This window comes from Eupeodes corollae, chromosome 1 (genome assembly GCF_945859685.1).
Source record: "Eupeodes corollae chromosome 1, idEupCoro1.1, whole genome shotgun sequence".
NCBI classification, from domain to species: domain Eukaryota; kingdom Metazoa; phylum Arthropoda; class Insecta; order Diptera; family Syrphidae; genus Eupeodes; species Eupeodes corollae.
This window is the reverse complement of record NC_079147.1, coordinates 229592483-229713932: the sequence shown is the minus strand read 5'-3', so window position 1 is coordinate 229713932 and position 121450 is coordinate 229592483. Positions and strand designations below refer to the sequence as shown.

The following is a 121450-nucleotide window of genomic DNA, read 5'->3' as shown; positions in this document are numbered from 1 at the left end:
CTCGTTGTATGTGCGCGCCTAGCCTAAGTGTATTAATTAAGAAACTGCAAACCAAACTAAGCAAAAATCAAGTGACAGCTGTCAAAAAGACAAGTGATTTCACAGATAAGACCGAGACGATTATCGCCCTGGAAGAGAATATTGGGCAAGTTATTGCTGACATACGGCCCGAATTACTACAAAAAGTGATTGAAAGTTAGGTCTATCGGCTGGAATTTATATACGTTTTATTTCGTATCGAAAACAATGCATTTTGTTTTTGAATTGAATTGAATTCTTTATTGAGACTTAAAATTCTATTACAAAGTGTGTTCTTATCTATATCTTAAGTACTGCTGCGGCTATAATGTTTTGCCTGCTTTGACAATTTATTTGAAATGCCTCATGGCTGTCTTTTATATATGGTTTGACTACTCTTGCTCATGGGAGTATATTATTCGTTTGGATTGACGGAGGGTCATTTAACAATATATATATACATAAATACAATAGACTATTACTAAAATAAAACTAAATAACGAAGACAAACAGATGCCAGAAATGTATATTTGATGTCGTTTTGCAAAAGTTAGAGCGAGAGCGCACTAACAATATTATTTTACTTCTCATTTGGAAAAAATTTACATTGTATTTGATATTGAAAGTGTGAGAATGAGATGGCATTTTACATAACGTCGTTTCATAAATAATGTTTCATTTTCTCTTTTGAGATGTATCTTTTATTATTTTTTTTTCCTATATCATTTATTATGCGAACACATATAACATTCAGATTTGAATACATATAATGACTATATATACTAACATGTAACATATGAGTTGAGCATTTGGATACGACTTTTTTTTTTTTTTATTTTTTTTATTTTTTAGATTTTGTTGTTCTTTTAGGTTTTATTATTTATATTTAAGAATAAACGTTTGTACCAAGGTATTATCACAGAAATTTAACATTTAATCAGTCTTTCATTCTGGCAATAAGTGATTAGAATAATACCAGGTATGATATATACTTAACAATACGCTTAGACTAAATCAGGTAAGTACTGTCCACCATAAACAGTAAACAAAATTCATTTTGATAGTTTCTTTTTTTTTTTTATTATTAATTTTGCGGATGACCCTCAAGAAATCAGCGCAATTTTCGTATACTGGGTGTGAACAGAGGATATGTGTTAAATCAAAAGTAGTCTTAAAATACATAGAAAGAAAAAGTTATTAGCCACGATTTTGACCCAATGTGGCCTTGGCATAAAACAAGGGAGTGGATGTTAATGAAGAATCCAGGTTTAGAGAAAGGATACCGAGTGGAGATAAGTAACTGGTGCTATCCCAGGAGGACCCTGACTGAGACTCGACGACTTGATTAATCAGGTCGTTTTCTACTAGTTCAAGATTATTAATTGCTTTTTTCATTAGAGAGAGGTTATAGCTCAAAAGCGGAATGGTCTTTGTGATGTTATAAATGTAGTTATTAGAGAAACGTTTGGTAGGCGACTCAAAATTTTTCCCAGCACACAGTCTGAGGATTTTTCTTTCCAAAATTTCCATCGACTGTGCCACGGTGGGGGAGATCGAAAACCAAATTGGAAAGGCATAATTCATGACCGGTCTGACCAATGTTTTGTAAAAGAGAAGCTTGGTTTTAGAATTGAGATCTTTATGTCTAAAAAAAGGCATAAACATGTTAGAAATTTTCCTAGCTTTTTCAATTGTTATTTTGGCATGAGGGTTGAATTTCAGCAAATTATTAAAGTTAACCCCTAGGTATTTAAGTTTATTTTTCACCTGAATGTTGCAACCGTCAAGTCTAACTGTGAGATTTCTGCTTTCACTCACCACCCCTGGTGGTCCTTTTCCACTGGCATTACGGATGCAAATGAGTTCGGATTTTGGAACATTTAATTTAATTCCCCATGTCTTATAAAAAAGGTTAATTTTGTTAAGGTGTTTCTCCAAGAACCGAAGGGCTACAATGGGGGATTCGTGGCTCGAGTAAACGATGGTGTCATCGGCATACAATAGACCTGTTGAGAGCAGGTTATTTCCTGCAATTTGGTGTGGGAAGTCATTTATAAAGATATTGTAGAGGTGTGGCCCCAAAATTCATCCTTGAGGAACACCGCTATTGCACTCGCACAAGTTGCTCTTGGAGCCTTGAATTTGAATAAAGAAAGATCTGTCAGTCAGAAAGCTATGAAGGATGTTCAGGGTATGTGTAGGGATACTGAGGGAGGACAACTTAGCAAGAAGCCCCACCCTCCAAACGCTGTCAAATGCTTTTTCCACATCTAATGAGCAGGCAACAGTGCATTTTTTTTCTCTAAGATTAAGAACTGCATCATTTTGGAATTTGAGAAGCGCGTGGAGGGTGGAGTGTCCCCTTCTGAATCCAAACTGAAAATCAGGGATGGGATCAATCGGGTTTTCGGTAGGTGAGCATAAGGTGTTCAAAATTATTTTCTCGAGGATTTTGCCTGTGTTTGATAAAAGGGATATGGGTCTGAAATTGTTTATCTCGAAGTCGTTTTGCTTTTTCTGGATAGGTAGCAATCTAGCTGTTTTCCAGATTTTAGGAAAATGTGCATTGTTGATGCAGTGGTTGTAAATGATCATAAGAAATTCAGCACCCAGGTCTGAAATTTTTTTTAAAGCAAAATTGGATATTAAATCTGGACCGGTGGACTTTTTGGGTTTAAGTTGTTTGACCAATTCTTTGACTGCATCAGTGTCTGTGAAGATGTGATTAGCTATAGGATTGAGAGCACTATTAACCGAGTCAAATAAGAAAATATGTTCAGGAATATTTTGTGCTATGGAATAAGCAGCCCCTATTGCCTCCTGAGAGGAAGATGGATTGAAAGATGGTATTTTTTCCTGAAATATTTCCTTGAAATGGGTTTCAAAAGCCGATATCACACTTGTTTCGCTGTAAAAAGATTGGTCATTCACATTCACTTTATTGCAGAACAATTTTTTTTTATTACCCACTAATCTGAAGGCTTCTTTAAAAGCCAATGGCCCAGGAGTGATTTTAGAAAGTCTATTGCTGAGAGAGTTGTTAAGCCAGATATTTACTTTATCTCTAATTATATTATTAAGAAGAGAGATTTGAGAGGACAATTCCCTATAGGGTGAGTTTATTCTGTTGTATGAGTTGTGAAAAATATGTTTCAGGCGTCTTTGCCATTGATGTTTAATTTTGTAAAGATTTTCGATATCTTTGGGCAAATTTTTATATTTCTTAACCGAGACAGTTGAGGTTTCTGAATTTTCATTCAACGTTGTCAGAAGAGAATCATTAAAATGAAGAATGTGTGCATCGATTGCTTCGTTTGTGATACAATTAGCTGAGGGAGGGAAGAAATTATGAAGACGTTGATCCAGTTGATTTCGAAACGACTGCCAGTTAGTGTTTTTATATGATCTTGAGGAATGCTGTTCCAGAAGACTGATGTTTGCTTCTCTGAGACGGATCTCTAAAAGAAGTGGGCAGTGATCCGAAAATGTGGGGAGTGTTGCAAGAGAAAAGTTTGGATCGAAATTATTGATCAGGTGGTTCGAGATAAGAAAATGATCGAGGAATGAAGGGCCCCTCGGAAAGGTAGGAGTATCCGATGAGACCATTGTTAAAGAAGGATTAAAGTTTTGAAGCCAAGCTTCGAATGTTTTCCCATTTATATTATATGAATGGTCCTTCCAATTGGGGCTCCTTGCATTAAGATCTCCGCCAATAATGGCTCCGTCGAACCCATTAGCTAATTGATCAATTCTGTTTAGCTCAGAAGTGAGTGCCGAAACAGGGGAAGAGGAAGGGATGTACACTGAACCGAGCAGGAAATTCTTCGGATTGTTGTCGGAGATGTATTTTATACTAATGAAAACGGAAGGAAAGTCATTGGACGCGAAATCCACAAGCTCATACTTAATGTTATTTTTTAAAAATAACGCTACGCCTTGATTTTTGTCGTTACGAATGATGTTGTAATTGTCGAGAAGAACTTTATGCCTGCTAGACAAGTGTGTTTCTTGAATGAATGCAAATGTACAGTTTTTTTCTTGGAGAATTTTTAAAAGCTCAATTCTCCGAGAATGTGCAATTAACGACGAAATGTTGTATTGTAATATTTTTAAAAACATCATGGCGAGCAGGAGAGAAGTTCACTGACCAAATCAAGATAGGCCAGTCTTTTTTCAGCAATTGAGTTGAAATTTCCAAGGTTGGACATAAAATTTTCTATTTTACCTAAAAGAGTTCTCATGTCATAACCGAAAAGGTCGTTGGAGAGTGCCATGAAACTATTCACAATATTATCACCAGACCTTCTAATCGATGGGCCCGAAGGAACTGGATCATTATTCACAATGGGACTTTGAGGTTTAAGAAGACTTGCAAAAGAAACCCCCGGAGCAACCGAGACACCATTTGAGAGAGCAAGGGAGAGACCCCTTGCGTTAGCTTTCTTTTCAGATGCTTCTTGAAGAAGAAGTTTCCTTCTGGCTTCGTATTGTTTAAACAGTTTGCACCCTCTAAAGTTAGCAGGGTGATCTTCTCCGCAGTTAACGCAAACAGCCTTACTCCCTTGCCCCCTCACCACAGGGCAAGAACCCGGCTCGTGTTTGTTAGTACATTTAACGCATTTATAAGCAAAGGCACAATTTTTTGCCAAATGCCCGAACTGTTGGCACCTTCTGCACTGAAGCGGCCCTCGGTTGCCCCTAGGCTTCTCCCAGTATACCCTAGTATGAAATAAATATTTTATTTTGGTCAGCTCTGTAGCACTTGTGCCAGGTTGTAACCGCACTAAGAATAGGTTGTAATTAATCTTTTCTTGTTTCGACCTCAAAGTCTCGAATATGGAGACGCTTGAAACATTAGGAATTTTTGGTTTTAATTCGTTAAGAATTTCAGTCGTCGGGTAATCAGACGTAAGTCCTCGAAGGACAACGTTAGTTGTCTTATCCTCCTTAAGGGTGAATGAATATGCTTGAGCATCACCTGAATTTCTTAGCATGTTCATCAACTCCCTGTGAGCATTACTGTTGTCGATATATAATTTACTGATTCTACCTTTGTTCACAATTCTATACGAAAAATCTACTGAATTTGCTTGAAAATCCATAACCAACTTTCTAACATCTACATTTTTAAGAATTATAGGTGGACAGCACTTACCTGAGTACAAATTAGATTCTACATCTACAATTTTGTTGATTGAAGCTGCGTCTGTTGAGGTTCCCGCGCCGACAGGATCATCATCGTCATTGATGGCTTTTTGTGAAAGCTGTTTCGTCAAGATGTTGCTTTGCTTTCTGTTTTTGACGGTGTGTATCTTCACATTGGCCAGTGAAGCAAATTTGTTTTGGTCTTGTTGAACCTCCATGGGTTGATGTTGAGTCGGGGTCAATGCAGCAGCTGGTGCAGTAAATTTTTTGTTCGGCTTTAACCATTCTTTCGAGGAATCAAGAAGGGATCCATCATCGGAAACCCCTGGAAGTTGTTGGGACGGTTGCATAGCAGATGAATTGTCATCTTTGTTACTTTGGCTTAAGTTGCCAATATCATTAGAACCATTTGCACCCAATGATTCACTGTTTGGGATGGAGCCGGACGGCGTGTCGCTTAGGGCAGTGAGTTGTTGGGCAGCTTCCATCTTTTTATCGTATGGTGTTACCTTTTTTGCTTTCGCCAATGCAGAACTATCCTTCATTTGGCAAAATTTGGTTATAATCGGGTGCGAAAAAAATTTGTGTCGATGCTATGGCTGTCTGGATGTGTTCGTCCTCGGTACGTGTGGAAACAATCCACACAAATCCTCGAAAATAGACACCATCCAACAAAATAGTTTATTTTAAAACGTGTTACAAAGAATAATTAAACTTTTTAAATATTTCTTTTGTGAAAAACTGTGCTTTTTAGCACACAAAATTTAATTAAAAAATTTTTTAGGTTGGAGCAGCTTTGTCAGAGTGTAAAAAAAAATCAACCGGTCAGCAAGAGAGTCAGCGCCTTTTTTTTCAATGCATTTTGTTTCGTACTGAAAACAAGACGTCTAAAAAAAGCATTAAGCATGGTACGCAGCTCGAGCTGTCAAAAATTAGAAGACTGATACTCGGAGTATTTATTATGAGCTAAATTTTGACTGATTATGGATGGTTGCTAAAAGGGGGAATAGTTGGGGTTAAATTTCCTTAAAATTGTTTTTAATATATAAAAATTAAGTTAAAAAAGAATAGTCTGATAAGGGTCCTTTTTAAATTTCTTATAGCTACGTTCACTTGAGTGGAAGAACAACTGTATTTTCATTTCTAAAAACGTTTTTTCATGCTATAAATTGTATTTTGTGTGCTTATTTTTTGCAGTGTTCAAACATAATAGGTATTGAGGAGTTATTTCTTGAAAAGAGCCTAAAAAAAGAGGTGGTGAAATACCAAAAAAAGTAGTTTTAATTGTGACAAGAAAAAGAATTCGGCATTGCTCGTGATCCAGAAGATCAATTGCATTTTGTACAAAACGTTCTTCTGTCACAATTTAACTAAGGTCTTAGCTAAAGTTTCGAGTAAAACCGTGAACTAAATTTTAGCTCTAGCTTAGCACTACCATTGTAGGTGCTAGTTATAGCTATCATTGGTTTTCATAATTGAAAACAAACATTGGAATTATTTTTTCAGGTCGTTTTTAGCTATCATTAAAATTTCTGTCATTAGAAAATAAAAGTATCAGCTAGAAAAAAACATTTTTCGAAATTTTTTTCTGAAAAAAAATTCTTTGTGTGATCGATCAGTACATAATTTTCATTTCTAATTAAAGGGAAACACCGTCAAATATCGATTCAAACATGTTTCCGGATCGATTTCAATGATAGCTTAACTAGCCCCTAATAAAAGAAGAAAAGACGGGGCTAAATTATAAGAACACTACTAAAACAATTGTGGTATAAAGAGTTTTAAAAAGACGACGTACGTTCTCAAAATCGGGAATACATTTTCGAAAAGAAACTTTATAACATCACGGGAAAAATTCAATGAAATATTTAAGACTTATAAAAATAACACCCGATATAGAAAATCTGTAGCTTTATATAAAAAGAAATTAAGAGATGGTTTTTCAAAGTTAGGTTTCCTCTAGTCAAGTACTTCGGGGTAATGCATAAATATAGAATCTTAAGTATTTATTGATTGTGGAGTAAATTTGTATTTCTATTTATTCTATTGCATGTATTTCCAGGATGACGACCAACTTTTTGAAGATGTGAGAGTTTTTCTGTGACCCTGCAATTTTAATATGTTGTCTATCCACAACTCTATGAGCAATTCTCCATACAAAAAAGTAATTTTTAATATACATTTTTTAATTTAGTAATATTCTAAAAATAAATTAAGCAGAGTAGTTCAATAAATAAAAATAAATTGGGTGGCACAACAGTCCGTTTGAGAACTAGGGCCTAGTGACTGACATTCCTGTGTGCGAGTACTGTTGTCAGGGATGGAAGGGACCACAGTTTTAAGCCGAATTCGAACGGCAAAGCTGAGAAATCACTTTTCATGACAGGAAATACTCTTGGAGAACCCGTGGAAAAAACTTTAGATGGCACAGGCAGGGATCGAACCCAAGAACTCTCGCATGACAGTCCATCGCACTAAACATCATGCCACAGAGTAGTTACATTTATCAAATTTCAACTGTTTTTTTTTTTAAATTCATTTTTATTAATTCATTTTTAAAACTATCTTGAAGCTAGACAAAAATTCATAAAACTAGCCTTATTATCCATAACATACAAGATATATTTTAACTTCAATTCAATTTCATTTATTTTTGTATTCATTAGAAAATTTAAAAAACTAATATCAGTATCCTTTTTATATTTACTTAAAAACTACTTACAATTATTTCCTTAAATAAAACTTAAAGCTAACTTTAACTACCTATTCTACCTATAAACTGTTTTGTATTTTTTTTCTATTTCTTTTTGTGCCACCATGCCTATTCTACTTAAAACTAAACCCTAAAACTATAAAACAAGTATGTAAGCCGGCCAAGGCTTAAAACCCCATCCCGACTACCCACTATCAAGTGCCGATTGAAGCCAACAAAACTGGTTCTCCTGCTTCACCCTATCAGTTCGGTCCCGTTCGGCCATGACGTCCCGATTGTATGGGAGTCGCCTATCCACGGTTCTTCGTCTGACGTGGTTACTGCACAAGCTGATGTCACAGTATCGACTAGGTTCCGCTCCAGTATAATTTCGCTATGAAAGTGCTATAGATTTTCTATACAAAAATAACCTTCAAATGTGAGGAAAAAAGTTTAGATCAAAAACTATATCTCAAAAAAATTAAAAACTGTATCTAGAATTTGGCTTTCCACAACCGAATTGCTTGCTTCCTTTTGATTTTTAATGTAGAATTTGTATATAAAATGTATAGTATTACTATTTAACTGTTTTCATCGTTCGACGTAGCTTCAAGGTGGCATTGATAGTTAATATACAAAAGTTAAGTCCGAAAAAGCTGCAACAGTTAATGGTCGCATTCACAAAGCTAGTGGCTAAGTAGTCAAGGGATTCTGATTGGCTAAATCTAACTATAAAATTAAATTAAAATTTCCCCTCCGACGTAGTGTAAAAAATTCGGCTACAAAGTAACTGGAGAATGATTTTGACGTTTTAGAATCATATGCTCGGTAAACCACATGAATTCAAAATTAAATAAATCTTTCATTATTTAAATACTTATATAAATCATTAAAATTGTGTCTTAAATTTGATTTTATTGAATTTAAAAACACGAAAGATAAGTTAAAGTTATCAAATCAAAAATGTTTCTTATTTTACATATTTGCATTTGTCAATAATATGACAATTCCAGATTGACTAGCTTTGCAGTGTAGTTTTGCATTCACAAAGTTAGTTGAATTTTGACAACGTAGCCACTAGCTTTGTGAATGCGACCAATGTCACCACTAAGTGCCGCCCCATAAAAATCCACGATGATAGTACTCGTTCTATAAGTTTTATATACAAAGATGTGTTCTTACACATACATAGATCCACTCCAAAACCAGCTGTTTGGCTATCTTGTAGGCAAAACAAAGCGACTACCAAGGTTTGATATCTTTTTCTATATTGATTTTGGTTGTAATGCAAGTATATTGACAAGCAAGTAAAAACAAAGATAAGGCAATAGCTTTTTAAAACCTTTTTGATAACTTTATGGCTTTAAGTGTATCGTTATTTATACAAAGATAATGTGCGAAGAAAAAATGTTCTCTTTTAAGTGTGTAGACGAAACGGCGGCTTTAAAAATCATTCAGTGTCTTTAAACATATATAAAAATCAATCGCTAAAGTCCGTTGAAATCAAATTGTCTCTTTGTCAGCGCGTACATTCGCACATTTCAATCTGCAACTAAAATTCAAATTTACTGGTAAGTTTGCAACAAATTTATGTGAATAAATAAACAACATATCTCATCTCGTTATCAAGTAAACTCTATTTCTTTCATTGACCAAATATAATCAAGGGTTATTTACATTACAAATTTTATGTGGTTACCAATATAATGTTTTCGTACTAATAATAAAATAAAATAAAAGTATTGATTTAAATAAAACATTTATAAAAGTTAAAGGCAAAAAAAGGGTGTTGATTGAACACCCATTGGAATTTGATAGCCGTCTTGCAGTGGTTAAATGTTGTCTCGGCCTAAATTTTTTTGCAGTGCCATCTATGGTTGTGTAGCATCAGTAATTGTGTTTACATAAGATATAATTCGGTTGATTCAATTTTTAAAAAGGGGAAAAATTAAATGTTAACCTTGTAGTGCAATTTCAAAATTTTCATAAACATATCATTATATAATTTGTTCTCATAATGTTTCGCCTTTTCATTTAGTATTTTGTTTATTAGGGTTTTCCCATAGAACTTGTTAATTTTTATACTCAATATAAATGAGTGTTGTAAATATTATTTTTAAATGATTGAATATTAAAATGACGTAGGTAGGTATTTAATTTAAAAGATAATATTTGCTTAACGAAATGAACATTTGAAAATATGTGAATACGATTGAAGGCATTTGATAAACACATTTTTGATCCAATCAGAAAACAAACTTAATTAAAATACCTACATATTATATGAAAGCTAAGTTCTAAGCATGTAAAGTACACTGCTGGTCAGAAGGTTAGAAGCAGGCATTCTCGAGAACTGAAATAGATATTTCTCCCATTACATGATGGATAAAAAAAAACAACTATGGTTGACTATTTTGTTAACAGCAAAATATAAAATTTGATTTAGCTTGAGGAACAATTGTTAAATGAGTCAAAAACATGCGAATATAAGTGGAGTCAATCGGGCAATCAACGTTGTTTTGTGAAGCGTATACATTTTTTTTTTTCGAAAGAAACGGTACAATTTATAAATAATTGTTCTTGATTGAGTTTTAACAGAAATGGGCAACTAAAAATGTTTGACAGTGGAGGAAGGGGCAAGAATATACTCGTAGGTTTATGTCTCTAAAGGTCTTCAATGCTTTGCTTTGCTATAGCCCGAACAAAAAATCGAAGTGAACGTTGTGTTAGTAATTACTTGAAAAACCATCACCTTACTCGAAAAATTATAAAAAAACACTTCATATGCCTTAAGACTTCGAGAAACTATAAGTATCCTTAAAATAGCGTCGCATTCAGCTTTATCGGCATCTAAAACTAGGGAGATAGCTTATGTTCAGGCCAGCTTATTCACTGTTAAATGCAGGATTCGCCATGTTTAACACTTAAATCACCTAAAGCTTAAGAAAAACTACCACTTAATGACGCAAGGAAGAAGTAACGCTTGTGTTTCGTGAAAGATCACATGATCTAATATGTGCAAAGTGGAATGTCTGCAAATGATTGGTGGAAGCTTATTTTTTTCTGACGAAAAAAATTAACCTAGATTCGCCAAATGATTTTTAAACTGTCACTAAGCAAAGAAGTTATCGTCTGGGCCTAATTTTATTGTATGGCTCTATAGACTTGGTAGTCTAAGATACCAAATTACTAGGAAAACATACAAAACCTTGCTGGAATGAGTATTCTCCAATATTAGCTAACGTATTGGACCAATTCCATTTATTTTTCAGCAGGAAAACGATTCCATACACACAGCCCAAGAGATAAAATCTTGTATTGCGAACTAAAATTTCCACTTGCTGCCTTGGCCACCACATTCCTAGGACCCTAACATAATTGAAAATGTATTGGGCTAGCTAACACGTAAGGTACAAGAGGGAGGGAAGCAATACGATGACAAGGAAGCGCTAATTCATGGAATGAAATTGGCCTGGAGTGAGATTTCTCTGGTCTACTTGGATCTCTTTATAAATCCTTAAAAGATAGAATTTTTGATATTATGAAAGCTTAAAGACATAAAATACAAATATTTACTTGCATTTTATTTTCATTTATTTGATTTGCTCCTATTATAATGACCTTATTTATTTTCGCATATTCCTGACTCAATTAAAAATTTGCCATGAAAGTTCCGTAAACTAAATCTCTCTTAAAGCCTAGTACGCTGCTGATGCGAAACCATACAAAAATGACACGACGAAAAACATCGCTGTGCTTTTCGTTTTTCAGTACGCTGCTGAACGACGAAATGTGTCATTTTAGTGGATTTCTGGACTAGATTTCTTAGTACAATTCTCCACTCTTTTCGTTTTATTTTTTTTATTGCAAGGCTCCTATGCAGTTTGGCAAGTTCCACTGAATGTTAAACTGGTCTGCAATTTCTACAAACTGCAAAGCATTCAAATTCGGTATGTAACCAGCCAAGACCTCGCATAGAGCAATGCAAACGACATCCAAAATCTTACCAAAATGTTGCTTGCTAATTCGGTAGACTTATGAGACATGCCATGCCTTAAAATACAACCACTTTCTAGATATCTAGAAGAAAATTATTAGTATGACTTTATTGTGTAGTTATAATTAAAAGAAATTATTTACTCAATAACATCTGCAGATTGTCTCTAATGGAGTTATTTCATCTTCTGGTCTTGTATTTCGCACCGCACGCAGCTTTGGTTCAACCAATTAGAATAGTTCTCGAAATATATTTGGTGGCATATGGAAATTTTCGTTTGCTTCCATGTCATTAAACTATAAATTATAATAGGTTCTTGTTTTAAAGTTATTTTCAAAAATTATAAAAACTTACATCTGTAGCAAAACGACCTTCTATCTGCCTGTTCTGCAGATATGGGCTAACACGGAAGTTTTTCTTTCTTTTCGTTATCATCGATAAAAAAACAGATGCAGAGGTGATTATTGTTATTAACATTAAATCGTCTTCGTCTTAATTATTATTTTGAAAATTCATTTAAATAATTTAATAGATGCGAACTAAAATACATTTTTTTACTTTTGTTTACAGCAGCAATTGTTTTTGACAGCTGACAGAACTCTCCACAAACATTTTTCCGCTTTGGTTTTCGTTTTCATTTTGCTCTGTACTTGGAGACCGCCGAAAAAATTCATTTCACTTCAGTTGCGTACTAGGCTTTACCCAAATTTTATTACCTTCCCATAGGAAGTTATTGTAATGGGAACGATTTGTCAAATTGAAAATTTTGACATTTCTCGACGTTTCAAGGTCCCTAGAGTCGAAATAAAAGATTGTTTAGAAAGATGTCTGTGCGTGCGTGTGTTCGTAAGTCCGTACGTCCGTACGTTCACGACGTTTTTTTCGTCGTCCATAGCTCAAGAACCAGAAGAAATATCGATTTCAAATAAATTTTGTTATACAGATAATAAGGCAGAAAGATGCAGAAAGGGCTCTCAAGAAAATTGCGTGGGTGGTTTTTTTACCATAGCAGTTTAAAAAAAAGGTGAAAATTTTGGTTAACCCTAAATATCTTACGAACCAAAAACGCTAGAGACTTGAACTAAATTTTATATAATATATTGTAACGTGATACAAAACAGGTATATTTTTTGAAAAAAAATAAATATAACGGTTTTTTTATAAATCAAAAAAACTAAAAAAAAATTGTAACCTCCAAAATTTGAAGACTGAAATATGATTTCATCTCTAAAACAAATTTGTGCAACGACGAATAATGTTTTTGACATCTGATAAAATTTTGAGAAAAATCTAATTGACAGTTTTTTTACAAAAAATAAAAACCTAAAAAAGAATGTATAAAAGTTGGTAAAAATTGATTTTCGACTCAAATATCTTTTCAAAACTCTGAGATATTGGTTTTAATTTACTTTTATCTTTCAAAAAATCTTGTTTTGAACATTCAGTCAAATTTTGAAAAAATTCGAATTGACAGTTTTTTTACAAAAAAATAAAAACCGAAAAAAAATTAACAAAAGTTGGTAAAAAATTATTTTCGACTCAAATATCTTTTTAAAACTTTGAGATAATAGCATTTTTCTTATAAGAAATATTGTTTTCAACAGTAGGACAAATTTTGAGAAAAATCGAATTTACAGTTTTTTTTACAAAAAAAATAAAAACCTAAAAAAAAATGTATAAAAGTTGGTAAAAATTGATTTTCGACTAAAATATCTTTTCAAAAATTTTAAATATTGGCTTCAAACTAATTTTATCTTATAAGAAATATTGTTTTCAACATTTGGTAAAATTTTTAAAAAATTGGAATTGACAGTTTTTTTACAAAAAATAAAACTCTAAAAAAACAATACTAAAACTTGGTAAAAATTTACTTTCGGCTCAAATAGCTTTTCAAGAATTAAAACTATTGGCTTCAAACTTATTTTATTTTACAGAAAATATTGTTTTCAATATTCAGTAATTTTTATATAAAAATCCAACAGTCCGTTTTTTCATAAAAAAATAAAATCTACAAAAATAGTACGCAAGTTTGGTTAAAATTGATACGAGTACATATAGACAAACTTTTAAGCAAGACAAATCGACCGACGGTATGGGAAGTTATCAGTGTGGGTCGCATCCCAGCCTCTTTTTATTTTTTGTTTATTTGAAACGAATGAATATTTCCTTTAATTATTATTTTTCTTAATAAAGCTTTTGCGACCCCTCTTGTCTCGATAGTTAGGGAGATTTTCTTGACTAACTTCCTAGTCAACTTTCAATAAAGTTGCCTTAATTTGGTAACAATTTCTTGGAAGCTGGCCAATCGAATACTAGAAACTTGCTTTACTTTGAAAAAGTCTCTTATGTCGGCTAAACCTGCCCATTGATCGTACTTATGTAATAACAATTCAATCACAACTTGCAATGAAACCTGAATTCAAAACTACAAAACCGTTATGATTAAAATGAAATCCTTTTAACTTTCGCAATGTTATCCTATTGGTACTTTTTCACAGTTCCAAGAGATGGCGAAAGTAACTTTTGAACTTTCAAAGCTATTATGCTTTCTCTATATATCAACAGCGACTCTTCTCTCAGGTAAACACTTTCCCAGAAAAGGGCGTATGCCACCCACTTTCGAATCTCCCAAAAAGTTATAAATAATGCTTTTCACACAAAAATAACAAATCCGAGTCAATAAAGAATAACTTATGAGAAAAGCAATTCAATTGAAATTGATAAAAACTCAATAAAATTTGTTGTCAGCGAATTTTAACTGCATTTCAAGCCTTTTACAAAGGCAAATAAAACATATTTTAAATGATTACATGAATTTTTTGTTTTTCCTTCAAGGACCATGAATCATGCATAAGTCCTTATGCATGGTGAAATGAGTTATTCCCTAAAAATTCAAGGATGAGACAAATTCCCTAAATGCAAGGTGTAATACTTAAATGTTCTCTTTTATTTTTCTGGTGAGAAAAAGCTCAAATGAAAACATTTTACGCATTACTACGCCTGCTTTTTGTCTCATAGGAAATGTTTCTTACAAGTTCCAATTACATCTCTACCACCTACAACTCAAAGCTACATTCCAATCAACAAGTTCTTAAAATATATATACATTATGTAGACCAAATTTACCACAGTGTGGGGATTTAAGTTGATGCATTGCAATGCAGATACATTACGAAAAACAAAAATTCTTCGAATTACCCGAAAAAAGAGAAGAACTTTTGGATTTTTTCACCAAAATTTTGTTCAACTCATTCAAGTATTCAACCCTGAAAGCAACAATCTAAATGAATAAATTGACAGTCTATTCAGGGTTGGCTTTAGAATCATTCCTTCGTCAGCAGATAAAAAATCGATTTCTTGTGCTACCTTAAAATAATAACATTGTGTGCAAAAGTTAAAAACTGTTCCTTCCAACAAAAAAGGTGATTATAGTGTTTTTTTTTTGGTTTTCTTTTAAATAATTTAAATGTTTTTTTTCAATGAAATATCTTGAGTTTCCAATGAAAGCTTAATTCATTTTTCAAGGACCATTTTATCCTTGTCAAGGTTTCTCAGGGTTTCATTTTCTTCACAGATGAAATTCCAAAATTGTTTCTTGGGGTTTGATTATGTATAAACAAAATATAAAAACGAACGTTCATATTTTGTCTTAAGGAAAATTTTGAAAAATTTCCAAGTATTTTGATTTAAAAAATAAAAGTTAATATAAGCGTCTGCAGTATCCTAGGCTAGGGGTAGGTATATATTATTTAAAAATAAAATAAAACTTCAAGGAGGTATTCACAAACAAAATTGATTGAATTATACATTAATAAATAGGTAGGTATCTAAATAAATGTTAATCATAAAATTGTTTTTGAAAGTAAAATGCACAAAATATCTTGACTACGTACTCAGTTGTAATTTATTTTATTATTAAATACAAAATAAACCAAAGATATTTTTTAAACAAATAATTAACACAATATATAGTTTCCCCGTACTCATTCTTTTGATTTTGGTTCAAATGTCTGTGCTAAGAGTCCCTAAAATTGTCATTTTTTAGTGGTTTTTGGAAAAAATATATGTATCCTAGTTTACACACTTTTCAATTAAATTAATAATGTAATATATAAAGGAAGATTCCATCAGCAAGCAAACACTTTAGCAGGTAAGTTTTTGAATTCGAAATTTGATTGGCCTATCTATAAATCTGATTACTTTGTACTTTACATTTATGATGGAATGTTTACTAATTAAATTAAGGTCTATTTTCTATTATTGACATCTTGTTGGGAGTTATTTTAATCAGTGGGATGTATTGAATAGAAAATGTTGTCTTTTCACGACAGACGTTTCAAAGTAGGGCTGTGGCTTGTAGCTGGAAGTGGCCCGGGCAAAACAGAATCAGGACCCATATACTTTCTAATTACTTCCCGAATGTTTGTAAAATTAATTTGAAATAAAAAAAAAGATTTTCCGGAGATGTAGAAGTTACGTTCAGAATATATTTTGCTATCCATACCTCAAAAACTATTAGCGGTAATTTACTAAGCTTGCATAAGAACCTAATCTTAAACGATTTTACATTTTACTATTACGTAACATTTTACTTAAGTTGTAATGACAAAATTACTATTTAAATCTTTCGAATTTTTGGTAAATCCATAACTTCCGAGTTTCTGACCTATGTAAGCAATTAATCACCCCTATCATAGAGTCCCTCGTAGCGAGTTGCCGAAAATTTGGTTACGCTACGAATACGAATACATTTACATCATAAGCCCCGAACGAAATCAAAAAAGCATTGCCCCACAGAAATACTAATTTCGGAGTGTCAAAATCAGCTGAGAATTGAATTAAAATATAAAAAAGTTTAGATTGATTTATTCAATTTACTTTTCTCCAGCTAGAGGTGTCCTTAAAAGGTGGGCCTAGGCTATTTAACTCTGTTTTTACTGCTTCCCAAAGGGAATTCACTTAATCCTTACGGATTTTCGAAAGTCCTTGGGCAATTTAGGTTTTTCTTCAAGCATTTCATGAAGCCTTTGGAAGTGAATTTTATTTGTGATAACTTTATTTGCCCTTAAAAAATAAATAAAAAATATAGGTAAACACTTTGACATTAAAACAACAGTAAAACTTACATGATTCTTTTTCATATATTTTAAATTTATTTAATTTATCTTCGCAAGGTGAATATTAACTCAAAAAAACAGAAAAAAAATTGTCACCTCAAAAATTTTAAGACTAAAATATGATTTCATCTTCAAAAAATGTTGTGCAACGAAGAAAAATGTTTTTATAAAAAATAAAACCTATAAAAAAAAAACATTACTCAAAGTTGGTAAAAACTAAATTTTGACTCAAATATCTTTTCAAAGCTTTGCGATAATAGCTTCTTACTAATATTAACTTATAAAAAATATTGTTTTAAACATTAAGTAAAATTTTGAGAAAATTGTTTTTTTACAAGAAATTCAAAACCGAAAAAAAATGTATAAAAGGTGGTAAAAATCGATTTTCGACTCAAATATCTTTTCCAAACTTTGAGATATTGGCTTTAAACTTATTTTATCTTCCAAGAAATATTGTTTTCAACATTTAGATAAATTTTGAAAAAAATCTGATTGACAGTTTTCTTATAAACAATAAAAACCAAAAAAAAAAACATTACTCAAAGTTGGTAAAAACTGATTTACGACACAAATATCTTTTTAAAACTTTGAGATATTGGCTTCAAACATTTTTTATCTTATATAAAATATTGTTTTCAACATTCTGAAAAATGTTGAGAAAAATCAAATTGACAGTGTTTCTTACAAAAAATTAAAAATCTAAAAAAAAATTAACTAAAGTTGGTAAAAATTGATTTTCGACTCAAATATCCTTTAAAAAATTTGAGATTATGGCTTCCAACTAATTTTAACTTATAAGAAATATTATTTTCGACATTAGAATAAAATTTTTAAGCAAAATCGAATTGACAGTTTTTTCACAAAAAATAAAAACCTAAAATAAAAAACAATACTAAAACATGGTAAAAATTTACTTTCGACTCAAAGAGCTTTTTAAAAATTAAAAATATTGTCTTCAAACTTTCACAGAAAATATTGCTTTCGATATTCATTATTTTTTTTTTTATAAAAATCCAAAAAATATTACGCAAATTTGGTAAAATTTGATGTTCGGTTCTTTATATCTCTCAAATTAATTTCATTCATCCAACTTGTGAAAATTTAAGAAATGCTACTAAAATTGGTAAACATTTGATTTCGACTAAAAATCTATTTAACAAAACTAGATTTTCAAACTAAACTATTTCTTTATATGAAAAATATTTTTGGTCATTTTAAAATTTTTAAAAATAATTTAACTGACAACTTCTTTAACCCACCACGAACCCCAACAAACTTTTAAGCAAGACAAATCGATAGACGAGATGGGAAGTTATCAGTGTGGGTCGCATCACAGCCTCTTTTTTTTCGTTTTCAATTGAACTCCGATCAAAATAACTGTTCGTAGACAAAACTGCCAAACTTCCTATTCATTCGGGGCTGGTGATACCACTTTTCACGAACTCCGAATTACGTAGTAAATTTTTTTAGTACGACGGGAGTAATGATACTTTTTTTTCTAATACTACGAATCTATTACGACAGGGCCTGTGATAAGGCTGAATATTTAGATTCATTCTTGAGATTTAAGTTTGTTTGGTTTGTTTTTTACGAAATGTCATATCCTCTTCTTTAATAAATATAAATAAGCATTTTACAAGTTAATAATATCATTCACGCAACTTGGTAAGTTTACAACTTGTGTAAAATGATAAATTTAAACAAAAGTTTAATCAGGTGTTGGTTAAACATTTCTTTGCACGCATACAAATAATTTCGTTGTTCATAAAATCGTACAAAATTTTAAATAGTTTACATTCAAAGATTCCAAAAATAAGCAAAAAAAAATAATTAATAATTTAATTCTAAGAAAATATCGTTTTTAATCATTAACTCAATTAAGAACTGTACGGAACAAATGATGGTTTGTGTATTTTCATTAATAAACGTAAAATTCTTGTAAATAAAAGTCAAAATGACGTTTGGTTAAGTCTAGCAGAACAATTTGGGATAATTGTGTCCATCACAATCCTTGGAGAATTTTAACCAACAGTTCATTTACCAAATGGTAGGCTTATCCAGGTTCTTACATCACTTTTTTATAATTAACAGACTCAAGGGGTTATTACTTAGAACCTTTTCAATGTTTAAATTTAAATACGATGAAATCTTTTGGGAAATAGGGAATGATTTAAAAAAAGATACCGGTTCACATTGGTCTTAAAGTTCTGAATACCAAAATTTAAGCGGAAAACAGGGTTGGGAAAAGAATTCAACATTCTAGATGTGCGGTTTAAAAAAGAATATGTCAAGATTAAAATGATGAACATTCCTAGAAGCATTACGGTTATTTGTTTAAGGGGTAGAATGCAATTGGTTCATTTGACAAAATGTTGGTTGTTTTTAAAAATGTGTGAATACAAGTATTATTATATTCACGTGGATCGTATACTCGATTCACCCGTTCGATTCCCTTTCACACTGCCTTTCCATCCTTCTTTCCATCGGGTGAACTGCATTATCCTAACCACTACATTTACGTAAACAGCTGTTCATGTGACAATCTTGAGAATGTTTGATAAATTGTTTTGATTTATACAAAAATTATGTTTAATCAATCCGCCTAAACAGAATAATTTGTGTAATTTTTGGAAATGCACATCTGGCAGTATTGGACTTTTTATTCCAATTGCAAGCAGAGGAATAAGAGAATCCTCACACACAGAGCTTCGGAAAAATGTTAAAAAGTGTTGTTCTTCCCCTAAAAATGTTAATAATCTTTTATTTAATAATGTTAATAATCTTTTATTTATAAAACAAATATTCTAAATTTAACAATAAATTAGACATCAAATGAAAAATCCGTTGCATTTCATATGCGGATCTGAATTGTATAGAATAAATGCTTTCACGTGAATAGAATAATACCGCGCAGTATTACCGACGTTACGGACATACACAGATTTACTTCGAATGAATAGCAGAATAATGGTTAGTGAAAATTCAAGTAGGTAGAATTCCCCCCCGATGAATAGCAGAATAGGCCTGTAAGTTTATTCAATCCAATTGTTTAATTTGTGTAATTTTTGGAAATGGACAGTATTGGACTTTTTTATTCCAACTGTAAACAAAGGAATAAGAGAATGCTTAAACAGAGACTTTCAGAGAAATGTTAGAAAGTAAAAAAAACTCAGCCACGTCTTTCATTAGTGGTCCTAGGAGGTTGAGCCTGTCTCTTAGCTATTCCAAAATGCTCGGAGGTCTTCGAGTTGTCGTTTTGCATTATTTTTTGCAATATCTGTATTTAATTTCATTACAGAAATTATTGTTGCAAATTGTTCCTTTTGTGTCGTTCTTTTCCTAAAAATGTTAATAATCTTTTATTTATAAAAGAAATATTCTAAATTAAGCAATAAATTAGTTTTTACTCACATTTTGCTAACAACAATTAACAAACCAGACATCTAATGCTGATCTGAATTGTATAGAATAAAAGCATTCACGTGAATAGAAGAATAAGCGCAGTATTACCGACTTTACCGACTTACACAGATTCACTTTGAATGAATAGCAGAATAGTGATTAGTGAAAATTCAAGAAAAATTCCCCCCGATGAAAAGCAGAACAGGGCTGTTTATGAAACATTTTTTTACTCGAATATCCTTAGTACTAACAATTGTATTGACTTGGGGTAAATAACGACAAATAGTTGTTTTTATAATAACTGACAATTTTTTAAAAGTAAAAACTACTAAATTGATTTGATGTCTTGAATATATTTAAAGCAAACAGGTCAAACTTTAATTACCAATTGTGTATATACTTTAAAGAGTTCTTTAAATAATTTGGCTTATAAGAAAATATACCATCTGAGTTTTAAAGAACAAGAAGATTGGGATTTCATTTTAGTTTGCATCCCAGCCTCTTGGTTCTTTTGGCATTATTTCAAGATCAAGTTTTTCGAAAATACTCTTTAGTTGGAATGTACTACCCTCATAAGTGTTAAATAAAAAAGTCAATGTCTTAGAATTTTTTATAAAATATTAATTCTTATGTCATCCTCCTGATTAGAAGAGCTGTGTTCTTTCTTTTCAGTAACAACTGTGAGATTTAAGAACCAGACTGCAGAAATTATCGATAGCTTTCATATACACATATAGATTGAGAATACCTAAACTTTACCAACACTCCCCGAGAAACAATGGACGCATCAGCACCAGCAAAGGCAGCTGCCGCTGCAAAACGTTTACAAATCGAAAGAGCGCAAAATTTCATGCGTCAATACAGGGATCCAGAATCGCGTGAATTAAAAAAGCTTTCTGCCAACCAATTTATGGACGTTTGGAGTCACTATGATAAAGACGGTAAGCATAATATTTCTCTTACAATATTTAAAAAATCATTTAATACATTTTAAGAAACGAATGTTACTTTAAATATTGTCCAATTTTTTTAAAACCTTTTTTTTTAAACATTGCTCACCACAAATAACAATGCCTCAAAAAGTGTATTATGAAATAATTTATTTTGGGTAAGAATGTCCAACCCTTTTATTCCCTACAGACTCAGATAATAACACCCACTTAATCCCTTAGCTAATCTACATTGTGTATTAGCAAGACTGAACATTGCCTTTTCCAAATAAAATTATCTGAGTCAGAAGCTGTCGTCACTTGCTTATGTACAATGTACATACATCAATATTTATGCTAATTCTTTGAATTTATGTATATAAATAATTTTACTTAAAATTTAAATTTTTTTCACATTTATTATATGTCCATGTGTGGGGCGTTATTGACTATAGTGGTATAAAAGGAAACGCTTAACTTAACCTAACTTATTGTATTTAATTTAAATGGTGTCATAACCTGGCATTTTAACCTTGAGGATTTGATTAAATACAAAAATAGGAGTTAGACTCGAAGCATATCAATCGATTTTGGGTAATTTGAAACTCTTATCAGGGTTATCTCAAACGATGATGGTTGGAAACAGACAAAGTAATCAATTTTAAAGCACTTGAAGCGCCTCGAAATAACGAAATTTAAATCAATTGAATTTATCAGACTTAAGTTTAGAAATTCCTTTTAATATTTAAATGTTTAAAGTTTCAATAATAAAAGTTTAATTTATCATTTAAATATTTTTATTTTAAGGAAATGGTTACATCGAAGGAACCGAATTGGACGGATTCTTGAAGGAATTTGTGTCAAGTGCAAATGCAACTGATGTTAATCCTGAAGTGAGTATTTATTTTTATAAAACGGTTCTACGAAAGAGTGTATTTTCTAGTCGAAACAGAGTATGAATGCTTTTCGAAAATAAAGAAATTTTAACATTGGAGCACCGAATACAAATTATTTAGTATTTGAGTGCGCGTGTACGGAAAGCCATTCATGAATTCTTAGAATGTAAAAATGTATACCTATTGTTCCTAATAACGAATAAAACGTAAAGGAACTGGTGGAATGTGTACAGCTTTTGACTGCTTTGAAACAAATTAAAAAGGAAATGAAAAAAAAATCAAGTGTGAGCAAAAAAAAAAAAAAACAAAAAGCGTCAAAATGATTGTATTAAGTGTAAGCACGTCTTTAAATATGTTTTATTTTAATTTTTGATTCTGTTTTGTTTGTCTAAATTTTTAATGAAAAGAAAAACATCTGAGAGGTATTTTTAGACAGTTGAAATGTTTAAATAAAGGATGTTTTTTTGGAGGTATATATTTTTGAAATGGAATAAAACAAAGATGAATTTTGTATTTAAAGCAAAAATTACATTTTTGTAAAGTTTATCATTCATTTTTTCATTTATTTTTTTATTTTGCTCTTGGTACATTGTTTACAAATTTTTATGAATTTTGCAGCTATGGCATTGCCGTCAGCTCGGTTAACAAATCAAAATAAAATGAATAATTTTTGTGGGTATAAATGATAAACAAAAACTAAAAATATGTAAATAGATTCAAACAAATTCGGTTGCTTTCCATTCAAAATTGTTTAACACTTTTACTGTTTCTTGCGCCGTCAGAGATTTTTTTCCAAAGGTTGCATTTCTGTAGGCACAAAAAACGGGACATATACTCATGAAGTGGTAACAATCTTCTTTTGCTTTCAAATCACATAGCGTTCAAAACTGATTAAAACTGCCGTTGTATGGTGATTCGTTTAAGCTTTGGACTTCACATCTTGTTTTAAATATTAACGATATTTGACTAATCAGCTGTGAGTAAAGAATCCTGCTTTGTGATTTTCTCCATTTGAGCATAGCGTTCCAAATTTTCATCGCTTTGTATGATCTTGCAGAAAACCTCTTTAGCATTATTCAAATTTGATGGATTCAGCGATATTGTTTCTCCACCCGCGTTTCCCAGAGCTATCCATTAGGGTGGAGCGAAACTTCATTTTTTTTCTTGTGCATACCAGGAACGGGTGCCATTAGTCATCAAAAAAGAGCACAACAAATCTTAGTCCGATCAAAAAATGTCTTGAGGGTTCACAACGCTCTTGAAAATGCATATGCTTGTTGGAAGTATAATATAAAGCAAAAATTAATAATTGTGCAGCGTTTAGCTAGTTTTTTTCAAAACCAACCAGAACTCATCACGTGGAGGTAGCTGCTTTTGAGTTCCGCCCAACACCCAATCCAACCATCCAACCATTTGAGTGCTTTTTTACTCATTTGGTGTTTCTATAGCGAAACTCTTTTTTGTATTAAACTTAGGCATTGCTTTCTTGAAGCTATTCTAGCTCTTATAAGCCCATCACTGTTTTTGTATCCAAAAACTTCAGCTGAATCTTCTGTTACGTTATAAGTTATGTTTTGAAAGTCTCCGCAGTTAATAAAACTGGAAATAATGTCATCGGTAAGGAATTTGGTGACAGGTGGTTCAGTAACTTTAACTTCCTGCCAGTTGATTAAATCCAAATAATCATTGGCCTTAAAGTTTATTTTAGGAACTGAAAACTTCCGAAATTCCATTTTATTTTCTTCTGATCGTGGTTTCATCAATCGCCTGAGCGCTAACTCACGAATCGCTACTCTCGAGTCGGAAATCATTTTCCATAAGTGATATGAGCCATCTTTGCAAGAAGGATGTATGTTAAGGTTACGATCTGAAAATTAAAGTCTTTTATAAGGAATACTAATGATGAGATAACCTCACCCGATCACGTTTTGTTAAAGAAGAACTTTATTAAGTTGAATTTGACATTTACAAGAAATTATATGTGTTATACATAATTTATTTTATCATCTCTTAGTTGGTAATATATGGGCTGCGTTCAGTATAATTATGATGAAAACGATATTATTGTATCATTAAACTTAGTTGATTTTTAAACATTCCGCCCGCTTCGACGTCTCATTTGAGCGTTGAAATATCTGCTTCATTGTCGTCATTGATAACCGGCAGCAAACAAAGTTTAACAATGGGGCGCTTAAGTGTTGTTGATTGTGTCTTCACCGTGACGACTCTAACGAGTCCGTCAGCTCCAGGATGTGTTGAAATAACTCGTGCTAGAGGCCACTTACTTGGAGGTAATCGCTCATCCACAACAAGTACAAGAGCTCCTTCTTTGATGTTTTTGTATTTTTGATGCCACTTTCCAATGTCCTGCCACCTTTGAAGATATTCGCTGGACCATCTCTGCCAAAACTTTTCTAGCATTTGTCGTAGCTGTTGATAACGAGAAAGTCTTGATGTAGGTAGCTGCATTAATGATGGTTCAGGAACTGTTCTTAAAGCGTCTCCCACGATGAAGTGGCCTGGGGTAAGTGCCTCAAGGTCGTTTGGATCATCAGAAAGAGGGCAGATGGGACGGGAGTTCAAAACATCTTCCACTTGGGTCAGGAAAGTCGAAAATTCCTCATAGGTAAGAACGGTATCCCCAATAACTCGCTTGATGTGGAACTTGGCTGACTTAACAGCTGCTTCCCATTTGCCCCCAAAGTGGGGCGCTGACGGGGGGTTGAACGACCATTTTGTACCATCATTGGCGAGTGTATCTACTAAAGATTTTACATTATTAGAAGCAGAATTAAACAACTTACGCAGCTCCGCATCAGCACCAACAAAGTTAGTTCCACAGTCACTTCTCAGTGTGGAACAAATACCTCTTCGACCAGTGAAGCGCTTGAAAGCTGCAATAAATCCTTCTGTAGAGTAATCAGTGGCAAGTTCAAGATGGACAGCAGATGTAGAGAAGCATACAAAGACCACCAGATACCCCTTGTAGTTTTTGGCACCTCGTCCTCTCCAGGTTTTTAATGTGAATGGGCCGGCGTAATCTACGCCCGAATGTAAAAATGGACGTGATGGAATTGTTCGGTTGATAGGAAGCTGGCCCATGAGTTGCGTAGGAGTTGTAGCTCTATACCTTGTGCAAACTACACAGCGATTGACGAAACTGCGAACAGCATGACGACCTCCGATGATCCAATAATTCCTTCTTAGAGTGGCCAGCATTAATTGAACTCCACCGTGAAGTGTTGACTTATGCGTGTAGTTTAGTATTAGCGTTGTTAATTTAGATTCACGAGGGAGAATAATTGGATGCTTTGTATCCATATCTATTTGGGCGTTGCGAAGCCGCCCGCCAATTCGAAGTATACCATGTGAGTCTATGAATGGAGTGAGGCGAAATATAGAACTGCTCTGATGAATGGACTGTAAACGAGATAAACTGCTGATTTCTGATGAAAAACTTTCTAACTGCACACATCCAATCCAAAACGTCTTTGCTGCATCTAGTTCCTCGGGTTTGAGCCAACTACTGAATTTGATGATTGTTGGTATATATGTTAAATCAGCCTTGGCTTTTTTCTTTTCTTGAATATTTTTTCGAATATAAATGAAGCGCCTGCACCAGGCTGTTATTCGCAAGAGTCTCATCAAAGAGGAATACTTACTTAAAAGATCCCAAGTAGTATCTCTTGTCTTCGCTTTAGTAAAGGCTACTAATTGCTGACGTTCCTCCAGATCTTCATTTTCGTCTAAGTTGAGACAGAGTGATGGCCAATTGCTTGCACTAAGTTTCAGCCAACTAGGTCCAAACCACCAAATTGATTTCTCAGATAACTTGCGCGGTGATAGGCCCCTTGACGCAAAATCAGCTGGGTTGTCCTCACCTGGCAGATGATGCCAATTTGCCTCAGGAAGCTTATCCTGTATTTGAGAGACACGGTTGCGTACGAAATCTTTCCACTTGTTGGGTTGACCTTGAATCCAAAATAAGGCTGTACTAGAATCCGTCCAAAGATGTATAGCTGATATGTCGATACCTAAAACCTTTTTCATATGTTGAACATGGCGTGTAAGAAGCAACGCTGCGGCTAACTCCAGGCGTGGAGTTGTAATACGAACAGTTCTCGAACGAATACCAGATTTACTTGATTTTTGAATTGGAGCCACCTTGGTCTTGGATGCCAAAATTGTAATTTGAATGTCGTCTATGGCTCTTGACACACGAAGATAGATAACTGAACCAAGTGCTGCATGAGAAGCGTCAGCAAAGCCATGAATCTCAACAGATAAACATGAAGGAGTTAATCCAAGCCACCTAGGTACACTGATCAAATGTAAATCTTCAAGCTCATGAATATAAGCTTTCCATCGCAGCTCAAGGTTAAGAGGTAAAGCTTCATCCCAGCTTAAGTTTGCTCCCCACAGCTCCTGCATAAATATTTTGCCTCGAACAACCACTGGAGATAGCCACCCTAGGGGGTCGAATAATTTTGCAATACGAGACAAAACATTTCTTTTCGTATATACGGTGGGTTCACTTATTTCTTCAGAAATGAAAATGAATCGATCATGGACAGGTTGCCAGTTGAGCCCTAATGTACGATGTACAGGACCATCCTTAATAGAATGTGAAGATGAACACGAAGCACGTTCTTGGATAGGCACATCTTCTAATAGACTTTCGTGGCTGGCTGCCCATTTTTGAAGTGGAAAACAACCTGCCTTGAAAAGATTTATTATTATTATTTGATTAATTTTTTGCTTACCCTCCGTGATAGAAGACGCTCCACTGTAGACATCGTCAACATAAGTATTTTGCTCGATAACTGTCTTAGCTTCAGGATAAAGATGGCCTTCGTCTGATGCAAGTTGACGGAGAACTCTGTTGGCGAGGTAAGGAGCTGGACTCGTCCCGTAAGTAACCGTTGTCAACAAAAATTCAACTACAGCCGAACCTTCAAGCCATAAAATTCTTTGAAAATCCCAATCGTCAGGATGAACTTGAATTTGTCTAAACATTTTTGTGACGTCTGATGAGAATGCAAATTTATGTATTCGCCACCGTGTTAAGACATCAGGAAGATCAACATGAAGCTTAGGGCCTTCGTGAAGAAATTCGTTAAGTGAATAGCCTTGTGGCGGCTTAAAAGATCCGTTAAAAACAACTCTGAGCTTAGTTGTTGCACTCATTTCACGAACAACACCATGATGTGGTAAATAAAACACTCGATTAGCTGATTTTGGAGGCTCAGATGCTCGGCGCATGTGGCCCAAGTTTTCATATTCGTAGATAAAGTCTGAGTAGTCTTCATAGAACGATGAGTTGTTGGTGAAACGTTTTTGCATCCTATAAATCATGTTCAGTGCTGGCGTTCTTGAGTCTCCAAAGGATGTGGGTTGTGACTTAAATGGAAGCCTGACAATATATCTTCCTTCTGAATTTCGAGTATGGGTAGTCCTAAAAATCTCCTCGCAATGGTTTTCTTCTGAAGTTAGTTGATTCTCAGGTGAACTAAAGACTTCTTCTTGAATCCAAAATCGCTTCACAAGGTCATTGAGGTCATAGTCAATATGACAATGAAAAGCCACCGCCGCCGCTTCCAACGATGCTGTATGTACTGCTAAGGGTGTCGATCCAGAAAGAATCCACCCTAAACTTGTAAGTTGAGCAATTGGCGTCTCCATTGGTCCTTTTCGAAGTCCATTCTGTATTATTTGGCTGTACACTTCTACTCCCAGGAGGAGATCTATTTGGCCGGGTTGATAGTATTCAGGATCTGCAAGTTGCAGGCCTTTGAGATGAGGCCAATTGTTGACAGCCACCATTGTGGAAGGAAGATAATTTGTTAATTTGGGTAAAATGTAAGCTTCAAAAACACTCGTGTATTCATTAACACATGATTGAATATCCAAGGTAACCTTTCCATTTGCCTTGTGTGAGGATGATGCTTCTGCTCCTATACCCGATATATTAAATGATGTGTGAGCACGTGATAATCCAAGAATTTGGGTCAATTTTTCTGAAATTAAATTTATTTCAGAACCTTGGTCAAGAAAAGCTCTTACCATGTGGCGCTCTCCACTGTTCGATTTAACTTTTACTAAGGCTGTTGCCAGAAGCCTTCCGTTTGTTGGAGATTTATAGATGTAAGTCGCGTTAACAGATGCAGCAGTAAAAAATGGTGTAGTTGATACTGTTTCAATCGCTGATATGTTCTGTGATGAGGTGTTTGACTGATGATTAGATCTGTTGCCTCCTGGGTGAATAGAAGTGTGATGACGACCACTGCACATGTTACACCTTTTCTTTGAAAAGCAGCTGTTGATTGAGTGTGGACCGAGACAATTATAGCAGAGTTTTTTTTGTGTGACAAACTGATGACGTTCTTCAAAGGTTTTTGATAAATAACTTGTACAAGCTGATAAAAAATGGTTCCCGTTGCACAGAGAACACGATTGAGAAGAGCTGCGCATAGCAACGTGATGTGATCTTGCTTTGGAAAACTGATTTTTACTTGTTGTTGACTTTCTTGTGTCTTGCTGTTTGGGATTAACTCGTTCAAAAGCCTGTAGAGAACGAATGCGAGTTTGTATAAATAATTTAAATTCTTTCCAAGAAGAGGTTTCTGATGATGATCCTAAATGCTTTTCCCATTCTTTTATGGATGCAGAATCTAGTTTACGAGAAACTAAAAACACTAGAATCTCATCCCAATGGTGGACTTCGGAACCAAGAGCTTCTAAGGAACCTACTGCTTGATTTATTGTGTTCAGTAAACCATCAAGATCTTCTGCACTTTCTTGAGTGACTGATTTGGCGGAAAAGAGTAAATCTAAAGCTGAGTCAACTAAGAGTCGCTTGTTGTCGTAGTGTTCTAGAAGGTCATTCCATGCAACCTTAAAGTTAGCTGCTGTGAGAGGGATCGTGTGCAAACGGGAAGCTGCTTTGCCACCAGCGAGACATGTTTTTAAATATTGTAATTTCTCAACACATGTCAAAGACTTATGGACACCTATCTGAGATGTGAAGGCGTCTTTGAATGGAGCCCAATCCAAGAACTCTCCACTAAACATAGGAAGATTCATTATAGGCAAGCGAACATGTGATGTGGACGCCGAGCATGGTGATCGAACTATGGAGACATCTGATAATGCTGCGCCATCAATGGAAGGTTTCGGCATGATTTCTTCTAACAAGATCATCATTTGCTCCATTGAATCTAGATATTTTTCTTCACATTCCATGTATGCCTTTTCTTTGAAGTATGGTTCCTCGTCATATTCTGTCTTCTGGTCAGCTTTCAATGATGATTTCAGAGTTCCCAACGAATTGTGGTTATCTTTGTATTCATCCCAGTTCTTAGAAAGAGCTTTAATGCGGGATTCAATACGTTGACTGGTGATTTTTTCGCTGTTCTTCAGTTTAGAAAGAGAATCTACGATCAACTCGTATAGCTCGCCTTGCTTCTCCAACAAATGTTGAATTTGATTAACTTTGCTGTACGCCATTATACCTTGATTAATATTCCAATAAAAGATTATAACCGGGCTCGATGGACCAGTATGTTAAGGTTACGATCTGAAAATTAAAGTCTTTTATAAGGAATACTAATGATGAGATAACCTCACCCGATCACGTTTTGTTAAAGAAGATCTTTATTAAGTTGAATTTGACATTTACAAGAAATTATATGTGTTATACATAATTTATTTTATCATCTCTTAGTTGGTAATATATGGGCTGCGTTCAGTATAATTATGATGAAAACGATATTATTGTATCATTAAACTTAGTTGATTTTTAAACATTTTTAATTAAAAACCATACTGGAGCATAAACACGACCAACAAAGTTAACTAAAACTACCAAATTATCGGATGGATTTTCAGTTCCTATATAAAGCCTCATAATCCTGTTTGCGACAGTCAGCCAAAGAGCATGTGATAATTTTCCAGGGTTTCTTGCCAGTAAAGATACTGGGACATTTCCCGTAGCTACAGCTTGACATATATTATGTAGGTATTTTTGGTCACAGCTAAGGTCATTTCTATTAGATTTATCTGGTAAAAGATATATTATTTCTGGTATTGGAACAAAGTTTTTCAGATCCATCTTTTCACAACATTCTAAATTCTTGCCAATAAGCCCAGAAAACCCATATGGACCTGTTGTCTGACCATCCAAATTTTGTAAAAGATGTCGGAGTGGCAGCTCATTGCAATGAAGCAAGCAAATGTTCCATTCCAAAGGCTTTTTTAGTGTTTCTTCGATCAATCTAATTACACCCCTTTGAACCAGTATTTGAAGCAGTTCCGTCACAGCCTGTGGCAACAAGGTTAACTAATGAAATTTGTTTCGAATCAAAAAAACTTAGTATGGACTCGCAAATAGTTATTGATTTTCCATCGCTAGGAGAAAGATGTCCCACTTAGTGTGAACCAGGTTCTTGGTCAAGAGAAATATGTTCTTCAACAGAAATTGTATGGTATGTGTTTTCACCAATCTTTGAAATAGTTTTCGTTCGATCTTTTCGACCATCAAAATAAATGGCCTCAAGCTGAGATTGATTGTAAAGAACATTTGTTTGTAATTTTTGTCTGATTCCAAATCTCGAACGCCTTATTTTAGAACGATCTATGACTTTTGATTGGTCTTCTTTAGAAATTAAGCCCAAGTCTTGCAAAACACTACTTGTTTTTCTAACAACAGACGAATGAGAAATAGTAGGCAGGGAAGCTTTTTTCCATACCTCAACCACGTTTTGAGCTAATATTTCAGATACCTCTGAAATGGTTGGTTCTTTTTTGTTTGTAGTTCTTAGTTCTAATAGAATGTATAAATACTGTTTAATAATATCTTTAAAAGTTGTCAAGCACAATTGTTTTAATGGTTCTGAGTTACCAAAAATTAAATCTTTTGACTTGTGTCTTGTAGTAAACATTTTTGCAATATAGGTTCTGAATCAAATGTTAACTTGCAATATATGAGATTTTAAACCTAAGCCTGTTTTATAAAAATTAGGACAAGAATAAATATTATTGTGTTTCTATGATAAATTTATTTTTATTTCCGATGAAATTTTATTACAGAAATAGAATTTATTGTTTCCCAAAAAAAAATTTAACTTCTTTTTTTTTATCCACCGTTTTTTAAGTAGGCTGCGAACAGGGGAACTATAGATTATTATTATATTTGTATACATGATATGTTTACAGCAAGTAAATGCTCTATAAATTGGATTCTGACACAAATCATTTCTACAGAATTTTGTAGCACCGTTTATTCCGTTAAAATGGTTAAAAGCGAAGTATTTCTTTTGTTTCGGATAGAAGTTTTTCTCACATTGGCTTACATTTAGAGGGGTTTGACTGTATGAATGTATGTGATACTTATTTAATATTATTACGACTACTACATGGAGAAATACCCTTGAAAAAATAAAAACAAACAATAGAAAATCTGCTGATCTACAAAAAACTCCATATTAACCTTAGGGTTTTTCAATTTTTTAATATAATTTTTCAAGTGACTTGTGAACCCTCTAAAACTTCTTTGATCGATCTGAAACTTTTTGACCGTTTTTTAAATTCCAAATGGCACCCATCCTGGCTATGTATATAAAAAAAGACAACTTTTTTTTCACTCTACCCTACTATCCATATCGACATCAAAATAGTCCTCGTTTCTTATCACATAAAGTGCCATTCGGTCATCATGATAGGATAAAACCTTTAAAATGTAGTCTGCTTGTAATTTAATCGATCTAGTAAATATTTTGAAGGCGTAAATTAAAAAGTTTCTTCAAAAAACTTCTCCCCTCGTATTCGTTGATTCCCCATACCTGGGCAACATAGCAAGAGAACTTTTTATAACAGCATCAAATATCTTGTATTTCGCAGATAACATTATTGGATGGTTTGAAAATATGCAGACTTAGAGTCAACGAAAAATGCATAAACTTTCTTATTCGGTGCTTGGAATGCTCTAGCGATGGCAGTCAGCACAAATATATAGTCGAACGGTTGGAATTTTTTTTTTCTGAAACCAGCTTGCAATTGGGTCAACAAATGTCTCAAGCCTGTCCATGTTTTTCAAATATTATTTTTGGATACTTCTGGCTAAATAATTGTGTCCATTTTCTTTAGTTTCCTTTTCAATGCGACGAAAACTCTGTCAGATGGTAAGTACGAAAGGCCAACGATTGGAAAAACGAATTCGATGGATTGTATATTTAGAGACGAAAGCTCAAGAAGCCATTGTGCCAGCATCCCAGCCATTGGAAAACAGCTGAATTTTAGAACAGCTTTCGAGATTCAGGAGAATAAAATTGATGCGATTTCGTTCGATCCTTGAAACCGTTGATCTTCAGACCAAGAATAAATTTTAACAGTGTCGGATTTTTCTTTGTTTTTTAAGGTCCCTTCATAGATTATAAAATTGTACTGCCTTGAATAATAAGCAGCTTATTTAGGAGCTTTTAGTAAAACTAAATTTTGTTGGCAGTCAAATGAAAACTTAAAGATTTCTTCAGAGCGTTTTTGGAGCAATTCATGAAAAGCCTTTCCTTTCTTACCTTTCCTTACCTTACCTTTCAACACTTTTTCTTTCCCTGATGAATACTTAATAAGAGACTTAAATATAATGCACTCCGAACAAGCATCCACCGCAGGTGTGTCAAACATAAGGTTGAAGTCTCGTCGAAAAAATTCCCAAAAAAGTGATATTTTACCTTAAGATTGGTGTAAGCTGCATTGTTGTACTGCCTCCAAAGGAGTTTAACACTCCAGTCACGTGGAAAATATTGCTGAACTTCACTTCACATATCCCTACAGAAAATAATGAAGCAACGTTAAGTCGCACGACTTTGAAGGCATATTGTCGGGTCCATAAGGTGAAACTATGCCTATTCCAAACATTTCTTATATAATAAATAAATTGTGGCATTAGCTGTGTGACATGTCTTTTTAGAAAAAGTCAGTTATCATGGCTCTTTAGCGGTCACCATTGACTGTAATGTTCTGGTCGACATAGTTTTTAAATCTTGTTTATTGATGTCTTCATTCAACAAAAAATGAGCTTCATCGCTAAACAAAATAAGCTTATGAACAATTCGAACAGAACCATGATTTTCAATATAAATAAAGTTTTTTAAGCCGTTGTTTGAACGTTTGAACGTTTTTCTATCCATGTTGAAATGTTAAACAAAACTTAAAGAAATAAACTTGACAGCTATCTAAATGGCCGCAAGTTAAAATAGTGTTCCCAACTTTAAGTTTTAAACCTTTTTAAAAAATGTTATTAATTTATTTGAATTTTAATTAATTGAGATGCAATAAATATTTTGTAGCTAATTTGTATTTATTTTTCAGGCTGTAACCGATACAATGTTGGCTGAATTAAAATCGTGCTTTATGGAAGCTTACGATGATAATCAGGATGGCAAAATAGACATCAGAGAGGTAACAAAAACATAACTATAAATAAGAAACCACGAGTAGGTACATATTTAACTATAGCACATAGTATGTACAATACATGCTTTTTTCAATTTCCATTTATAAGAAAGTATTGATATTTTTGGTATATACATACACTTCGTGTCACATGATTAGAGACAAGTCTTTTTTCGTTTTTTATTTGTCGGTGTCTTTCAAACACTTAGGGTTTTTTTTTGGAAAACCCGAAATGTGGAATAAATTAGGTATGTATTAAAATCATGTTGCATACGAAAATTTTGGATAAAGTTAATAGATACAAGTTTTTTGGTGGTTATTCCGAGGAAGGTTATAGGGAAAACAACTAAATTTACCTATTAGAGTGTTTTAAATTAGATAAAAGGATACTTTGATTGTTTGAGAGCTTTGTGCGAGTATTATTTTGATAGAATCAAGAAGTATGGATAGGTAAAGGTCTAACCAAGGAGAAAATAGGACGAATTTGAGCTTACCGGGATCACGGAAAAACCATCCGTTTTATAGCTGGACAAATTAGGAAAAGTTAGAATGTTGTATACAGTACACAACTATCTCAAGGACCCAGAGAGGTATGAAAAAAACCAGAAATAAAGAGTCAACAAAGGCACATCATTTCATTAAAGGCGGGCGATAGTGAGAGCTGCTTAAATTTAAAGGCTTTCAATTAATAAAATTAAGACAGAAAGTGGGGGTAAATGCTAGTAGATCGACTGTTGCTCGTTGATACAGAAGACAGACCATATACGACACAAACAAAACGAAGAAAAAACCATCATTGAAAGCTGCCATCATGAGCCAACGCCTTAATTTTGCAACAAATCACATCAGGTGGAATCGAGCTTGGCATACCTTCGCTTTTTCCGATGAAAAAAAAAATAAATTGTACGGTCCTGATGGATATAGTTGCTATTTCCATGATAAAAGAACGGAAGAAATCTATCTCGAAAAACAGGGAGCAATTACCTATTACGGGACAGATTAGCTGGATTGTCAAAGCTCTAAAATGAAGACAATCGATTCTGGAACGAACCTTTCCGCAGTTTTCTGATTTATGTAGTGGACAACGATGGACTTTCCAACAAGATAATGCACCAATACATACCGCACGAACAACATAAGCCTGGATTTTGAGGCAAAATGTGAACTTATTACCATGGCCCCAATATTTGTCTGACCTGAAAATCATGGAAAACGCGTGGGGATGACTTTCAAGAAAAGTCTATGAAAGAGAACGTCAATACCAAAAAACCGAAGAGATTATTAAAGCCATAAAATGGACCTGTGCCTAAATTTCGCTCAATTATCTGACAGCACTCTATGAATCCATACACCACTTAAATTACTTGAAGTAATTCAGAAAACAGGAGGCACCACCCATTACTAAAAATTATTTTAATCCATTCAATAAAAGCAGTATTTACCTAAACCATAAGATATTTTGTTATTTTCTTTACTTTAAAGAGTCTTACTTAGGTAACACAAAAAACAGGTAATTTTCATGACCTTCTTTTTAAAAACCGTCATAAAACTTGTATTTATCAACTTAATCCAAATATGTTTGCTTGTAATATAAACTTAATGCATACATGTCTCATTCATTCCACTTTTGGGTTTCCCAAAAACCTCAAGGCTTTAAGAAAAAACTAAAAAATCTTGTCCCTATCCATGTGGCACGAAGTGTATATAAGAAACTATTAATATTTTTGAGATACTTGCATGTCGTACGTATTTTTAAGTTAAATATGTACATATATGATAATTTTATGATGATTAAAAATTGGAATTAATGCAATAATTATTGCGATTACTACTTAAGGTTAAGAAGATAAATGGCTTAAATAATAAGCGAACACCAGGTCTCTTGCCATAAGATAATTATTGTCCTCCTCAATATACGGCCACCACTATTTAAATCAAATTATTTACCTGGAGCTAGAAGCCAACCTTACAAAGGATACACTGTGGCATATGCTTTTTTTTGTATAGTATCTACAATATCCGTTTGATGAGTACATAGACTATACTTTTATATAGCTTATATGTAAAATTATGTTGCTAAGCTACTAAGTATACGATATGTATAAACAATTTCGTGTATGTATTTTCCTCCTCAGAGGTTTGTAGATTGATGATGCGATAAATAGAAATTATGAGTCAAATTCTTTGAAGACAATATTTTCTGTTTATGTAACCTTTTATTTGTTGTTTTAAGCCGAATCCGAACGACCAATTTGAGAAAACACTTTTCATGACAAGAATTATTCTTGGAGGATTTGTCAATTCCTCGCAAGAGGCAATATCCGTGAAAAAACTTTAACCATCATGCCACTGGTACCATACCACTATTGATTTAATTGGTATATTTCATTTTCAAGAATATAAAAAGTCTCAAGAATATACACAAAACATGAGGTTTAATAAAAGAAAGAGCTTTTCTTGGCATAATTTTTTAATCACAAAAATATCTACTGACTGCTTCATTTAATGTGAGAAAAACATAATCGAGATTGTCACGTTTAGTCTTCAGAGAAAAATTCAATTTCAATTTTTCAACATAAAAAGGATCCAAAAGATCGGCATCATATTTATTCGACAGAGATTGTTTTCATGCTAACAAAATATAACATACAAAGAATTTACAAGAATTTTTAGAAGCACCTACATATGTATATATTATTTTAAAATAGAATTAAAAAAGTTCAAAAAATATAATTAATTAAGTTTTGTATGTTTAATATTTTCTTTTTTAAATTCATTTCATTGCAGCTTGCCCAACTACTTCCAATGGAAGAGAATTTTCTTTTGCTGTTCCGATTCGATAATCCATTGGAATCAAGTGTGGAGTTTATGAAGGTACGAAGTTTTGAAGACTTGTCCAATTATATTTAGCTTTAATTAAAACACTGGTTATTGATGATTATACAAAACTTGGGTAACTTTTGGGGATATTTTGTTTACGAAAGTTATTAAATCAAACTTCTACAACGAAAGTATATGATGGCTAATCTAATTAATATATTATTCCAAATCTGGCCAGTCACTTTTTTGAGTACATTGTAAGATGTTTAAAAATTTCAGAATTTGACTGCCAAGGGACTGACAGATAGTGCTGATAAAATACACAGTTTTAAAACTATTAAAATAAAATTCAATACAAATTTGTAAAAATCTCTCAGGATTTAACAAAAGCATATGTCTTTTAAAAGAATTAAAATCACTTAGTAACAATTAAAAATAATTATTAATAAGTAATACTGCGAGAAAATACTATATCAGTTTTCAAAACAGCCTTTTGACATTTAACGTAAAGTTATTCACTTATATTTTACTATACTTTTTTGTAGTTTACCTAAATATTTTTAAGTAATCAACAAACAAAATCTAATAATATTCATCTTAAAAGTACTTAACTTATATTCACCTTTCATATTTTTTGAGGTAATTTTACCTAACAATGGGTATTTTTCTAAAAAACAACAAGTAAATAAAATAAGCTTTACCTTACAAACATCCAAGGAAAAGTAATACTCAAATAAATAATATGTTTTTCTCTACAAAAAAACGTATTCCAAAAGTATAGAATTAATTTTCGAAAACATCAATTTTTTCCTTAAATTGGTGAAAAAAAAACTTTTTTTCCTTTCTTAATAAGGTTTATGATTTGATTCATGGGAACATCTGACACATCTTTTTCGTCTAGTTAAAACCAAAAATACTCCATTTACCAAAATGGGAATCTTTCGTACGATTCATTCTAAAAAAACCCGTTTTTTTACATTGTTGTATTTGTAAGTTTGACAATTAGTCCATTAATAGACGTGAAAACCAACAAAAAAAAAACTATGCGTTTTGCTAGCGGCATTTTGCAATGAAAAATAAAATGGGGAGGTTAATAAGTTTTTTCCCAGATTATTCTTTTTACTTTATTCTATGAAAAAGTCAGTTTTAAGCTTTAATTTTGCAGTCATTTTATTGATAGCGAACCAATGTGTTGGGATATGATATATCCCCGCTGGTTGCTCAATGATTACGATGAAATAAAAGAATCGTTGTGGTAGTTTTAACAATTTTTATTCCTTAGGTAGGTCTTACTCGGTTGAAGGTTGAATCAAGAAGAAGGATACAGAAAAAGAAATATAGAGATGTGGCTTCCGATTTAAACAAATTAATTTGGTATAATGAAAGAGACATCTACACTTCAAAGTATAATCATGTACAAGAGTTTTATTAAGCTCTGTTTAGATTATTATTCTGATCTGAACATTACCGGCCGCCTTGCAGCAACGGCTGTAAGATATATACAATTCATCAAAAGTTTAAACAAAATTCAAAATAAAAATTAAATAAAGAGAAAAAAAATGTTCGGAAGTACCCCTTACATAATTATAATAAATGATTATCTAAAATTACAATTATTATAAGTTTTGAATAGTACACAATTTTTTGTAATATAATTAAATATAACATAAAGACAATATAAGGAGGCTAGCGATATTCAAAATCAGTGCAATATACAAATTCTCCAATTATAATATGTTACGCGAAATTGATTGAAGTCTTTTAAGATGGTAGTAATACACAAAGTTTCACTATTGGACGGGCTATAACTCCATTCTGAGTTCTTATATCCACGACACGTACTCGACTATCTGATCCCTGATGGACCTTAACTACTCGACCTAAACGCCATTCATTTGGGGGAAGATTTTCATCTCTTATGACAACTAGATCATCGATTGTTATATTTCTGTTGGGAAATTTCCACTTATATCTTTTGTTCATTTCCTTTAAATATTCGTTTTTCCATCGTTGACAGAATTGTTGATGCAAAACTTGAACCTTTTCCCATCGTTTAACACAGCTTAGGGAGCTTTCATCTGAAGCAGGTTCTAGAGGAGTTAATAGAGGTCCTCCTCTGAGGAAATGACCTGGAGTTAATGGAGGAATGTCGGTTGCATTTTCTGATATGGAGGAGATGGGCCTGGAGTTTAAGCAAGCTTCAATTCTGGTAAGAAGAGTCGAAAACTCTTCAAAAGTAAGCTTATTAGTACCCGCAACTTTCCTAAAGTGAAGCTTGAAGCTTTTTACCCCAGCCTCCCATAAACCCCCCATATGAGGTGCACCGGGGGGAATGAATTTCCATTCAAGATTTCTATTTTTATATTGCCGTGAAACTTCTGGAGAAAGAGAAGTAATGAATTTCTTAAAATCGTTTGCCAGAATTTTACTGGCTCCCACTAAGTTTGTTCCATTATCTGAATATATCGTCTTAGGCATACCTCGTCGCGCAATGAATCTATTCAAGGCCGCTAAAAATGCTTGGGACGTCAAGTCACTTGTAGCTTCCAGATGTATTGCTTTGGTAGCAAAGCATACGAAGAGACAGACATACCCTTTCGTGGTTCGATAGTTTCGTCCAGCGAAACTTTTTATTAAAAAGGGGCCTGCAAAATCCAAGCCTGTGACAGTAAAAGGTGATGAGATTTGGGTTCTTTCAAGGGGTAGTGCAGCCATAATCTGACTTTGCGTTTGTTTTTTGTGGATAATGCATTCTTTACAGGACTTAATATGTTTTTTCACCAGATTTTTAATTTTTGGTATCCAAAACTCACATCTTATCAAGCGCACCACTAGTTGATTTCCACCGTGAAGTGATATATCATGCACAAATTTAACAAGTAGCAGTGATATTTTTGCTTGATAAGGTAAGATAATTGGATACTTCTCGTTAAAAGAAAGAGTGGATGATGTTAGTCTGCTATTGGAACGCATTATTTGGTTTTGATCTATCATGGGATTAAGAGAAGCTAAGGAACTTTTCCGTGGGATAAGTTCACCTTTTGAAAGAGCTTGATATTCTTCGTGAAAATAAATCGATTGAGTTAAGCGAATAAGTCGATTTCTAGCATTAGTTATTTCATCTTGGTTTATTATTAGAGATGAGTACGAAAAGTTTTTTCTCAGAGGGCCATGGGTTCTTTGAAAAAATCTAAGTATGTAACAAACTACACGTAAGGTCTTTGGCCAAGACGAAAATCTTTCTACGATGTTATCGACATTCGGTTTTAAAGATGTTTGGTATGATTTCAAAGGTCTTTCTTCAAGATTAATGTCTTCAATGTGGTTTAGTTCAGATTTAGGCCACTCATATGAAGATTGACAGAGCCATGATGGTCCATGCCACCATAAGTTACTCGACTGAAGTTCCTTGGGAGATAAGCCGCGTGTTGGTAGGTCAGCTGGATTATCCACTGATCGAACGTGGTTCCATTTTGCGTTGGGAGTATTTGTTTGAATTTGTGAAACTCTATTGCCAACAAAGGTTTTCCATGTATATGGTGGTTTGTTTAGCCATGACAATACAATAGAGCTATCTGTCCATAAAAATAATTCATGTTGTGAACAGGCAAGTTCAGTTATAGCCTTTTTATAAAGGTTAGATAATAAGACGGCCCCACATAGTTCAAGCCTTGGCAGAGCCAACTGTTTTACTGGAGCAACTTTGCTTTTGCAGCATAAAAGATGACAAGACCAACTGTTTTCGCTATGCTGGACTCGTATGTAAAAGGCTGCTGAATAAGCTTGCTCGGAGGCGTCAGAAAATCCATGAATTTGGATTGGAATTGCTGGTTTGTAATCTATCCATCGAGGTACTTGAATATTGCTTATCTCAGGAAGATTAGCGAAGAAGACTTTCCAGCGGTGACACGTTAGGGGCACAAGGGGTGTGTCCCAGGACGTCCCATCACGCCAAATTTGCTGCATTATGATTTTCGCAGTGATGATTATGGAAGCTAACCATCCTGCGGGATCAAAAAGTCTCGAAATTATCGAGAAAACTGCTCTTTTGGTTAAAAGATAATCTTCCTTCAATGCTTGGAAGGAGAAATGAAAAGAATCGGACTTCGCATTCCACTTGATTCCAAGTGTTTTAGAAATGCTTCTATCTTCTAATTTAAGAAAATCTTGATCATAACGATCTGAAGCAGGAATACGCTTAATCAAATCTGCGCAGTTTGATGTCCATTTCCGTAAAGAAAATCCAGCTGAACTTAAAGCTTCAGAGAGTTGACGTTGTGCCTCTAAAGCAGTTGCAATGTCATGGGCTCCGGACAGAGCATCGTCAACATAAAATTCATTTTTAAGGATAGCAGAAGCGAGAGGAAAAGTTTGTTGCACGTCATCTGCCAATTGTAAGAGTGTACGAATAGCTAAATAAGGCGCGCAGTTAACCCCAAAGGTAACGGTCTTAAGCTCACAGTCTTCAATATTGCTATCCCCCGATCTACGGAATAAAATTCTTTGCTATGTAGTGTCTTCGGGATGGATAAGTATTTGGCGGTACATCTTTTCGATGTCCGCGTTGAAAACAAATTGGTAAAACCGCCATTTCAAAATAAGAGTCATGAGGTTACTTTGTAAGGATGGCCCTGTATATAATATGTCGTTGAGACTAGTTCCATTAGTTGATACGCTAGAAGCATTAAAAACGACTCTGATCTTGGTTGTGGTACTATCAGCCTTTATTATAGAATGGTGTGGTAGATAATAAGAACAGATTTGGTTGTTTTTTATAAGTTCCTCAGATGGAACAAACTTCATATGCCCTAATGTGGCATATTCTTCAAGGACCTCATTATATTTTCCATGAAACTCTGGATTTTTTTTTAACGAATTTTCCATGCGAATAAATTGCTTTAGAGCAATGTTTCTTGAATGTCCGAGGGTTGAAATTGAGTTTTTAAATGGAAGGCGTACAATATAACGACCTTCAGCGTTTCTGGTTGTTGTCTCAGAATACAAACGTTCGCAAATTTCATCTTCATGAGAAGGAATTGGTTTGTCAGGAATCTCTTCGATCTCCCAAAATTTTGAGATTTGTTCATCGATTGAAGTTTCATAAAAATGAGATAGAATAGTTGTATTGCATTTGAATCTTTCGTGCCTAAGTGGACCGGAAAGTACCCAGCCAAATATGGTATTCTGAGCAATAAGTGATCCGAAAATGTCACGTTTGACACCTTCGCTAATAATTGAAGGGTATAAGTCAGAACCTATGACTATATCTATCTTAGAGCTCTCATAAAAATATGGATCTGCAAGATTGAAATCAAGAGGATCTGTAACTTCTTCAGGAAGTATTAAACACGAGGGCAAATCATCGGTTAGTTTTTCCAATACAATTGCGTTTGCACTTAATGTAAAAGATGGTATATACTTAGACCCGATGCAGAGGGTGCACAGTTTTGTAGAATGTGCAGTAACAACGGTACTCATACCTGTAATCTGTGCTTGAATTGGTTTTATTGGCAATCTTAATTTTCGTTGAGTCTCTTCAGATAATAATGTTACTTCTGAGCCACTATCAATAAGCGCTCGTAAAGTGTGCGTATTTCCTAAATGAAAGATATTAATCAAGGCTGTGGCCAAAAGGATTCGTTGATTGTTTTGAGCAAAACTAGAATTAACTTGATGAGAACTGATAGGTGCAGTAGACTGTATTGGTTGTGGTTTAAATTCGGGGGTAGAAGTTGATAAAACGGACTGAGTTTGAACATGTGAGTTGTGTAAGAGTGAATGATGCCTCTTTTTACACACTGTGCAATGATAATTCCTTTTACAAGTTTTAACTTCGTGTGAAGGCGATAAACAATTTTGGCAAAATTTTAAAGCGACAACTTTAGAAATCCTTTCATCTACATTCATTTCTAAAAACTTAGGACACAGTCGAAGAGGGTGAGAATCTTGGCACAATTTGCAGCTAAAGTTATAAATTTTTGTATGAAAAGCCTTATGCCTTTGTTTTTGATTAAGCTGAGAAGATTGCGGTTTGTAAGTTTGGGCTTTAGGTTTTGAAGAAAACTTAAGATCGGATACGGTTTCTAGTGCCCTGTACCTATTAGTAAGGAAAGTATCCATCTCATCCCACTTGGGAATATCACGTGGACTTTTAATTACCTGCTCCCATAAAGAAAGTGTACTTTCAGGAAGTCGATTTGAGCAGAGGTAAACCAGAATAGGGTCCCAAGAGTCTATCGACAGATGATGGGCCTTTAAAATCGACAAGCAGTCATTAATATTCCTTTGTAAATCCCTTATATCTTTGCCAGATTCAGCTGTTAAAACAGGAAGGTTAAAAAGAGTTTTTATTTGATTGTTTACTAAGATTCTGCGATTTTCATATTGATCAGAAAGTGCCTTCCAGGCCAATTCAAAATTTTCTTCTGTAAGGGGAAATTTCGAAACTATACTATAAGCTTCGCCTTTTGTCTTGGCACGGAGATGAAAGAGTTTTTGAACCGCGCAAAGTTTCGGATGGTTTATATATACCGCAGTGAACATGTCACGAAACGAGGGCCAAGTCAGATAATCTCCAAAGAAAATCTCTGTGTCACAAGGCGGAACTTTTATACACGGATTATTGTTATTTGAAATCGCATTGAACCTTAGTTTTTCCTCGTCTTCTTTGATCAGTTTCAATTTGTTGCATTCGTCTATAATTTCACTTAGAATAGTTATATATGTATTTGACGAAGTCCTATATTTAGCTTTAATAGATTCTATGTTTTCCTGATCATCTTCTGCTACACAAGCACTATAACATGATTTAATATTTGACCAAATTATCTTTAATTCCTCCTTAGAGGTTTCTAAGTAGGTAATGGATTTGTCCACAATAGGAAGTTCCTGATAGGAAGATTGAAATTGAACCAATTGGTCAGCAACAACAATAAAATTAGCTAGCATAGTCATACTTTTCAGAAAACTTCTAACCTCAAAGTTATGGGCGCGAAAACGTACAAAACTTATCTAACTTAAAGGAAACGATGTTGTCAAACTTTATGTAAAACCAGCACTTAAACTTTCGGATCAAATCACTATCAAATATGTGTAAAAATCAATTACTTTTTAAAGCGCAAAGGGCTTTTATAAAATAAAAATGCTTTTTAAATATAGATTTAATATAAATGCACTGAATTTAAATAAAGCACGCACCTGTTTATGAAGTTTTTATGATGATTCTCGCAATTTACTAGTCTCCCTTGAGCTGTTCGATGATAAAAGTGGTTTTGATTTTTTTTCTTTTATTTTCTTTTAAAGCTGTCTTCATAAAAGAAATAACTCTGATAATGATCGCAGGTTAAGATCGGTTGTTGTTGAGTAGCTGATAATGACTGATAATGGTGAATGGTGTGCGATGAAAGTGAGAGGCGCTGTGTATGATTATGCTGATTCTGCAATTGTGATCTCTTCAATTGTGTGGTCAGCTTGTGAAGCAAGGTGCGAGGCGATGATCGTAGAGCGGATTAAATTGATTGCGGCGGTGGTGGAGCAAGATGATGACAGATTTGATGCACTGATCAGGGCTTGGGTGAATGACGATTGTGAGCAATTAAGGGAATTGCTTGTAGATTTCAACACTGATGATGGTTCATAGAGTAGAGTTTGCTTTTTCTCGTTAACAAAATTTGGAGATCTTTGCACAATGATCTTCAGATGCTTATTAAGACAAATTGATGAACGAATTGAGTTTTTATCAGGTTGATGGTTGATGGAGAGCTGGTGTTCCACTTCGAAGCAAGTTGTTTTCTGTTTGATGGTTTTGTTCGAAGAAGCATGTGGGTTAATGTGTGATTCCAAGAACTCGATAGTTGATTTAGAGATGATTTTTCTTGTCTTGTTGAATGTAATGGTTGATAAATTTATAAGCAAGAATTTTGATATCTCGTTGATGGATGAATAAATATACGAATATATTATACGGTTCGTAGGACCAAATGTTGGGATATGATATATCCCCGCTGGTTGCTCAATGATTACGATGAAATAAAAGAATCGTTGTGGTAGTTTTAACAATTTTTATTCCTTAGGTAGGTCTTACTCGGTTGAAGGTTGAATCAAGAAGAAGGATACAGAAAAAGAAATATAGAGATGTGGCTTCCGATTTAAACAAATTAATTTGGTATAATGAAAGAGACATCTACACTTCAAAGTATAATCATGTACAAGAGTTTTATTAAGCTCTGTTTAGATTATTATTCTGATCTGAACACAATGTATATTTTTGTCTTGAAAAAAGCATGTTCAACATCAGTTTATTATAAATAATTCACTAATTTACAGTAATCACTATGAAATTCTTTAAATTTCATATTTAACCTCGGATTATTGTATCAAAGGTGCATTCGAAGAACCATCAAGTTAAGGTTGCGAGAGCAATTTATTGAATTCTAATAAATTTTCGTTAATGAAAGGCCCAAATATTTTATTTCCAAGTAATTGAAATCTGCATCAATTTAATTAACCCAAGTAAATTTATAGTTTGTTTTTAATGATTTAAGCTTGCAGCTTTTTTTCAATTCCATTTTGATTATTAAATTTAAATTTTTAAAAAGAGTTATATTCTAATCGAAAAATACCTTATCCATAACATTCTTGATTGATGAAAGCATACATGTATGTGCTATAAAAAACTATGCATCAAAGGAACACCAATGTTTTAAAAAAAATAATCAGAACGATTATAACGAACCTGTTGAATAAATGCATAACAAATACTATGCAAATTGTGACATATATCACTAAATGAAAACTTCTTAAAATCGTTCTGAATTCGCAATTTATTCAATAGATCATGTAATCGTCATTAATGTTAATTGTTGACGTATGGAAAGTTTTTTTTAGTGAATTTCCACAGTTTAACGCAAAATATAATTTTCATTCATTCCTTAAAAATGTTTAAGTTACCAAAGTTCAAGTTTACTTATTACTATTTGAAGGGTATGTTTAGTAAAAGTGCTGCTGATAATAAATACTTCCATAGATTACATTTTATCAATGCAGAACATAATAGTTTTCAGATATAAAGCAGAGGTTAGTGTAGAAAATATTTTTGAGAAAGCCAATAATATTTTAGACATGTTCAATAAAGACATTTCCGCTTCAACTAACTTTATAAAAAAAAATAGCGATAATAGCAGCCAATTATTTCATAGCATATTTAATTGTTAACAAGCTTAAACTTTACCAGTTGCAGCGCATATTGCGCTCACAAATAATTTAAGTTAACAAAGTACGGCACCAATAAATCAATAAATATGTATTTGGTCAATTTTATTTTATCTATTTAATATACATTAATAACCTTTATTTGGATTGAAATTAAAAAGCTATTCCAATTTAAGACCATGTCAGCACTTCAGATTATGTTGGTTATGATTGTTTCGTTTTTGAACAAAGGCCATGAAACATTCAAAATGAAGAGTTTAGATGGGACTGAGGACTAAAATTAAGCCTTTTGATGGGCCTGAAGACCAAATGTGAGAACGTGGTTGTTTTTTGCATTTAGGCAAACCTAAATGTCAGTCTGAGATTTCCATCTTGTTAAATGGAGAATTTCTGATTTAAACAGAGTGTCATTTTGGTTAAAATTTTTGAGAAAAGTAACTTAGTTCATCGTTTTCATCATCAACCGAAGATTAGACCGCTGCTTAGTGATATTCTGTTTTCTTTGTGATATATTTGCCCAAAACATAATCACCACTACTATATCGACTTTCATGATGCGAATAACCGCTAGTTCCTGGCGTCGATCGATGATAATCAATAGATACTAGCTTGTAATTTTTACATCCATCGGTATAACAAAAACAACTTAGTGACTTCATTGTAAGCTTGTTGGCAATATAAGCTGAGCCAGTCACCTGATGCACCAATAGTGTCAAATTAAATGCAATCATTTCAGATAGGTTAGTTATATCTCCTCCTGTAGCAATCAGTTGGTCTGCTGTTCGTTTGCGGGTGTCCACTATAGCACCGGGTGCCCCCTACTCATGTCCAGCTCCATGATAGTTCCATCCACTCAACAAGTCAGATATGACTAGATTCCCAATTTCGAGCTGGCAACACTGAGTCTAATATGTATATATAAAAATAAACTTCAGATAAGTTGTGTTCACCGAGTTTGTGTCTAGATCAGAACAGCACAGGACAGCACAGTTTCGTGAGAAACGTCAGATCAAGTTAGAACAGTCAGTTAAACGTCAGTTGTCAAAAAAAAAAACAAAACAAATTGCAAATTGTGTGAATTTTTCGTTTCTCGCTTATTTATATTCATTTTTTGTGTTTTTACTGTGAAAAATATTATTATTATTATTATTATATATTTCATCTATAAATTACAACATTTTATTAATTTTAATACAATAGAAATATTTTGTTTCATTTTAACCTCTTTCGATATTCAACCGCGTATTTGGTGAACACTGCACAACCACAGTCTTTCCTTCATCGGATGTCAATTCAATTTGATGCATTTTTTCAATTTATTTTATAATTATTTAATTAAACAAATTAAACAAATTGGCAAAATAACTTTATTTTAATTTTTTTAAATCACGAGAAAAAAACACAAAGCACAGCCAAATCAAAACGTAAACAAAAAAAATGACAACTTCGATTTTGACATTTCTCAAGAGTCTGTTCTAACCTGATCTGACTCTAAAGCAAGAACAGAAAATCCTGTTCTAAACTGTTCTAGGTTTGTCAATAAACAGGAAAGTAGAACAGTTCAGCACAGAACAAAAATCAATGAACAGCAAAAAGCTGTACTTTTCTGTCTAGAACAGTCCAGCACATCGTCAGTAAACACAGCTATTATAAAAAAAAAATAACGACTCACCATAGTATTGAAATGTTGACTGGCTGAGCAAGTGTATAGACAACAAACATAACCCAAACTCTGGTACAGTTATGTCGGCCGTCAAATTGTGCGATTCGCAACTATCTTCACTACCAACATAAAAAATCAAAATGTGATTTGATGTTGAGTCGGCGATATTTCGCACGAATTTCAAATTGAAATAACAAACAACGGACTTGTGTTTTTTTAATAACTTGTTATCAAAATGAACAACTGAATTAGGTGGCTAAATAAAGCTCTATCCACTGTTTTAAAATAAATTGTAAGCTTAATAAAATAGAAGATTTTGTATATATTGGTTGATGACATCGACTTACCCAATTTTTGTATAATCACCCGTATGTGTTGTGTATAAGATTATTGGTTAATTATTTTTTTAAATTAAATCTATATTTCCAGATATGGCGTGAATATGATACAGATAATAGTGGATACATCGAAGCTGATGAGCTCAAAAATTTTCTTCGTGATTTACTCAAAGAGGCCAAGAAAATTAATGACGTTTCAGAGGACAAATTAATTGAATACACTGATACAATGGTAAATAAAAGTTTTAATTTATTTTTATAAATAATATCAATATTGGTACAGAGTAGAATTTTTAACAAATTTAATCAGCTTTGAAAATATACATACTTGAAAGGTAAAGGTTAATAGGAATAGGTGTGGAATGCTTTCACACTCCTTTTTACAATCTCCATTTACTAAAACATAAACATTAAGTGGAATTATCTTACTTTGTTTTTTTAAATAAACTCCAGCTGCGAGTATTTGATGCTAATAAAGATGGACGTCTTCAACTTTCTGAGATGGCGAAGTAAGTTTTTTCCAGTTCCCTTTTCATCCTTAAAATGTAAAAAAGTAACTCTCTTATTTGATTTTCTTTAGCTTGTTACATAAAAATAGATTATTCATTTTCTCAAACAAATCAAATTTTCCGTCATTTTTTCTTTCTCTTCAATGAATAAACTCCATATTATTATCAACATAAAACAAAATCAAATAAAACAAATCAACAAAAATACTACACTACTCGGAGGATTATTATATAATTAAACAATATAAAACTATTTCTTCATGCATGATTTGAATTTTGAAATATTACAAAACTATCTGTAGACTGCTTCCTGTCAAAGAAAATTTCCTTTGTCGTCAGGTTTTCAAGGTGAGTCTAGTTTTGTTTTTATTTTGTTTAAAAATTAAATTCTTAACTTCTATTACTAATCCAGTAACTCTGTACATACAATAAGCTAAAGCTTCATATATTTTTTGTTTTGAACTTATCGATTTTGTTTGACAACTCAATTTACATAAATCGACAATTTACTATCGCATTTCCTTTATTTATAAGCTCTACTATTTTCACTCATTGTCATTCCTAGTTAACATAGTTTAGTTTTCCTTAGTCTACTTTTATTTAAGATAGAAATTTTATTTTTATTTTATTGTTTTAAAAAATGAAAAACCTAGTTTACCTTGAATGAATGTAGAAAATATAAGACCCTTCCTGGGTTCCTCTTCCCATTAATGTCAGACAACGAAAAATCAAATTTCAAGACAAGCAGGTAGGTATGGATTAGTACCAAGCTTTCTACAAAATTAATATTCAACTTAATTAAAAATAAAAACATTAATCATAACATACCCTATACGGGTACATGATCGTCGTTATTTTTTAATGAGATTATTTCCCTTAATCTAAAGTTAAATGTACATTTATGTATATAAATTATTGTATTTCAAAACTGAACCCAATAGACAAATAAGATGAACAAAATTACAAACCTTCTACTTACACAGATCTGATTATAGGGTGTTATATGTATGTTTACTTATATGCCTTCTTTTAAAAAACCCAAATAACTCAAAAACTCGTACCTACCGCTTTTTGTTTTGGTATGAAAATTAATTAATTGGACTTACCTATGTACATACCTATACAATGTAAATATAAACTATCAACTGTTCAGAACAAATGTTCCAATCCTTTTCGAAATACACAATTGTTGTTAATTATTAATTTTCTTAAACATTTTGTTCATATATTGTTTACTTACAATTTACTTCACATCTTTCATTTTAAAAATTAAAATAAATTTCAAAGAATTAAATTATTAAATTTAAAAAAAGAAAAACTAAAACATAATTCTTATAAACATTTCTTTAATTTCTCTTTTTTAATGCTTAATGCTTATATAAAAAATATGTTAAACCAAAACAACATTGTAATCAAACACAACAACAATTTTGGAATAACGCTTGCATACAATATTTAAATAAATCACGTTAATTAAAAAAACTTCATCACTCTTTGCTCGGCCGTTCTGCACACGTCAACCCTTAAAAAAATAATTTCTTTAATTTCTGTTTTTTTGTTTTTGTGAAACTTAAAATAAATAAATGAATCTTTAAACAAAAACGCACAACACAACAACATCAACTTGAACATTTAACTTAATGATAAATTAAAAGGAAGGCATCGAAGTAAGTAGTATTTATTAAAAACATGAAAAAACTTTTCATTTAATAATTAAATAAAAAAAAAACAAACGCAAACGAACACATAATAAATATGCTTACAAATTAAAATTAAAATTTAAATTCTTATAATAATTATGTTTATTGAATGGGTTTCACTTTAATGTTATTTTTAATGTTCGTAAAACAAGTGTTAAATGGTGAATTGATTAATGTTAAAAATTATTCTATATTATTCCTACGTGTTAAGTAAATTAGAGATTAAAACAAAGTACTTATTTTATTTTAAATTTTATTTACATATATGTTAAAACATTTGCGCAACATAGAATATTTATTTGCTTATAAACAGAATTTTTGATAAATGTGCTTCAATGATTTTCCGATGATTCAATTTATAACTGACGGAAATCTTATGCTTAAATTTTGGAACTCCAGAAATCTTTAACTTTTCACTTCATTCGGAATTTTCATTTTAGTGTGTAAAGACATCGTGAAGCCAGTTTTTTTTAAAAAAAGGTTTAATTTTAATTAAAATGTTCAAATTGAAAATCATCAGATTAAACCATTAACAGGTTAAAACGATATCAGCCAAATAGCCACCAAGGCTAAACGGCTCCAACCGTTGCACCACTCACACATTTTGCTGGTCCTTAATAACTTCTTGAGTTCAGAAAGAAGTATAAAAGTATTAAATCACAAGAGCTCTTTGAACCTCTAAACATTGTCTAGTACATCAATATATTCCATTCATAGTATGGTTGCGGCGCAATCTGTTCACTGTAACAGCTACACCAGCTTCTTTTTCGAAAAATTTTATTCATAATACACTCTCATCGCTTGCGAATGGAGACGAGAGACTTTTAAACAACCATTCTTCTATATTAAAATAGCCTACGATGAAATTCCAAATTATTCAATACATTTTAAGGGCGCAATTAGAAAGATACGACTGACTTTTCTAGCGATTAATCGTCTTGAGTTCTTGTCTCAGCAGCTACAATTTGTCATCAGTTTCACTATTGCCTTACTTCTCGGCTGCCCAATAAAACCTTTAATTTCTTACTTACTTACTTAAAGTGGCGATACAGTCCGCGGCGGACTTGGGTTTCGACCAACATGCGTTTTCAGCCAGCTCGGTCCCTAGCTAGCTGTCTCCAGTTTCGCACGCCAAGTTAGTTAAACTCTTCATCCACATACGTGTGCCACCTGAGTCGCGGTCTTCCCTTACTGCGCAGTCCCTCTGGATTGGATTCGAAGACCTTCCAGGCTGGAGTGTTGATGTCTATTCGCTCTACATGACAGCCATCTAAGTCGTAGTTAACTAGGTCAGTGTCGCTGTACAGTTCGTCGTTATATCTTCTAATCCATTCTCCATCTATGCAGACGGGACTCTCGAAGCATCCTAAGACTCTCATCTTTCTCTGACAGGGTCTAGGCCACAAATGAGAACCGGGATGATGAGTGTCTTATAGATTGTGATTTTAGATGCCCGAGAGAGGACTTTGAGTTGAGTTTTGCACAATGATTTCCAGAACGATATTGGAGAAGTCGGATGACAGTGCATCGCCTAAAACCTTTTTTGACATCAAATGCATCGGTAAGATCTTTTCCGACCTTGATAGAGCAGCGTGCATTCTCCATTGTAATTCTGCACAAACGGATAAGTTTGACAGGGATCCCAAAACTAGACATTGCTCGTTAGAGCTCTTTCCTATAGATGCTGTCATACGCGGCTTTAAAGAGATGGTGGGTATCGATTTGAAGTTCCTTGATTTTTTCTGCTGTAGTGTGAATATTTAGTGAATGGTGGGCTTTTATGGTCTGGAGCTACGCTGATAAGGATCTATCAGATTGTTGACGAACGGCTTCAGACGTTCACGTAATACGGCTGAAAGGATCTTATATGCAATGTTCAGGTAGTTGGCGCAATTTAGAAGGTCTCCTCTCTTTTATGTTGGGAAAATCATGCTGAAATTCCACTCATCTGGCATGCTTTCATCCCTTTCTTGCAGATGAGTTGGTGCATGCTCTATACCAAGTCATCGCCTGCTGCTTTGAATAGTTCAGCAGCGATGCCGTTAGCTTCATAAGCTTTGTTTGACTTCAGTTAAGATATAGCTGTCTTCATTTCGTCAAGGTCGGGTAGACGGAATTGTTGATCTGCGTCGCCTAGGTTGAGTGGTTCTATCTCCATTACTGCGAAACTCGGTTTGTCATCGCTGTTATATAATTTGGAGAAGTGGTCTTTCCATATTCTCAACATAGACTGCGGTTCTACTACGATTTTCCCCTGATCGTCTTTACAGGCTTCGGGTCGTGGCTGGTACCCTTGGGAGGTTTACGAACCTCATTCCTGTTGTGTCATCCCTCTATCTCCTCGATCGCACGCTTCTCATGCTCTCTTTTTTTTCATCTAAGAAGCCGGTGTTCCTCTCTCCTCTACTGCTCGTAGACCTCGCGAGCAGCTTTGGTCCTTCTGTGCAGCGCCGTTTTGTATGCCTCTTGTTTCGCTGCGTGCGCTTGCCGGCATTCTTCGTCAAACCAGGGGTTTCGCTGTTGTGGCCTTGTGAGACCTAGCACTTCAGAGGCGGCGTCTCTGATGGCTACAAGGTAATGTTGCAACTGGTTTTCAATGTTTAATGCAGGAAGCATAGGACTCCTTAAGAGGTTATCAGAGACTCGATCGGAAAAGGACATGGCAGTCTCTTGCGGTTGTAGCCGTTTAACGTCGAATCTTCTCACAGTACTTCCTTGTTTTGGCTTGGATCGGAATATCCGTAGCCGTACCTTGGCTACAACGAGGTAGTGGTCCGAGTCAATGTTAGCTGCTCGGAAAGTTCGGAAATGCTGTATATAGTATACTGGAGAAGTGTTGTGCGTCGATCGCAATGTGGTCAATCTGGTTGACAGTCGATTGATCAGAAGATTTCCATGTCCCCTTGTGGATATTAAGTTGTATGAACTGCGTACTAGCTACCAGAACGTCTCGCCCCGCAGCGAAATCGACCAGCCTGAATCCGCTGTCGGAGGTAGTGTCATGCAGGCTGTATCTCCAGATTGTGCCACCAAAGATATCTTCTCTTCCTAGCTTGGCGTTAAAATTTCCTAAGATAATTTTAATGCCATAGCCAGGGCACTGCTCATAAGTCTTGTCCAAGAGCTCGAAGAATGTGTCTTTGGTGTCTTCATCTTTCTCATATGTCGGGGCATATTTATCCTTAATGTGAATCGTAGTGATGCGCTCACTCACACTGTTGAAATTCAAGACTTTTTGCCTTAGTCTGGTACCAACAACAAATCCACACCCAAATATAGACGCTGTCTTTGTTCTCGGTAGCAGTCGCCGTAGTATACATCGCAGTCTTTTAGTTTGCGTTTGCCTGGTCAATCCCATCGCAATTCTTGGATGGCGTTTGCAGCAACTTAGGGCTTCCGCTAATTGTTCGGCTACTCGTGGTGTGTTACCTAACATTCCACGTATAGATCCGAAGTTCGTTGTCCTTATGTCGTTTGTTCGGTTCGTTATTAGTAAAGCCATCCGTATCCGAGGCTTTGCAACAAGGATATTTGTACGTGATCAGGAAGTCACCCCGCCGGCACTACCTTCAACCTGGAGGGCCAGATCCAAGGACGGGAAACCGGATAAACCGCTCCTTATAGGCCTGGGCTCCGAACATGTCATAGAAACCCTATTAGATGTTCACTTAGTAGTTAAACCACCGTTATTCCATCACAGGAATTTCTCCATTGATCCTTAGTATAACTCCAAAGACGGGGAGCCGGATAAACCGCTCCTTATAAGGTGTTCATTAAGTAGTTCAACCTTACTGGAACTGTAGACGCCACCGTTGATGAAATCTCGGTAATTCATCAGTGGAAATACTTCCCCCCCTCTCTCTTTTGCTGCTCCCAACAACATTTCCAATCTCCAGATTAGGTACTTGGCGCCCGATCTTCACCGCGGGAAGGTGAATGTATTTAATTGGAAAACTCATGTTTGTCATATTTCGCTTTAATTGTAGAACTTTCAATTTTTAAGCTTTATTATAAAACAAAAAATCACTATATTGAAATGCAAAGAAGAGCGCCTTTTGTTGATAGACCTTAAGCTTAAGGGACCAGTATGGAAATCATTGATATTCATCATTAAAACCAATCTTTAGGACTCATTCGACAAGTTGGTTGTAGCTATCATTGAAAACTTCTTTCATTGGAAACAAATTTTTTGATTGGAACGAATCGTTTGTGGTTGAAGTTTATCTTTGATAGTAAGACTTATGAAAGTGTTTATAAAGAAAATGGGTTGCCTTCAGTGGAATGAATTTAATCAAGAAATTTTGTTTCTATGGCAAAAATTTCCAATGATAGCTATATCTCTGACAAAAATCTGAAAACCAACGGTTAAAAAAAAAGTTTGAATTTTTTACCACCTGCATTACACCGAATTGGAACGGCTTATTGAAGAAGCACCTCTTTATAACATGTTATTATTATTGCTTACATATTAATTCAATTTCTTACAAATTAAGAGTTAAATCCGTAATATTAGTCTTTAATGTTATTGTAATTCCTTGTACGAGGACGTGTTCGTGAAGATAACTTATAAAAATGAAACAGTCAAAGATTGAACCAGACATTTGGCTTTTAAGTCTTAAACAAAGGAACTACGATTATCTTCTAATTAAATTTTAATAGCACTGGTCAACAAAATGAATTGTTTTTCTGTACAACAACTTTCTTTGAAAAAGTGGCTTGCACAAAATACTCTTTTAAAGGAATGTGTTGTCCTGAATTGGAACCTTTCCTCACAATGTTTCTAAAAGATTATGTTTTTTTTTTTTAAATATCTACATGACTGAAAATGCAAAATAAAAAATATATAGTACGCTGTTTTGAAGGCAAAGGTTAAACGCAATGCAAAGAATATTGTACCGTACGATGTTTTCACAAAGTTTAAACCTTACCTAAGATAAAGTTTAAATCGCTTTAGTATTTCACTTATTTTCGTAATTTCTCGGCATCGTAGTTTCTGAGAAGTCAACAGTCTTCATTTGACTCTGTCTGAATAAAAAAAAAACTTGAATGTAATTTTTTGGACTTTTCGTTTTAGAGTCAGTTTTTATTGTTGATTCCGAATTGGAACTCCATTTTAGATTAATACGTTCTCTAACTCAGAAATACAAGTTTTTAACATTATTATGTCAATGTTAAAAATGTATGTTATAATATTTAGACTACGAACTCATTAGGCTGGTCGGTAAGGACTTATACAACTTATTAGGATTATTTGAAAAATAAGTAAGATTCTGAAAAATTATCATCACGAATTTTATTGAAAAACTATATAAGGTGAGAGACTATTTTAAAGTCGGATTCTAAGCTAATATCTAAATCAATCAATAACCTTAGAAAATGTAAAATTTGATTACCAGAGCTCATAACCTTGTTGGCCAGTGTAATAGTAAACTGTTGTTATTTAAAAAAAGTGTATTGCCTCTTTCCGTTTTGGTTTGTTTTATTTATTTGAAGTTAATTTTGCCCTCTTACCCTTCTTTATGCTTCATTACTATCGTTTCTCTTTAAGTAAATGCTTTTGTTCTCAACTTGATATCAATAATAAAATCAATACAAACTATAGATATATGTATGTATTTTGTTATTTCTTTTCGTAAATATAAATTTTAAAGCAATGTACAATGTACATCCACATAAAAACATGCATACCTAACTTATGTATTTATTTCATTTCATTGTATTTTTCAACTAATTTAATCATAGGGTGCTGCAAAGTTGACAAAGGAGGATATTGAAAAAGTTTTTTCGCTGTACGACAGAGTAAGTAAAAGAAACTTTTTCTTGTAACATTTGGTCTGTATTTTAAATAATTAATAATTAAGTCCTTATGGAGAATTAAATGAAAGTTTATAAAAAAAGAGGCAGATATTTGACCCACACTTTTGACTTCCCATCCGTGCCCTTCTGTTGATTTTTGTAAAACTCAATAATACTGAATTGAATTTTTTTAAAACATTAACCAAATATTTAGCACCAATATTTTCATATGATAGAAGAGTAAGGTTTCAAAATTTGTTTTTGTTCTCGACATTTTGAGTCAAAACCCAATTTTTATCAGCATTTCTAGAAAGGCCTTATGTCTTATAAAAAAAAACAACGATTGGATTTTTTAAGGATACGTTAGCAAAAATATGCGCAACGCTTCGTCATCGTTAGTTCCTGCGTTCGTTTTCAATTACACTGCTTTTCTAAGCTTGATTAATAAAGCTAATTTGCTTGCAGCACAATTTGCTGTTAATTTAATGCTGCCAATGAGTGTCATGACTCCTCCTGTACGTGAAAGCGTGAACAGTTCTATGGGACGAATCTCCTTTCGCACTCGTATAGTTGCTAGAGCACTAAAAGATCTCAGAAACAAATCCGCTGGCCCGGATAGTATACACACTATTGTTTCGAAGAGGTGTTCTTCAACGCTGGCAAAACCTCTACGTAAGCTTTTCCATCTGTCCTATTCTACAGGTCTCTTTCAGAGTTAATGCAAAACAGCATTTGTCTAGCCTGTCCTTTAAAAATGGCGAATGCTCCTCACCCTCTTACTATCGTCCAATTGCACTTACATCTCTTCTTTCCAAGGTCATGTAAACCCTAATTTTGTTTGCTAAAGAAATATCTTGAAGAAAGAAAGCTTCTAATGACCGGCAGTACGGTTTTCGTAGCAATAGATCCACTTGTGATCTCATGGTTTTTCTCACGAACAGTGGAACAAATCGGTTTCGATAAAGTAAGATTATTGCACTTGATATTTTTAAGGCATTTGATAGAGTTTGGCATCAATATCTCTTATCGAAAATGTGTGCATTTGGTATTGATGAATTTCTTCTCTGTTGGGTTAAAAATTACCTTTCGGACCGTTCAATTCAAGTAGTATTGGACGGGTTCAAATCTGATATCCACAAAATAAACGCTGGTGTGCAGCAGGGCTCCGTTTTGTCTCCGACAGTCTTCGTTATTTTTATAAATGATCTTTTTTCTGAAACTTCTAACCCACTGAATTGTTTCGCTGATGACAGTACTCTCAGCTTTTCATATTCATATTTAGATTCTCATCTTTGTTCTTTGGATGTGGACTAGGATGGTTTGTAAAAAAAACTACACATGATATTTGGAGACACTTTTTTTTATTTGATTAGTCAATTCCTGAACTTTAACGAAAAAAAGGATGAATTTTTTTAATAAAATGTGAACTTTAAATTCAATACTGCCAGTGCGAAGGAGAAGAAAGGCTGGCACGATATCTCAGCTTCGGAACCTTCAACCAACAAACACATTTTTTTACTTAATTTTTAGAACGTTGGTCTAGACACAAGATATTCTCAAAATGGTAGCGATTTAAAAAAAAAAATTTTTGACCATATTTTCAACTTAAAAAAAAAAAGCTTTTGCCTAGACCTAGCGCGATGTTTTGTCAATAAGTAACGCTTAACAGATTAAGGATATCTTCTATAGTTTCGTCGAAATCTAGCCAACAGTTTTGAAGAACACTACTTTTGCAAGAAGGGGTTTAAAGATAAATGTTATAATTAAATAGACAGGGCGGGTCGGGTTTGAGGTTCGATATCTCGTAAACTAGCATGCTTTCAATCAAATCTTTCACAGAGCATGTTTTTATTTATGTCTACATCAAAAATTTCGAACCGCAAAGCTAGACGGCACCCGTCAATTCCGAACTTGACAGCATTGTCCAATGGGAAATCAAATCCCTTGTAGAATTGTATGCTTCGAAAACTCTCTCCTGTCTACTGTCGCAAAAGCGTAACCCTTCCCCAATGCTACTATCTATGAGTGGTACTTGTATCAAGGAGATTGAACAGCTATCAGTTTTAGGTATGTGCATTACAAAACACTTGTTGTGAAGTGATCACATATTTGACGTTCGATTAAAATTTATTCAATTTATTTTCCCGGTCGCTCTTCTTCGCAAAGCAAAAGGTATGATTTTAAAAATGATCTCCGTAAATTTATAACGATAAATGATATTTTTCTTATTGGTGGAGATTTCAACTGTAGACATAGGAATTGGGGTTGTAGTAGGGCAAATGCTTGGGGCAATATTTTGTCAGATTTAAATTCAAGGCATCCGTTTAACATTTTATACCCACCTCACCCCACCTGCATTCCCCCGAATAATCGAACTAATCCCTCCACTCTGGATTTTTTCCTAACTAACACGCCCGAGCTTTTTACCCAACCCAACGTTGTAAATGATCTTAGTTCAAATCACTTGCCAGTTCTTATAGGAATTAATTCTACCCCTGTAGAGACATGTAATATTGTCTATGACTTTAAAAACACAAATTGGAACAGATTTAAAAGCATTTTGCGACAAAAACTAAGAGATATACCGGTCATTAATTCTAATGACATACATTTTGTTCAAATTGATGAGTCTGTGAGTGCTTTCACGAACTCTGTACTTGAAAGCTTTGAGCAATCTGTTCCAAAAAAAATTAATGTCCGGAACAATGGTAACGCATTACCACCTCAAATAGTAGAAACCATAAAAATTAGAAATAAATATAGAACTTTATGGATGAGGTCAAGAGATCAATTTTACTTCTCTGAAATAAAAACCTTAAACGAAATTATAAAAATATTGCTTGCGGATTTCCGAAATCAATCTTGGAACCATAAGCTTTAAGGCTTAGATAAAGGGAGTAAACCCCTTTGGAATATTATAAAAGTTGTTAAGAAGAAAAAATTTCACATTCCATCCTTTAAGATAGGTAATACAGTATTGCTTTCAAACGAAGAAAAAGCAGGTGCTTTAGCAACCGAATTCTGTGCTAACCACTTAGTTGCAAGCAATATAACTATAAACAGTTATATTGAAAACAACGTCTCGCAATCAATACAAAGGCTTAATACTAGTACTATTGATTTTACCGATGATATTATATCCACTGATGATTTAAAAGATATATTACGAAGTCTTAAAAATACCAAATCACCAGGATTTGATGGGTTAAAAAATTTATTTCTAAAAAATCTTCCTAAAAAAGGTATACAATTTTTAACTGTGCTTTTCAATGCATGTTTTAAAATAGGATACTTTCCAAATACTTGGAAAACGGCAAAAGTAATCCCAATCTTTAAGCCGGGCAAAAATGCTTGCCTGCCTTCTAGCTACAGGCCAATTAGTTTATTAAGCTCTTTAAGTAAGTGCTTGAAAAAATTAATAAAAATCAAACGATTACAACATGTGGAACAGTTTGATATCCTGCCACAGGAACAGTTTGGTTTTAGGAGACATCATAGTACTGTGCAACAGGTTGACAGAATAACGAAAGATATTAAACACAACCTTACTATAGGAAAAAGTACGGGAATGGTCTTTCTTGATGTCGAAAAAGCATTTGACTCCGTTTGGCACGAGGGACTCATTCACAAACTTCTTATTTTAAATTTTCCAATCTTTCTTGTAAAAATGATTTTATCCTTCCTTACAAAACGCACTTTCAAAGTCTCCGTTAATAATTGGTATTCCGATGTAATTGAAATTGTTGCAGGTGTACCTCAAGGATCCGTTCTTGGGCCCTTATTGTATATTATATACACACATGATTTTCTGAAACCCCATAACTGTAAAACTGCAATTTTCGCGGATGATACCTGCATTTATGCAACAGATGCAATTGGTTCCTTAATCGAAACAAATCTGCAATCTGCTTTGTTCTTAGTGCAATCATATTGCAATGGTTGGAAAATAAAATTAAACGCTTCCAAGACACAGGCCCTCTTTTTCACTAGAAAAAGAAAAGCCTGTTTCCTTCCAAGCAATAGGCTTCAGTTGAATGGGGTTCAAACTGAATGGAAATCGAGCGCTAAGTATCTTGGGGTGCACCTGGACAAAACGTTGACATTTAGTTTGCATATTCAAGAAACACTAAATAAACTTAATATGGCGATAAGAACTCTATATCCATTTATAAATCGTAAATCCAAATTGAGTGTTGAAAACAAATTGTTATTATACAAAGTAATATTTCAAAGTATAATGTTATATGGTTCTCCTGTATGGGGAACATGTGCTAAAAGTCATATTAAAAGGCTGCAAATTATGCAAAATAAAATTTTAAAAATGATGCTCAATCATCCCTGGCATTATTCTACGGAGGATCTGCACCAAGAAGCAAAAATTGAAAAAGTCGAATTTCGAATCTCAAAATTATACGATCGATATAAAATATTGTGCAGTTGTTCTGACAACAACTTAATATTAAATTTATCTAATTAAGGTGTTGTAATTTTTCTATTTGCTTGTTTATTATTTATGTTTTTTATTTATATATTTATTTATTTATTTATTCATTTATTTATTTATTTATTTATTTATTTATTTATATATTTATTTATTTATTTATTTATCTACTTTTTTTCGTGTTTATCTATTTATTTATTTTTGTTTTTTTTTTTAATTATTTATTATTGTTATTTATTTATTTGTTTAATTATTTATTTTTTTTGTTATTTATTTATTTATTTTTTTATTTGTTTAATTATTTATTATTGTTATTTATTTATTTGCTTAAATATTTATTTTTGTCATTTATTTATTTATTATTTTAAATTATTTATATACATAACTGTGATAAACATAATTATGTTTTTATTTTTTGTTTTTCTGATATGTAAACAACATCTTTTTTCTTGTGATTCACACGAACCCATTTCTCTCTTCTTACGGAAATATACTTATTTTTAAATTAAATGAAGGTTTTTCATGTAGCTTTTCCTTCTAAAAACTTCTTGTATCTGTGATATTATTATTGTATAAATGTTATACGTTTTTCAGTAGTAAGGTAGAAAATACCATTTCTCTGTAAATTGTGCAATCTAGTTATACGAAAAAAAATTATATAAATTCAGCTACAATAAACGTTATTACATATATTTGACCGATAAAAATGTTGCTAAGTGTTTAGGTTTTTTCCGACAATGCAAACAGTTTTTTACCCCTTCTGATCTGGCTATAATTTATAAAGCCCATATTCGTCCAAAACTTGGGAAAAATTCCAATATTTGGGCAGGTGCTCCTATAACCCACTTGAGTCTCTGGGACAGAATTCAAAAGAGAGCTCTAAAAATGATAGGTGATATTTGTTTAACTGAAATTTTTGCATCTCTCAAGCACCTTGCGTTGTAAGGTTTCATGTCTCTCATTATTTTATTACTACTTCCATAAGCAATACTCTAGTGAAATAGCCAGTTGCATTCCTATCCTCCAACAATTGAACCGTAATACCCGTACTTCTATAAATGCTCATCAGTTTACCCTCAACTCCAACTACAGACGTACTGTTAAGTATAAGAAGTCTGCCTTTAACCGCACTACATGAATGTGGAACTCTTTACAAGGCTCAATATTTCCCACTGATTACAGTGTGCAGACATTCAAAACTAATGTGCATTGACATCTTCTTTCTAATCCTGTCCTCCATTCCTGTTTGCTTGCACTGTGTTTAATGATTCTAAGGGCCCCCGCCGACTGCAGACTTTTTATCGGCCGATAGTTTGGTCGGCTTCTTAATCAGTATGGAGGGGAATGCATATGCGCACACTACTGCGTTTCAGTATCGACTGATAAAAAAGTTTGATGGGCTACCCTATGACATTCAAACTAATCTGTCGGCCAACAATCGGCCGACTGTTTAATCAGTATTGGCGCATACACGCCTGCGCATACATGACGATTGGGTAGACGGCCGATAGTTCAGTTTTCGCTCTGTGATTTGGCGTCGTGTGCGTGTATTTTGAATATGGCGTCGCCCAAATCACAGTAAGTTACAAACTAGTTCGAGAATAGTCGGCCGGCTGTTGGATAGTCTGCGCCCTATTCACCAACCAAACTGTTTAGTTGGCTCGGTGTGCGCACTTTCAGCCTAACCCGACTGAACTATCGGCCGATAAAAAGTCTGCAGTCTGCCGGGGTCCTAAGATTATTCATAACACCATTAGTGCGTGCTCAATATAAACAAAAATGAAATAATTTTAAAGTCAATCTGGTCTCGAAATATTCGATTCAAACATCAATTTTTACCAATTTTTCTAAAAAATATATTTTAAAAATAAATTTTCTTTGAGTTAAAATCAGTTTGGGGGCAATATCTTAAATTTTTGCCAAGATATTCGGGTCCAGAATCAATTTTTACAAATTTTAAGCAGTGGTTTTTTAGCTTTTTATTTGTTGTTACTTCGATTACAAAATGTTTCTGTACATTTTTCTGGAGGTAATATTATTTTTTGTTCTTAAGATATTCGAATTGACAAATATCACTTTTTTGTTTTCTGTATTATTATTTTTTTTTTGAAAATTATTCTAATTTATTATCACGTCACGTTATACATGTAAAGCAAAATTTAATTGAAGTTGCTATCGTTATTTGTTTGTGAGATGTTTGGGGTCAACCAAAATTTTCACTTTTCCTTGAGATTGCTGTAGTAAAAAAACATCGCCTCAATTTTTGTTGAAAGTGCTTTCTGCATCTTTTGTTGGCATTATCTGTTAAACAACATCGATTTGAAAGTGGTATCACCACTGGTTCTTGAGATATGGATAACGAAAAATTGTACACCAAACGTACGGACACACACAAAGACATCTCTCTAAAAATCTTTGATTTCAATTCTTGGAATCTTGAAACGTCGAGAAATGTAAATATTTTAATTTGACAAATTGGACCGATTACAACTACTTCCTATGGGAATTTAAAAACTCAAAAGTGTGGCCCCTTAAATACATAATAATAAATCAAACAAATGACCTTTTTTTCATTGAACACAATTATTGTAAGAAAGACCAAAATTAATCTAAAGCAAACATAAATTTTCCTTACTCAATTTTTATTTTTGTTTTAAATGCAAAAATATTAATATTTTAAAATATTTTCATACTTTAAATTCGATAAGGATAACAATGGAACAATCGAAAACGAAGAGCTTCGAGGTTTTCTAAAGGATCTACTTGAGTTAGTTAAAAAGGTAAATTAAAAAAATAATACAGACGAAGAATAATACAGAAAAGACATTTTTTGACAATTTACATATGGACATAAGTTATACTTGTATCTAGCAGCATTTAGTGTTATACTTATTTCTCTTGTCTCATTCATTTATGAATATAAATTTAATGAATTGTAAAATTAAATTGTTCAATATTTTATTTCAAACTATCGAACAGGACGATTACGATGCTCAGGATTTAAGTCAATTTGAAGAGACAATCCTCAGGGGTGTTGGATACGATAAAGATGGCAAAATTTCCCGCAAAGAACTGACTATGATTCTTTTGACATTGGCAAAGATGCCACCAGAGGATGATCAATAAATTGTTTCAATATTTCAATGTTCCCACTCTGAATAGTATTTGATAAGATAAAAAGAAGATGCAAACTAAAAGAATTGTTTTATTGATTTATTGATTGCTATAAATAAATAATTACAAACACACTCGTACATTAGGACATTTACAATTAGATTTAAGAAAATTATTATTCTAATTATATATTTAAAAAAAAAACTAACTTGGCCCCAATTCGAAAATCAGTGATTGTGGTCGTAACTGAAAAATGAATTGAGGGTTCAGCAATTTTGTTAGGAATAAGAATTTAAAACCTTCATATCGGAATCGATGACGGCGGAAAAAAATAGATATAGAGCTAGTAGCTTATTTTTGACGCGAAAGGTAAAGAAATATCTTTGACGTCTGTCATGTACATAATCACACTTGGAGGACTTCCAGTTGAAATCCGCGAAAATCTGAAAACTCTGCCACAGAATTCTGTTACCACTTTTTACTAAGAATATCAATTATGTACATATATCAATAAATGCGTCTTCAGGCCAAAAATGATTCCTCGGATCTTATATACTAAAAGGTGTATTTTCAAGAAATCAAAGATTTTTAATTATATTTAGTTGAAAAGTAAAACAAACAAGTTATATCGATGGTTAAACTTCATAATCTCGTAAGTCGAAAAATCAATGGATTAGAAATTTTTAAAAACAATATTTACTGCAGCCTAAAAAAAACCTACGCAGTAGATCTATACTGAATAAAACTTTATACAGGATTCGTTAGATATGTCTAATTTTGTTTTGTTTTTAATTCTATGAATTTTTGAAACAACACAAAAAGTATAAAATAAGTCAGATTTCACAATTTGGAAAAACTTGTATGTATAAAATTTAAGGGCAAGAAAATCATGTTTTCTTGAAAAATAAAGCAGTTGGATATTAAAACAGCTATTAAACGGGTTATCCATTTTGCGGTTCGAAAAGTATAGGGCTGGAATTCGAGATCTGTCAAATTAAGTTATTAAACCAATTTTTGTTTTCAGTTGAAGATCTGACATTTACTAAAATGAATCGCTTAGCTATCGCACAACGCATACAAATTGTTAAAACCTTCTACAAAAATGACAATTCTGCCGCACTTTAAGAGGAGATTATGGTTTAAAAAATTGTTAAACTACGCAAGCAATTTTCAAAATTGTGAAGAAATTTAAAGAGATCGGATTGGTTACAGGTGTTTCAAGTATGTGCATCATCGTTTCACTCATACCATTGAAAATATCGCTGTTGAAAGTGAAATGTGTTGATTCCTCGTCGTTCTCAGGAATTAGGACTCTCTTACGGCACATTATGGCGTATTTTGCATTTGGATCTTGACCTACATCCATATAAAGTCCAGCTCACAAAACAACTGAAGCCAGCTGACCATTTCACAACGTCGTAGATACGTCGAATGGTTGCTTGAACAACAGGCGGTGGACGGCGTTTTTGAACAAAAATTTCTTCAGCTACGAAGCACATTTCTCACTCGGTGAGAATGTTAATAAACAAAATTGTCGCATTTGAAGTTCTAAGAATCCTCAAGTAATTAAAGAGAGGCCATTACATCGACAAAAAGTCACTGTTTGGGGCGCTCTTTGGTCCGAAGGTGTAATTGCACCTTACTTCTTCGCAAACGACGACGATGGAACGACTGTCATCATCAATTCGGAATAATATGATAAACGATATGGTTTTATTGCAAGAGAAATTTCCTGGCCGCGTAAATTCTCGGCTTGGCGATATCAAACCGTGTTTATGCAGATAAACCTCTTACTCTGAGCACTAAAAAACCAGCATTCGTCAAGTTATGGCTGAGATACCGCCCAATATGTGTCAATAAGAAAATTACCTTTAATGATGTAGTGTTCGACACATAAAGTCAACGTTCAAACTTTAAAATAAAAAAGAAATATCTTGAAAAGAAATATTTTATATGTGTTTTATTTACGATTACTTTTGAAACCGAAAAATTGATAACCCTGTACATTTGAATACAATTCCTCGTAAGTGTCTTTAATATATGGATCTTAATTTGTTTAAGAAAAGTTTTTATTTTTGAAAAACTTGCAAAAATGACTTACGAGGTTATGAAATTGAACTGTCCATATTGCGCTCATCGCTTCATCGCTTGCTATAATAACACAACTATCTTTTCCAGTTTTGTCATTCCTTTTTCAATTTTCAATTTCTGTTCTCATTAATTTTGCTTTCCCGACATGGAATTGTTTTTGAAAAACAATCATTACTCTTTTTGGTGGTAATCGGTAATTTGTTTTATGGAAGTTTGTGAATAATGCGAAGAGTCGGTATCGAAAGAGAAAGCACAAAAGCTTCGAAATGTGGCGCCATCTTTTGTAATTGGGAAGAAGTAACAATTGCCGGTAATGCAGGAGATGAATGTTTTAATTTGAATTACTGCGGTGGCAGCGTCCACTTTTCAATTTTTTTTTATGTTAGGTTCTCTGAGTTAGAATACTATCTTTTAGTCCTGAATGAACAAAGGACTATCCAACTAAATATTATAACATAAAAATGGTAGATTTTATCATCAATACTAACACAAAAAATGTGAACGAAATTTTTATTAATTAAAAACTTCTTTTTTATTTAAACCAAATATCCCCGAACTTTCTTAACTTTTACCCCTTTTTTCTTTAACTTTTAATTATCCTCTTTAAATATTCATATTTAACTTTAAAAATTAAATACTTTAAATTTTTCTTCAAAAGCATTTCTTTACATTTTCTAGTATTTAATTTGTTGTTTGTTGCATATACTGCCAACTACTATGATGATGCCACACATTTTTTTAATAGATTTTAGCCTTTTATACCTGGGTGAAAATGGGATCTTTTATAAACTGTTGTATAGAGTATCCAAAAGAGTGTTGCTAACCACTGTTTTAATTTAATTTGAAACATACGTATGTATGCTCTAAAAAACTTTGATAGCTATAGCAAGATCAAAAATATATGCTTTCAAGGATTTAGGATTTAGCAAGAAGACTTAATAGAAGCAAGAAAGTTGTAAGGATTCATATTGTTGATTCAAAAAAATATGTAAACAATCAAACAGGGTACATGGCATAAACAACATCATCATGAGAAAAGCGGTTAATTCTATGGCTTGTCCCAAATTTCACTCTACATATTAGCCTAAATTAAGGGCCAAAATCTGGGTATCAATGGTTAAAAGGACATTACAAACAAGTGATACTATCCTGAAAAAAAAAACTAAAAAACAAACTAAAAAACGCTTTGTCTTTTCGGGTGAAAACAAATTTAGCCCGTTGGTTACAACTTGTATTTCCATGATCTGAGAAAGAGTGAGCTTATTTTGGAAAGACATCATAGACTTTTAGTTTTTGTCTACAATAATGAACGGGATCAACTATAAATGTTTGCTGGAACGGTTATTTCCAATATGAAAAGAATTTTTGAACTTCTGGCTTAGATTTTTCAAAAGGTTAAAGCTGAGGGTTGCTAGAAGTTGAATACAATCAGAAGACGTGGAACTTTTGCAATGCCCCCCATATTTATATCTGAAGACAAGGACATCTTAATCGAAGCTTTTCGTGATTCCTTGGTCCAAATTTCATGTGATTTATTAAAACAAAATTGATATTTCTATTCCAAACCAACTTATTGAGTATATATCAGAAAATGGCGGATATAGTCAATAACAATGTAAAAAAACGTTAAAAATAAATTTTGTTCAACCATAAAATGGAATTAAGAGGCTTTTCAATTGGAGTGCCGGACATTTTTTTGGTGGCACCTGTTAAATCTGTTGTCTATTATTCAGTTATTGCCGTATATGGGAAAACACCGACCCTCGCGAGGTTAATTATGTGATAATGCATCCTCAAAGTTACCGTTTGGTGTGGATTTTGGGCCAGCGGCGGCGGCGCGGCGTAATCGGTCCGTACTTTTTTGAAAACGAACGTTAGTGAGGAGGTCACCGTCAACAGCGAGTGCTACATAACCATGACATTTAGCATTACCGATTTGAGGGTAAGGTCATCTCTCGCAGGGGTGATGTGAATTAGCCACCAAGGTCATGCAATTTGACCCCGCTAGACTTTCTTGTGGAGATTTTTGAAGTTGCAGGTCTATGCAAATAAAACACAATCGACCGATGCCCTCAAGGTGAACATAACACAAGCCATCGCTCAAATTCAGCCGGATCAATGCGGAAGAGTCATTGAAAATTGGACCATTCGGATTCGTCTCATCGTAAGAAGCCTAGGCGAGCATTTGAATGATGCCATATACTACACTTAATGGCATACATGACCTTTTCAAATAAAAAGTAATTATGTTAATACCTCACACATAGCTTTCTTTTTCAACATCTGCCCGACCTTATTGGAAAACCTTTTATTTCATTCATTTTTTCTTCTGAAATTTTGCATGTGGGCTCATCCGCGTGACGCATCTTTGTATACGCTTTTTAGTAGTTTATGTTTTGATCTTAAGGAACTCAAATGATCATTTCCAATTTATCCTTTAATTTTTTAAATATGTAATGGTTAAATACGTACCTAGTCCCTGGTACCGTTTCCGTGTACAAAACTTCTACCAGCTATACAAAGCGAAAATCGATTCAAAAATGTGTGGCCTCATCCTAGTGGATGGTAGTGTATCTATGTGCTGATTTATTAAATCAAAATGTCTTCTATTTTAAATGTGAAAATCTTTTTTGTATAAACACTTAGGTAAACCAATAATAATTCTTAATAACTTAAAGGTCGCTGATAACTTGTTTCTATTTTCTCTACATAATATGGATTTATGTTTTTGTTTATTAAGTTTCTAACTTACCAATCTGCTATACATATCTGGTTAAATCTTAATTGAGCATTCTTCTGTAGAAATTTGAATGGTCCTGACCTTTTTCTTAATAATAAAAGGTTATTTGGCTAATAACACTTCTTTTCGATGACTTGTTTAAATTATCAGCTGCATATATATATTTAATTTAATAATGTGAAAAATTGTTTATCGAAAGATAACACCATCTCAACAAATCAATATTTTATTTCCGCCCTATGAAATTGAACATATTGTTTACCTCGATTAAAACCGGAATTATAATTTTTAAAAAGATTCCTCAATCCAAATATTACCAATTTATAGATTTTTCAATTTTTATAATTTCGGTTCTCAAAAATATTCCATAAATGAATATGCTCAAAATTTACTAAAGAAAACATCAATTTAAAGTTAAAAAAAAACTATTTATTAAATTTTTAAAAATCACGAGTTGGCTTTAATGGTTGCGTCAATCCATGTTCTCAAATCTGCTACACTGGCATACACACCTGGGTATTCAGGTCGTGCACAACCATTACCCCAAGACACAACTCCTGCCAGAACACCATTCACCAACAATGGACCACCAGAATCTCCTTGACAAGCGTCCTTACCGCCCTTAACAGCTCCGGCACAAAGCATACTTTGATTTATTCTTCCAATTCCGTAACGTGATTCGCAATCCGCATTGGAAACAATAGGAACGTCAACTTCAAGAAGGAAATCAGACGGATAGCCTCCTTGTGTTGTGGTGCCCCAACCTGTTATTTGTGAGATCTCGTTCTGGGATGGTCGTTTCTCCGTCATTTTAATAGTCTTTATATCGTAATCGTTTAATACTAACTCGATTTCAAGAACTAAGATGGCAATGTCGTTTTCATAACGCACATTTTTCTGATAATCTTCATGATAAATAATCTTCTTAACTGGTACGATTGATCCATGTCCATTACGTTCATTCGAACCAGCGACGACATGCAATAGCTTTGCATCCTTTATGGTATTCACACAATGAGCTGCGGTAAGGATAATGTTTGGTGTTACAATGCTTCCTCCGCAGCGATGGTTAAACGAGCATGTAGTGCATCCTTTGTATCGCATTGAAATCTGGTGAGGATGTTTGGAAATATCGGTCAACTTTCCGCCCACAATTCTACCACTGAGATCATCCTTGGACTTGGAATTTTCAGCAGGAATGAATGAAGAAGCAGTTAATGCAAAAACCGTGGTTAATATTAAAAATAAACGTAACATGCTGAATATGTAAACTGAACAGAAGTCAAAGTATATTTTAGCTTTTATATCGAATCTTATCGAATGTATTGCGATAAGTATTTTTGGTATTTCTTACTCATAAAAAGACCAATAAGACTGTCAATCAGCTTGTAAAGATTTGATAATCTATTAATCGCTCATAAAATCGTGTTCCTATAAGCTTTATTTAATCGACTTATATGGTATGTGGGGGTTAAAAGTGGTGCAATGTAAATATTTAAAGAAAAGCAAAAATATAAGTACATGCTTATGAGAGAAAGAGTGATGGTTCTACGCGGTGTATTGTGGGGCCTATTGCTGTTGGATTTGTCTAGCGTGACGATAAGTAAAGCGTCAGCGTCTTACAATATAAAAATTCCACTTGCACTTGACTTTTATACATCAATTTAAATAAATGTTTGATTTTGTTGTTAAATTAAACTTTTTAAATTTAATCTATTTAAGTAATTTTTAAATATTAGCTCGCGATTAGGTCGCCAAGTTCGATTTGAAATTCGTTCGTTGTTGCATATCTTTTGCAATTTTTGTATTGACTTATCTTCTCAATCATATTTCACGAGCGGATATCATAAAAACTATCTTAGATTATTTCGATGTTTATTATGGTAAAAAAGCCGTATGTGTTTTGGTATTAAGAACTGGGTTATTTTTTAACATTTAGTAAAAAAAACAATTCGGAATCTTGGTTTCGTTTTATCATTTCTGAATCACAAAAATTAGAAGCGTAAACGTAAATATGTATGTATGTAAGTAGGTTTGCAAAAAGACATATATGTATGTAGTTTTAAAAACTAAAGAGATATAAAGCGAAAAGAAAAAAAAAGGCTGGGATGCGACCCACACTGATAACTTCCCATCCCGTTTGTCGATTTGTTTTGACTAAAAGTTTGTAGGTTTTCGTGTTGGATTAAGAAATTTGTCAGTTGAATTATTCTTAAAAATTTTAAAATTACCGACAATACTTTTCATATCAAGAAATAGTTTAGTTTGAAAATCTAGTTTTGTTAAATAGATTTTTAGTCAAAACAAATGTTTATACCAATTTTAGTAGCATTTCTTAAATTTTTATATATTGGATAAATTAAATTAATTTTAGAGATATCAAGAACCGAACATCAATTTTTGCTAAATTTGCGTACTATTTTTTGTAGATTTTATTTTTTTATGAAAAAAACGGACTGTTGGATTTAAAAAAAAATATTTCAAAGTTTTGAAAAGATATTTGAGTCGAAAATCAATTTTTACCAACTTTGAGGAATTTTTTGTTTTTTTTTTTAGGTTTTTATGTTTTATAAAAAAAAATTGTCAATTTGATGTTTCTGAAAATTTTACCAGTTGTTATAACCGTATTTTTTTGTAGCACGAAATTGTTTTGGAGATAAAATCATTTTTATTCGTAAAATCCAGCGTCATTGGTTCGTGAGATTTTAAGGGTTAACCAACATTTTCACCTTTTTTTATTTTCTTGAGAGCCCTTTCTGCTTCTTTCTGCATTATTATCTGTAAAAATTTTTTATTTCGTCTCTAGGGAACTTGAAACGTCGAAAAATGACAATATTTTAAATTTGACAAATCGGACCCCTTACGATAATATTTAAAATGTTTCCAAATTTTAAGTCTTTCAAAAATTTAAAACAAGTTGCAACGTTTTCTTCCTGGCAATAAAATTGCATTCTACTTTAAAATTAATATCAGGTTTTTGTGATATTTTTTAAGATCAAATTAACAGAAGCGCTCAACATAATACTCCAATTTGGAACATCACATCTTTGAAGCCTAAATAATGCCAATCTACAAGAAGGGTAATGTAGAAGACCCTACAAATTATAGAGGAATATTGTTTTTCAATGCAGCCTTAAAAATATTCACAATCGTTCTTTACGAAAGAGTGAACAGTTGGACGCAAGACGAAAACAAGCTTAGCGAATTTCAACGTCTTTTTGAAAAGGATATTCCACAGTGGAATAAAAAATAAAAAACTACGTCTTTTTTATCGGTTTCAAAGCAGCTTTTGATTCCATCAATAGAAAAGCTTTTCTATACAAGCTAATTAACTTAAGAGTGTCAACATTATTGAAAAATTGTAACAATTACCATACCATACCATAGCGTTTATTTATAATTGAAAAGAAAAATCAGAGAGGTTTGAAGTGAACCAAGGAGTAAGACAAGGCTGTAATCTAAGCCCCTTGTTATTTGCACTTTTTCTAGATGATTTGGTTGAGTATCTCAATTGTGGAGTTTGCTAACAAATGGATCAAAGTTATCATGTTTTCCGATGAAAGTGTCATCCTTGCGGAGTCACCGACTGCTCAAAAGTTGATGATCAATAAACTGGAAGAATATTGCCAAGTGTGGAATCTAGAATTTAATCCGGAAAAATCAAAAGTTTTGGTTTTTAAGATAGGATCTGGCAGAACGGCGAAAGATGAGCAAAGAAAATGTGGTGAAAAACTTTAGACGTAGTTATATCTTATATTTATTTACTTTCAATTTGAAATTAGAAAAACATTTCAAAAGCAAAGTTAATAAGGCTAAATCGGCAATATGTGTAAATTGGAAAAGAATCTTTAATAACAAGCTAAAAGCGACTGACTTAAAGTATAGAGTGTATAATACTACTGCCCAAGTTATCCTGATTTATGGTGAACAGGTATGATGAAAGCCTATTACGTTTTCTTAAGGAAAATATTCCTTTTTACCGATAAACGTTAGAGCGTTGTAAATATAAAAGATTGGAACTTGTTAGCCGTGGACGGTGGCTTGACCCTGAATTGGAGTATTAAAGCGGTTCAATTGAGGAAGTTTCTTTACAAAGTTATATCCCAACGGAACGGCAATATTATTTAAAGTGCGTGTTTAATCTCAACGACAGGAACTATTTCACCAGCGAATATAACAATTCTATCATTGGATCGATGTTTAAGATAAGGAGAGAATTGATCAGACTAAACTTTAGGCCCCATCGTAACGAGGTTATCGATCTCTTCACACTCTGTATTCAGCATGAGCGTGAGGGTGTAATACAATTCGTTCGTCCAATGCTGAGGGAGATAAGGCATATTCACTTTGAAATAAACTTACTGCTAGTTGAAGAGGTTATGAACTATCTAAATGGTGAGACGTGAGAGTGGGATGTGTTCTTATGTATTCTACAAAAAAGCGATAAAATACAGAGTCCGAATCATCGATGAGCATAAGAATCCGTTCACCGAATAAATTTTTGTTTTGATTTGAAAAATCTAAAAGTTCATTAAAAATGTTTTTAACTACATTAAAAATGTTTTTAACTACATTAAAAACCCTCCCAATTGTTGTTCTTGTTTCGATTAAATTCATTGGAATTAGTAAAATTACGTAACACATTTTGATTTAACTAATCTAAAAGCCCTAAAAATTTGTTTTGACTAAACTAAAAGTTCATAGAAAAAAGTCCTTATTCCATTACAATATGTTACTTATAGTCATTTGAAATGAAAATAAAAATAATAATTATGTTTTAATATGCTAAATTACTTAACTACAATAAATAAACAAGAATGCCCCTCAGGCAGACGACAGTCCTAGCCATGTCTTTAATATTTATTCACAAGTTATAACAATGTATATATCAATATGGTAATCACAAAATAAAGAATATCTATCGCTATCTTTTTAAAACTCGAAAAAACAAGCAAGGCTTTTCGAGGCTGTCTGAATCTGTAAAATAGCTTTTTAGTTTGGATTTGAAATCAACACTCAAAACTAAGCCTAAAACTCATTTTTTCAAACAATAAAAATACTAAATTTAAGCTTTTCTCTGAACTTCACATAAAGTCAAATAAAACACTCAAAACTAATCAGAATTTATTAAAACTAAGTAAGATACTTAACCCGCAATTGGTGACGCAAATTTGACTTTGATCAATGGTGACGCGCCGCGCCGGTCTCAGGACCGGGTTTTTCAACTGCAGATTTTTCGAAATGTGTTGCTAATATTTATTTAGTATTTTTTTTTAATATATGCTCTTGACATTGATAAAATGATATTAAATCAGCACAAGTTCTTTTATTACAATACAGAAATTCAAATTTAACAAAAAACAATAATAGAGAAGAAAGTTATTCTCATTTTTTCGAATACCCGGTCTCACAGACCAGTAGGCGGATTAAAAGTTGTAAATAGTATCTAGAAGAGAAAGATTTGTACTTTGCAAAATTATTATACAATTTATTGTTAAAAGATATTTTGGTGGTGTTTGAATTTTTAAAGGGCGTATTTTAATAACCTGATGTGATAGAAAAATTTAAAGGCAAGATTCGAATTTAGGACAGCTTAAACATTTGAAAACGTATTGTTTTACTTGTGGGACAGTTTTAACGACTAAATTAAATTTATGATAAACTTTAAAATATAAATCCTCTTAAAATTTAGTTTTGCCTTAAAATTTGTTTGACGAAAATCAATCTGGGTGCGTTAAAGCTATATATTTTTGGATGATGTTAAAGTATAAATTATTAATTCAAAAAAAGAATAAAGCGAGTCTTAAATTAGACCTAAAAGGAAAAGATTCTTTTAATTTAATCACTTATAATATACCCCCAGACCACCGCGCCATCTCCACAAAAAAAATCATCAGTTTTTATGTAGACACCGAAAAACTACAGTGCCGACACAAATTGTCAAAGTATCTGATTATTCGTTCCAAGAAAAATTTCTAGATGACGCCTAATTCGACCTCCACCATGTACAAAGATAGACTAAAAGTTTTATAAACATGTGTACAAAGCTCACTGAAAGTGGACACATTCAGCCTTATTTTATAAACGCATTATAGCAAGTGCGATAAAAGCTCTGAATCCAAAAACATTAGTGACATTTTGAAGCCAAAATAATACGTTGCTTTCTTTTATTTTATTAAACATTAAAAACTACTGAAACTTTAAGTAATTTCCTAAATCCACAAGACTTTTGGATTTCTGACATCTCTCAATTTAAATCTATTAGAATAAGTTTCTTGACGGTTGTAAAGGTGTCGCTTCGGTAGTTCTATTAAATGACGAAACGTCACTGTTTGGATGTGTTCATATTCACAGTTTATAATAAAAGGGAATTCGTATTTTTTTTTTTTTAATTATTTACTGCCATCCAATTACTACAATTTTTAAATATTTAGTTAATTTTTAATTGGATATTAAGTAAGTAATACTATAATCCTAACAATGTTCAAAGTGTTTCGCCATAAAATTTGAAATCTATAACCATTCACCAAATAATACAATTAACTTCAATGCGCAAACTCCACTATTCTCCAACCTGTTGACATCTGGTATGTTGCTTGTCACCACCACCTGGAAGTCAATGTGTGTACTGAAAATTGGAGATAGATTTTTTTGAAGTTCCCATAATTTCATATCAACCGGTATCAATATTATAATAACAAAAGAAGAATACTATGTGAATATTTCTAAATTAGGTAGAAAATATTTCAAAAACATAATTCAGCCTGTGTTATTCGTTAATTAAACAACGTAGCGAATCACAATTAAACAAGAACAACTTTCCTTCGTTTTACAAGGTATTTGTTGTTGATTTCTTTCTTTTATTTGAAATACCTTGAAGTCAAATCGAAAAAAAAACTATCTCTAATTGAAGATTCATGCGCTGACTGCCATGAATCCTTGTGCCAACAGTATCATTATCCACTAATTTTTTTGCACGTTCTCTGTAGCCGCTACGGGGCGCTGCGGTTACCATAAATTTGTCAGTGTAGAGTATTAAAAAAGGACGGAAGGTAAAGAGTAAAACAGACATGGTCTAATTTTAATTCAAATAACAATTGCGATAGGAAGGGAGGTATTTTAAATAGATATGTTTTAAGGTGAATACACAACTTAGAGAACAGAATTTAAAAAAATGTGCGTGATGTCGAAAAAATCTCCAAGTTGCCACTAGGTACCGCTCCCGTAAAGACTCGAGGTAGTACTATAAGTTTTATTATACTATCCAGGAACACGAATTTTAGTTTGGAAATCGGAGCCACTGGGTGGCGCTTGCTGTACGACATTGTGTTGTGGAGAGTTAAGGCTAACAGGGAAAAATAATGTTTAAAAAGTAGAAATCAGCAGCTATTTGCCATCAAAACAAGGAGGATAAAATTATGAGAAAAATTTCAACTTTTTCACAATTCATTTTATGTTTTTTTCCACTTTCTCGCACAATCACCATTCTCCACAATTCCACCTGCATTATTTGGGATTCGCTCAAGTAGGCGGCACGTCATCGGTCGTTCCTATTTATGATGGTAATTTGCAGATTTATACACTACATTGAATATGTTTTCCTCTTTTGAAATATTTTAAGGATATAATACATTTGAACACAATTACAATTTTTTTTATACATTAGTTTGAAGAGAGAACTTCAAATATCTTAGTTATGCATGCTGTCAAAAATTAAATGGAGAGTTTTTGTATGTCTATTTGGTAACTTCAAATTTTCATTGAAACGTCAAAATTTTGTGTGTGAACTGCGTAATGTAAAGAAACAAATTGAAGATACATTTTTTAAATTAAATTTGTTTGATTTTATAGTTAATGGTTAGAAATTTTGAATTTTTTTTTTAAATTACAGAACATATTCAGCTTACTGCTGAACATTCAAACCACTTATACCATAATTCAATATTGGAAATTATTAATTATGTTTAAACTAAGACATGACAAGGCTTTAAGAGTTATTAGCAAATTTTAAAATTAAGTTTTCTTTTTTATTGAAAATGTAGCTTTCGATAAAATGGAGGAAAAGGCTCGATATACTTCATTTAATAAATGTTCATTGTATTATAAACGATTTAACATTATTTTTATTAATCGATATTTTTCTAAAACTTTGACAGAATGAAACTTTTGTTCCATTGGCAACATACCATTTGAGAATTTAAGAGCTTGACGAAAATAACCATTATAATATTATAAACATAAAACATTTTGCAACAGTTTTATAAACTTAACCTACTTATAAAAGAAGCGATAATAATTTTTGTAATTTTTCAACTGATACTTAGTTGTTCTTAGTTTAAAATATATTTTATATTGCCTTTTCGACCATTTATAAACTTAATGACAATCGCTCAGTTATCATTTACTTTCGTACAAAAAAGTCGAATAATGCCAACAAAAGTTTCATGACCATCAGAGACGATAGTTGACGACGAAAATGATAACTTCTGATCTTTAACCATAATTTCTATGCAAATCGAAATAATTTCCAACGCCTGCCGTCGTCGTCACTGATGATGATAGTACAAAACTCTCTCAGGTTTCTTATAACATAGCTAAAATTTCTTTCTCTCGTCATCAAAAATACTTATTAATAACACAAAAATTTGAATATTTTAATATTCTCAAATGCTTTGGAGATTAGCGTAAATTTATCCAGGATCTGTTTAACATAGACTCTATCTGCGATGATTCTACACACAAAATATTCCATCCTCATCATTATTTGTCTCCTCTCACAGGACTACAAGGTGATAAAGGGTTTTGGGGGTTAGCGGGTAGGTTGTTTGAAATGGCTGATTTGAGTTTTTATGATAATTCACAATTTGAATACCTTCGCTTCACTGAAACAGGTTATGATGATGAAAGGCAATAAAAGTGTGTGGGGCTATATAATATTTTAAGCGAAGGATGGCAGAACTTGCGTTTTTAATCCTTTTTATGGAAATTCGTCCGATAATATTCCAATAATAGGGTTTTTGATAAATAAAGAAAACACCAATGTCAGTATATCTATAGCCCGGGAGAGGCTTAAAATAATCAAACGTATAGGTAACCACTTATCAGGAGACGACCACATATTGCTTAAGAGTTCCTGGAAGGGATAATAAGACAAGAAATCTCAATCCTAGGATTAGGTTAAAAGTAAAGGTTTTAAATTTGCATTGTTTTAAATATATTTCAATGTTTGACTAAAAAGTGCTTTCAAAATTCTTCACTGAACTATATTCTAAGTCTGTGCAATACAAATCCAGGTAAAATAATGTGTGGTTATAAACTCCTTCAATAAGGATGCTGCTAATGTCAGCAAAGAATAGAAAGAATCCATCATCAGCAACATCACGATTTAAAGTTTTAATGTTTAATCTAAAGCCTACAAAATATAAATTGACACCAACTCAAAACTCATATTTAAAACAGTGAAAATATTATCATAGCCAGTTCCACGTTTCTTCAATTTCTGTAAGATACGTTTTTAATGCGAACAAAAGGAGGTTTTTTTTTTGTTCTTTTTTGAAAATCGTTAAGGCATCACAAAAGACCAAGACGAAAGTCACATGTATGTAGGTATCTTAAGTGAGACATATAGCATTTGATATATCAAAAAGGACAAGAATAACGAAAAGATTTAAATTTGCATAGGTACACCTATATTCACATTCCAAATAATTTTTCTGGATTTGTCTTTTCTCAAAAATAAAATAAAAAAAGTATTGTGGAGTCAAGTCCCACCATGGTACTATTATTGTTGCATACAAAATACCTTCTCTTCATCATTTTCAACATCTCTAGTGAAATCTTATTTAAATTTTCATAAATCAGGACTACCTAGTACTGTTGTGAAACCAAATAAATGTGTAGGTATGTACCTATCAGTACCGTCTTAAGACTTTTACAGGGCCTTGAAGCAATTGGTTTGTTGTTGACTCTTAAATCAAATATGCATGCTTTTAAGTTAGGCACGTTTAGAATATAAAACATAAAGTGAAATACCAAATAATTACGACAATACAAGTTAAATTTCAACTTTGAATTTTTTTTTGATTTATAAATCAATATGAAACTTAAATGTAAATCTGAATACCAGGCCACATCAAACTGTATTCGTTATAAAATCAAATGATGACGATTTAAAATTTAGTTAATTTTGCCATAAAATACGAAGGAGAATGAGCATTGTGGTCACCATTAGAACACAGTTGAATTATATAACGTTGCAAGCTTAGATCTTGTTCAGGGTTTTTCAAATGGGACTCTTTAAAAGTAGAGCGACAGGGAAACAAAACGTAGCCATATTTCTTAACGCTCTTTCGACATTTCTCTTCAGTAAGGTTTGCCATTTCATGATGGAAAGATATACGAGCCAACAACGAGTCGAAATTGTAAAAATTTTCTACCGAAATTCGGAGTCAGTGGCCTCAACGTTTTGTGAACATCCTTACAAGATTATTTTGACGCAAGAACTAAAGCCGCTTCACCACCACAAGTGTCGTATGTTCTAGAATTGGGCTGAACAACAACTTAAAAAAATTGTTCGGATTTTCATCGAAAAATCATCTTAAGCGATGAGGATCATTGCTTGCTGAATGGCTTCGTCAATAAACAAAATATGCGGTAATGTTCAAGCAGCAATCCACACGTACTCCATGAGTTATTAATGTATCCTGATAAAATTACGGTTTGGTGTGGTTTAGGGGCCGGTGCGGTGGCGTCATTGGGCTGTACTTCTTCTGTGATGATCAAGAACGGCACGTTATTGTGAATGGGGATCGCTATCGTTCCATGATAACCAAATATTATTGACCCCAACATTGGATGATATGGACTTTTAGGGCATGTGGTGTGCGCCACAAGCCACATAGCCAATGTCACAATCAATTTATTGAAAACCAAGTTTGGAGAACGTGTTATCTCACGAAATGATCCAGTCTCTTGGCCGCCTCGGTCGTGCGATTTGACGGCGTTAGACTATTTCCTGAGGGGCTACATTAAGTCTATGGTTTATGCCAACAAGCAAGATTGATGAACTTCGTACAAATATTGAACGTAAAATTGCGGCAGTATCTCTCGATTTATGCTTTGAACACCGTCAAAAATTGAGTACAGGGTTTGGACTTCTGCAAGCGTGCCCGTGGTGGACTTGCAAAAACTGTCATCAAACTTACTTTCACAGCAATAAATATTTTCATTGATATCCAAAACCGTTTTTGTTTTATTAAAAAAAACTTGTGTAGCGCTCTTATTGAAATAAAAAACCGATGCATCATTTTGTGCATAAACACATTAAAATGAGAGTATTTGTAACTTTCGATGAAATGAAAAAACGGAAGAAGAGTGCACTTCGCTTGACGCTATACAAATTTTATCTTTTTTAACGAATGAAAATTATTGTGCGTATAATGGCTGAAACACAAACACTCTCGGCTTCGTCTGCGTTACGTTGGGCCTACTTCGAGGTTGCTTTGAATGACACTTCCAACATGACATTTCTAAAATGGCACTTCTGTCATTAGCAGCTGTTATTATACTTCAAAATAACTTTGAATTATAATAAACAAGTCAAAAGTTATGACTTAAAGTCCACTAACTTAGCCATTTTGACCGCATTTTTTTGATTTGTTTAAGTCTTTAAAGTCAATTTTTAAATGTGAACGAATTTCAAAAGTCAGCAAGTCGTTTGCTTTTGATGTTAGAATTTTGCTGATTTTAAATATTCAAAAAACTGCATTCATATGACTTACTGACTTTAGAGATTGAGTAACGTTTGAAATTAACTTTTAAATGACTTTAAAGACTTTTAAGAAAAAGAGAATGAAGTCAAAATGATTAAGTCAATTAACTTTAATTTATGACCTTTGAAAACACCTTTTAACTTTTATTTAACAGTCAAAAACAAATTATGACTTTTAACTTTTAGTGAATTGAATTTGACTTTACTGACTGCAGTCACTAAAAGTCATTAGTCCTTACAACTGTGGTTGCCAGGTCAATTACATATATGTTTTGACCACTCTTCTAATTTGAGCTACAAAGTGCTTTCTGGGTTCTTTTTAAAACAAATTACCCACCGAGTCAGCAGTTTGAAAGGTTGTACTTTTTCCTACAAAAGATTATTCCACGAAAACCAATCGAATTTAGCGTTATTTAAAAAGTACTTATTTGGTTGTGTTTTCCAAAAAAATGTTCTATCATCTTTCTGTTGAACTACTAAATTGATAATAATGTTGTACATAAGAACAGCAATTTTAAAGTTGAACAAGAATCCAAATCATTCATTGAAATATGCTGTAAATATTAAGTTATATTTCTTACTGATTCAACCATTTCATTAAAAAATCTAACACGTTCATGAAGGTTGTTTCGACATGATTGATTAAATAAAGAACATCCTTCTTCTTTTTATTGTTGACTAGGGTTTTCCAATAAAAGGTTTCATTTCATCATTACTAAAAGTAGACCGAATTAAAATTCAACAGTTTTCCGACGTTGTAAAAGGAGTAACAGCAACCGAGATCTTAAACTTTAAATCCTTAGGAGCCTTTTTTTCATCATTGAACATTTTGGTTCGAGATTTGAAAACGAGTAAGAGAGTCAAAATTGTTGGTGTCGAAATGAAATCGATGAGTTATAGTTTTTTTCTACTTTAATCCAGAACTTACCTTTTAATGATCAAGTTTAAGCTCAAATGCTTGATTCAAAGACAGAAAATTTCAAAGAAAGTTTTAACTAACCTTTCAACAAAATTCCAATAATTAATTTCAATGATAAAACATAAAGTGTGACGAGGAAGAATCATCTTTGTTTTAATATCCAAGTTAACATATTCTCTAAATTAACAAAAAGGTTCTCAAAATCTCTTACTTTCAACTAGATATCTCTTTGTGGCATAAGGCCTTGAAGACCTAGTTACCAAAGTTTTCAAGATTTAACAGTAAATATTGGGTCTATAAATATCCATTTATATCTACAAAATTATTTTGTATCTACTGACAGAGTATATTTTGCATTCAATTTAATGAGAAAGTTGTTCAGCAAATAACAGAAATAGATTGGCATCTATAAACCTTTTATTTTACCCCACTTTGGGTAATATCTTGGCTTCCCGGTAGCCCAGTCCGCTCCTGTCTATATATTCGTATATATTTTCGAAATATAAGACAAAAAAAAACTTTCGGGCAATTTTTCATATTTTCACCTTCTGCAAGCTTATAAACCTGGGTGCACATGTATTTGCGTATCCATTTACATACATGTGCATATAATGCTTACACATACCACTAAACCAATGATGTTATATATGTTTGTACCTTTAGAACTTTTTTTCTTGAATTTTTAGTGTTTATTTTTGAAGAGCATTCAACGTATTTCCTTAGCATAGTATTGAACGTGACACATTAAAAAAAATTGACGACATTTGTCGTTTTGATTGCACGGAAAATTACATCGTTGTGGCTATATGCGTAGGCTAAACTAACACATACAAACATATATATTGTCCTTTTAAATCTTTCATTCATGTGCCCAAAGAATTCACTGTCGTAGGTATCTATTCATTATACTGAAATGTATATTTTTTTATTTAATGATGGTTACCTTAGTTATGATAACGTTTTTTGAATAAGTTAGGTATTTTTTGTTTATCAAAGCTCGATAAAAATACAGATATTTTTTTAGTACAATGCTGAAAATCCGCTGGCGACTAAATTCTGTTGACGACTCTAGTTTTGTTTGGTGCTTAGCACTCGGGTGCTGTGATCAATTTTGGCAATAATTTCGTTATAGAATTTAGGCTAAAATAACACCTACACAAATTAATAATACAAAAGAGTATGTTTTAATTTATAACAAATCAACTTGGAAAAATGTATTAACTACTGTTTATTACCTTTATATTAGATACTCGTAGCAAGGACAAAAGTGGCTTAAATGCAAGTATATAAAAATTGGGTTTATTACAAAAATTGATACAATATCTATTAACCAAAATTTCTGCACTACTTTTTTTTAATTTCAACTTTATACCATAAGTAAGTGCCTTTTTTACTTAGGCCAAATAAGAGAACATTAAAAATGTAAATGCAATAGAGGCCTAACTCTTAAATAAGCTAGTTTGGGCTCGAATGTCCTTATTTTATTGTTTGCAATTTTAACTGATGCCAATTGTTTACTATTTGCTCACAGATGACACAAATCCATTAAATAAAACATGAATTGCACCACTTTAATATTAAATAATCACAAATATTTAATTTAAACTTAATCGACCAAAAACATGTATCACAAAAAAGAGGCTGGGATGCAACCCACACTGTAAACTTCCCATTCCGTCCGTCGATTAGTCTTTCTTAAAGGGTTTGTAGGTTTTCGTGTTTCGTTAAAAAAGTTGTCAGTTGAATTATTCTAAAAAATTTAAAAATTGCCAAAAATATTTTGCATATGATAAAAAAGCTTAATTTCAAAATCTATTTTTGTTAACGAGATTTTAAGTCGAAAACCAATTTTTATTTCTTTTCTTAAAAGTTTTCATTAATTATATAAACAAATACAAATTGGATGTATGAAATTAATTTGAAGTCAATATCTTCTATTGTTCACGAGATATCGAGAACTGAATATCAATTTTTACCAAATTTACGTACTATTTTTTGTAGATTTTATTTTTTTATGAAAAAACGGACAGTTGGATTTTTATAAAAAACAATGCTTTGTGTGAGATAAATTAAATTTCAAGCCAATGATTTTAATTTTTAGAAAATATTTTAGTGGAAAGTAAATTTTTACCAAGTTTAAGTATTGTTTGTATTTTTTACTGTGAATTCGACTTTTCTCAAAATTAAAGCAAATGTTAAAAACAACATTTCTTATAAGATAAAATTAGTTTAAAGTCAATATCTTAAATTTTTGCAAAGATATTTGAGTCGAAAATAAATTTCTAACAACTTTTAGCGTTATTTTTTTTAAGGTTTTTATTTTTAATATAAAAACTGTCAATTCGGTTTTTCTCTTGTTTTTTTTTTAACCATATGTCAAAAGCTTTGTTTTTCGTTGCTTAAAATTATTTTGGAGATAAAATCGTTTTTTATTGGTAAAATATTCGAGGTGACAATTATTTTTTGCAGTTTTTTTTTATTTATAAAAAAAATAATTAGTTGTTTTTTTTCCAGAATGTATTTGTTTGGTATCACGTTTAAATATATAATATAAAACTTAATTCAAGTCGCTAGCGTTATTGGTTCGTGATATATTTCGTTGATGGTATCCCCGCTATTATTCTGAAGAGGTATTCTTCCACGCTAGCAAAACCACTGCGTACGCATTTCCATCTATCCTATTCTTCTGTTCAGCCAATTCCAAAAAAAGGCAAATCTTCTTCTCCCACAAATTACCGACCGATAGCACTAACGTCCCTTCTTTCTAAGGTCATGGAAACGCTGATTAATTATCAGCTTAAGAAATATCTTGAGGAACGGAAGCTTCTTAATGACCGGCAATACGGCTTTCGTAGCAATAGGTCCACTGGTGATCTCATGGTTCATCTCACCGAACAGTGGAACAGATCTTTACATCGTTTTGGAGAAAGTAAGATTATTGCACTTGATATTTCAAAGGCATTTGATAAAGTCTGGCATCTTGCTCTCTTATCGAAAATGCGTGCTTTCGGTATCGACGAATCTCTTCTTCGTTGGATTAAACATTTTCTTTCGAACCGTTCAATACAAGTTGTTTTGGACGGATTCAAGTGTGAAACTCATAAAATAAACGCTGGTGTGCCCCAGGGCTCCGTTTTGTCTCCGACCCTCTTCCTCATTTTTATAAATGATCTCCTGCCTGCTACTTCTAATCCAATACATTGTTTCGCTGACGATAGCACTCTTAGCTTTTCATATTCGTTTCAAGATTCACAACCCTCCTTTTCGGATGTGGAACTGCAACGGCAAAATATGATTAGCTCATTAAATTCCGACCTACACAGCACTGTACAATGGGGAATAAAAAATCGTGTGGAGTTTAATGCTTCGAAAACGCAATGCTGTCTTGCATCGTTAAAGCGAGATAAACCGTCTTTGCCACTTTCTATGAGTGGCACTTGCATCAACGAAACGGAAAATCTTGACATCCTCGGAATGGTCATCAGCAACCACTGTTTGTGGAGCGATCACATACGCGATGTTGCCAAAAATGTCGCAAGGTGTCTAGGTTTTTTGAGACGTTGCAAGAAATTTTTCTCTCCGTCTGATCTGGCTACAATCTACAAAACCTATATACGTCCGAAACTTGAATATAACTCTCATCTCTGGGCTGGTGCTCCAGTAACTTATTTAAGCCTCTTGGACAGTATTCAAAAAAGAGCTTTTAAAATGATTAGTGACATTAACATCATCAACTCGTTTACATCACTCGAACATCGACGCAAGGTTTTTTTGCCTCACCCTTTTTTAAGGTTATTTTAACGGACTATGCTCTAGTGAAATAGCCAGTTGCATTTCTCCCCTTAAACAATTTAACCGTAATACCCGCGCTTCTAGGAATGCCCATCAGTTTACTCTTGAGCCCAACTTCGGCCGTACTATGAAGTACAGAGATTCTTTTTTTAGCCGTACTACGCGAATGTGGAACGCCTTGCCACGCTCTATCTTTCCCTGTCATTGCAATGTTCAGAAATTTAAAACCAATGTACACCGACACCTCCTATCCAACCCTTCCCTCTTTTCCTAATGTTCACACTGTGTCTTTGGCATATTAAAGGTATGAAAACCCCTTTTAGTGTTTGCTAATTATAAAAAAAAAAAAATATCAAGGGGAAGAGTGGTATTGCATCTAGTCTTAACACTATTAGACGTGTCATTCGTAGGTCACATTATGAAGCACCTTAAATTGAAGAAAAAACCACCATTAAATCCAATAAGACGACAAAATAGAATAGATTTTTGCAGAAGGAATATGACGTAGAAGGAAGAGTGGACGAAAGTGGTGGACGAAAAAAATTTAATTTAGATGGCCCGGACGTGTATAATTTCTATTTTCATGACATGAGAAAGGAACCAATGTTTTTGGAGCGCCACCATAGCCGAGAAGGCGGTGTAATGGTGTGGGGGCAATTTCCTGATTTGGAACAGTTGATCTGGAGTTTCCCACGTTGAAAATGACGGCAAACTCCTACAACAAATATTGCAAGAAGCTTTCCCTAAGGTTACCAATGTATTTGGACCAATACCATGGACTTTTCAAGAAGACAACGCGCCAATCCACAACATAACGAGCATTAAAAGTTGGATAGGCGAGAAAAATGTTACCTTACTTCAATGGCCACCGTACTTCCCGGACCTAAATATTATAGAAAACGTATGGGGATGGATGGTTCGTACAGAGTACGACTCTTGACGACAGTATGATGACAAAGAATCACTTACTGTTGATGTGCAATTTCACTAAATTACTTAAAACAACTGTAAGATTCACTTCCCAACAGGGTTTTTGAAGTTATTTCAAATAAAGATTGTAGCACACATTTTTAAAATATCATTTTAAATTAAAAAAAATACCCTCTTTACAGCATTTTTTCCATTTGTTTCCTTATTTTAGCGTTTCTATTCAAGTGGCGCAAAAAAAAAAAAAAAACAGTTTTTTTAATGAAGAAATTAGAAAAGTGGTTAAAATAAGCTAATGGTATTTTCCTGAATTATTCTGTCTATGTAGTTTTATCTGCAATAGATCCATCTTATAAGAACTAAAACAAAAAGGTGAATTTATATATTTACCAAACCGCTGCACGGTCTGATAGTAAACAAATATTTTGTTTCTATTCAAGAGGAGCGGAGTGTATGTACTTAAAACTTCTTCTGCGGCGGCGGTGAATGACGGTATCTTTTAAGACTTGTATTTAATAGCATACCTATTCGCAAACTACCACAACCAAATTTTATTTCAAGGTTCAAAATAAGTAATATGTTTTAAGCTTTCTGTATTTATCCTTAGTTGTTCTTGTCTTTTATAAACTTAGCAAAACCTTTTGTGATTGTTGGTCAAAAATTATTTTTAAGAATGCAAAACACTTGCATATGTCAAATTTAAAAAAATCCGCTGCATATTGACCCAAAAAGGTTTGAACTAACCCTATAACGGGAATAGGAAAGATATCAAATATTAAAATTTTTGATTATTATCAGTGTTACATTATTTTTGGGATCAATTGTTGCTTCTGGTATGAGATCGTTTCCCTAAGGTATGGAATGTGATGTACTGCGATCATACTGTCCACGAAAAATTCCGGAGACCGCTCAAAATAATTCCTTCTAAAAAACATAAACCTGAATTATTGTATATAAAAATCATCGCACTCTTTTGAGCAGAAACTTTTAGGGCGACCACATTCCGCATTATTGGTGTTGGTGTAGTGAAGTGGAGACATTCACGGGAGTAAGTGAGAAAAAAAGCAGCCAGGGAGATAATTAAATTACCAGCTAAAATGACAACAAAAATGTTTTTCATATACAAAGCTACGTGTTAACACAAAAAAAAAATGAAAACGTCAAAAAAGAAGTCTGCCGGAAGAGAATTGGTCATTGAATAATGAACGTATTGATTTTGCTTACGCATAATTTAATTTTAAGCATGCCAAAGAAAAAACCCAAAGAGGCTAAATTGCGTTGAATTTATTATGGCCAAAGTTTGTTGCCAATCCAAAAATCGATCTTGTGTCAAAATATCGGGTCTTTTAAGCAACTTTCAACACTTGTATGTGCTACGGTTCTCAAGTTTTTGGATACTTGGCTCTCAAGGAGTTTGAGCAATTCAAAGAAATTTTTTCAAACGCTTGTTTAGATTACCATAAATTCAACACCGAATTATGCTATTTACGTTGAGTCTGGCGTAACACCAATATATACTCAAAACATCAAAATGAAATCGGATTATTTAATAAAAGTGATGAAGAGGGATGAAAGAAGTCTTCATAAAACCATCTTGCTAGGAATGGAGTAAGCTCGATATCTCACATGAAGCTCACTTAATTTTATTGGAGTCAAATGTAGATGAATAGAGCTCTATATTTGCGAATGTTACTGCTAAAATTAATGAAAGAAATTACAATCATTTTTATCTTTAGAGCACGAGATAAAAATGATGAAATTTTAAATCTTAACTATGTGCCTCATCGAACTGATCTTCCACAAATGTGTAATTTATGTAACAGAAGAGAAATAGAAGATTATATATCATTTTATTGTGGTATGCCCGATATTACTGGAAATTCGTCGATTATATTTAAATGAAAGCCATCTCACTATAAACAGACTTCATTAGATATTAATTGGTTTGCTATAGGATGGTCCATTTATATAATTTCTGTAAGCAAGCCCTACATTTCCGAAATAGTTTCACAACGTGAAGTCTAATCATTCAGCCAGTTACCATTATTGAAAACTTTTTAATTTTGTGTTTCAAATCACTTTAAAATTGTTTTTTTTTTTTTTTTTTATGTTTCAAATCATATTAAAATTGTTATTATTTTTGTGTTTCAAATCATACCAAAATTATTGCTCATTTATTTTATTTTAGTATACGAATCCAACCAAATTGTTGTATTATTATTATTGTTTTTTTGTTTTTTTTTTTAATTTTTAACGTTTTTTAAATTATGAATTAATTATTTAGTTCAATTATTTTACTTTTAATATTTTTCTTGTATTATGAAATGTTGATGTTATCTACAGTCCCTGACCATATTATCAGACGCACTTTAGATTTTATGCAAAATCTTAATTTCAAGCTATTTTAATCAGGTTTTCGAATATTGAAATGCATTTAAATTATTTTGTTTGCAGAATATAAACTTCTTCCTAGAAATAAAGTACCAGATTTAAAGAATTTTTTTTTAAATTTATATTTTCAGTTTTGTTGTTATTTTTGTAATTTTTTCAATATTTTGTTGGACCTCCTTTTGCTTGAATAAGAGCCTCAATTCTGCGCGGCATACTGTCAATGCATGATTTGACACTTGAATTACTCTTTCAATAAGTGACCGCATCTTTAGCTACTTCCCTCTTCATAAGCTCCTACACGTTTTCAATTGGGTTTATATCGGGGATGTTTCCCGGCCACTCCAACAGAGGGATGTTTTCTCCCCTCAAATAAGATTTTATGGACCGGGCTGTGCGGCATGGAGCTCAATCTTGAATAAAAATGTAACTATACATCCATTCTTGAACGTTAAAAATATTGCGTAGAATAGTTATGTGTTATGTGTCTTCGTGATTTAAAAAAAACAATCTTTATTTCTTTAACTGAAGATCACTTTATTGTGTCTTTCTTAAGACTAAATTTACATTCTGTTTAAATATATAATGATACCTATTGTAAATGTGCTTGTCAGCACTTATGGTTGTGGAAATTTTTTATTATAGGTATTTTTCTTTATAAATTAATATGTTTAAATTCTAGGAAAAAAAATAATAAAATTGATTCGTTGCACTATACGAGTGCAACGATCTTCGGTTCTCATGACCTTGTTTTTACGTAATTTAATTCTATATTATGTTTCGTTTGTCGGCACGTGGTAACATATAATCTAATAATTATACATGTAAAGAAAATCCAGTTTCTTTAATTTAATTAGTCGCCAAACGTCAACATGATGGATAACACTTCAAAATATTCAGCTGATAACATGTGCAATAAGATTGTCAAACTTAGAATTGTCGTCAAGCTAACAATTGCTAAAACTATAATTTATTAACATTAAATGTCGTTTCTCTTATTACAGGTGATATTTATTGTAAATTATTTTCAGTTAAAATGTTTAAATAATAAACAAAATAATACTCTAATTACATAGCAACTCATTCGTTATAAATTATTGTCATCTCACCTAATCAAGACATAAACTTATATACAAATTCTGCAGTTCGTCTAATAATACGGCCAGGGACTGTAGGTACGTACTCCTCGTACTTTCTTGCAATCAGGAATTCTATCTTTCTTCTATTACCAATACCATGATTACTAATCTCTCAGATTTTTTTGGTGTTGCCGTTCTCCTTTGTAGACTTTTCTGGAAAGCCATCCCCGCACGTTTTCCATGATTTTCGGGTCAGGAGAATATGGGGCCATTATAATTGGTGCACATTTTGCCCTGGGTCCAGGCTTTTGTTGTCCATGTGGTATTATCTTGTTGAAAAATCCATCGTTGTCCACCAAATAATTCAGAAAACTGCGTAAAAGCTTATTTCCGGATCGTCATTTTAGATCCTTTAAAATCGAGCTCCACAGTTCCGTAAGTTGGCTCATGCGTACAGGATTCAATGGTGGTCTTTGGCGTCGTATAAAATCTGCCTTCTGTATCACCCAAAGCAACAGTCGATCTACAAGCATTTACTCAAGCTTCTGCCTTGATTTTTCTAATGGAACGTCTTGAATTTAAAGCAGCTGTCACTATTACCCTTTCCTGAAATGATGTGCCTTTCTTAGCTCTTCTTCCTCTTCCTACAACTGCCTCTATGGGTCCTTGAGTTGTATACAAAAATTGAACTACTAATTCTGCTGGCTATAAAGCTAGAATTTGGCCTATTTTTTTCTTGGTTAGACCCTTAAATACTCATACTTCTTGATTCTTCCTTTGAGCATCCTTTTACTTGATGTAAAACCAGATAATATGAACTTTGCATTTAAGATCCTTTCTATCGTAATATATGAACGTCTGAAGCCGTTCGTCAACAACCTGATAGGTCCTTATCAGTGAGGCTTCAGACCAGTAAAGTCCACCATCGAACAATTTTTCACATTACGGCAGATCTAGGAAAAAAAAACCAGGAACTTTAAATCTATACCCACTATCTCTTTATCGATTTTAAAGCTGTCTTCGAATCCAATCGCGAGGGACGGCCGGCGCAGCAGAAAAAGTCCGCAACTCAGGCGGCTCACGCAGGTGGAAGAGGACCTTAACCAAATTGGCGTGCGAAACTGGAGACAGATAGCTAGAAACCGTGCTGACTTTAGCCTCATGTTAGTTGAGGCCCTTGCCCAAACCGGACTGTAGCGCCACCTTAAGTAAGTAAGCGGTATAGGTATAAATGCAATGCATTCAAAGTATTTTCACTATTTCAATTTTCGGAATAGTTGTACTTTTGGTGCACTTTTTCTCAGCAATGCTTTCAGCTATCAAATTCAATTATAAAGCCCCAAAAGACTCGCATACCTCTTGCTAAATTTTAATGAAACTGGACGAATTGCACCTACATTTCCTCATAGTTTTAACAAGACGTTTATGAAATGCTTTGATGCGAATGGTCCTGAAGAATTAATCAAGTATGTAATTTACCAATATGGACATTTTTCACTTGAGCTATGAACGTAGAAAATTAATTGGTAAGTGTTCATTAAATCATTCTTGTATTTTTTGGTCTTGTTTCATTAACAATTAATAAATACCAAGCCATAATAACACCAAAGGTGTATAAAAAGTAAATCCATTATCATGCTATGTACATATAGTCGTATATTTTTAAAGTCTGGTTTTCAAACTCAAAAATTAATGTTCATTTGAACTTATTACAAATTTTATATCATTAAGCCATAGGGATTTGACATTGTAGAAGGATGAACTGACAATGCCTACATAACCTTACATTACGCGCTATGGCAATATTATTTGAAAACATCTTTAATACATTAAGAATGACTTTAAATAGCACTTTCAAATGTAACCCAATATGAGTACCTCCACTCCAGACCGTGTTTAGTCGTTAAGATACTCGTACAACACGATGTTTGATAATGACGACACCTTTTATAGACTTAACACATTTTTGAATATTGCCAATCTGTTTTAATGTCGAAAATAATTCAACGACCGAAACGTGTTAAAGATATATTATGGACGTTATTTATTAATAAAACCCGACTACGGTACCTATAGAATAGTTTTACACAAAAAGTATTCTTTTCTGCTCCATAATTCAATTATGATTTTAAAGTAAGTTACCCCTCTGTGTTCTTGAGCATCACATCTTTGCGTTGTTTTAGGTTGCGGGATGTTTAAGATATAGGATAATAATATTGAAGAATAAAGGACAATTCGCATTTGTTTATTGCTCTAAAACCTATTTACTTTTTATAATTATACATTTGTTTTAATGGAGCTTCCTTTAGGAGGGGGTTAGAGGCATCCGTATTCCGCCACCCGCCGCCGCCGTACTGAAATCAGCATATTGCTATTATACTATTATTTTATTATAACACCGTGATCAGAGCATAAGAATAATGCCATATCATCGTATTCTGAAAGCCGGATATTAGGAAGGTGGAATAGGTGTGTTGTTTATACGAGCAAAGTGCAAAATGTACTTAATGTGATATTAATGAACTACAAGAATGTTCATTATAAGATTGTTTGTCTTTTAAAATGACCTGTAAATTATTTATATGTGCTTTTTAGAATGAAACGCTGACAGTTTATATTGCCTTAATTTCGCTTTTGTTAATTTATTGTTTTGATGGTCTTGTCTGTAATGAAAATGGTTGGGTTAGGGTATCATTAAAATAAGTGTGTCCTTTATCTTTCTCGTATCGTATAGATAGGCAAGTGATATTGCTCATGAGTGACGTTAAAGTTGAATGAAACTAAATAATTATATGATTTTTACAATACAAGCAAACTAACATTTTTGCTAATCGAAAAGCTTTGGGAAATGTTTCGGTACTTATTTGGAAGTTGGCTTAAATATTTTGTTTTATTAAGTAGTGCCTTTTTATTTGGTTGTCAGTGATCTTCTTTGAAATAAGATTAAATGTTATCATCAAATTATTATTTCCCTATACATTTTACAAATTCGTTTCTATCGAGAAACAAGAAACTACTTGGATTTTTCGTGGATTTTGAAGCTGTTTTCGACACCGTGGATCGCAATGCCCTATTTTACAAGTTTTTCTAAATAGAAATGTCGCTTAAGTTTGGTCCAAAAATGTATACAAGACTACCAAAGCATAAGCGTGGAGTGGCCAATGCATATCAGAGTGGTTCCAAACGAAATCAGGAGTTAGATAGGGCTGTGCACTCAGTCCAAGTTTGTTTGCAGTCTTCATTAAAGATATAGTAGTAGCATTACCAACAGAAATCGGGTACGCAGGCGTACTTCGCAGTCCCTTCAGCTAATGATAAATAAGCTTGCTGAATATTGTAAAAGGTGGAACCTAGTGGTAAATTTAAATAAATCTAAAGTGATGTTTTTTAGGAATTGCGGAGGAAGATCGTATGCAAGTGAACAATGGAACTATAATGGCAAAAGAGTAGAGTTGGTGAAAGATTACAAATATCTAGGAGTCTGCTTTACTAAAAACTTGAGAATGGAAAAAACATCTTACTAACGAACTTGTTAACGTAGGATGGAAGCAATGCTTAATAAGGAAAATAAGCATACCAGTTAATTCGAGGTCTTCGAAGCTGTATCATTATCAGTTATGTTTTATGCAGTCGGAAATTTAAACAAGTGGACGAACTGCTAAGATTTTACATAAAATGGATTTTTTACCTTCCTTCGAGTACGCCAAACTACATGATCATGTTGGAAACGGGTGTATCGCCTTTATTCATAAAAACATTCAAGCTGCTGGCCAATTATATCCTCAAAGCTCTTGATATGCCAAGTTAGTATATTCCAAAGAAAGCCGTTCTTCAAACAATCCAATCCCGAAGTGGATGGTTTAAAGACTGGATAAACCTAGTGAGCAGCTTGATGCTGACGGCTGACCTGAACTAAAGTAACCTTGCCTCATGGAAACCAACCGTAAGGTTTACAATAGACCAGACTACGATCTTCGGGAAAGAAACTTCTTCTTGCCAAAATGTATGCTACAATTTGAGTTTTACTTTCCAAAAAAGTGATATAAAGCCGCATTTTTATTTTTCTCTTGATCCAAAACAAATCACCTATTAAATTGCGTTAAAACAACATACTGATGTGGTCTAAAGATAAACTTTTCTATTTCATACCAGATGACATTTTGTCTTGTAAGGTTTTGTATCACTTTCAACTATTTTAATGAGAAACACTTTCAACGGGCAAACAAGACTAAAGTGCCATTCATCGGGCATGCTTTCTTCCGACTATATCTTACAGATAAGTTGATGCATGCTTCTAATCAATTTATCTCCATCTGCTTTGAAGAGCTCGGCATTCAAGCCATCTTGCTACAGCGGCTTTGTTATACTTAAGCTTAGAAATGGTAATCTTTACTTCGTCCAAGTCGGGAAGACGGGATTGTTGGCTTTCATCATCTATCTTGAAAGGAATATCTTGTCATCAACGTGTTTTCATATCCTTAGCATTGACTGCGGTTCCACTCTGATGTTTCTCTTCCGTCTTTGGAACCTTCGATATGAGGTTTATGTTCTTGAGAATTTTGTTTCACCAGATTATAAACTTTTCGAACGTCATTGCTGTTTTTGAAGTTCCCAACATCTTTGATCGCTCTCTCTTTTTCCTTCTGAGAAGTCGATGTTCCTCTTCTGCTCATAGAGCTCATGAGTTGCTTTCGTTCATCTATGCAACGCCGCTTTGAGTGCCTGTTTTCTTATCAAACCAGGTTTTTTTTGGGTGCTTAAAACCCAGCACGTTAGAGGGGCGCCACTGGTTCCTAATATTTTGTGTTGGTAGTAGAGAATTTCGAAAGAGTTTGCTTGTGACTTCGGTGGGAGAGGGTTTTGATGATCCCATGCTATTGTAGCCATTTGACGTTGTATCTTCTCCCAGCATCTCCCTGTTTTGACTGTGATCTGGAAACGCGAAGTGATACCTGCTGCAACGAAGTAGTGGTCTGAGTCAATGTAAGCAACTCGGAAAGTTCGTCAATCTGGTTGACAATAGATTGATCTGGAGAACTCCAAGTTCCTTTGTGGATGTTGAGGTGTGCGTACTGGCTAAAATGACGTTTCGCCCTGCAGCAAAATCGATGAGCCTATGAAGCCGTTATCGGAAGTGTTGTCGTGCAGGCTGTTTTTTTTCTGATTATTCCACCAAAGATATCCGTTCTTCCTAACTTGGCATTAAACTCACCCAAGACAATTTTACTATCGTAGCTAGGACACAATGGTCATTGTGATACTAAATTTGTCTTCTAAGAACTCTCTTGAAAAAATTGTATATCTTAAACAACCTACTTTTTGGTCATATTTTTTTTTAAATTTTAACAGAATTTGAAACAATATTATAAACAATTATATGACTCTTTTATAACATTCACATACCTATTGTGTAATTTTGGAAAGAGAACTATTCTCAGCTACGTGGCGTCAAAACCACTGTTTAAACTCGACCGCGATTTACCTGTAAATATTTTTAGATATTTGTTTGATTTAGAACTTTTATAAGTTTGAATCATCGATTTAGGGAAAGGAGGTTCAGTTCAGTGGTTTTATTTGAAATGTCACCAATCCAGATCCAGACTTTTAATCAGGTGGTTGGAAGTTCACACACTTAACATTAAGAATTTTCAAACACCGCCTAAAAATGTTCTTTAATGCCCTGTATTGGCGGTTGACAAAAATACAATAAAATAACAAAAATTTATCTTAATTTTATATTTTTGTTCTTATATTCCTTAAAAACACTGTTTTTGACCAAAACGTGGTTAAACTATTTAATTTCCATGACTACCTATGTACATATAAAAGCATTTCGAGATTCCAGCAGTTTTCAAAATATGCCCTATTTAAGAGCTGACATACAATAGTTTAGCGGGGTTTTGGGTGCGTTTCATGCAGAAATGTTAGAAATTGTGTTGAAACATAGCTTTTTTTCCAACATAATATATCCTGTACTTGTTTTCATTTCTGTAAATGATTAATACGCTTCAAAAACTGTGTTGCAAAAATGTTTCAATCTTAAATTAAGGAAATGGGTAAAAACACATTAAGGCAAACAAATAAGTTGTGAAGGAAGTATAGTGTCCCAATCACGTTACAGAATCGTATGTCACTTGATTTCTCGAGATATTCAAAGCTTTTAAATTAAATTCGCAGATACAAAGCGTAAATTATGTATTTCAATTATTTACTAATTTAAAGAAACTGTTACTTTTGCTGTTTTTGGGGCATTTTCATTCTTGAAATTCATGTTTTAATCTCAATTCTAGAGTATCAGAAGCACCTCAAAAATAGGTTTCTTCAGTTCGTTAAGATCTTAAAAGTTATTTGTATTTAATGTTTCAATGCTATTTATGATGGAATAGAAGATTAGTTTCAGCAATTTAAAGTCAACAAAATTAAATTGGCTGGTGGGGTTATGACTCATGCCCCTATGACTCCGCATCCTCCCCCTGAAATACTGAATATTTGTCTACAAAAACTGTCTTTAATTCTCAGTTATTCCTCGATGACGACGAAATTTTAAATGTGTTGAAGAATTAATAATTGCAACCAAATTGATTTTTTCGACAGACAATTAATGTTCTTATCTTTCCGTTTTAATTGATAGCAAGCCAGATTACAGAGTACGAGTAAAGTTAGTTTAATTTTTCTTACGGTGTTTTAAAATTATATTATTTTTTCGTATTTTGCATTGCAGTTTCGTGCAGATCAAGAGAAATAAGAGAAATAAACTTATTTTCAAAATATTGTAATAATAATTACAAGAAACTTTCGCTTAAATGAGATATACAATATTTTGTTCGAAATACTTTTTAAAACATTCACGGTTATTGTAAAAGCAAGAGTTTTTTCGGTACAACCTTAAAAAACAGAGAACTAGGTCCTTCAAACTTATAATACATTTTAACCCTAGTTCTACATAAACAATTTAAAGTAAAGTAATGTCTGAGTTCTAAATAATTCTAACGGCCAATTTCTTGACAAAGTTCTAAAATAATTTAAGAACTCGATCTAGTAATTCTCGATTTATCTTATTTTAAAAATATTTTCAACTCCATCATTTCCTCACATCTTATTATATCTGTAAAACTCAGTTTAAAATCATTTTTGAGTACTTCGCACTTTAAGGCTCAAATGAATGTTACTGAGTTCTAACATGCTTTATGCTATTTTTGTAACACCTGTATCTAAAAATTTTGACATTTTTGTCAATTTCTGTTGTAACAAACATTTATTTTAAAGTTTTGATGTTCTTACTTTTTTTAAAATGAAAATTGTGTTTTAGCGTTTTAATGGATTTAAGATTAGTGTTCTTAATTTTTTTTTAATAAATGTACATATATATTCGTGTTGTACTAAAAATAAAGATCAGAAGAAATTGGTTTCGATTTAATTTTTCCAATGTTTCTTGAAAATTTGAACCATTAATTCAGATATTAAAGCCCTGCAATCGCTAGGTTATCATATAATGCTTGCAATTTAAAGGATAGAAATAGATAGAATGATTTTATTGCAAAATTATAGTCGAAATGAAAAATGCAACAATATCGATAAAAGTTCAGTATTTTTAAATATTTTTTCAGACGGACAGAATGTTAAAACGGGCGTCTTATCTTCTATAAACATAGATTTATCCACACTTTTAACTGGTCACGTTGTCCGTGCATGGATTGGATGCCATTTCTCGACATAATTTAAAAAAGAAACTGGCATTTCATGTTTTGTTAACAAAGTTGTCAGTTGGAATATTCCAAACAAATTTAAAATACTTGCATGTGACGAAATAGTTTGATTTCAAAATCTATTTTGGTAAGCGAGATTTTTAGTCGAAAATCAATTTTTAACAATTTTGCGTACTATTTTTTTTGTAGATTTTATTTTTTAATGAAAAAACTGATCTTAACTTTTTATAAAATTAGTTCGAAGCCAAAATCTCAAATTCTTAAAAAGATATTTAAGTCAACAATTAATTAAACTGCAATTTTAACCAACTTTTAGTAATGTTTTGTTTAGGTTTTTTTTTTTAAGAAAACTGTCAATTTTATTTTTTTGAAGGTTTTTTTTTGAATATTGAAAACAATATTTCTTGTAAGACAAAATAAGTTTAAATGTTTGAAAAGATACAATCATTTTTCATTCGTAAAATTTTCTAGGTGATAAACATTTTGTTTTCATGTTTTGTATTTATAAAAAAAAAACAGTGAATTGAGTTTTTTGTCAAAAATATTTTTGTTTGTAGCACGTTACACTTTATGAAACTGTCGTCCACAACATTTTAAATTATACATTTTACATTATTTACATATGTCGTATGGAGAACCGTCCACATTTATTTTTATTCATTTTAAAAATATTTTACCATTGCACATTATATGTCCTTGTGGTCTTAAAATTAGGCCTTTAAAAGAAGTAAAAGCATTGCTTAATCGAGTTCTAATATTCTAGACCCCTAAATTCCGGTGTCTATTTAATCGAAGTTCTATCTCAGACTGAGATTTATGGGTTAGAGATCAATCGAGTTCTAATTGATCAATAAACCGAGTTTTAGAGACTTGAACTTTGTCAAGACGTTTTAAATACAAACCGATAGTTTATAAATTAATTTAGAACTTTGCAAAGGAATTTCCTGAAAGTAATTCAATTTTATTTAAATTGACCATTATACCTTTAAAGTTTGTAGCATATTTACCGTCTTGACTTTAAAAATCAATCACACAAATGAAAGTCGTTACACCCGAAAAATATTCAAATTATCAAAATATCCTCTCAGGCACTCAGACATTAAAATTGACCTTAGTGATGTAATAGAATCTTTACAAGTAGGATAAGCTAGGTACTGTGACTGTGATTGCAAATTAATGTTCATTTTTACATTTCCTTTAAATTCTTTTTGTATTTACTTGGTCTACCAGCCCAAGGTTCATTCATAGATTCAGGTTTGTTGGCTTTGATTGAGAGTGACTTGAATTGCATTCACAACGGCAGGCGTGTAATGGAGCAAATGAATATATTATAAGATAGGGGAGCTTATCCAACAGTGAGACTTTTTTCTTGGGATGATATAAGGAACTAATTTTTCTAGTGATCTACGAAACTGTGACGTTAATTTAATTTAATTACCTTAGTTTAACACCGCAAAGTGAGAAAAAAATAAGTTTAATAGAAAAGTTAGTAAGTACAACTGGTTTTAATCCTTTCGGAATAGTCAAATTTCTTCTTTAGTTAAAGATATAATCCTAGTATGATTGTTCGAAGCGGCTGTACACCCTTATGAAATATCAAAAATAAACTAACCTTTTTTACAAAGACCATAGCTTATCAAACAGGATATTTTTTAAAATGAAGTTTTAAATTAAGTATATCGCAAAAGGTTATTTCAATACGGTTATTATAAGATATTCGGAATGTCTCACTTGGACCTGTCTCCCTGTTGGGTCAGCTCACCTTCCTATATTTTCCTATCCAGTCTTTCAGCCTGAGGCAACTGTGTTATGGCACGACCACGACAATTCATAAAAAGCAAACAAAAATTTTGTTCATTGTATCCTTTCTACTTTTACTTTGTGAGTTGTAAGAGACCAAAGCTATAGCGGTCATCAGCTATTCACCTGAATATAATGATCTGATTTCGTTTTGTATTACTCTGGTGTGCTGATGTCTATATAATATGACTGTAACAATCTATTTATGCTTTTTTCATTCAGTCAATGATTTGAGATATCATCATCGTCATCATCATCAAAAGTAAATGATTGGAGAAAAGGGAATGAATCTTGTCTAATAAGTGATTCTCTTTAATTTTTTTGAGCATTCCTTCTTATAATTAACTGAACAATGGAAATACGGCAATGTTTATACTGGGAAATCTCATGAAACCGATTACAAAGGCTATGCGCATGATAAGTCCCATTGGGATTGGTACCGCTTTCCATAACTATAGATAATATATGTATGCAACAGAAAAACTTAAGGAAGAACTACTTATTCATAGTTGTCAAAACTTATTCAAAAGAACAGAATTCATATTGAACATAATCATCTTTATACTATTTACAGGGTGTCCGGTAGAGAATCAATGTATAATACTGAAATTGCTTATAGCCCAGTTATGACTGTTCTGATGTTATACCACATACGGTACTCAAAATATGTGAATTTTGTTGGTACTTTTTTGAATATTACGCCAAGAAGGATGTATTTCATCGATTTTCTACAAATATTTAATACGAAAAGGAAAAGAAACATAAGTGAAACATACTTTGTAGGAGTAAACCTTATAAAATTACAGTTATTAGGCCTTACCTACAAAAACACTAATGTCGACTATTATTTAACTTTAAAGTTAAACTTGAACCTATCAGTAAACGATTTAACCTTCTTGTCAATAAATCTAGTGCATAATTTGATATCAGTTGTGAAAACAAATATTTTTGACAAAATTAAAATTCTAAATTTAAAATAATGTCTTTATACTTCCCTTGTGGAGCAACGAATGCACAAAAGATTAATTTCCTAAAAATTTTATTTCTTACACTTGGTAAAAATCGGTACAGTAAAATGTAGTGTGTAGTGCCTCTTATCGTAGTAAAATCAGGACGAATATATGAAAGATCGACAAATGATTTTTCTTTCTTAATTTAAAATTGACTTAACGAAAGTTTATTTTAATTTATTTACTAGAGTTCTCCTGTTAAGCCCGTTTTAACTCCTTAAGAGGCATAGGGCATCTACTACGCCTACTCGCCATCGCGTACGATTCATGAAGATGTTTCAGCACTCTCCAACTCTTGCTTAGTGACACTGATTCTTATTTGTAAAATGCATATGCGTCGATTTTGTTTCTTTTAATTTGATACTCGGTTTTTACGTCAAAATTCTTACTTTATTGACAACATTTTTCTTCTATATAAAAGATACAAGGTTGGTCCTAGAACACTTACCAATCAATGCTGCGACAACCGTATCAAAAAGTCGGGACAAATCAAGACAATTTAGGATAAACAAGAAAATAACAAAATTAAATAACACATACAATGATCGGAAAAAGTATTTTGTCAAAAAAAATATTGTATAAATTTATTCAAATATTTTATTTGATCAGATAAAAAAATATAAAAAATTTCATAATAATGTTTAGGCCATGAGTTTTCAAACAAACTTTATTTATTTAAATTCTATTTTAAAGTTCTGCAACTGAAAATTATTTTTCAGAGAAATTTAGTCGAAAAAGTATTTTGACAAAATAAATATTATGAGGAAAAAATGAGTTTGAAAAAAAAATTAAACAAAAATTAAAAAGGCGTAGTTTAATAGAAAATGACATTTCCGATGCTACGAGTATTAATGACTTTCTGCAATAAACCTGGTATAGATTTTAGCACATTTTCTATTATGTTTAAGTCGGAGCTTTGAGATATCCAATCTAGTATATTAACACTCACTCCCTGTAGAAAATTAGTTATCATCTTGACTTTGTGACAAGGGTCGTTAAGTCTTGCTGTCAATTTATCACCAGAACTAAAATTTTCTTTATTTAAATTATCCAAATATTGAGTAAAAAGTAGCCTGATGATGGAACATGAGTTCTGAAACGCGTCGCTAATTTTATTTATATTAAATAATTTTTTGTAACATAAAAGTTTTAATAAATTGTAAAACAAAAATTTTTAAGAAAACTATAATCGTTTTTATTTTAAAAATAATCATAAAAATACGGTAGTAGATACTCGTAAAGCCATCTTGTAGCTATAAAGTGCAAGAGTTTGCTCCCCTCTTCTTGTTAAAAAAATTTTTAGCTGAATATATTTCAATTTCCATAATATGTATATTCACCACTATAAATGATATTTAAAATCCATTTTGTTTTGGGAACGAAACAGTGTGACTTAAAAAACGTTTTCGAAATAACCGATTCAAGTACTAAGCAAACAATTTTGATTTTTCGAGTCAAGTCGCATCTACATATGTCTGGCATATAAAACCGCCTCAAGCAATTGCCTTCACTTTAGGGTTCAAACCCAAAACACGATTTCAATGATTACATAAGTAATAGTTTTCTTATATATAAAAAAAAAATATTTCGAAGTAGAATAAAAATAAAGTCGGGACGGGGTTTAAATGTCTAGACTGTTCCGTCGAAATCGGGACGTCTGGCAGCCCTGAGTACTCCAGCTTCTATTTTCTTTAGTTCCAAGTAATGTTGATCGTACAGTACTCTAAAGAGTCGGGTCGTATAACATAATATCTAAGTAGCTCGTAGTATTGCCTAGGAAGGTCCCTAGGCAGATTTTATTCAAGTCCCAAGTGTCAAACTTTGTCTAAGGCTTGAACAATAGCTAAGAATATAGCCAAGCATAACTGTTTTATAAGTGCCATTTCCACTACATGTTTCTTTCGTTATTCTGTCAGTCAACACCGGAAGAAAGGTGTGTTAAGATCTTTGCTGAGTTAAAAAAAAACTCGTATGAGAACCGTTTGGCAGTATGAGAAAGCCAAATGGAACGGTCTCAATGAATTCTTCAGGAACTATAACTGGTCACTTCGATAGTGACGTGGATTCCAGCGCAGATATGGTAACAAATTTAATTCTTTGTGGAATGAGAAATTTTAACCCGAATAGGGTGAAATCTATCAAACCTAAAGAGAACTCATGATTTGGTTTGATCTGTAAAGTGGTTATTAGGTTCAGAGATGTAAGTTTCCGTTGTTATAAAGCCAACCCGACTGAGGAAAACCGGAATAATTTCAAACAAGCTAGAAAGACCTGTAATGGTCATATTCGACTAACCAAATTTGCATGATCAAAAATTAAGGCAAAACATGCTACAATGTCCCAAAGGTAATACAAATTTCTGGTTATTTGTAAAAAACGTACAAAACACCACGTCATCCTCAGGAAAAACCACTACGTAAACTTTTCCATCTTTCCTACTGTACAGGTCTCTTTCAATAGCACTCACGTACCTTCTTTCCAAGGTCATGAAAACATGATTAATAATCACCTCAAGAAATATCTTGAAGAACGGAAGCTTCTTAATGACCGACAGTATGGATCTCGTAGCAAAAGGTCCACTGGTGATGTCATGGTTTATCTCACCGAACAGTGGAACAAATCTTTACATCGTTTCGGAGAAAGTAAGATTATTGCACTTGATATTTCAAAGGCATTTGATAGAGTTTGGCACCAAGCTCTCTTATCGAAAATGTGTGCTTTTGGTATTGATGAATCTCCTTTTCGTTGTATTAGAAATTACCTTTCTAATCGTTCAATACAAGTTGTATTCGATGGTTTCAAGACTGAAATTCATAAAATAAATGCTTTTGTCCCCCAGGGCTTCGTTTTGTCTCCGACTGTCTTCCTTCCTTCCTAAATGATACTTACGTCTGCCACTTCTAATCCATTAAACTGTTTCGCCGACGACAGTACCCTCAGCTTTTCAAACTCGTTTCTAGATTCACAAACTTATCCTTCCGATGTGGAACTTAAACGGCAGCGTATGATGAGCTCATTAAATTCTGGTCTTGACAGCATTGTCCAATGGGGAGTCAGAAATCGTGTAGAATTTAATGCTTCGAAAACTCAATGTTACATACCCCCGATGCCAATATCTATGAGTGGCACTTGCACCCAGAAAACTAATCAACTGTCAGCACTCGGTATGTGTATCACAGATCACTATTTATGGAATGATGATATATTTGATATTGCAAAAAATGCTGTCAGGTGCTTAGGATTTTTCTGACGGTGCAAGAAAATTTTCAACTCTTCTGATCTGGCTGTAATTTACAAAGCCTTCATCTGTCCAAAGCTTGAATCTAGTTCGCATATCTGGGCAGGAGACCCTAAAACATGTTTAAATCTCTTGGATATAATACAAAAAAAAAAACTTTAAAAATGAAAGAAGCTGTCAAATAACCTATGAATAAAAAAGAAACCACTCGATTTCCCACCCTGTATATTCAAATGACATTGCAAACTGAAAACAAAAGTAAGAATCTATTGTTTTGTGTTCATTGATCCATTTAAAACAAAACGATTACCAACACTAAGGAATGAATAATAGATGCAAATAAAAGCAACTGTATTCCAAAAGTGTGTTTTGTTTCAAATTCAATATAAAACAAAATACAACCAATCTTTGAAAATTAAATGCCTATCCAACCGACATCCATTCGAAAAACTTCTCAATAGACAGACAAGTATAGTTTGCAAAGAATCTCCCTTTCCTATTATGCAGTCACTTTACAAAACAACAGAACCAAGAAATACCTATAGATTTTGAACTCCCCAAAAGCTACTCAACAAAATTTTCACAAAACTATTAAGTCGAGCAGATAAAAGTTATAAGTTCTTATTTTAAATGTTCTTAAAATGTAAATCGAAATGGAACTTCAAAGTTATTATGCGATTGACAAAACCCAAAAGTGTGAGAAATAAAAAGGACTTTGGTTTTAGTTTCCTTATAACAAATAAAATGACAAACTATAGCTTGACACTTACAATAAAAATATGTTTCTCTTCAATCGAAAAAAATATATAAGACTTTTATTATAAATGTATGTACATAAATATTAATTATTCTATAGAAGAAATAGCGAAGCAAAAATTTTCATAACAGTTTGGTTCTTTTGTTTCTTCGAAATTGCACCATTGGGTTTTCGCGGAAAATTTCCCAATATGAATTTTTATTGTGTTCTTTGTGAAACACAAGTTGTTCTTTATTATATTTTCTTTTGTTCAATACATTCACACTATAATTTCTTTCGAAAATTATTCCTATATCGATTTTTTAGAACCTGTGTGAATTTTCTATGCTCTCATCTTCCTCATTTATTTAACTCTGTCGAATTCGATTAATAAACTTTAAAACTACCCAAAAACTGAACTACTAAATATCAACACTTTTTTTTTGTTATCCTTTGTAAAAATTCAAAAATCTTCGTTTAATAAAATTGAGCTTTTAAAAAGGACGCCATAGTTCCCGAAAGCACATAACCATTTCAATGAAAAAAAAAAAAATAAATATATCATGATAGTTTGCTACTTAATGGTAGGCCACATTCTCCGACAAAGTACTTCATCATGGTACGAAGCCGAAGTGTGTGTTATGTTACCTCTTAATAAACATTGGTCAAACGAAAGTACGAGTATATCTCATTCTCAAAATACCCAGACATTGAAGTACGACTTGGTGGTGGAACTTTCTTGGAATGTTTCTGCTAGTAATCTCTACCACAGCTATCTTTTTAACAAACCTACTATTGGTGTATTTAGACATTTGAGGGCCCTTGTCAACAATTTTAGGGGGCTCCGCATTAGTTGATTCTAATAACCCTGAATTCTTCCATAACATGCCACGGCATGATAAGGTTAGGTAAGGTTAAAGTGACTGTCCGTGATGGAGTAGGACACACTTAGGCCAGTTTAATGGTCCATTGTGATACCACATGAATCTTGAGGCTTTCTTCTAAGCTCAATGAAACCAGTTTGAGTCCCTTACGAAATGTGGAAGACTGATTATGTCAATATGATTGAGATCGTTTAGATCGTTATAAAAAAAATTTCCTAGGTAATTCTTGTGTTTTTGAGCTAGAGCAGGGTATGTGTGTACATAAGAGGTAAACAACTGTTTCTTACTCTTCCCCATCCATACAGCATCTGCAAAAGTCAATTGAGGAAAAGCCTAGCCGCGTGGCGTGTTTTCCTAGAAATAGCAAACACCTTGAGTGAAATCTAGTTTAGGACAGATGTTTTCTTGACCCGACACGTAGTGATGTTATTCCAACTCATGTTGCAACATTAGAAACAGTTTACATGTAGCGATTGGTATGCTAGTATTAGCCAAACGCGGTAGAATTGGTTGTACTTTACCAATTCTGGGGAGTTCATCTACCTTACAATTTCGTGGAATGTTCTTTTATTCCGGCAACCAGCAAAAGTGAATATTAAACTGTTGTGCCATTTTCATTGGAGATGATCGATGTTATGAGTTGTTATAGAGTTTTTAAAGACAGAGTCTTGACTATCCCTTTTAGCTGGGACAAGACTTCTTTTCCGCCTGAAACCCGCTGCAAGGATTGATTTATTTTTGATCCATCTGTGTAAAAGTGTATTGACTCGTCTTCCAGGAAAGCCCTATCTTCCCAGAATGATCAAGAAGGTAAAGAAATCTGGAAGTTTCTGTCGAATTGCAGTTGGGGATCCTGTAGTCTGTTTGCTTTGGAATTGGTTCTAAGTACTTAACAATTACGGAGTGATCAATGCTGTTGTTAACCTACTGCGATGAAGCTTTGAAGCGAATAACAGACCTTGCAGTTATTTGTGTAATAAATATATCAAGGGGTGATAGGTAGAGCAGGGTGTCCAGTGCCGCAGATGGGGTCGTGTGAATTGATCCGATTATACATACATAGCCAATCTGAACGTTGTCCTTTCAAAATCGCCATATATTGTGACCGTCCGAGCAACTTATAGTCGGGGTTGAGAAGATTCTGAATGGTTTCGTGCAGGTCCTTTTGGCCGGAGCAGAAAAAGTCAATTCCTAGTTTCAGATTCGTACCATTATAACACTCATCCAAAACGATCACTGAAGCTGTTATGATGGCCTGCAATTTCTCCATGACTATCTCTTTGGCTTCTTCCTTTGAGGACTCTGGTTTGTCCAATGCACTGATTATCTTCTTGATGTTGGCGGGTTGTTCATCAAGTTGCGATGGCCCAAAGGTTGCGGTTTTATTCACTGGAACAACGATTCCCACATTGCGGAATTTTACTAGCCCGCTGCGACTTAGCCTCCACTAGAAATTTTCTTTCATACTTTTTTTATTCCACAAATGAACTTATAGCCTTTCTCATATCTCCCAAATCCTTGTGATTGAACGGAGTTACCGGAAAGTCTTTCTCCAGGTAGTTAGCGAAAGCATCGAACATATTAGTGGCGACGAGTTCGAAGACGGGTCCCTTGGAAACGTCATTACGAACTATGAGCAAGTCTTTTTCGAGGGAATATTCGATTGTGCGTTCTAAGGTGTGTATGTGTAACGCTGTTTCCACTGGTTAACCCTTACAGCAGACATGTTGACACATAGACAGAAGAATTGTATCAATACTTGCCCTTTAATGGATATTAATAAACTTTTCTAAAGGCTTAAGAATGAATGATGATAGACTTATGAGTCTTAGATCTTTAGGGTACTTAGGATAGGTTAGGTTAAAGTGGATGTTGGTTAGGAAGTCCAACACACTTAGACCAAAGCTTGGTCCGTTTTGATACCACATGGATCAGTTGACCAGCTTAACTCGTCAAACCAATTGGAGCTCGGAATAAAGCGTAGGAGACAAATAATGTCAGAATTTTTTAGATCGCTGGTATCATTGAAGTAGTAGTCTATGTCTTTGTGATAAGGCAAGGAATGTGCACAGAAGATGAGAGATTGTCTCCTCCTCGTCCATGCAACTCCAACAAAAATCATTTGCAGGGGCTCCAAGTCGAATAGCATGCCTTCCTATTTAGCAGTGCCCAGTCAGGACACCTATAACGTAGCTTGTGTGCAATCTACTGGGAGAGATTAATTGTTTTTTGAGCGCCTGGCGCTAACCCATTTAACATAACTTACCGCCTTAACACAACTGGTGAGGCTTGAAGCTTTAACTTCAGCTTCAGATTCAACGTCGAATTGTACCACTGAGTGTTCTTTTCCTACTTTTCGAATTTTTCAGCACCACAAGCTTCAGCTTTTAGTTCGTTTTTATTTAGCACTTTAAATGTGTTAAATATAACCTTTTAAAGGTTTTTCGAAAGATAATAAATCCACGTATGCCTATTTAAACTTATTATATGTTTAATGATTAAATCATCGTATTTATATAAAGAACATTTCTTAACAATAGTTAAAGTTTGAAATAAAATACATTTAAATATTTTCTATGTCACAAATAAAAGATCGAATTCGAAGTGTCAAATAAAAAAATTACAGTCCACAAATGCATGACGTGACGCAAAAGAGGATAAAAAAACAACCAACAGGTCACTTGTTAAAACCTACTTACTTACCTCAGACCTGTAAAGTTAGTTAGGAACACCTTTAGGGGCATAGGGCATCTACTACGTCTACGCGCCAGCTATTGTGTACGGTTTCCGAATATGTGTTTCAGCTCCCTCAAACATTTGCCTAGTGACGCTGATTCCACCTCGACTGTCCGGCGCCATGTTCTTCTCGGTCGTCCAGCTCTTCTTCCTTCCTGTCTGAGCGGATTTTGCTTGGCCTGCAATGCAGTCGTTACCTTTCCAAAGCGTATGTCCAATCCATTGCCACTTACACCTTCATATTTTAAAGTCTATAGGTTCCTGACCTGTTCTTCTTAGTAGGACATCATTTTATATTTTGTTTTGCCAGAAAATCCTTAGGATGTTACGAAGAAATCTATTCACGAAGGTTTGCAGATTTCTTGTTATGGCTGAAGTAACCTTCCAAGTGCTGCACCCATAATGAAGCCTAGATTCGACACTTGTGCGAATCAATCGATGCGTTGTTCTTAAGTTGAGCATACAGAATACCGCTTTTGCTTTGCCGATGTGGCAGATGACTTTTTGTTCGGTTCCGCCTTCAATGGAGACGATACTTGCAAGGTATTGAAAGCTTTAAATAGGATGTCACAGTACATTGGATCCCTCCGCTACCTGACAAAGCTGTCGCTTATCAACAACAAAAACAATATTGGCGACAGAATACAGCCCTGCTTGACTCCGCTTCGAATTTCAAAATCATCTGACAAACTATCATAGTACAGAACGTGACACTTGAATCCATCATATTATGTTGCTCTAATAATAGCAATTATTTTTTTAGGATGCATCTCCTCCGCAAAGCTAACCACATATACTCCCTGTCCCTGCTAACGCTATCAAAGGTCTTCTCGAAGTCGATGAACAGCAGGTATAGTAGTGATAGATATTCAACGCACTGTTCAATAATTATCCGCAGGGTGTTGATATGATCAGTTCATCAAGAATATTCAGCTCGGAATCCTGCTTGTTCGGCATTGAGTATGGCCTCAAGGTGTTCTCTGATGCGTTCCAGTTTGACTTTCTCTTGTTTAAAGAAATGTTAAAATATTTTATAGAATATTTGCGGTCTTTTCAAAACTGTTCCTCCCACTAGAAAGTTGAAAGCTGTCATTAATGGTTTTACCACAAGGGTGCGCAAAACAGAGTTTTTAGAGGTTTTTTGGTGAAGTGAATTTCTTAATGTTATAGGCCCTAATAACTGACTGTTACTGCTTGTGTTCCGCCCCTGAAAAACACTATGCGTACTTGTAAGACTAAACAAGGAATTAAATGTAAGCTTCCATACACTGAACTAAATAAGAGCACCCAAAAAAGATTTTGTACTGCTTTTGTCCAGATTTCGATTATTTTTGTCTTCCCAGAGCCAGACAGAACAGAAAAGACGAATTCTAAGATTATCTCAATTGGTTTCGAGAGAGTATGAGCTTTTGTACTGTTTGCATGCAATTTATTCGCTAGAATACAAGGGTGAATAATTATGGGATACGAGTATTCACTTTTGCATCAAGTATATAAATAATGTTTCATGAAACTTTCAGAGATTACGTGGCCTTGTACAACATTCAAGAACGAAGTGTAACGAATTAAGTAGAATTATTTTCCTATTTATTAAACTGATTCTTCAGGACCTTTAAGGGTTTATTACCTATATTCCTTCCCATCAAGGTATTCTTTAACTACCTTAATGGTACCATAAAAAACATACCACATTCCAGCGGATTATCATTATCATTCTAATTACCCAATAATCCTTCAAAAAAACTATTTAGCTTTATAACTGTGGACTAGACAATGAGTTGCATATGATGCCGTTCCGCCTTGATAACATCTCATCGAAAACAAATGACATTTAGCTATACACTACACATCCACTTAAAACTAAGGACACCATAATACTTCAGGCGGTTGTCGGATATTTCCATTAGGGAGCCCTAGTCTGGAAGAGCATGGGTATGGGTATGGGTTGGGGTAGGGTATATAATACACATGGTCCTTTAGATAGGAAACCTCATCAATGTATATATTGAATTACAAGCGAAGAAAAAAACCGCCATCTTCTAAAGCCAAGATGATGTTGGGTAGCCATATGCTGTGGATAGTAAAATCATGTAACACCTTTTGCTTTTGCAGGAAGCAAAATTTAAAACACTTTCTTTATTAATAAGCAAACAACTTTACTTCCATAGGACGACTCGACGGCGGATACTGGAAGAAATTTAAATCTCTACTAACAGAAACCGAAAACTTGCTTCACATCTTAAGAAATTTGAGGGTGGTTAAATGGAGGGAGAGAATATATTTACCCTATAGGATAGGATAGCACATCCTTGTTGTGTTCTTGTCTTGGTTTCAGCGCATGTTTGCACATAGAATAATAGTTGTAGCGCTCCATAAATTTTACCTTGTGTACAAAATACCAACCAATTTTGGAAAATTATCCGAACATATTTTAAGTTTTGCACTAACGCCTGGGACACTGATGTTATGCAAATAGTGAGTTTGGGACATAGCGATAACGAAGAAACGCATATGTGTCGTGGGGATGGCGATATGGCGGCTAAGCGATATGGTTTGAATTTCATTAAGGATAAATATATATGTACACATACATATTTAGACATGAAAAGGATCCCGCCAAAACATGGGTAGAATTATAGCGTTGTTTCACGAACATGGTTATCGTCATACGTGATCGAACTATCGAAGAATTAAGATGGGAATATTTTATGTCAAGTATTGAATGCAAATTTACTAAGGAGACGTTTTTAAATCGTGTAATTTTTCATAAACCGAGCTGCATTATATTGACGGTATTGATATATTTAACACTTTTAAGAAGATTCATATTAACGTTTCATCATTTTAACTGACTCCTACACAGAGAACACTACTGACCAGATCACTAGGATAAGGGAGTAGCTAAGCAATTTTTACCGAAACAAAGGGTTTAGTCTCAAATATACATTTTTCCTTTTCGAAAGTAATATAAAATAAAAGTGTAGAAGCCTATATCTTAACTTTTTTTAAAACTGTCAACTCGAATTTTCTCGAATAATGAAAACAATATTTCTAATAAGATAAAATTAGTTTGAAGCCAATATCTTTAAGTTTTGGAAAGATATTTAAGTCGAAAATCAATTTTTACCATCTCTTATTAAAAAAGCTTGTTTAGGTTTTTAATTTTTTGTAAAACAAATCAATTCGATGTTGCTCAAAACTTGACAGATGTTGAAGTCGTTATTCTTTGTTGCACAAAATTGTGTTGGAGATAAAATCATTTTTAGTTCGTAAGATTTTCGGGTGACACATTTTTTTTCTCATCTTTTTTTTGATTTATAAAACAGCCGTTAATTCGAATTTTTTGTAAAAAATATTTTTTTTTGATATCTTACTTACTTTACTTTAGTTGGCCCTACAGCGCATTGTGCTCTTGTGCCTCAAGTAATAACTTTCGCCAGTTTACTCGATCTCTAGCATGCTGCCTCCAGTTTCGAATACCAATTTAAAGTGCGTCGGCCTCAACTTTATAACTCCACCGGAGATGAGGCCTGCCTCTTCTTCTTGTTCCCTCAGGCTTGGCGTTGAATGTCTTACGGGCTGGAGCTTCAATGTTCATTCGCTTGACATGCCTTAGCCATCTTAAGCGTTGTACACAGCAATTTTTTGACCAATGGCAAGTCGCTGTATAGCTCGTATAACTCTTTATTAAGTCTTCTCCGCCAGATGTTCGCCACAAACCTGACCGTACGCAGAACCTTCCTCTCGAATATACCAAGAGATCCTTCATCCGCCCGATAGAGGATCCATGCTTCTGCACCATACAGCAAGACTGGGATGATTAAAGTTTTGTACAGTGTCTCTTTGGTACCTCGCGATAGGGCCTTATTCCTCAACTGTTTATTTAGGTCAAAGAAACAGCGATTAGCAAGGGTAATACTGCGTTTGATCTCTACGCTGAATTCATTTTTTGAATTAAAATCAGTGCCCAGATAAACAAATTCGTTATCACCTCGAAGTTGTACCTGTCAATTGTCACATTTTGACCAAGTCTACGTTGTGAAAACTACTTGATGACAGTAAATACTTCGTTTTGTTCTCGTTAATGCAAAGACCCATTTTCTTCGCCTCAGACTCGACATTAGAGAAAGCACCCGTCATTGCTCGTTTGGTTTTTCCCATAATGTCGATGTCATCTGCATATCCAAGATATTGTGTGGATTTTTGAAAGATGTTGCCACAATATTGAAGCAGCTACATGACAGCGTATCGCCTTGTCAAAGTCCTCTGGTGGTTTCGGTCGAGTCTCTTAAAATTTTGACGCAGCAACGAGCATTTTCCAGCGTCATCCTGATAAGTCGTTTTAGTTTGGTAGGGAAAAAAACTCAACATGGCACGATATAGTTCGTTCCTGTCTATACTGTCATAAGCTGCTTTAAAATCGATGGTAGATTTTCCAGGTCTGAAGCCACACTGGTAAGGGCCAATTAGTTCGTCAGTAAATGGCTTCAGGCGTTCACATACTCGTAATACGTTAGACAAGATCTTGTACGCGATGTTTAAAAGGCTAATGCCTCTGTAGTTGGTGCAGAGAAGGCGGTCACCTTTTCATGGATCGGACAGATGGTGCTTAAGTTCCACTCGTCGGGCATGCTTTCTTCCGACCAAATTTTAGTAACTAGTTGGTGCATGCTCTTTACCAGATCTGCTCCAGCGTACTTTAAAAACTCCTGCAGACCGTCATCACCAGCCGCTTTGTTTGACTTCAGCCTGTTGATGGCTAGTTTGATCTCACTCTGGTCGGGTGGGTGGAACTCTAGATCGTCAACCAAATGGATTTGACGTGGCAGCTCGCTGGCGGAATCGTTGACTTCATCACCACTAAGCAGCTGTTTGAAATTATCTCTCCAGATTTTTAGCATTGACTGCGTCTCGATTAAGGTATTTCCATCCTTATCTTTGGAGGCTCCAGGGTGGCTAGTTAATCCCGTTGTTTTCTTTTTGACACTTCTATAAAAGCTCCGCACCTGTTTCCTGTTAAAACATCCCTGGGTCTCATCGACTTCACGCTGCTCATGGGCTTTTTTTTTTCTTCTGAGCAAGCGGTTCTCATCCCTAATCTTGTCGACGTAGAGCTGGCGGGAAGATCGTGTTATCCTTTGCTGCCACGATCTGTATGCCTCCGTTTTGGCTTTGTTTGCCTGAGAACATTTAGAGTCAAACCAGGGGTTCCTTGGTGGCAGCTGTGAAAAATCTAGCACCTGTTCTGCAGCATTCCTGATTTATTGTTTTTAAACCTGCCAGTGGGTCTCTGGGAACATCTCGTCCGTTGTAGGGTTCCTCGCAAGCTCTAGGAATACTCGTTTGGCAAAGGCATTTGCTGTATCCTTCTAACGTTGAATTTTCTCCTCGAGGTTATTGTTCACCTAAGAGCTTCCATGGATATTCCTACGCGCAGTTTAGCACCAACTAGGTAGTCGTCGGAATCTATGTTGGCTCATCTGTACGTACGAACGCCAAGTATGATAGAGTATTGTCTTTCGTCAATAGCAACATGATCGATTTGGTTGCATGTTCGATCATCGGGTCCCCAAGTACCTTTGTGAATGTCTGAGCGAGGGAATCTGGTGTTACTCAACACCATGTTTTTCTCGGCTAGAAAATCGATAAGCCTGAGTCCGTTTCCAGATGTGATGTCGTGTAGGCTATGTTTTCCGATTGACCTACCAAAGATACCTTCTTTACCAATTTCGGCGTTAAAATCTCCCAGGAGAATTTTAACGTGGTTTTGGGACATTGCTCATATGTTTTGGCGAGGAGCTCATAGAATTCTTCTTTGGTATTTTCATCCTTTTCTTCCGTCGGGGAATGCGCGCTGATAAGGCTCAGGTGGTGGAATTTGGCCTTAATGAGGATTTTCGTCACTCTTTCGCTTACTTTCCGAAAGCTTAAAACTCTTTGCCTTAGTTTCCCTCTGACAGAAAAACCACAACCAAATAAACGCTTCCTCCTATCGATTAGACACTTCCCATAGTAGAAATCACAGCCTTCAATCTTCTTACTGCCTGGCCCATTCTATCGCATCTCCTGGAGGGCTTTCACATTAGCTTTGATTTCGGCGAGGGCATCGGCAAGCTGCTCTGCTTTGCGTGGTTGGATGAGTGTACTAAAATCGTTTTCCGTTTTTCGTTTGCGGGGGTCGGTGTGTGTGCTGTCAACATTTATCAGTCCGTTCATCCGAGGCTATTACTTGTGTTTTCATCAAACTTTAAAATTTTCTGTCATGGCCGGCTTGTGAGGCCTGCGCATTACTGAGATCGTTAAAGCTGGCTCTTCTGAGCCATATCTGGCCTTTCGCTCCTACTTCCTGAGAAGTTAACTCAGGTGACACAGCTCTGGATCTGATGGATCCATTGTCGTTAGTTCACCTTTCGGCTATCCAGCGGGTACCACAATTCAATTCAAGTTTCTATCGTTATTGGTTCCTGGGATATTTTGGGTAAACCAAAATTGTCACCTTTATTTCAAATTGCTTTGGTAAAAAAATCACCGACTCAATTTTCTTGAGAGCCCTTTCTGCATCTTTCTGTATAACAAAAGTAATTTGAAGTTGATATCTTTACTTGAGCTATGGACCACAAAAAAACGTCGCGAACGTACGAACGTACGTACGTACACACTCACAGACATCTCTATTAAATCACATAATTATATTGTTTTTTTAAGATATCAGCTATATACTGCCCACCAAGGCGCTCCCCGACAGAAGATGACTATACAGATCTATTTAATCTTCTTGGGCATAACTTTGTTGTTGGCGGAGACTTCAATGCGAAACACACCCATTGGGGTTCAAGACTTATATCAACAAAAAGCAAAAGACTTTTCCAAGCACGCCCTAAATAAAATTGCGAATTCTATTCCTCCAGGTCGCCAACTTACTGGCCGATACTAACAAAATACCAGACCTTATTAACTTTTTCGTAGCTAAAGGAATCAAACGAAATCACATTAGTGTCGAAGGTAATTATGACCTGTCATCAGATCATACTCCAGTGATTCTATCACTAAGTGAATCGGAAGTACTAGAAAAAAGTAATCCAAAGCTTGTGAATAAGAAAACAAACTGGAATGATTTTAGAGAAAGGCTTTTAAGTTTTATAAATTTAAAGGTCCGTAAAGCTGGAAACACCACAATCGAATTTCGAAATTCTAATGATGGGATGATTTAGGGCTCTTTTTGTGCTAATTTAGTGCTCTTATCCCGAGTTGGTTCAAAAATCCAAAACAGGCCGCTGAAGAAAGTACTCCAACATTTTCTAATAAAAGACAAAATGAAATAAAATATCCTTTAGAGATAAGAGAGTTGATAATAGAGAAAAGAAGAGCTCGAAGAAAATGGCAAAATAGTAGATTTCCAGATGATAAAACAACGTTTAACCGTATAAGCAACAATCTTAAAAAACAAATTTACAAATTCAAAAATGATTCACTCAGTACATTCCTAAGGAATTTAAGGACTGATGCTTCAACCGATTTTTTGCTATGGAAAGCAGCCAAGCGCCTGAAAAGACCTAACGCTGAACATCTTGCGAATTTTTTTAAGCCATACTCATCAAACAAGGCTGAAAATAACTTACAGTTTGTTGATAAGATAGATGAAAGTGAAATACCAATTGTAAGACTTAAAGAAATAAAAAGTATTCGTTTAAAATATTTGTTCGAAAATGACTACCACAATTTTACAAGAGCGATTCCAGTCGCTCGACGCTTAATTCAATTTGATAGCTCAAACATAAGGCTCAGGTTTTTGAGTCAATTTGGTTAATATTCTAGAAAAAATCCAACCCATGTCTTATAAAAGCTACGCAGGATAATTTTGCAACCATAAACAAATCTTCGTTGAATTTTTGACTTACATACCTGCGATTATGTTTGCTTGAGGTATTATAAATAAATAGATTAGGGTCTAGTGACTTACAACTCTCAACCATGCGAGTAATGTTGTAAGGAATGGAGTGGACCTACCGCGGATCCGAACGGCTTATTTGAGAAAGCACGTTTAATGACAAGAATTACTCTTAGAGGATTTGTCAATTCCTCGCAAGAGGCAGTACCTACCCATGGAAAACACTTTAGGTGGCACTCAAGACCTCTATCATGACTACTTAAGGTATTATAGTTAACTGATTAATGCGCTAAGGTCTTGAAAATGTGTTGTTCATAATATTACAGTAAACGTCAGATATTTGAACAAGTTATTAAAATATTAAAACGTGTGAAAAATAAATGTATTTACTGTAAAACACAAAATGGTTTATTGGACCTTAGTGGTAGCTCTAAGTCCTCTTTGTCTTCCTTCTTATACATTTCGATCTCATCATACTCTAAAGCTTGTTTGTGGGAATTTTAATGACTCCATTCACCGTCATTACAATTATAATCCGTTCAAAATCCACATCCACTTAGCGCACTGCAAAGTTCCTTTTGACAAGTGCAAATTGCAATTGCAATTGCAATACATCCAGCATCAATGGACAAGCGGTTGATATATCATAATCAACAGTATAATCATCATCACTTGGGATATAATACAATCTATGGGATTTTCATCACTGTAACGGCACTGTTCCGTATCGTAGCAAATCATATTTGCAATAATTGGAATGAATTCTCAAAAGTGCAGTAATCAAAACTCAACGAGCCAACATCCTTAACAATTGCATCCGCCCTCATCAAAAATAATAATGGCTGTGCCGTACGATGAATACCTCGTGACTTACAATAACAACAGAGAGTGTGAAGCCCCATCTTTACACATATTTCGATCACCGATGGCGATATGGCAATGGCGATGGCGATGGTGAATCCGAATCCGAATCTGAATCCAAATCCAATTCTGCTCTGATTCTGACAATATGGTTTCGTTGCAGGTTTACGCCGCGGCAGCGGTGGTGGTGGTGGTTGTATATTGCAATACCGGAGCAGTGGTAATGGTGGTTCTGTTTGCCCAACAACATTCAACGTTTCGAAATTGAGAACAACATGCATTGAGAGATGATAAGCATAAGCACCCCACTGATGCGGGCCAGGCCATAGGGATGAAATGTCACGTCACGAGCAGCAATGGCAATGATGATGATGATCCATATGGGTACTCCACAGTTACATGCCCTCAATATCCTGTATTCCTGTTTGCTGCTAAGAGAGCAGAAGTCTAGTACTAGCTACATACATACATATATGTAATACTAATATGCATCCGCAAGTATCGTAATCATTTTGTTTGGTTGGTTGACTCTGGCTTTATATGACTAACAACGTATCTGCTGCGGTGGTGGTGCAGTAGCAATGTGTGTTGTATCTATAGCTTACCTTGTTAGTTAAAGGGGACTTTATTCATTAACCAAATATTCGCGCAATAACTGCTTGATAACCCTATTAAAAAGGTGTTATAGCGTGAGCTCATCAATTAAATTAACATCCCCTTTGTTTGGTTCGACTACTTACGTCTTCTTTTCGTTTTGAATTTTGAGGCTTTTCATCGAATAATAGAATTCATTTGATGAATAGCTATAGCTTTGGTACACGCATAAGTTGTTGAAGTTTGGGCATAAGCTGCATCATACATTTCTCGATATTTTTCATATTCATTTAAAAATTATTATAAAAATTATCACATGTGGCATATACAATTTGGCTTCCTCAACCCCCTCGGGTTATTGCAACCCGATATAATATTTTGCGGCAGGATATTATGGTACCTTCTGTCTCCCTTAATTTAAGGCACTACATATTTCAGCAGCTTTGCACTGCTGCACAAAACATAGGTAGATACGCCGAGCCGCACCGCTACAAGGATGACGTGTAACGTGTAACGTGTATCAAATTAAATTCAAACTTCTTCAGCATAATAAAACCCCATTTAAACTCATACAATTAATACGTTTACACGATTTCAGGTCGGATTTTGAATACGGATATTCCCTGTTTGTGGGCAATGCAACATCTTTCTTTCTATCGTTCGTTCTGCACGTTCTGTGTAATTATATCTGCACCCCGTATTAGTTGGATAATAAAATGTATTTTATTTACTTTTAATTCACAAAAGCTTTATGGTACCTACCTCTACTTTATATTAAGTAAATTACATCTACTATAACTATAATATGGCAGCTGCTCTTCCGTTGATACTGAACTTAACTGAACTGAACTGACTAAAGGACTTGTGCTATTTTAGCACTTGGTAGGTACATACTCGTAGGTACAGGAATTTTCCAGGTATGAATATTCAATATTTTTATTATTTTTATTTTTTGACAAAACATACTCAAGCTGAATATCCTAATTAACTTGTATAGTGTGGCAAACAAGTATATCCTGTGATAGTTAATGTTATCCTGTGGCCATTTTGCGGATATTTTTGGAGCTAGATTTACGGATGCTGTCATAACATTAAGATATCTGAATTTGGGTTTTAAGCCAAAGATATATGGGGACCTTGGCATTATACTCGTACATGCATATAAAAGAATAGGAAAGACTCTCGAGATTTGAAAGGATTCTTTAAATGTTTTTATTTAATTTTTTGAGGATTGTTTTAATATAAAGCTTATATAATTTAAATTGTTAAATGCATGAATAGATATTTTTGACCAAAATTTGTATATCAAGGTAGTGGCAGAAAGATGTAGTAAGTGTTTATTAGATAAGTATTTGAAACTCCTTGGAATATATATTTAGGTTCATATGATTCGAAGGTCAATAAATCAGCGGAAGGTATTAAATATATGGCTGTATTTTGAAGTAGTTAATGTTCACAAAATGGATCTCTCATTTATATTGCGAAAAACTTATATTTCAGAGAATGATGTTAGAAAGGTTAATTATTTGGATTGTGTTAAGAAATTAAAACATTTTTTAATGTTTAAAATTCCGCGATTTTTTGCTATCACTTTCTTTTCTCTGTAAATTCAATATTTTCAGGTAAGTTGTATGCCTCTCATTTTTTAACATTCAATTCAAGAGAAATTCAATGGTTTTCGACATAAAAATATCAGGAACAATAACACTTCTGTGCAGTGACGGATCTAGGCTTGCTACCGCCCTTGGCCCCGTTCGATGCACCGCCCTTTTTGATAAATTGAGTTTTAATAATTGTGAACAAATATTTTTATTTTAAAATAACTTAATTTGTTGAAATATAATTTTTTTAAATATAAATAATATAATAATAATTAGTTAATTTTTAAATTTCTTTTTTCCTGGCTTTGGTCCGCGCAAAAGCGTCGATTATATCGACATAATTAATTTCTTTTACTAGTTGAACTTCAATTGACAGTAATGCAAGAGCATTAAGTCTATCTTTTGCCATGCTTGCGTGTAAATAGGGTTTTACGCGTTTTAGAGTGGAAAAAGATCTTTCTCCTGAACAATTTGTAGCCGGAATACTCAAAAAAATACGGAGAGCAATGTCCACGTTCGGATAAACATGTCGAAGACTCCGTGAATGCATTACATTGCATATTTTTTGAGCAGAGCGTACATCTTCCGTATGTGCTAAGGAATCTTTCAGTTGAAAATGTAAATGAATTCATTCATTGCCAAACGTCTCTTCCAAATCGTCGGGATACTTACTGACTAGTTTATTGGCAAGATTTTTTAATTCGGTTGTATCTATTTTGGATAATTCTTCAAACAAATTAAAATTTTCGTTGAGCTTTGCACTTTTACGCCCGGCCAATAGTACACTCAGAGTGTCTAGAATAGAGCAATAAACATTTGTGCGAAAATATTCTTGTCCAGAAAAAGGTGTTCTTTCATTTACCCGTGACTCATCTGGCTGAATTTTGGTTTTTTTGTGATGAGTATCATAGCGATAATATTCGTGAACTCTAGTGTTTTGGTTTTTTCTTCATAATCAGAAAACTGTCTGTCTCTCATGTTTTAAGGAAATAGAGCCAGAAAGTTATAGATCTGAACAACGGATGATAAATTAGCTTGAGATTCTTGAAACTTCTTACTAGCAGCATTTAAACGATCTAAAATTACATTCCAAACAATGACTAGAATTGCTGTTTCTAAATTCTGTAATTTCTGCTGCAGTCCTGTAGCTTCAGCTACCGAAGTCGGTTTCCCATCCCTGCTTTCGGCTAAAAATTCCAGTACATCAATTATTGCAGACCACTCTTTTTCTAATGCGTAACATGCATTATGGCGAGCAGACCAACGAGTTTGAGAAAAATCTCCCAACGATGTGTAGATATAGAAAATAAATTGTATAGTTCTTGTAAAGTAGAAAAGAATTCGACTGCTTCTGTTACCGATTCAACTGCACATGATCTGATCCTACCAAATTTAAAGAATGAGCGGCACAAGGAACGTTTTCTGCTAAAGGATTAATTGTTTTGATTCGTTTCTGAAGGCCTGAATATATACCTGGCATATTGCTTGCATTATCATAAGATTGACCAGGACAGTTCATTATGTTCAAACCATTATTTTCGAGAGATTTTAACAAAGCATCCTCAATATCTTTAGCTTTATGGCCGATATTTGGTAGAAATTCTAGAAACCTTTCAACAATTTTGCCGTTATCAATTTTTAAAATTGATTGTCTCTTCATTGTTTTTCGCCTGTAAAATGTTGGTATTTCAAAAATGTTGCCACCCCTCAAATTATGCCGCCCTAGACCCGGGCCTCACGGACCTAGGCGTAAATCCATCACTGCTTCTGTGGATCAACATAAAATTGAAAAATAAGGTTGATATGCTCGGATTTGTGAAGCTAAAACTCGCTATTAATCACATTTATTACAGAATCTATTATTTTGCGTTGATGGTAGTAAAAGTTTCAAAAATCACTTTGATTCCAACAGCAGCTCATTCATCAGATTCTGTAATCATGAATGTCCCCACCACAACTTCTGTTGAAAAAACTCTACCAGCAATAGCATTGGTTTGGTATATAAACAAATACAAATTGAATGAACGAAATTAATTTGAACTCAATGTCTTCTTTAATTCATGATATATCGAAAACCGAACATTAATTTTTACCAATTTTGCGTACTATTTTTTGTAGATTTTTATTTTGTATTAAAAAAACTGGCTGTCGGATTTGTATACAAAATTAACTGAATGTCAAAAACATTATTTTCTATGAGATAAAAATAGTTTGAAGGCAATTTTTTTTTGATTTTTGAAGAGATATTTGAGTCGAAAATCAATTTTTAGTATTGTTTTATTTTTTAAGGTTTTTATTTTTTGTAAACAAAATTGTCAATTTTAAAAAACGTTATTCTTCGTTGAACAAAATTATTTTGAAGATAAATCAGTTATTGTTCGTAAAATATTCGAGGTGACAAGTATTTATTTTCAGTTTTTTGATTTATTCAAAAAATCCGTGTATTGCATTTTTTTCCAAAAATATATTTGTTTGGTATCAACATTTAATTCAAGTCTCTATAGCGCTATTGGTTCGTGATATATTTAGGTTTAACGAAAACTTTAACCTTTTTTTAAATTTTCATGGTAAAAAAAAACTCATTTGTTTGAGAGTCCTTTCTGCATTATTATCTGTATAACAAAATGTATTTGATGTCAATATTTCTACTACTTCTTGAGCTATGGACGACGAAAAAACGTAGTGAACATACGGATATATTAACGTACGTACACACCCACGCACGCACAGACAACTCTGTAAAAATCTTTTATTTCGACTCTTAGGGACCTTGAAACGTCGGGTAATCTCAAATTTTTCAATTCGACAAATCGGACAGATTGCAATTACTTCCTAAGGAAAATTAACAGTGATTCTACTTTTTATTTGTAATTCACAGATACATATATGTATGTAGTTATACCAGCTGACCCAGCCACCCATTGCTGTGGCTAACGTTTTTTTGCATTTTACATTGTTGTGAGCTATTTAAGGGGAACGGTAGGAAAACATCAGACATGGGCACCACCATTCTTTTTTACATAGATGCCATTTGTAAAAAAAAACATGGTGACCTTCAGGACTGATTTTCTACTAAAGTTACCCCTTATTACATTTTTTGTTACATAAGAGTGTAGTCACTTTTAAATAAAAACAACAATTGATTTTTCAAAAATTCGCAAATTTATTGATAATTTGGTCGTCAATACTAACTGCAAATATCTCAGTAGCAAGTCCAATCTCTTGCATTGTCAGTTATGGCCTTGCACCGTCAGGGCATACTTTCCACTAGTTTTTCTGCATATTCTACCGGAAAAGACCTCCAAATACTCCGAATTTGTCGAGAAATTTTATCTAAATTACATGGCTTGCATCTGCGAAAGCTGCATTTTCATCAGAGTCCACACATTTTCTATGGGATTTGCATCCGGTGACTGAGATGCCCAATCTTAAGTGAGAATCCCGTTTTGCGA

At 33.5% G+C, this 121450-nt stretch overlaps 3 protein-coding genes across 5 annotated transcripts; 1 reads left to right on the top strand and 2 right to left on the bottom strand.

The window, feature by feature from the left end:
- The first annotated feature begins 9301 nt into the window (after positions 1–9301).
- On the top strand, positions 9302–63324 carry LOC129941840 (calbindin-32). 3 transcript variants are annotated; one of them, XM_056050591.1, is made up of 12 exons: positions 9302–9426; positions 21044–21312; positions 22108–22193; positions 33564–33653; positions 36435–36521; positions 47770–47910; positions 48132–48187; positions 48490–48535; positions 49843–49854; positions 55630–55686; positions 62833–62904; positions 63104–63324. In XM_056050591.1, the coding sequence occupies exons 2-12, from the start codon at positions 21150–21152 to the stop codon at positions 63248–63250; spliced, it is 957 nt and encodes a 318-aa protein (XP_055906566.1). In that variant the 5' UTR covers positions 9302–9426; positions 21044–21149; the 3' UTR covers positions 63251–63324. The 3 variants fall into 3 exon arrangements, with proteins under 3 accessions (XP_055906566.1, XP_055906565.1, XP_055906567.1); XM_056050590.1 differs by lacking the exon at positions 9302–9426 and adding an exon at positions 14988–15274; XM_056050592.1 differs by lacking the exons at positions 9302–9426; positions 49843–49854 and adding an exon at positions 14990–15274.
- LOC129941828 (uncharacterized) lies at positions 24101–29776 on the bottom strand. The gene is made up of 2 exons (XM_056050578.1): positions 26960–29776; positions 24101–26884 (listed from the first exon to the last, which is right to left on the bottom strand). Exons 1-2 carry the CDS (start codon positions 29700–29702, stop codon positions 24312–24314), a joined length of 5316 nt encoding a protein of 1771 aa, XP_055906553.1. The 5' UTR covers positions 29703–29776; the 3' UTR covers positions 24101–24311.
- Positions 63325–68279: 4955 nt separating the features above from the next.
- On the bottom strand, positions 68280–69354 carry LOC129943027 (trypsin zeta-like). Its single transcript, XM_056052231.1, has one exon. It carries the CDS (start codon positions 69324–69326, stop codon positions 68517–68519), a length of 810 nt encoding a protein of 269 aa, XP_055908206.1. The 5' UTR covers positions 69327–69354; the 3' UTR covers positions 68280–68516.
- Positions 69355–121450: the final 52096 nt, after the last annotated feature.

What these genes read in the sequence shown, in the direction of transcription:
- LOC129941840 (XM_056050591.1), top strand. Translation starts at nt 21,150, where the DNA reads ATGGACGCATCAGCACCAGCAAAGGCAGCTGCCGCTGCAAAACGTTTA. An exon ending in TTTTTTCGCTGTACGACAGA is followed by an intron (nt 55,687 to 62,832) that starts GTAAGTAAAAGA and finishes AAATTCGATAAG; the next exon opens with GATAACAATGGAACAATCGA. An exon ending in TACTTGAGTTAGTTAAAAAG is followed by an intron (nt 62,905 to 63,103) that starts GTAAATTAAAAA and finishes ACTATCGAACAG; the next exon opens with GACGATTACGATGCTCAGGA.
- LOC129941828 (XM_056050578.1), bottom strand. Translation starts at nt 29,702, where the DNA reads ATGGCGTACAGCAAAGTTAATCAAATTCAACATTTGTTGGAGAAGCAA. An exon ending in AGCGTCTTCTATCACGGAGG is followed by an intron (nt 26,885 to 26,959) that starts GTAAGCAAAAAA and finishes AAAAATGGGCAG; the next exon opens with CCAGCCACGAAAGTCTATTA.
- LOC129943027 (XM_056052231.1), bottom strand. Translation starts at nt 69,326, where the DNA reads ATGTTACGTTTATTTTTAATATTAACCACGGTTTTTGCATTAACTGCT.